The sequence below is a fragment of the Cygnus olor genome, chromosome W (genome assembly GCF_009769625.2).
Source record: "Cygnus olor isolate bCygOlo1 chromosome W, bCygOlo1.pri.v2, whole genome shotgun sequence".
NCBI lineage: Eukaryota > Metazoa > Chordata > Aves > Anseriformes > Anatidae > Cygnus > Cygnus olor.
Genome location: NC_049199.1, coordinates 4,136,203 through 4,280,381, shown reverse-complemented (window position 1 = coordinate 4,280,381; position 144,179 = coordinate 4,136,203). Strand labels below are relative to the sequence as shown.

At 42.8% G+C, this 144,179-nt stretch overlaps 2 protein-coding genes across 11 annotated transcripts; both read left to right on the top strand.

The window, feature by feature from the left end:
- Positions 1–29,801: 29,801 nt before the first annotated feature.
- Positions 29,802–112,548, top strand: LOC121062454 (chromodomain-helicase-DNA-binding protein 1-like). Of its 10 annotated transcripts, none has more exons than XM_040542449.1 (37): positions 29,802–31,866; positions 33,157–33,360; positions 58,308–58,506; positions 60,994–61,020; positions 62,144–62,211; positions 67,917–68,066; positions 68,348–68,607; positions 76,444–76,669; positions 77,612–77,712; positions 77,971–78,149; positions 78,632–78,759; positions 78,835–79,051; positions 79,615–79,704; positions 80,504–80,694; positions 81,760–81,948; positions 82,118–82,280; positions 85,005–85,157; positions 85,465–85,536; positions 87,055–87,204; positions 87,861–88,009; positions 91,535–91,631; positions 91,726–91,821; positions 92,802–92,978; positions 93,163–93,323; positions 94,057–94,098; positions 96,671–96,801; positions 97,191–97,329; positions 98,072–98,222; positions 99,233–99,355; positions 99,710–99,844; positions 101,153–101,410; positions 101,853–101,993; positions 104,838–105,016; positions 105,990–106,086; positions 106,889–106,946; positions 109,712–109,922; positions 110,140–112,548. In XM_040542449.1, exons 2-37 carry the CDS (start codon positions 33,308–33,310, stop codon positions 110,483–110,485), a joined length of 5,307 nt encoding a protein of 1,768 aa, XP_040398383.1. In that variant the 5' UTR covers positions 29,802–31,866; positions 33,157–33,307; the 3' UTR covers positions 110,486–112,548. The 10 variants fall into 10 exon arrangements, 9 of the variants coding, with proteins under 9 accessions (XP_040398383.1, XP_040398385.1, XP_040398384.1 ...); XM_040542451.1 differs by having other exon boundaries at positions 30,509–31,295; XM_040542450.1 differs by having other exon boundaries at positions 30,509–31,309.
- On the top strand, positions 73,172–75,404 carry LOC121062456. Its single transcript, XM_040542457.1, has 2 exons — positions 73,172–73,435; positions 74,284–75,404. Exon 2 carries the CDS (start codon positions 74,643–74,645, stop codon positions 75,288–75,290), a length of 648 nt encoding a protein of 215 aa, XP_040398391.1. The 5' UTR covers positions 73,172–73,435; positions 74,284–74,642; the 3' UTR covers positions 75,291–75,404.
- Positions 112,549–144,179: the final 31,631 nt, after the last annotated feature.

The following is a 144,179-nucleotide window of genomic DNA, read 5'->3' as shown; positions in this document are numbered from 1 at the left end:
TGTGTTTTCTTTTTGCTAGCTGATGCACACATGGCTGTTATTTTGTTGATCACATCCATTGGGATCTGACGACGTCCATCCTGCTGTTTTATTCCTAAAAATTGGATCTCCTGTGCAGGTCCTTTGACCTTACTTTGTTTTATGGAAAAACCAGCCTTCAGAAGGATTTGGACTATTTTCTTCCCTTTCTCAAAAACTTCTTCCGCTGTGCTGTCCCACATGATGATGTCATCAATGTACTGCAGGTCTTCAGGAGCTTCCCCCTGTTCTAGTGCAGTCTGCATCAGTAATTCTGTATTTGTGCTTGGGATTGCCCTGAGCCATATGGAGGACCTTGCACGTGGCCTTGTTGACCTTCATGAGGTTTGCACAGGCCCACCTCTCAAGCCTGACAAGGTCCCTCTGGATGGTATCCCTTCCCTCCAGCGTGTCAACTGCACCACTCAGCTTGGTGTTGTCCACAAACTTGCTGAGGGTGCACTCAATCCCACTGTCCATGTTACTAACAAAGATGTTAAATAATACTAGTCCCAGTACTGACCCCTGAGAAACACCACTCGTTACTGATCTCCACCTGGACATCAAGCCATGGACCGCAAATCTTTGAGTGTGACCATCCAGCCAATTCCTTAGCCACTGAGTGGTCCATCCATCAAATCCATATGTCTCCAATTTAGAGACAAGGATATCACGTGGGATGGTGTCACATGCTTTGCACAAGGCCAGGTAGATGACGTCAATTGCTCTTCCCCTCTCCACCAGTGCTGTAACCCCACTATAGAAAGCCACCAGATTTGTCAGGCACAATTTGCCCTTAGTAAAGCCATGTTGGCTGTCCTAGTTTCATCTAGGATAGAGTTAATTTTCCTCCTAGTAGCTGGTAGGGTACTCTGAGATGGGAGAGAGAATTAGAAAGAAATGAAAGCGTGTGGGTTGAGATAGAGACAGTTTATTAGGACAGAAAAGAAAGGAAAATAATAATAATAGTAATAGTACTACTAATAATAATGTGTACAAAACAAGTGATGCACAATGCAATTGCTCACCACCTGCTGACCGATGCCCAGCCTATCCCCGAGCAGCCGGTCCACCCACCCTGGCCAGCCACCCCATATTAATTGTTCAGCATGACATCATATGGTATGGAATATCCCTTTGGCCACTTTGGGTCAGCTGTCCCGTTTCTGTCTCCTCCCAGCTTCTTGTGTACCCCCAGCCTCCTCACTAGCAGGGCAGTATGAGAAGCTGAAAAGTCCTGGACTTAGTGTAAGCACTGCTCAGCCACAACTAAAACATCAGTGTGTTATCAGCTTTATTCTCATCCTAAATCCAAAATGCAGCACCTTACCAGCTACTAGGAAGAAAATTAACTCTATCTCAGCCAAAACCAGGACAACAACTCTCAGAAGCGGCTGACAGACATAACAGTTTGTGTGGAAGGGTATGTCAAAGGTGCTGAAGAAAAGGGCCTACATTCTGATTACTATACCAGTCTTGGATATCATGGTGGTATGTCGCAGACCCATTTCACCAAGTATTTCAACAGTTATCCCTGCTAGGGTGGAGGTTTCAATGGGGAGCTTTATATGGCAGATGCAGTCCTCCAGATCTCTGGCTGTAGAGAGTGCCTGGTGCCTCTATTTGAGGCTAGGAGGGATTGCTCTGTGTTCTGCAGGAGGTTAGCTGTTTTGGAGGAGCTGTGCTATCAAGTGAAAGACTTATGAGAATAGGCATATTGAAGCATATTGTACAGCATCAGAGAAAATGAATGGGAGATAGACAGGCTCTTCTCTGTGACACATCAACTTGTAGAGTCTCCCCATCTGCAGGAGAGAAGCAGGCAGTGTCCACTCCCAGTGTTGAGGTAAGTACAACCTATACTATGTAATAGTATATAAGAAAAATATATATTTCTATATAAAAGAAAGGATTGACTGCATGTAACTGTCATTTAAAAATAGAAATGAGCAGGTTGAGACCTTATGGGTGAGAATTAAGAGGTCAAGCCAACAAAGGAAATGTCATGGTAGGTGTTTACTACAGGCTGCCTGATCAACAGGAGAATATTGATGAATTGTTCTTTCTTCAACTACAGGAAGCATCATACCCACAGGCCCTAGTCCTGCTGGGGAGACTTCAACCACCCTGACAATTGCTGTAAAAGCAGCACAGCAAACTTCATGCAGTCTAGGACACTACTGGAGTACACTGAGAAATTCTTAATCCAGGTCATAACTGCTCCAAACAGAGGAGCTTTACTGGACCTGTTGCACACTAACACAGATGATCTCAATAGGGAGGTCAGGATAGGTGGCAGCCTGAACTGCAGGCATCATGCCCTGATAGAATCCACAATCTCAAGAGACACAGGCTGGGTAAAGAGCAAAGTTAAGACCTTTAATTTTAGGAAAACACACTTTTGCCTGTTTAAGGAACTGGTGAATGCAATCTTATGGGAAACTGCCTTCAGGGACACTGAAGTAGAAAAGTGTTGGTAGCTCTTCAAGGATGATTTTCTTCAAGCACAAGAACTCTTGATCCCCAAGTGCAAGAAATCAGACAGGGAAGGCAGGAGACCAGCATGGCTGAGTAAACACCTCTTGGCTGAACTGAAGAGCAAGAAGGAAATGCATAGGCAGTGGAAGCAGGGACACACATTTCGGGAATAACACCAACCCCTGAGTTTTCTCACTTTTACCCTTCTGATTCTCTCACCCATCCCACAGTGGGGGAAGTGAGTGAGCAGCTGTGTGGTTACCCCACAACATCCTCTTATACTCACTTCACTTGCTTCTCTTTACAAAATGAAAAAATAAGGAGGGGAAAAAACACAAGCTGACTATCATATCTTAACATGTTAGAGTTGTTGTTTTTTGTTTTGGTTTGGTTTTTTTTTGTTGTTGTTGTTGTTTTGTTTTGTTTTGTTTTGTTTTTGTTTTTTTTTCCCCCTGCAGCAGCATGTCACACTTCCTGGTTTATTCTGTCAACCCTTCTGACATACCAAGTATAATTTTTTGGTGTGTTAAATGCAAAACATTTCTTTGTGAAATAAGTATCCCCTGCTAGTCAAAGCTGGCTACTTGAAATAATTACAATCAGATGGTTGAAGGAACTAAACAGACGCAGGATTCTGTCCTGGATTACAGCAAGCATTTGGCATGCAGAATGCTGGATAAAGAATGGAACTGAGGACATCTGCTGATAACTGCATAAAATTATCGTTCTGATGAAACAAAAGCGGAGAGTTAATTCCTTTTCTGTTTGTTAATATTTCAACTTCCTAAAGGGCCTCTTTTAACTCGTGTACTGTAGTTCTTCAGTTTAGGATTTCCAAATCTACCTCTGGGCATGAAGTAATGAAAATGAATCTTCTTTTTCTAAGTGATTTCAGTGAAAGCATGTACTAGGTCTGGCTGTGATGGAGTTAACTGTGGCATAATGACCACACAGACACCAGGGTTCTTTTAGGATCAGTAACTGCTACTACTTTATTGATGACATAACTTCAGTAATTCCCCTTATCGAGGACAGGCTCCCTTCTTATACCATTCGCCCCACAGCAGTCCTTTTCCACTAACTCTTCATTGGTCAACAACTTTGCCCGACAACAGCAAACACCCAGCAACTTCCACGCCTTAAGGGCTGGAGAACAAGCAACCCGAGACAACAAGGTGTCTCCTGAATCACCCTTCTTTGTTCCCTCTAAACTCTTTACTTTCCTGATGACCTCATCGTTAAGAGTCCGATGTTATCACCAACCATGGGGCTTGTCGACCCCCATGGCCACACTCCCACATCTCTGCACAAGGGGAGCACTCTTTAGCCAGGAGGAAAGTGATTATGCAGGATTATGGATCAGGACTTCACGTCCTTTTCCAGCCTCAATATTTACACTAAAAGCAGACGAGAAGTTTGAAGAAGAAGAAAAAAGAAAAAAAAAAAAAGGAAAAAGAAAAAGATGATGAATGGGAGTCATTGGCTAACCTACCACCTCTATATCCTAACAATCCACCCCCGGTGGTGCATCTTGTAATCCTATTTTGTTCTTAAATATTTTGGGTGTGTCAAGGAGGAAGGTGGGAGCATTATCTAAGTAACAGTGTAGAAGTTTCGGTATATTTGCGGTGGTGTTTGGTCAGTTTCCCAAGTATCGGGGGAGGGGGGCTGACTGATTATCAAAGCGGTAGAACGGAGAGCCACTTCTTTGGTGGTTCGGGCCTGAGCCCTGGGAATTTGGTAAGAAGGGGGAGAGCGAATTTATTTAGGCCTCAATAGCTTTTTAAACCCCCATCTTGACGGATACACAGGAGTGATTCCTTGTTTTGTGTAGGCTTACTAACAAAGTGCATGAGAAAAATTAGCATTCGGCTTGAAATTCGGTCTTGTTGAAATGTAAATTTTGTGAAAAAGGTGGTATTGTTTGCCTAGAAGATGGGAGGCTGAGTGCTTCTGGTGTTTTTCCGAAGTCCTGTGGATTTATGATTGGAACGGGGCTCATTAAGAATCTGAAATAGTAAAGTTTGTATGTGGAAAGAAGAGTTTAATCCCAGAGAATTGGGACATTTGGGAAGAAGATTAGGAAAAGATAGTAAAAACCTGCAATTAAAAGGTTTGCGTGGAAATTGAAACAAGGGACAGTAACTAATATAAATAAATAAAAGGGAATGGGAAATCAAGGAAATGGGTAAAATCCAAAACAAAGACGTCCTAAAAAAAAAAAGCCTCCTTGGTTGCATATTGGCACATTGGAAGGATATTGTTAGAAATGGGGGCACAGAAAGCAAGAGGACTTTAAGTATTGCAATCAATGGTGGCCACTATATAAGCTCGAGGATGGAGCTAAATGGCCACTTTATGGATCAATCGACTATAATAGTGTCTTGCAATTAATGTTGTTTTTGAGGAGAGAAGGGAAATAGGATGAAATGTTGTATACTGATATGTTGTTTCAGCATCTTGGAGGGAAAAGGTATGGAATTAAGTTGGCCCCTGACTGAGCCTTTGGTGTTGGCATTAGAAAAGTACAGGCTGGAGAAAGATAAAGCAAGTGTTAAAAGGGTTGTTGAAGGTGTTAAAGGTTGTGTGGCATGTAGTATTTGACAGAGCTGTTTGAAGTTGAATGAGCAGGGAAAGAGGATGTAGGAATGTTAATAGTTCCGCCTCAACCCGAGGCTGAGATCTCTAAATCGCGGGTGTGAGCCCTCTGGGGCAGAGGGACCGTGATGGGTCCGAGAGAGTTGTCGTGGAAACAGAAAAGCAGCTAACTCTTAAAACAACCTGAGTTCATGTGTGAGCTCAGATTGCCAATGGGACCGCTCAGGGAACTGTCAACCATTGCATTCCCCTGACCGACCCCACCCCGCACTGAGACCCTAATCACCCCGGAAATTATGTAAATACCAAAATCTGGTTAAATTGGCAATTGGGAATTGAGAATCTGTTCCAACAAGGTCCAAAAGAAACCCCTATGGAATTTTTGAATATTTGGACCAACTTTGAAATGCAATGAGAAAAAAAAAATGGACCTGGCTTAAAAAAAAAAAAAAAAAAAAAAAAAAAAACAGAGGCAATTGGCTAGCCTCTTTCCAGGGCAATCGGCCCCTAATATCAGAAAGAAAAGAAATTGCAGGATAAACTTGCAACAGTCAGGAATGACGGGGACCTGGGGCATCTACCCTAGCAGGTCCACTAGTTGAAATAAAGCTAGGAAACGAAGACAGAGGCTTGAATTTTTTGTTGGTTATGGGAGCTTCTTTCTCTGTGTTAATTAGTCAGTAAATGTAATAGGAGCAACATATTCAGTGTTAAATAGTTTTAAAGGACGATTAGGAACTAAGACAACTACAATAATTGGAGCCACAGGGAAGGAGGAGGAACGGCCATTCTTACAACCCCTTGATTTGCGTTTTGGGGGTAAGGAACTAACCCATGAATTTTTGTATGTACCAGAATGCCCGATTCCACTCTTGGGACGGGATCTATTAGCCAAATTAGATGCAACAATAACCTTTGAGGATGGAGAATTAATAATGAAGGTACCTGAGTCCAAAGTAGGACAAATCCTAATGATCAAAGATAAACCCTTTGTTAATATTCCAAGAGAAGTAGAAAATGCAGTTATACCAGCAGTATGGGAAACAGATGTACCAGGGAAGTCGAAACTGGCACAACCGGTAAAGGTGGAATTAAAGGAAGGAGCCAAACCTGTTGGAATCAAACAATATCCACTTAAGATAGAAGCTAGGCAGGGGATAGTGAACATTATTGACAAATTTCTCAAATATCAGATTCTGGAAGAATGTAAATCGGAATACAATACTCCAATTTTTCCAGTAAAGAAGCCGAATGGCGAGTATAGATTGGTACAAGATCTTAGAGCAATAAATGAAATAACAAAGGACATTCACCTGGTAGTATCTAATCCTTACACATTGTTAACATCTGTGAGAGAGAAATATAAATGGTTTACCGTGATAGATTTAAAGGATGCCTTCTTTTGCATACCTCTTGATAAAGATAGTAGAAAATTATTTGCCTTCGAATGGGAAAACATATTGAAGTTTTTGGACCACATATGGTAACAACCATTTTAGAACAAAAGGGGGGGGCCACTGGTTATCACCCAGCCGGATGATGAAATATCAGGCAATACTAACTGAACAAGATGACATAACCTTGAAAACGACTAACCTGTTAAAATCCAGCAGTATGTCTAGGAACTGTTCCAGAAGAAGGACCGTTGGAACACAATTGTGTGGAAATAATCGAACATACACCAGCCGCAAAGATTTGAAGGATGTACCCCTTGAAAGGTATTCAGTGGGAATACCACACTCCGTGGCACCCACAAAGCTCAGGGAAAGTAGAAAGGATGAATCAAACAATAAAACAACAATTGGCTAAGTTAATGATCGAGACACAGCTGCCCTGGATGAAATGCTTGCCATTGGCACTTTTAAACATAAGAACTAAACCACACAGTGAGACTGGATTATCATCATATGAAATGTTATATGGTATGCCTTATTCTCAAGGGATGCCCTTAGGGAACAATGTAGTTGAGGATCATAGTATCCAGAAATATATAATTACCATTGGAAGGAGATTACAGGAGCTAAGAGAAATTGGGATGATGACTCAAACACCACCTTTAGGATTTGCTATTCATAAAATACAACCAGGAGACAAGGTCTTAATAAAAACCTGGAGAGAAGAATCATTGAACCCCCGATGGGAGGGACCGTACCTTGTTTTACTTACTACTGAAACAGCTGTGAGAACAGCAGAAAGGGGTTGGACCCACGCATCCAGAATAAAAGGACCAATAACTACCGAAGCCTGGAGGGTTGAGTCCATTCCTGGGGAACTGAAACTGAGACTAAAGAGGAACTAATATCCTAGCAATGAGGTTCTGCATGAATTAAGGGCACTGGATAAAGAGGACAAGGCTGAAGGGAGGAAAGGGAGAAGGCAAGACCGGGGTAGGACCCTCCACTGCGGTGTGTATGGTCTACCGAGGGAGGCAACCCCTATGGGTATTGACTGCCGAGTGAGAGGGCCTCGACCGGACTTCTCCCGCGCTAAGATCAGGTTGTCCTGAGAAAAATAACATGAGAACCTTTTAAAACCATAATAAAATTGTGATTAGTTTTTCCAGGAGCTGGATCACCCCGAAGGGCTGAATGGTAACACAAGCTCTGAAAGCAGGCCCAACCCCATGATTGAAGGCGTTTCCCACACTCTCAAGATTGGACGGTGAAAAAGGATAAGAAATGCTATACTTCCTGGTATTGTTTTTACAGGGGCAATTGGGCCATGGGCAGGAATGGAGGAATAACTTTTCACTTTGGGGGAGGAAGTGGCCAAGGCCTTTAACCTTAGTAACTGCTGGATTTGTGGAGGACCGGGGGGGAACTGAAAGTTGGCCCTGGGTAGCAGGCCCGGTTGAACCCAAGTGGTGGGTCAGTAACTTGAGAGAAGTTCATAATGGGACGCAATTTTGGAAAGAGGAAGGAGGCCCATGGCAGTTGCACTCGTCAGCTCGGGGTGTATACTGCTTGAACAGAACAGGAACAGTGGCGGTGGGAAAAAGCATTTGCAATTGGACTCTGTCCCCCGGATATGATTGTACCGATCCTGGATGTAGTCCTATAAACTGTACAGCACGTAGTGGGAAATGGAACACCACACATGTTCATCTGAGAAACGGGACTTGGCTGAAATGCTCATACAGAGAATTTTTTGGATCCGGATGTGAAACTGTGGCAAGAGCACAAGCGGGGGGACAATTCGATGGTCAAATCTTGAGCTGTCAGCGTGATAACACCACTAAGGAACAGCATGTGGTGCGGGTCTATCGCTGGAGATGGCAGAATGAGAATGGGAGGCGAGTGTTCTTTAAACATTTCTGGTCAGCTTATAATATGACAGGCCGCCAAGGAGAACTGAATTGTGACTGTAAGTGGAAACCGGATGGGGGAGCTTGGAAGTGCGCATATACGAGTAGAAATGGGGCAGACATTGTAACAGGACCACTCGGTAACAAGGACACTCTGTATTATCACGCCCCAAGGGTTGAAAAGGGATGGGATGGTCCTTTTCCAAAAGGGACGTGGGCCCTAAAGGGACATTATTGGGTGTGTGGCAAACATGCTTACAAGAGGCTACCCGGAAACTGGTCGGGAATATGCTATGTGGGGTACATAAGACCCTTGTTCTTTTTATTGTCACAAACACAAGGAAATCATTTAGGAATAAGATTATATGATGACCTGAACAGAATGAAACGATCTATTGATACTTCCTTAGCCGGGGGTAGTGCCCAAAAATGGGGAAAGGATGAATGGCCTCCTGAAAGAATCATACAGCATTATGGGCCAGCTACCTGGAACCCGAATGAGTTGGTATCAGGAGCCCGAGAACCTATTTATAATTTGAACCGAATAATTAGGTTGCAAGCTATCCTCGAAGTTGTAAACAATCAAACAGCGACGACCTTGGATCTTCTGGCTGATCAATCCACTCAGATGAGGAATGCTATCTTTCAACATAGAATGGTCTTAGACTATTTACTAGCAGAAGAAGGGGGAGTGTGTGGAAAACTGAACGATTCTAATTGTTGTTTACAAATTGATGATAATGGAAAAGTGGTTAAACAGATAACAAAGGAAATTAGGAAGTTAGCCCACGTCCCAGTACAAACTTGGAACCCCTTCTTTAGTAACATAAAAAAGCGCGATTAACACAAACTAAAACACAGAGAAAAACTACCAGGCATACTAATTCTATCTTTAACAAACTTTGTAACCACATCCCTAGGAGAGGCAGGCACTGAGTGCTGCCCAGCCGGGGAGGCTCTGGCTGCCCCTCCAACTCCTGGAGTCCTTGTTTGTGGGTCCTGCATATGCCAGCGGGACCCTCCCATACGCTGTTTTTTGTTTGTCCCTGTTCTGTTAGCCTGTCCCTATTCATTCCTTTTTTTTTTTTTTTTGGCCCTGTTCTGTTAGCCTGTCCCTGTTCCTGTTCTTCATGTCCCTGTTTGTTTTCTTCAGGTACCTGTTCGTTTTATTCATGTCCCTGTTTGGGCACCATTTGTGGTGTAATGACCACACAGACACCAGGGTTCTTTCAGGATCAGTAACTGCTACCTCTTTATTGATGACATAACTTCAACTCTCTCTTACTGAGGGCATGACTTCATCTCTCAGAGTGAGGGCACAACTTCATTCTATCCCTTATTCAGGACAGGCTCCCTTCTTATACCATTCGCCCCACAGCAGTCCTTTTCCACTAACTCTTCATTGGTCAACAACTTTGCCCGACAACAGCAAACACCCAGCAACTTCCACGCCTTAAGGGCTGGAGAACAAGCAACCCGAGACAACAAGGTGTCTCCTGAATCACCCTTCTTTGTTCCCTCTAAACTCTTTACTTTCCTGATGACCTCATCGTTAAGAGTCCGATGTTATCACCAACCATGGGGCTTGTCGACCCCCATGGCCACACTCCCACAGTTAACGTTCCCTGCAGCAGCCCATACAGTGCTGTGCTCTGCACTTGTAGCTAGAATAGCATTGATATCGCACCAATCTTTGCCTGTTGCTTAGCAGTGCTGGCACAGCATCAAGACTCTCTCCAAACCCCTCAAAGCCAGTAGGCTGGGGGTGGGCAAGAAGTGGGGAGGGACATCACCAGGGTAGCTGACCTAAACCGACCAAAGGGATATTCTATACCATATGATGTTACACTCAGCAATAAAAGATGGGAAAGGAGAATGAAGGGATGAAAGACACAGACTCCTGATGGCTCTTGAACAGGAGACGTTTATTGCCCTTTTTCACTACTACATATACTTTCCCCGTAGCCCCACGTGCTGTCCACGCGCCCGAATCTGTCTTACAATTGGTTAGAGACCCTCAGACATGCGCCTCGAGCCAGCCAGCAATTGGCCACTGCCCAAAGCTCATCTTTAACACTGTAGCCAATTTACTTCATCTCGACCTTGCTCAAGTTTTTGGTTCTACCGCTGTTTTCCTCATTATCTCTAACTCAGGGACGTGTGAAACAGCACAAAGCTCCCTGTGAATTCCTTTCCCACAATTCCCCCTTTTTTATTTTCAATCAATCAAATGCTTTCTATAGATTTTTCTATGAAGCACCGCAGACATTGCAATAAGCAAGGTACAATAAGCAACAGGGTGAAAATTACAAGCAGAATTACGACTGTAAAGTAGCGTGCCTACTAGAATCTACATCAGTCAACAAGCCACTAAGCGCTAGGGATGCTGCTTCGCAGTGATGCTGCTTCTCACTCGCACAGCACAATCATGCAAAGAGGCCTCTTGCACTTCCCATTCATACCACAAGAAAATATCACTTAAAATAATTTGTCTGCGGCTTCAGGAGGTCCTTGTCAACTCCTGTGGCGAGCGGCTGAGAGTGGAGACCCCTCCGAGGAAAATGCTTGGGGTGCACCTAGGGGCGTCCGTTCCACAGTCGATTCCACAGCCGAGCAGAGTGGCTCCTGGCGCAAGGAAGGATGCTATTATAGTTTTGTATAATTACAGCAAAGAGATGCATTGCAATAAGGAGCAAGTGTGGCGTTGACCATTTGTTTCATGATTTGGTTTTTTGCCTGAGCAATTAAACCTTACACATGCTGTTGCTGTTTCACATCCCAGGATATCTAATTACTGTGGCTCTAGGGACGCTTGCGGCAAGTAGACAGTCCAGTCTTTGTTATCTGCTGGGTTCCCCACCAGACATGTTGTAAATGGGTCGTTAGCACTAGCCTGGGACAGGAACATCGCTTCTTGTCCTGTCATGTTGGCGAGGGTGACCCAGATGTTGCGGCGTGGTTGGATGGAGACCCAGGGCTGGCAATAACCGATGACAGCAGCAATTGTGAGGAGGAGGCCAACCATGGCCTTACCCCCCTTACTGGTACCCATCTTGGTCCATGACCTGTGGAGACACAAGCATACCCTCGACCCCAAGTTATTAGAGGCTGGGGTCCCTCCCAAAGACCTGTATTTAATTTTTTTACTATTACTAAGGCCTGCTCTGATTGTGGCACCCGTGACAGCACGGAATTCATATTTGTGTAATGTTTTACTGTGGGCGGTACCTCTTTGTGAGGAAAGGGTAATGATAGGTGAGTCATTACGTGAAGTGCCTTTCCCAACCTGTTCTGTGGTGTTTCCTGGGTGTCTCCCCCTTTTTGTTTATTTAGCAGTGCTTTCAAGGTGTGATGTGTGCGCTCAACAATGGCTTGACCCGTGGGGGAATGAGGAATGCCTGTGATGTGTCGGATACCCCAAGTTTGAAAAAAGGTTTGAAGGGAGTGACTACCATAGGCGGGGCTACTGTCGGGTTTTATTTCTTTTGGGATGCCTAGCGCCACGAAAGCAACACGGAAGTGAGCCTGGACATGGTGACTAGTTTCACCCACCGCAACTGTCGCCCAAGTAGCATGAGAGAAAGTGTCTACCGATACATGAACATATTTCAAGCGACCAAATTCTGGAATATGCGTTACGTCGGTCTGCCATAACTGTAAGGACCGTAGACCTCTAGGGTTTACCATTAAAGACGGGGTCGAAACATGTTGTTGACAGTCAGGACATGTTTGGACAATCAATTTGGCGTCAGTGATCGATATAGCGAATTGTTTCGCCAAGACTCTGGCGGATTGATGGAAAAAGGCGTGGGATAACTGTGCTTGCTCCTGCACCTTAGGCACCGGGGCAGTCAGGGTCATATCAGTTAGCTGGTCAGCGTGTGTTACACTCTGCAAAAATACCAGGTAACATGGTGTGGCTCTGCATGTGAATAATACAATATGGGTGCACTCGCTGCTCTACCAAAAATAACAGCCCTTAAATTTTAGAAACAAGCTTTCCTTTGGGATATGTCTCAAATGTGCCCTCTCAATGTGCTGAGCAACACCTACAGCTTATTGAGAGTCTGATACAATATTCAAAGGTACTGTATTTTTTTCTTTCTTTGTTTTTCTTTTTTTTTCTCTCTTTTTTTTTTGTCCTCGATCACTGCATTGATTCCTTGCAAATCATGCAGTAATCTCCATTGCCCGCTCTTCTTCTTGATGACAAACACTGGTGAATTCCATGGGATGTTTGTTGGAACAATATGTCCTTGTTGGAGTTGTTCTTGAACCAAGTCCTGCAGACTACTGCTCGGAAAAGAATCAATTGAGCAATTCTAGTTCCCTTTGGTACTGACAATGGTGTTGACGGTGTCCAAGCCATAGCTTGGATTTGTCCGTTATAGTATGCATCAGTTATCCCCGGCAAAACAAACAATCCGGTCAAAGTTGTACTTGATTGTCCTAGCAGCAATACACTACAGTCATTCCCAATTGGTCCTTTTGTAAGGAATGGTCCAGCAATTCGTGCCACTAAGGGATTTGAAGGGTTAACATTGAGGCCTGGGTTTAGGTGATAAGAGAACAAAGGGATTTCTTTAGAGAAAAACTGCTGACTCTGCACGGATGTGCAGTAACTTCTGACATCCGGTCAAGAGACCACCAGATAAGGAGGAAGAATATGAGCCTCCCCGTCCGAGCAGCCCCCAAGAGACTACCAGAGACTGATAAGCAGCCGCCCCTGGGAGGACTTCGGATTTGGGAAACCAATTATAATAACCCTGCCTCTTTTAGAAGTAGTAATAAATATGTATTAGCCTAGGAGTATAAAAAATTAGCCGTCTTATGTAACGGGTGTGTGTCCTGGTGGAGCAGAGACTCCCGGCGCACCCAGCGCTGTTTGCTTGCCTCTATTAGTTTAATAAATTGTAAACTTTGATTGTAATCCTATTTGGGACTCAGTCATTTATAACACTTTGATGTTCAATGGAATTTTATGAACATGAGTACCCCACAAAGTACTGTGGAGACATCCACTCCGGCACTCCCTCTGGTTCTTGTTGAAAGGGTGTCCACAGTGGTAACCATGGCAGTGGGGCTGCAGCGCGGAACCCTGCTCCACCGTGGTACTCCATGGGCTGCAGGGGGACAACCTGCTTCACCATGGTCCTCACCACAGGCCGCAGGGGAACTTCTGCTCCGGCGCCTGGAGCACCTCTCCCCCTCCTCCTTCACTGACCTTGGCACCTGCAAGGCTGTTCCTCACTCCCCTCACTCTCCCAGCTGCTGTGTGGCACAGCGTTTTTTTCTCTTTTTTTTTCTTTTTTTTTTCTTTTTTTTTCTTTTTTTAAATATGCTTTTACAGAGGCGCAAACAACATCGCTTATTGGCTCGGCTCTGGTCAGCAGCGGGGCCCTTACCTAACATGGGGCAGCCTCTAGATTCTTCTCAGAAGCCACCCCTATGGCCCCCTGCTACCAAAACCTTGCCATGTAAACCCACTACATTCCAGCCCTCGCCTTTCTGAAAAGCATATTTAAGAATAATCACTCTTACTTTACAATCATCACAATCTTCACAAACTTCACTTACATCAAAAATAAAAAGAATTTCCCACACCAAAATAAATATAACATCATCACAACACCGACGAGGTGGACAATTTACACACACAAACCACCCCTCGTCCCTTCACCACACTAATATGAAACACATTCTTCATAATTACTGCTTTCTTAAATTCTTCACAACTATTACATTCATAAAAACACCCAGTCCATGTTTTGCCCGTTACTATCATCCTTATCTCAAATTCCTTGAGCCCCATGTTGGGCGAGTAAAAAACCATAAGAAGTTATCATGGATTTGGGGTAGGAGGTTTGAAGAAACCAATCTTCCGGCAGTATCGGACAATAAATGGCACAGAAACTATAGTAATGCTGAGTCATACTGGAGCAATTTGTGAATAGCATATGCCAACACAAATGTGCTTGTACCAGCAGCCCTTTTAGACTGCAGCGATGATTCACTGAAACCAAGTTTGAAGAGAACTGCAGTCATATCCACACCACTTGACACAGCCAGGTAGAAGGTTCCTAGAGATACTAATGAAATTCCAACATGGAATGAAACCCCTACAGCACCACATTCTTTGAAAACTTTCTTCAGCTGCTGGGATTTATTGAGTTTGTGTTCACTGCGGAGATCTGTGGCTGCCTTTTCAGGGGATCCACCCACATCCTTGGCCGAGCTGCCGGGGCCGAGCTGCCGGGGGGGGGGCCGACCCGGCGGGGGCAGGGGGGGCGGCAGCGGCGGCGGCGGCGGTCGGCGGCGAGCGGGGAGGCGGCGGCGGCGCTTGCGGCCGTGCGGGCTTTCGCGGAGCGCGGGCGGTGCGCGGCTCTGCCCGGCCTCGCAGGGCGGACAGACCGGGGGCCCGCGGGGCCGCGGGCCCGGGCGCAGCAGCAGGCGGAACATGGCAGCGCCCGGTGCGCGCGGGCGGGCGCCCAAACCGGAGAAACGCAGCAGCCAGCGGCGGGGCGGGCGGCGGCGCTGGCGGCAATCGTACGGCACCAACAACTGACCAGTCATAACATTTTCTAACAGTGACTGAGTAAATGGTGCGTGTAATCCATATGTAGGCACAGTCTTTCTTAATTCTTTAATTAGGTCCCAGTGGAAGGCATTATATTCATTTGGACCGTTGGGTCGCACCTGCACCGGGAAAGCCATTCCTACCGGGTCCCCGTCCTTTAGCGCTTCCCGGCGCACCAGCTCCCATCGTTCCCGCGGGTCGAAACCTCGGGCCCCCAGGGAGGCATTATCGGGGGCAGGCAAGGCGGGAGCCGAGGGGGTCAGCGGGGAGGGGCTCTGCGGCGGCGATCCGCGGCCCTCTTCCTTGTCATCCCCCAGGTCTATCAAATTGCACCGCTCTGGTGACCTTGCAGGCTCTGATCTCGGTTCGGCTGCTGTTATTGCCTGGGCAGCGGCGTTCTGTACTTTCTTTTCTGCCTGCCACGATCTTAAAGTCTCTGTCACCAGCTGCCAAGTAGTCGTTACCTCAGCAGCATTAGTATCCCCACTGGACGCTGCTTCCCATATTTTTCCCCTGCTTGGTCCCAAGTTTTTACATCAAATACTGTGGAAGCCATTGAGGGGAGCCCTTGTTTTCGCAAAAATTTCAATAATAGCTTTATCTTAAACGGATCATTTTTTACTCCCCTGTCTATTAGGAGTTGCGTTAGTAGTTTCACTATAGCCTCTTCCTCTGCCGAAAGGCTAGCTCCCATGATTAATGCCCAGCCGCTCACCTGTCCTTCAGGTGATGTCCCGAGGTTGAAGCTGCAGTCCAGTGCGAGCTTGACTCGTTCGGCTGGGTTCCCTTTGGACGCTCGTGCAGCGCTGCTCCTCCCCTATCATGTCGGGGTCACCATTTGAAGGGATGAAAGACACAGACTCCTGATGGCTCTTGAACAGGAGACGTTTATTGCCCTTTTTCACTACTACATATACTTTCCCCGTAGCCCCACGTGCTGTCCACGCGCCCGAATCTGTCATACAATTGGTTAGAGACCCTCAGACATGCGCCTCGAGCCAGCCAGCAATTGGCCACTGCCCAAAGCTCATCTTTAACACTGTAGCCAATTTACTTTATCTCGACCTTGCTCAAGTTTTTGGTTCTACCACTGTTTTCCTCATTATCTCTAACTCAGGGACATGTGAAACAGCACAAAGCTCCCTGCGAATTCCTTTCCCACAGGAGAAGGGGGGGATGTCGTCTTGTTGTGAAGACATCTGTCCTCCCAAACAACTGCTACACATATTGAGGCCCTGCTTCCCAGGACGTGGCCAAACATCGTTTGTTGATTGGAAGTAGAAAATATTAGTTTTTTTTTTCCTCTTTGCTTTTGCGCAATCTTTGCTTTGTTTTTTTTTTTTTTTTTTTTTTTTTTGTTTTTTTTTCACCTCTTCCTTTTCCCTTTAATTAAATTGTCCTTATCAAAAAGGCCCTATGAGCCTTTTTCTTTCCATCATACTGTCTTCTCCCCCTCTTCTTTTGACGAGGTGGAGTGAGAGAGCGGTTGTGGTGGAGTTTGGTGGCCCAGCAGGGTAAAAACACCACAGAACATTTTTTGGAGCAGAGGGGATGTTTCTTTCTTGTACCCCCGGCTATGCCCCTGGCTGCTGAAAAAGCAGATGAAATCTAAATTTGTCACTGGGGAATATACTGTCTGAAGGTTTACTTTGTAAATGTCTTGGACTTTTTTGTGCAGGTAATGGTTGCAATATAAAACATCATGATCGTTCCATCTGTTTTACAGTTAGTTGTGGTTTAACCCAGTAGGCAGATAAACAAAACAGTGTTGTTCGCTCATTCTCTTGCCCAGTGGGATGTGGGAGAGGATTGAGAAGAAGAGTACAAGAAGGCATGGATTGAGATAAGGACAGTTTGATAAGAAAGAAAAGAAAAAAGTTAAGAAATGGAGGGGAAAAAAGCAATAAAAATAAGAGAAAAAATAATCAAAGCAAGAGATGCACAATACAATCATTCCCTTAGTCTATGGGCCATTCTTTTAAAATGTCCATTTAAATGCTCATTTAAAATGGCCGTTGAGTTCATTTTAGTCCATGATTTTGGGCTCCCTCTGTCATAATTGTCCTTCCGGACAGTAGAGATGGTCTGTGGTGTTGGATTGTTGCATGCTTACATCAACTCTGGTCACATCACCACTACATGTGCCCAGTTCCAGCAAGATTCAGTTGTCATTAAACTGGGTGATTCTTACTGTAATAATATTGATATGGCATATAGCAATCATAGTAGTGATGACATACAGTATTGTATAGGAATTAAAATATCATACCATTTAAATCATGGGCTATTCTCACCCATCATTAACGTCCCTTGAGGTACACACCAGACTTCCCCATCCTTCTGCATTACCCACCAAATGCACCCAGATCCTTGAGCAAAAGCAATCCCAGGGATGGGTTTGCCTTTTCCCAAGGCAGAAATAACCGAGACTGTCTTACCCAGTATTTTTTCACGTGGACTGGAGGGACTTTATCCCCATCTACAGTACGTAAAAGCTTTGATTGGGCAAGTCCAGCTGGACTGGCAAATCCCCTGGTGTTGACTAACCAGGTACCTTTTGCTAAATTATGGGTTTACCTCTGCAGTGTCAGTTGCTGTATTCCACTGTTGTAACCACCCCCACAGGGCATTTGCCACCATCCATAAATCAGTATAGAGATACAGTACTGGCCACTTTTCTCATTCAGCAATGTCTAAAATCATTTGGATGGCTTTCACTTCTGCAAATTAGCTCAATTCACCTTCTCCTTCATCAGTTTCTGCAACTTGTCATGTAGGACTCCATACAGCATCCTTCTACCTCTGATGCTTTCCCACAATATGACAAGACCCATCAGTGAACAGGGTATATTGGTTCTCATTTTCTGGTAGCTTAGTATACATTGGGGCCTCGTCAGAATATGTCACCTCCTCCTCTGGTGATATTCTGAAATCTTTGCCTTCTGGCCAGTCCATGATCACTTCCAAGATTCCTGGGCAACTGGGGTTTCATATTCGAGCCTGTTGTGTAATCAGTGCGATGCACTTACCCAGCAGTTGCATGATGTGTAGAGGGGATCCTCCCATTGAACATCCAGCTCAGCAGTAGAAGTCAGAGTGCCAAGAGGAGCTGTGCTTCAGTACCAAACACTTCTGAAGCAGCTTGAAACCCTTCATATGCTGCCAGTATCTCTTTTTCGGTTGGAGTATAGCAGGCCTCGGATCCTTTGTATCCCCGACTCCAAAACCCTAGGGATCGACCTCAAGTCTCCCCTGAGGCTTTCTGCCAGAGGTGGGGCAGGTGGGGCCATTCTCCTCAGCTGCATTGTAGAATACGTTTTTTACACCTTGTCCTACCCAGACTGGCCCAAGGGCAGCTGCATGAACTGTCTCCCATTTAATTTGTTCAAAGGCTTGTCATTGCTCAGGGCCTCATTTGAAATTGTTCTTCTGGGTCACTTGATAGAGAGGGCTTACAATCAGACTGTAGTTTGGAATACCCACAACGCTTAAGAAAGCTTGTGTTTCATTTTTGTTAGTTGGTGCAGACATAGCTATTATTTTGTCGATCACATGCATTCGGATCTGACAACGTCCATCCTGCCATTTTCTTCCTAAAAAAATGGATCTCCTGTGCAGGTCCTTTGACCTTACTTTGTTTTATGGCAAAACCAGCCTTCAGAAGGATTTGGACTATTTTCTTCCCTTTCTCAAAAGCTTCTGCTGTGTTGCCCCACACAATGTCATCAATGTATTGCAGGTGTTCAGGAGCTTCCCCCTGTTCCAGTGCAGTCTGGATCAGTCCATGGCAAATGGTAGGGCTGTGTTTCCACCCCTGGGGCAGTTTGGGCAGGAAAAAATGTGCGGGGGAAGAGCGATTTTCTTCATATTGCCAGAGTTGGACAGCCAATGCATCCACCGTGTTTTGCTTTCCATCTTTCCAGGTCATTACTTACAAGTAGTTTGCATATGATGATGGTGTACTCCATATAAATTTCCACCATGTGAGTTGCATGCACTTGACTTCATCTGGATCTTTGGACAGCTGTTCATTGTCTAGGTCATCATAAATCAACACCAGATGAAGAGGCTTTACATGGCAAGGTTTTAGTAGTGGGGTGATGAAGGAGTGGCTTCTGTGAGAAGAGTCCAGAAGTTACCCCATGTTAGATAAGGGCCAGTTTCAGCCGTCTCCAAAGGGACCTGCCTCTGCCCAGAGCCGAGCCAATAAGCAATGTTGCTTGCGCCTCTGTGAGAGCAGATTTAAGAAAAAGAAAAAAAAAACTTCTGCACAACAGCAGCTGGGAGAGTGAGGAGTGAGAAACAGCCTTTCAGACACCAAGGTCAGTGAAGAAGGAAGGGGAGGAAGTGCTCCAGGCGCCAGAGCCGAAGTTCCCCTGTGGGCTGTGGAGAGGACCATGGTGGAGCAGGTTGTCCCACTGCAGCCCATGACTGAACCTCATCCCATTGGCCTCTGTCCATCGACCCATCCTGTCCAGGTCCCTCTGCAGAGCCTTCCTACCCTCCGGCAGATCAACACATCCCCCCAACTTGGTGTCATCTGCAAATTTACTGAGGGTGCACTCAATTCCCTCATCCAAATCATCAATAAAGATATTCAAGAGGGTGGGCCCCAACACCGACCCCAGGGGAACACCACTCGTGACCAGTCGACAGATGGATTTCACTTCATTCATCACTACTCTCTGGGCCCGGCCGTCCAGCCAGTTTTTAACCCAGCAAAGAGTGTACCTGTCCAAGCCATGGGCTGCCAGCTTCTCCAGGAGAATACTGTGGGAGATTGTGTCAAAGGCCTTGCTGAAATCTAGGTAGACTACATCAACAGCCTTTCCCTCATCCACCAGGCTGGTCACCCGCTCATAGAAGGATATGAGGTTGGTCAGGCAGGACTTGCCTTTCACGAACCCATGCTGACTGGGCCTGATTCCCCCATTGTCCCGCAGATGCTGTGTGATTGCACTCAAGATGACCTGCTCCATCACCTTTCCTGGCACTGAGGTCAGGCTGACAGGCCTGTAGTTCCCTGGGTCCTCCTTATGGACCATTCTTATAGATGTGTGTCACATTAGCAAGTGTCCAGTCATCTGGGACCTCTCTGGATGACCATGGCCCCTGATAGATGATGGAAAGCAGCCCAGCAATCACGTCCGCCAGCTCCCTCAGCACCTTCGGGTGGATCCTATCTGGCCCCATGGACCTATCTGGCCCCGTGACAGCCCAGGTGGAGCATCAGGTCTCTAACTGTTTTCACCTGAGTTGTGGGGGGGTTCTTCTGCTCCCTGTCCCAGACTTCCAGGTTGGGAGGCTGAGTACCCTGGGGATAAGTGGTCTGACTATTAAAGACATATGTAAAGAAGGCATTAAGAACCTCAGCCTTTTCCTTATCCTCAGCAGTCATGTTTTCCCCTGCGTCCAGTAAAGGATGGAGATTCTCCTTGGCCCTCCTCTTACTGTTAATATATTTGTAAAAACATTTTGTTATCCTTAACCATAGTGGACAGGTTGAGCTCGTTCTGGGCTTTAGCCTTCCTGATTTTTTCTCTGCATATGCTGGCAACTTCCTTGTACTCTCCCCGTATCTCAACCCTTGAGCCCTTATCATACTTTCTCCTCCTTTCCCTTTGAGGAGGGGGAGTGAGAGAGCGGTTGTGGTGGAGCTCAGCTGCCCACCAGAGTAAAGCCACCACATCAGCACAGCTAATTCCCTCAAGTACTGGATACCCCTCTCCATGGTGGTCCACTTGCCTGGGTGACATACATCATCTTCCTTGAAGGGATACCTTTCCTTCACTCCTGACAGGAGTCGCCTCCAGAGGGTGAGGGCTTGTGCTCCTTTTCCAATCACTTTGTCAATGACCCTTTCCTTAGAGAAGGATCCCAGCTATTTGGCTTCCTTTCCCTGTTATCCCAGAACCATAGCAGCCAGGTAACAATGTTCTCACCTGGACGATGGCTGAAGTCCTTCTGACTATCTCACAGCACACTCAAAGATAGGGATTGGGCAGTTACTGTCTTGTTTATGACTTCCGACTCTTCTCCCTCCTGGTCTCATGATGGCCCTACTTCAGAATAGCCTGCCTCTTCCAGGTCTTCCTCCTTGTCCCTCCGAGGTTAAGTATAGTCTTCTTACCTTACTACATGAACTGACTTCCACTTCAATTGTTTCTTCTTGAATATAGGGGTGACTGATACTGGCACAGGTTGGCTCTTTGGTTCATCTACAGCACCTACTGCAGGGGTTGTTGGGTTAGCCACAGCACCTGATGCAGGGGTTGGATCAGATCCATAGGCATTCTCTTCCCCTTGAGGGTGCTGAATAGCGTTGACTATTGTTTCATAGGTGCAGGCCAGACCCAACACAATGTAACAAGCTATAACTGTGCCATTGCCAAGGCCAGGGCATACCTTTTTTATACATCCTTTCAGTTCTTTAGGATCCCACACTTTTTCATGTGTGAATTCCAAAAATATCCAAGGTGGCAATCATGATAAATACCTGTCCATATCCTCCCACTCACCTTGCCACCCATAACTGTTTTGCCTCAGGGCAGATCTCTGGGAGATGTTCTTAAATAGTTGTTTAAACTGAAAAAAAAATGAAACACATGTAGGAGACATAGCAATAGGATCATGCTAGTTTGAACATCCCAAAGATATTCAAAATTCTTAAGAGCTATTGTAACTAGCCTAGAGGAAAAGGGGAAGGCATACAGCCTTTTCCCCCACCTAGGTTGGCTCCCCAAGAAAAAGTAGAGAGTGTACTTGTTAATAGTTTCCATAAGAAGGTTCCTGAAGTACAAGCATGACGGCAATAATGAATACAAATACCAGTTTAGGTTCATGACTGGTGTAACATGACCATATGCTACATACAAACTGACAAATTCACAAACAACCTTAGGCCAGCCCTTAGAGTTGATAAACAATGAAGGGGTTAAGAAAAATAACCTTGAGAGCAAATAAATCAACATTATGGTGAGCAACTATTTAACCAACATAATGCTTATAACAAATTATATACAAGTTTGTTCTACCATGCTCTGGTCAGATCTTTTCTGAGACAGCCAGCATGACTCCACCAAGGGCAAATCATGCCTGACCAATCTGATGGCCTTCTATGATGGAGTGACTGCATCAGTTGACAAGGGAAGACCGACTGATGTCATCAACCTGGACTTCTGCAAGGCTTTTGACACGGTCCCACATGACATGTGTCTACAAATTGGAAAGAGATGGATTTGAAGGGTGGATCATTCAGTGGATAAGGAATTGGCTTGAAGGTCGCACCCAGAGAGTGGTGGTCAAGGGTTCTACGTCCAGGTGGAGGCCGGTGATGAGTGGTGTCTCTCAGGGGTCTGTCTTGGGACCGGTACTGTTTAATACCTTTATCAATGACATAAACAGTGGGATCGAGTGCACCCTCAGCAAGTTTTCAGATGTGACATCAAGCTGAGTGGTGCAGTTGATAAAACAGAAGGAAGGGATGCCATCCAAAAGGACCTGGACAAGCTTGAGAAGTGGGCCTCTGTGAATCTAATGAGGTTCAACAAGTCCAAGTGCAAGGTGCTGCACCTGGTCAGGGCAATCCCAGACAGGAGTACACACTGGCTGGAGAACTCATTGAGAGCAGCCCTGCAGAGAAGGAATTGGGAGTTCTAGTGGATGAAAAGCTCGACACAAGCTGTGTGCGTTGGCGGCCCGGAAGGCCAACTGCATCCTGGGCTGCATCAACAGAGGAGTTGCCAGCAGGTCGAGGGAGGTGATTGTCCCCCTCTACTCTGCCCTCGTGAGGCCCTACCTGGAGTACTGAGCCCAGGTTTGGGACCCCCAGCACAAGAAGGATGTGGACCTGTTAGAACGGGTCCAGAGGATGGCTACAAAGATGATCAGAGGGCTGGAACACCTCTCCTATCAAAGAAAGGCTGAGAGAGCAGGGGCTGTTCAGCCTAAAGAAGAGAAGGCTCAGGGGTGACCTTATTGCAGCTTTTCAATACTTGAAGGGGATTTATAAAAGAGATGGAGAACAACTTTTTGCTCGGGTAGACAATGACAGGACAAGGGGGAATGTTTTTTTTATGCACGGAATTACTATTTGAATTTATAATTAATACACAAAATATATGGAATACATGCACAATAGGGTGGCCATGGATCCATGCTTACACTGGCTATAATGGAAACACGCTTGAAACTTCCCCACCCACATTTCTAAGTTTGTCTGTAGTAGCATTATGAAACAATTTTAACTTTTCTAAACAGAAATGGGTTATAAAAGATGAGAACAAAGATCAGCGGATTCCGTCTCTAACAGGGAAAAGCAGAAACACCATTTCAATAGAATGCCAAATTGAAAACAGCACTGAGTACGCAACAGCCTCCCACATTACTATAGAATATGCTGGAAGTAAGCTTAAACACAACTTCAATCATATACATGCAAGAGTATCCTGGGGCAAGAGTGTTCTGGGCAGTAAGCTGGCTGAGCTTATCAGGAGGGCTTTAAACTAGATGTGAGGGGGAAGGGGATCCACCTCTGAGTGATGGAAGTATACCTGAAAACACTGTCACTCCAAGTAACAACAGGGAAATACTTGTGAACTGTCCCAAAGCAATCAGGAAGCGTTCTGGAAATTTGATTAGATCAGCAGAAAAATTTGATAAATTGATAAAGGAAATTTGATAGCCCAGCAGAAGTGCCTCTACACCAACGCCCACATCATGGGAAACAAGCAAGAGGAATTGGAAACCATGGTGCAATTAGACAGATACGACCTGATTGCTATCACGGAAACGTGGTGGGATGGATCACATAACTGGAACATTGGAATAGAGGGCTACAAGCTCTTCAGAAGAGATAGGCAGGAAAGGAAGGGAGGGGGTGTTGCCCTCTACATTAGGGAAGGGATTGATTGCGAAGAAATGCCTCTGAGAAACAAACACGGACAGGCTGAGAGCTTGTGGGTGAAAGTTAACGACCACACCAATAAAGGACAGCTTGTGGTTGGGGTCTACTACAGGCCACCTGATCAAGGGGAGCCTGTGGATGAGGCCTTGTTGCTCCAACGACAAGAAGCGTTGCGCACGCACACTCTCATCCTGATGGGGGACTTTAACCACCCAGATGTCTGCTGGGAAAACTACACAGCAGGCTGTAAGCAATCCAGAAGATTCCTATAGTGCATTCAGGATAAATTCCTGGTCTAAGTATTAGACAAACCAACCAGAGGAGAAGCATTACTGGACCTGGTTCTCACCAACGCGGATGAACTCATTAAAGAGGTCAAGATTGGAGGCAGTCTGGGCTGCAGTGACCACACCCTGCTTGAGTTTGTGATCTCGAGGAATATGGGCCTGAGCAAAGTCAGGACCCTGAACTTCCGAAGAGCAAACTTCAAGCTATTTAAAGACCAGGTGGATTAGATCCCCTGGAACAAAGTCTTTAGGGATAAAGGAGCTGAGCAGAGCTGGAGACGTTGTTTTCAATGTTTTCCTTAAAGCACAAGAGACGATGTTTTCCTTAGAGAGAAAAAGGGAGAGAAAATCTCACTTTAGGTCAGCTGTCCTGGGCCTGTTCCCTCCCAGCTCCTGCTGCGCCCCCAGCCTGCCCACTGGCAGGACAGTGTGAGAAGCTGAAAAGTCCTTGGCTTAGTGTAAGCACTGCTCTGCAACAATTAAAACATCAGTGTGTTATCAGTGTGTTATCAACATTACTCTCATCCTAAATCCCAAACACAGCATCATACCAGCTACTAGGAGGAAAATTAACTCTATCCTAGCCGAAACCAGGACACAAGTCTTTCGTTTCCCTGAACCTGTAGATGAGGGCTGGAGGAGTAAAGCCCCATCCACTGTAAGCAAAGAACAGGTTCAAGACCACCTGATGAAACTGAATAAGTACAAGTCAGTGGGGCCCTGATGACATGCATCCGAGGGTCCTGAAGGAACTGGCTGATGTAGTTGTCAAGCCTCTCTCCATCATATTTGAAAAGTCCTGGCAGTCAGGCGAAGTCCCTGCTGACTAGAAAAAGAGAAACATCATTGACATTTTTAAAAAGGGTAGAAACAAGGACCTGGGGAAGTACAGACCAGTGAGCCTCACCTCTGTGCCTGGCAAGATCATGGAAAAGATCCTCTTGGAAGTAATATCAAGGCACATGCAAGACAAGGAGGTGATCCGAGACAGCCACCATGGTTTCACCAAGGGCAAATCATGCCTGACCAATTTGATAGCAGAGGGATGCAAAAAAATGCATCCCTTTAAGATCCCTTCCAACCCAAGCCATTCTATGATTCTATGTCTGTCCCCATGGACACGAATGTTGGTATACTTTTACTATATTTCACTCAGTGCTCATAACATACTCCTGGGCCAATTTCAAGACCCATTCCAGCATGGCACTACAGTTCAAAATTGAAATTAAACAGCTATTTATACCAACTCGGCCTCCTATTGAGCTAACTCCTCACATCTTCCACACAGGTCCTTACATAATTAAAAATATGGGATAACAAGCCCTAGTTGGTCTCTAAAAAGGGTAGAGAGAGCTTTCCCAGGAGAGCCATCACATCAGTTGTTGGCAGCACAGACAGGCCCTCCATCTCATGGTCTGACACCAGTTGCTGACACTCACTGCCAGCCATCACTGCCTAGGGGTGTAGGACACATTATGGGATGCAGGGGAAGAGCAGTTTGGGATCACAAAGGATGTATGGGATGTTTAGAGGAGGAAACAAAGGTGGGAAAAAGGTGTGTGTGTGTGCAACAGTCTTTACCAAGAACTGGAGTGGGTTTGCAGCCTCAGGGACTTGTATGTCCAGATGCCAGCAACTGGGGAGATTGGAATCCAGCAGCCAACTACTGGGCAGACTGAATATCTGAGCCCAGCTGCCAGAGGGATCCACCATGTAAATACATATAATATATATATATATTCTCACTGGTGGACCTTCATCCTATCCAGCCAGAGGGGGGAGCAGGATGAGGCTGTTGGTGCTATGTTCATATGAGTGCTCTGAGTGTCTGTGATCTGTGTAGCTGGCTATGCATATATGTGGTGTATATGTGTGCTCTGTGTGCATGTGCCTGTGCTTGCTGGGAATAAATTTTTAGCCTTGTTATTGGTTGGATCTAGGGACATGGAGCAGCAGCAGCCTCACATCTCTTTGGCTGTCAGATCTGGCAAAATATATTTTCCTCTAACAAAATCAGTGACACTTAGGCACAAGAAATACTCTTACCCAGATCCTGGAAGCATGCTGAGATGCCATAAACCCATAATACACTTTCAGAAGGTAGAAGAAAAAGAGAGCTTATTCCCATAGGTGATAGTTTTTCTGTACTAACAAAAAGCTTTGTCTAACTTTCTTTAAAATGTTGTGCATCACATGTATTTGTTTCTTGAGAGAGAATAAAAATTATGTGCAATAGAAGTTAATAATAATTATGGTGTGAAATGTTGCTAAGGCAGAAATGTCATGTATACTTTACTATGCTATCTGGGCAAGAACTAATTGGCTGAAGATGCAATAAAAATAAATTTTGAGGTGAAAGAGAAATCCATCTTGTTCAGAGATGTGGGAAACGATCTCCAGATATGGTTGTGCCAATTTCAAATCACTCTAAATCACGATTGCTGCTGCTATCTTTACTGTACGAGGATCATTGCATGTGCAAGTGTGTTGTGATCTAGTTCAAATAGTTCAAATGTAAAGTGGCCAGAATGCGATATAATTTTTTTTTAATTATAGACTCATAGAATATCCTGAGTTGGAAGATAGTTTTTGGCTGGTATCATAGAATCATCAAGGTTGGAAAAGACCTCCAAGATCATCTGGTCCAACCATCACCTTACCACCAATATCACCCACTAGACCATGTCCCTAAGCACCACGTCCAACCCTTCCTTAAACACCCCCAGGGACGGTGACTCCACCACCTCCCTGGGCAACCCGTTCCAATGCCTGACTACACTTTCTGAGAAGAAATGTCTCCTAATTTCCAACCTGAACCTCCTCTGGCACAACTTGAAGCCATTCCCTCTAATCCTATTGCTAGTTATCTGGAAGAAGAGGCCGACCCCCAGCTCCCCACAACTTCCTTTCAGGTACTTGTAGAGAGCAATAAGGTCTCCCCTGAGCCTCCTCTTCTCCAGACCAAACAACCCGTTCCCTCAGCCACTCATCATAGGACTTGTGTTCCAGGCCCTTCACCAGCTTCGTAGCCCTTCTCTGGACACGCTCCAGGGCCTTGATGTCTTTCTTGAAGTGAGGGGCCCAAAACTGAACACAGTACTCAAGGTGCGGCCTCTGGTATGGCAGGAGAGTATGGGATCACAGCAGCTCTGACTCCAGTTAAACTCTTGTGGAATCATACCTTTGAAGAAGATTCCCAAGGCAGTTTGGTCTCAAGGAAGGCCAGGCTGGCAGTTTCTAAAATACTATAAAAGCATTCCTTAAACTGAAAAGGTCACTTGTGCAAGAGATTGTTGAGGTGAGCAGTGAATGTGGTTTCATGAACTCTACTGCGAGTTATAGAAAGCTGAGAAACTCTACCAATAAAGAATCTAGGTGAGGGAAACTGAAGAAACTAACAAGATTAGTAAGTAGTAGAAAATAACATAAAATGTAGACTTCTCCCAAACTTTGTAATTTGGAATTTAACTTCATGTCCTGCTGAAGCAGAACTTTATTCTGCTTTTTGGTGGACGCAGTCTAGCATCTCTGCTACAGAGAGAAAGCAGAGACATCTCACAGCTCTAAGTAAATCATGAAACTTTATAAACAAGCTATCCTCATTACAAAAGAGGTAGGTTTAATCATGTTAATTTACTTGTGGAAACTACTGCTGTTGAAGTCCAGGGAAAAAAAAAAAAAGACAATTTATAGCAAACTATGCAGTAGTAAGAGATTATAGTGAAGATGATGTGTAATGCCTTCCTGACAAAGGGGTGTTTGTAGCAGGTGCAAGCACATGTATTATAGCTTTATTACTCTAAAATAGCATCATGTGTTCCAGAGCCTTCTAGAAACCATACAACAGCTCTCCATAGATGTCTGATCAGATGATGTTATAATCTTGATAGTACTGCTGGTAAATTTCCCTAGTGCACACTCCAACTATTAATTTATGCTAATGCTATCATATTTTCACAGCTATTGTTATTTTTGATAGCTAAAATAATCTTAATTATAAAGTTTAAAATTATATAAGCTTAATTAACAAATATACTTAATTTATGTACAGGCATGCCTTCTTACTGTATAGACAATCCTCTCTATATTATTATATACTCTATATCCTTCTTAATGAAGCAATTGCCCTAAACACTCATGAGAGGAATACCAAGGAACTGAAAATATTTAAGATGTTTGCAGATTTGGGGCCTTATCTGACAGCTAAGCACCACACAGCTGCTCACTCTCCACACCCCACCCCTCTGGCCCAGAAGGACAGGGGAGAGAATAGGAAAAGCAAAAGCAAGAAAACTCTAGATCAATATAAAGACAGCTTAATAAGCAAAGGAAAGAGGAAAATGAAAGAAAAAAAAATCACAAAACAAGCGATGCAAAGGCAATCACTCATCAACTCTCACAAGTAAACCAATGCCCAGCCAGTCTCTGAGCAATGGCTACCTCCCTGAAAAAAAAATCCAACTCCCTTCAGTTTTTATTGCTGAGCATGATGTCATATGGCATGGAATATCCCTTTGGTCAATTTGAGTCAGCTGTCCAGGTTGTGTCCCCTCCCAGCTTCATGTCCACCCCCAGCCTACTTGCTGCAGGGGCAAAAAGTGGGAAAAAGAATAGGCCTTAATGCTGTGCAAGCACTGTTCAGCAATACCCAAAATGCTGGTGTGTTATCAACAGTTTCAGTCACAAATCCAAAACACAGGACCATGTGGGCTACTATAAAGAAAATTAGCTCCATCCCAGCCAGACCCACTATGCCTTGGTAAAGTGTTTCAGTGTTAAATACCTTATTTTTTTTTCATTTCAATTTAAGGCAGTTACTTACATTCTGATATTCCTGAGTTTAAAGTCCATTGATTTTCTGGCATCTTTCTCTAACACAGTGAAGTATACTCCCTTAAGCTGACTTAGGCAAACTTAAGTGCTTCAGTAAGGAACAGTCTAATACAGCTTTTTTTGTAGACTTTGAAGCTGTTTTCTTGTCTGAACACCTTATGCATTTTTTTTAACTCTAGGGGAGGAATAAAAGTTTATTCTGTCTTTAATCCCTGAGATTTTGAGGTATTTTCCTATGGTGTTTGAGAGAGGGACTAGTGGAAGTGCCTCATCTAGTTTCTGCTGCTTCAGTCTGGTTCCAAATGGAACTGGAGTTTCTATGTGCAATAGTCGATCACAACACTTACTTGGTGGGTGTCCTGGTTTTGGCTGAGATAGAGTTAATTTTCTTCCTAGTAGCTGGTATGGTGCTGTGTTTTGGATTTAGAATGAAAATAATGTTGATAACACACTGAAGTTTCAGTTGTTGCTGAGCAGTGCTTACACTAAGTCAAGGACTTTCCAGCTTCTCATACTGCCCTGACAGCAAGGAGGCTAGAGATGCACCAGAAGCTCTGAGAATCAGGACAGCTGACCCAAACTGACCAAAGGAATATTCCATACCATATGACATCATGCTGAACAATAAGAGCAGGGGGGAATTGGCCGGGGGAGCTGCTGTTGCTCAGGGATTGGCTAGGCATCAGTCGGCTAGTGGTGAACAATTGTGTTGTGCATCACTTGGCCTCCCCTCTCCTCTCCTCCCCTCCTTTATCTCAACCCACAAGTTCTCACACTTTTATCTTTTTCAATTTTCTCTCCCATCTCACTGTGTGTGTGTGTGAGCAAATGGCTGCGTGATGCTTAGCTGCCTGCCAAGTTAAACCACAAAGGGGATGCCTTGGCTGCCCAGTGTTGCTCACCCTGGGGGGGCAGCCATAAAATAATCCCTAGGACCAAGGTCTCTAGCTGACCAACTGTGGCTCAGATGCTGGCTCTTGGCCAACACAGCTCTTCAAGCGTGAACTGATTTGACAGCTACTGTAACCACCTTGCTCTGATATATCCACACAAGGACTCTTCTTTCAAGCTTTTCCTTCCTTCATGAGCAAACTGTTTTCATGCTAATCTCAACTTATTTTACTCTTGCAGGGTGCTGAAGAAATTTCCAAGTCTGGTACAACATCCTCGTCAGACATGACCCCACAATCCTCCCTAGCATAATAGTGCATAATTGCATATGTGTGAATCTAAAGAGGAGAAAGCAGGTGAATTGCTTCCTCTTTCCAACACATTTGGCTGTGGAGTTGTAATGCTCAGAGTGCAGTTTTTCACTCAGCAGCCACTACTTTCTTTTGCCACTCTGGGAACATGTAGACTCCAGCGATAACACATTATTATTTTTTTTTAATGAACATGACCCACCTAAACAAACAGCTTGGTCATTAATCATTTCAACTGAAGTATGATATCAAAAGGAGTGCACTGCCTCCAGCTGGGGGATGCCTTCCTCATGGAGGCATGTGTTCTCTGTGCAGCTGCATGCCAAGCCTTCCTAAATATGCTCTAATGCCACTTTTAACTGTAGGAAGACTAAGAAATGCATATGTGTTTGTTAGGGGTCTCTGATTTTACACAGGAAAAACCTTAAACAAACAACCCCGCCCACACTACACTAAACGGTAACTGGGTTCACTGCCACGCCGCGCTGGTCATGGGCGCCCCCCAGGCTGGACCGCACCCTGCCCCCTCACATGGGAGTTGCAGAAGGCACCAGGAGCGGTACCGGTACCGACACCGGCCCCAGCGCCCGTTTGCTGCGGCAGGCGGATACCTGCTGCCCTCGGCTCGGCCAGTATCCGGTGCGGCAAGGAGGCCGCTTGCGCCCTTCCTGCCGCCATAGCATGGTGGTGCTGTCCCCTTCCAGCCGCTGCTCCTCCTCCTTGCTCTGTCCCAGGGCGCAGGACTGACATCACACCCAGGATTTCCATCTGACTGAGGGGAAGAGGAGGAGATTGAGCGGAGCGGCAGCGTGATGGCGGTGGTCGGAAGGACTTAAGAAGCGGCGGCACAGCACAGCGCTTACTGTTTTTTCCCAGGCTCCTCCCTGCTTGGGGGGGGAGCAAGGGGCGGCTCTATTGTTCGAACCGGTGGGGGCTGCGGGCGAGCCCACTGTGCAGGGCTGTGAGGAGCCGGCGGTCCAGGCCCTGCGGCGGTCACGGGAGCAGTCTTCGGCTATAGGTTACAGCACAAACCTCTTCGTGGAGTGTAGCTCTGTCTCGGGCTAGGGAGGCCGGCACGAACACACACACGCACGTAGGTAGGCAGAGGTCCGTCATGGTTCCTTTCCCTCTCTCGTCTGGAGTTGTGCGGTGGCTTTCGAAGATGGATGGGGAGGTGGCTGGTACTGAGGACAGGGAGCTGGATACCTACTGCGGATCTAGGCTCCTGGGCCTGCTCGCTGTTATCCGACGGGGGAGGGAGCTGTGAGAGCCGAGGCAGCTAACTGGGATTGAGGCTTTTTCACTGGCTCCTGTGGGGGGAGCCTGTGACGAACCGGCTGGGAGCGCGGCCTTCGCTCTTCTCCGCCCGTGGGGGGCGCTGGGGGAAGTGAGCATGGAGGACTGCGGCGGCCTTGGTGACTCTGCCAGGGAGCCTTGACCAGGAGCAGCGCCTGCGCGGGTCGTGCCACCAGCGGAGTGCTGTCTCCGGGGGGCTGGAAGCGAATCCACGGGGGGTAGGGATGCAGTTCTGGCCTCGGCTTCTCCCGGGAACGCCTTGGGAGCGATCGGTCACGGGAGGCCGCGAGAGCGTGGTCGGGGCACGGGGAGGGTCGCTGCGGAGAAGGGAGCTGGCGACAAGGAGAGACTTTCGTGACGCTAAAAAGGTATCGCCAGGGGTTCCGAGAGTACCAGACACGGAGGCAGGCAGCAAGGTTTTTGTCTGCGCCCTGGGCGCGGGAGGACAGACAGTGGGGAGCTAGGCCCTGTTGGACGCCAGCTACTGGTTCTCAAGAAACCACTAAGCTGCCTGGCTCACCGCCGTTGGGGCCCTGGCCTCGCTTTGCGGCCGCTTTGGGGTTACAAGGCTTCTTCCTATCATTTTTCTTCCATCATCGCCTTTGTTTGCTGGCTGGAATTGCCTTTCTGTCCGAAATAGTGCCTGAGCACAGGGCTTTTTCCACCTCAGAACGAGCCAGCCCTCACCCCCATCGTAGGCTGTGGGTCGGGTCGTATTTAGAAGGGAGCAGTTCGAGGCAGGCAACCTGCAGATGAGCCACTAACTGCTTTCATGCCACTAAATCAGTGAGAGGCACAGCTCTTTAGCTGATTATCAGTGAGTTCATACTTGCACTACATTTAAAGTGAGTCTAAACTTTTTGTAGGTGTATCTGACACTAGTGAACTGATCGAAGATGTTCGTGTATGTGAAATGACAGTCATTTCACCTGTGAGATCTTGTTGGCTTGGTGTAGTTGAGCTGTGGTTTTTTTTTTTTTGTTTGTTTTGGCTCTTTTTTGTTTTTAATTGGGACAGTCCTTATTTTCCAGCCTCTGCCCCATCCTTAGTACTGGATGTAAACATTATGTCTGTGTCTGGAAATGCTTCTGATATTTTTTGTGCATGAAATAATTTCACTTTTCAGATCTTAGCAGAGCATTAATATCCGTAGTTTATATTTATGCATTTGGGGAGGCCGTTTTCCTTTAAAACTTAGATCTGGTTGTTCTTAAGATAGTACTATCGCAAAAATCATGCTACCTGGTATAGTGCAGATACACAGTAAACCATTCTTCTCAACCCAAAATACTTAAAAGAATAGCATTTTCAAAGCTGGTCTGTGGGCAGACCAGCAACTATTCTGCAGCTAGTGGTTCTGCAGAACTTGTAGTACAATCAATGAAAAGTTGCATGAAGGAACATATAATGGCTGGGACCTGGTAGTTTTTTGCCCAACTGCAAAAAAAAGGTCTCTCCTTCTGTGCATTTCATGTATTTCATTTAGTTATTTAAATTTTTCAATGTAGTATAACAAAGTATATTTTTCAGTTAAAATGTGTCAAACGTGAGATATACCCTTTTAGCATTGGTGTGACAGGACAGGTAATTTTCAGTATCTTTCAGTTGTAACCATCAAATATTTCCAATTGTGTCAACATGTTGCTTTATTACTTTAGGTAATTTGGGAAAAAAAACTTGAATGCATGCAAAGAACGGTTGAGTAAACACATCACCTGGAAAACACAGAGTACCAGGAAGTGGATTCTTGACATCCACCTTGTAACCTGAGTGACTTCTATTTATCTTTTAAACTTCTTAATATTTACAATGAATGGGCACAGTGATGAAGAACGTGTAAGAAACAGTAGTGGAGAGTCAAGGTAAGCACTCTGTCGTTTCAGTCCTTGGTTATGTATTCTCTTATATTTTGTTTAATAGAACTGCTTTACCTTTTAATTTTGTGCCAAAACTTCCTAGTGAGCAAGCAGGCCATATTTAGGAGGACTGGCTATGCTTTATGTCTGCTTAATCTGCTTGTTAGTTTCATATAGCTTTGTTTAATAACTGTAATAATCATGGATATACCTTACATAATAGAACTTAACTAGTATTAAAACTGTATCAGTGTCCGTTACTCTTTTTTCCTCAAAAGTTGCCTTAAGTGTCAAAAGCTGAAACAAATTGGATTGAAATCTTAAAATAAGACTCACGTCTATGAAGTGCAGGGCATGCATGCATAGTATATGCTGTATAAGCCCCGAACTGGGTTATCTCTAAAGCTGGAACAATGAGCTGTTAATTCTAGTTTTTGATATGTGCTACTTCATGAGGCTTCCTTCTTTGTTGAGCTGTGAAAGCAGTATAATGGAAAGTGTTAAATTCATGTTTGGTTTCCAAAGTGGAAGTACAACTTTCCCAGCTGTTTTCCTAATTAAAAAATAATTTTAAAAAATCTACTCACTATGTAGCATAGTGAGTAATGGGGTGGGAAGAAGGGGAAGAGAGAAATGTTTAGCTGATATTAGGTGCAAATCTCTAGGAAATTTATGAGCAGTAAAACTAAAGAAACTTTTGACAACTCTTGTGTATTTTTTTGATGTCAATATTCTTGTTATACCTAGGAATATTCTAGAAAGATAGTAAACTTTGGATCTTGTGAATAAATTGTCAACTCTAATTTATTTATTTTAAATAAAGATCTCTGCTTCCAGTAAAGATGGTACTTGTCTAATTAGCAAACAAATGTTTGTTTCTAGTAAGTGGCAAAACATTCCCAGTTATATAAAACAAATAAACAGAACAAGCTTTGTCAGTTGAGTAGAGAAATACAAACAAAATAAAATAGTGTGAATAAAGCTAATCTTCTGAACTTTTCGAGAATTATAAATAAGACCTTCCCCAAACATTAATTTTTTGGGGACAACTCTGTTGACCTTGTATTTATGAAGGTTTTTACTACTTGAAAAAAGCCACCTAGCTAAAAATAATGTAGGAAAATTACTTCATATCAAGCTATGACCACTTTGATATAAAAATACTGGTATATCAAAGTTATTTAAAAGCTGTAGCAATTCTCATAAGACTAAACCAACTAAATATCATTAAAGTTTCCTGAACAACTTTATTAAAAGTAAATATCAGCAAATTACTTGAAACTTGATAGTTGCTGGTGAAGTGAGACTTTGTTCTGCATTTTAAATGTGCTGTTGAGCTATTTTAAAGCTTAAAAAAGTAAATGTTAAAACTTTTTCCCTGTTTTTTTTATTAATCAATAACCCTGTAGCCTACTGAATTCACAGGCAGATCTCAGAAAGCATATTTGCATGTTTACTGTTTGCAATCAGGAAACTCCATACATGAAGAGTGAAATTTCCTGTTTTAAAGAATTGAGCCTTTTTTCTGTCGAGCCTATTTACATTATTAAAATAATTATTACAAAAGGAGTTTACATTGTTTTAAAGAAACTCTTATAATGAATTGCAGAAGTTGTGGAAAGCTTGTAATATCCTCAGCAATAGGAGGGCTAGAGAAGGGGCTAATTGGAAACCTTAGATTTTATATAAACGGCCAGCACTGTGGTAAGGAACTGTAGCTGTCTTCCATTCCCTGTGACTGGCAGTGAAAAGGCATTTCTGAAGCATGTGGGAAAGAAATGGCCAATTTGCCATGCTCCTGTGCTCCTTTCCACTCTTGAGTCTCTTCATCTGTTTGGTAGATGACCAGAAATCTTTCCATTGCTGCAGATGCTGAGCCTGAAGTTTTGTTTTGCTACAAGTAGAAGTGAATCTCTTGTATTTTCACAGTTGAGTAATTGTTGTGCTGTTTGGACTTTCCTTGGCCATGTTAGCAACCTCTGAAGCTATAAATATGTGCTAGTACCAAGCACGACGAAGATTGTGGACTGACATAAATACTAAACTAATCTTGCTGCTTGATGTTAGAATTTGTGTAATAATTACAGTGGAATCTACTCTTCAGCTTTTTCTTTATCAAAAACAGTGATTTATAATTGTTTTTAGTAGTTCTAGGTGAAATATCACAGATAACATTCATCTGGATAGCAAGTAAATATAAGCAGAAAACTTGATAGCAATACTCCAAGAAACTTTTAAAGTTAAGCAAAGTGTTTTTGTGTATGTTCTTGAAAGCATTCTGTTGCAAACTTGAATAGGAGTAAATACATATTAGTTACCTAGTAATAAGAACAGGGAATGCAGAAGTGAAACATTGCCAATTGAATAGCAATCTGACTTCCCATCTCTTTGATTCTACTATGTTTCCTGTAGAACAAGACATGGAGCACTTGAGCAGACGTACTCTGTAGGTAAAAAGGAGTATGCTCAGTACACCCTATCTGGAAAGTAGCTGGCTGGGGTGCATTGTACTTCCTTTTTTTAGTAAGCAGAAAGTGGCTTCTTGCACCAAATATCCTTATCATTGTTTACATTCTTGAAAGCTGATGTTAATACAATGCAGTAATTTCTGTGGATTTAATTTGCTTTGTTGATTTAATAGTCTGTGGACCACAAAAGATAGTTAAGTAAAACCAGCTCTTTGTCAGCAGGCTTGAATTTGCTGTATAAACTCATACCTTCCACAGAAGATTAAAAAGATAAATTGAAAGCCACTACTCTAGGATCCTGCTTTCAAGAAAACAATGATTCTGCGAGCATACTTACAGAAGTATTCTCATCTATTGGTTTCTTTTTGGTAGATGTCTGATAGGAAATAATAAAAATTAAAAACTGTGCATGTATAGAGAGTTGTATTGTGTTTATGTGGCAAGGTGTTGGTAGCAGGGTGCTGCTGGGGTGGCCTCTGAGAAGAGACCGGGGCTGTCCCTGTGCTGGACAAAGTCAGTCCCAGCTGGCTTGGCAATGGAACCATTTTTCTTGGTTTCTCGCTATTCTACTCAAATTTTAATTGGCAGTAAATTACATTCATTTTCACCAAGTTGAGTCTGTTTTGCTCATGACGGTGATTGGTAAGCGATCTCTGTGTCTGTATCTTGACCCACAAGCTCTTCCATCTTATTTTCTCACCCTTTCCTGTTGAGGAGGGGGGAGTAAGAGAGTGGCTGGGTGGAGGTCTGGCAGACAGCCAAGCTTAACCCACCACCACAAGAGTATACACCTTAAAGTATGGATATATCCATATATTTTAATGCAGAAGACTCCTGAGATCAGAAAAAATACCTGAAAGGTAAAGGAAACTGTACATAGAACTTCATGTGAAGGGCTAGTGGATGAAGCAAGCTCTTTGCTTTTGTTAGTAATAGTCTTCTCTTTGATTAGCAAGTTGTGATTTTTACCAAGAAAATTTGTCATGGAATTAAACATTATCAGATATTTTGGTCTAAGTTTAAAAAAAAAAAAAAAAAAATCACTTCTCTTCATCTTACAGTTTAGACAGTATTCATCAAAAAAAACCACCACAAGTATTTGTCTAGAACCTTTTTCTGTTAAAAGAAGAAATTCTAAATCGATGATACAGCTTTCATTGTGCATGTGGACTCTAGTTTGGCTTTGGGATTCCTGCTGAATTTTTCCAGCTCCCAAATGTTGGGATGCGTCACTCTTGAGCTTAGAGGAGGTGATCCTTGAATATTAATCAGCTTTCTTGGGCCCCTCTTCCCCCCAGGGCATTATTCCATGGGACTCTACCAAGCAGATCCATGAAGAGGCCAAAGTCCAGGGTAGCGAGCTTGCTGTGCGCCCTCTCTCTCTGCCCTAAGGGTATTGAACTCCACCACTTCATGGTCACTGCAGCGAAGGCTGCCCTTGAGTTTCACATTCTCCACCAGCATCTCCTTGTTGGTGAGAATGAGGTCCAGCATAGCACCTCTCCTTGTTGGATCCTCTATCGCTTGTATAAGGAAGATATCATCAATGCATTCCAGGAACCTCTTGGATTGCCTATGCCCTGCTGTGCTGTCCCTCTAACAGTTATCAGGATGATTGAAGGGTTAGCATCTAAATTACTAAGGTTTAATCTGAATTAAATCTGTGGTGGTTTTACCCAAATGGGCATCTGAACTCCACTACAACCGCTCTCTTACTTCCACTTCTCGAAGGGAAAGGGGAGAAAACATGACGGAAAGGGCTCAAGGGTTGAGATAAGGACAGGGAGATAACTCAATTGTTGCCGCAGGCAAAACAGACTCAGCATAGGGAGATTAAGGTAATTTATTACCTATTACTAACAAGCTAGAACAGTGAGAAACTAAAAACAACTTCCTCCAAACAACCCTCTTCTATGTCCTCCCCCCAAGCAATGCAGGGGAATGGGAAATGGGGGTTGTGGTCAGTCTGTAACACCTTGTCTCCATTGTTCCTTCATGGTCACTCTCTTCCCCTGCTCCAGTGTGGGGTCCCTTCCCCACGGGTGGCAGCTTCCACCAGATCACCTGCTCCTGCATGGGCTCCTTTCCATGGACTATAGGTCTGGCCCAGAGTCTGCTCTGGAGGGGGTTCTCCATAGGCCACAGCCTCCTTCAGGTCAGATCCACCTGCTCCCCCGTGGGCTCCTCCATGGGCTGCAGTGTGGAGATCTGCTCTGCCATGGTGCCCATGGGCTGCAGGGGGACAACCTGCTCCACCATGGTCCTCTCCACAGGCCGCAGGGGAACTTCAGCTCCGGAGCTTGGAGCACCTCCTCCCCCTCCTTCTTCACTGGCCTTGGTGTCTGTAAGGCTGTTTCTCACTCCTCATTCTTCCAGCTGCTGTGTTGCATCATTTTTTTTTTCCTTTCTTAAATTTGCTCTCACAGAGGCACAAATAGCATTGCTTACTGGCTTGGCTCTGGCTAGCAGCGGGTCCCTTTTGGAGCAATCTGAAGCTGGCCCTTATGTAACATTGGGCAGCTTCTGGATTCTTCTTAGAGTCTACCCCTGCAGCCCCACGCTATGAAAATTTTGCTGTATAAACCCAATACATTGCTCATGTGGTAGAGTCTTATAGGTAATTCCCTGACAGGGTTTAGAGACTTGTATGCGCTTTTAATAACTAAAGCTTGCTTAATGTGTCTGTGTTAGGGAAAAAGTGTCTGTTTGTTTTTTACTTCTTAGTGTTCCAGTTGTTTTGTGTTTGCAGTAAAATGGGGGGAGACTGTGGGTGGAGGATTCTGGTTTTCTTTCATGAATACGTTAGCTAAAAGGTTGGTTATATTTGAGTCCTGAGGCAAGGTGAATCTGGGCCTTTCTTAGGTTATACTGAGAAGTAATGACTCCTTGTTAAATTTTTACTAGGTTGGCACTAGTCAAGTGAACCAAAGAAAAAAAAAAAAAGGCCAAGTAAAGATACATTCCAGTGAAGTTGCATCCACAAACGCTAAGTGCCAGAAAAGGATGGGTGGATAGTGAATTGACATGGTGTATCAAATTGCTAGTAGCTGTGTTGAAAAGAATTTGAAATTGAAAACTTACTACAGTAGTTCTTCAGTAAGATGTAATTTTCAAAACCCTAGTTTTTCTTTTGGATACTGCTTAAGATACATGACTAGAATCCTGTAGACAAACTTCTTTTTCTATTTTGGGGGGGGGGGATGGGATTTTTTTTTTTATTCTCCTCTTTAGATAACACTTTTTTTGTTGTTGTTCCAAGCAAGTCTTGGCATATTTTGGAGACTTTTTTGGTTTTAGAAAATTAGATAGGTCTGTGCTTTTTTATCATTGCTGCTTTCTTACAAGTATTATTTCAAAAGCAAATAAAACATTATTTCAGAAGTTGATGATGCAAATTGGTAGTCTGACTGATGCCAATCTGAAACTGTTTCTTATGAGAGGTTAATAAGAGCAAAGCAAAAAAAAAAAATCTTTTTCTTTCATTCGTTCATTCTAATACGTAGGTAGTTACCTCTTAAAGATAATTAAGAAATGAATCTTAGGCTGAAAATTTCCATTCAACTTCTGTTTGAATAGGTAAGTAGTTTTGATAGAGAGTAATTGTTTGTTTTTGTGGTGCTGTTACAAAGTTTTCTTTTAATTGCTGCAATGTTCAAATAGCTTGGTTAGGGAATAAGTTTTCCATTTTATACGCGCGTGTGTGTGTATGGATGGAGGGGTGTGTGTATATATTTATGTATTTCCCCTAGGCTTAAGAAAAAATAATCTGAGAGAGAGCAGAGAGCGTGACTAAACTGAGTATCTTGTTCTTAAGACTTTTCATGACACCTATGTTACTGTAAAATAATTTGAAATTGCAAGATGCTAGTAATAAGTTCTTTTTTTAAAAAAAATCTTATAAAGTTGAATGTCATAGCTTGAAATGCTGACAAATCAGCTTTATACTTTGTGAAAGAAGATTGTTATTAGGAATTAAGAAAAAGATAACTTCTTTGAAGGTAAAACAAGGACACAGTCTGCACCTGGAAGCATGTGACAGCTAGTGGTTTGCCTGGGCATAAACTTGTTCTATTCTAGTTCTTAGACTGCAGTGCTCTCAGTGGTAGAAAGAAAAATGTATATGTTCTCTCTGATGGTTGGAAAAAGGTGGGTTTGTTTGTTTAATGCTACAGGGTACTCAGTTTTCAGCATATCCTGTAGAGTGTGTGTTTCGCCTTGGATTCCTAATTTCTTAGAGGAAAGTCCTTTGATAAAGAGATTATTGTGGATATTGGGGTTTTAAGTGCTGCATGTCATGCAGTGCTGCTTGTACAGTCTCAGCAATCCGTAGTGCATCTTCAATGTAAAATGTGCTCATATACTGCTCTGCTTCTTACGTCCTCTGTGAATACAAACTTTTGATTTTGGGATTATAATACTGCCTTTGTAGGGGTTATGCCTCCAAGCCTAAATTCTACTGAAGCTTAGGGTAGAAACAGATTCTTTGCAGTAAGAACACATGACATTAAATGTGTGCTGGTAGTCCTCAGAGCCACCCATAGCTGGTCATCCTTTAGCCATTGAATAAGCAAGTTTTTCTAAGCTTCAGTAAAAATGAAGTCACAGCTATTATTAATCTTGTCTATTTTTTGTGTGCTGTAGTTACATAAAGACCTCTGGGAATGTGGTACACATGAGAGTGCACAGGCAGAAAGTTTGGTGTAGTTGTATGCATCTGCTGCACGCATCTGCATTGCTTTGGGTGACGAGTTGAAGTAAGCTCTATGCAGTATGTACTAGTCTTCTGTGCTTGAACTCCAATAGGTACTTTTTTATCAGTAAATTTGAAGCTTTTTAAAGCATGTATTGTTCTCCTTAGTACTGCCAGGGAGGGGAAAGGTATGAGAAGGCGGCCACTGATAGTACAAATCAATAATTTAATAAAGGGTAGAAAGGAGGACCCGGGGAACTACAAACTGGTGAGCCTCACCTCTGTGCCTGGCAAGATCATGGAACAGGCCCTCCTGGAAGCAATGTCAAGGCACATGCAAGACAAAGGGGTGATCCAAGACAGCCAGCATGGCTTCACGAAGGGTAAATTGTGCCTGACCAATCTGGTAGTCTTCTATGATGCATCAGTTGACAAGGGAAAACTGACTGATGTCATCTACTTGGACTTCTGTAAGGCCTTTGACACGGTCCCACATGACATCCTGATCTCCAAATTGGAGAGATGGACTTGATGGGTGGACCATTCAGTGGATAAGGACTTGGCTTGAAGGTCTTACCCAGAGAGCAGTGGTCAGTGGCTCTGTGTCCAGGTGGAGGCCAGTGATGAGTGATGTACCTCAGAGGTCTGTCCTGGGATTGGTATTGTTTAATTTTTATCAGTAACATAGACAATGGGATTGAGTGCACCCTCAGCAAGTTTGCAGATGACACAAAGCTGAGTGGTGCAGTTGATATCAAAGAAGGAAGGGGTGCCATTCAAAGGGACCTGAACAAGCTTGAGAAGTGGGCCTCTGTGAATCTAATGAGGTTCAACAAGTCCAAGTGCAAGGTGCTGCACCTGGTCAGGGCAATCCCAGACAGGAGTACACACTGGCTGGAGAACTCATTGAGAGCAGCCCTGCAGAGAAGGAATTGGGAGTTCTAGTGGATGAAAAGCTCGACACAAGCTGTGTGCGTTGGCGGCCCGGAAGGCCAACTGCATCCTGGGCTGCATCAACAGAGGAGTTGCCAGCAGGTCGAGGGAGGTGATTGTCCCCCTCTACTCTGTCCTGGTGAGGCCCCACTTGGAGTACTGCATCCAGGTCTGGGGCCCCCAGCACAAGAAGGATGTGGACCTGTTAGAACGGGTCCAGAGGAGGGCCATGAAGATGATCAAGGGGCTGGAGCACCTCTCCTATGAAGAAAGGCTGAGAGCTGAGGCTGTTCAGCCTGGAGAAAAGAAGGCTCGGGGTGACCTCATTACGACTTTTCAGTACTTAAAGGGGACTTAAAAAAAAAAAAAAAAAAAAAAAAAAAAAAAAACCAAACAAACCCTGATGGAGAGTGACTCTTTGCTCAATCAGATAATGACAGGACAAGGGGGAACGGTTTTAAACTAAAAGAGGGGAGATTCAGATTAGAGGTTAGGAGGAAATTCTTCACTCAGAGGGTGGTGAGGCACTGGAACAGGTTGCCCAGAGAGGTTGTGGATGCCTGTCCCTGGAGGTGTTCAAGACCAGGTTAGATGAGGCCCTGAGCAACCTGATCTATCAGGTGGCATTGCTGACTGTGGCAGGGGTGTTGGAACTAGATGATCTTTAAGGTCCCTTCCAACCCTAGCCATTCTATGATCCAATGTTTTCATGAATAATTGGCTTTGGAACTGGTGTCAGTGATAGGGGTTTGGTTCTTTGAACATGGAACCCCTTTTGAAGATCAGCAGCTGCTTGGGATAGATGGGATCCACCTCACTAAGAGGAGCAAAATCTGAGGTATCCTATTTGCCAGTAGGATGGCTGACCTCATGAGGAGGACTTTAAACTAGTAATGACAGGGGAGGGAGAGGGTTACCAGCAGCCCTGTGAGGGAGCGATGGACAGGGTTACTGAACAGAGGGCATGGGGTAATGTGACGGAGGGATCACAAAAGGGGGCTTAAGCGGAGTCACCTCCAGCACTTGTAGGTTAGCACAGAAATGCCTACAAGGCACTATTATATAAAAATCTCCCCAAACCTTTCTAGGAAACAAATATGCTGTAGTTCCCCTCTTAAGTGCCTGTACACTAATGCATGTGGTAAGGGAAATAAATGTGATGAGCTAGAAATCTGTGTGCAGTTGCAGGGCTATGATCTTGCTGAGATCATGGAGACATGGTAGGATGGTTCTCATGACTGAAGTGTTGCAATGGAAGGATACCTTCTCTTTAGGAAGGACAGGCTGGGGAGAACAAGGAGAGGGAGTTGCCCTCTATGTGAGAGAGTAGCTGGAGTGCATGGAGCTCTCTCTCAGGATGGATGAGTAGTAAACTGAGAGTTTATGGTTCAGGATTAAAGGGAGTAATGGATTAGGTAACATTATAGTGGGGGTCTACTACAGGACACCTGACCAGGAACACCAAGCAGATGAGGCCCTCTACAGACAGACAGGAGCAGCCTCACCTTCACAAGCACTGGTCCTCGTGGGGGGACTTCAAACATCCTGACATCTGTTGGAGGGACAACACAGCAGGGCATAAGCAATCAAAGAAGTTCATGGAATGGACTGATGATAACTTCCTTCTACAAATGATAGAGGGGCAGATGAGGAGAGCTGCTCTGCTGGACCTCGATCTCACCAACAGTTCTTTCCGGGGTTAAATGTCGCCATAAGACTTGCTTTTCAGGGCCCAGGATAGTGTTCCGGGTGGTGGCATGGGGCACAGGATATGTTTCCAGCCATCCGGTGGTTGCTTCCACCATTGTAAGTACGTGGCGCTTGCCGTTGCGGGTTTGAGGGAGTGTGATGTAATCAGTGCCAGGCCTCCCCATATTTAAATTTCAGCCAATGTCCTCCATACCAAAGAGGCTTTAACTGTTTGGCTTGCTTGACTGCAGCACGTTTCACAATCAGGAATAACCTGTGCTATAGTGTCCATGGTCAGGTCCACCCCTCGATCACAAGCCCACTTATGTGTTGCATTTCTTCCTCGATGGCTTGAGGTGTCATGGGCCCATCGAGCTATAAATAATTCACCTTTATGTTGCCAGTCCAGGTCCACCTGAGCCACTTCAATCTTAGCAGCCTGATCCACCTGCTGGTTGTTTTGATGTTCTTCAACGGCCTGACTCTTGGGCATGTGAGCATCTACATGGTGTACTTTCGTGAGAAATCTCAAATAATTTTCTTCAGACAGGATCTTCTGTGAAGCTATTTTATTTGCGATGGCAGTGGCGGGCGTCCTGTCAATCAGGAGCGCATTTTAGTAAACAAATCATAATCTTTTATTCCCTATTACCCGACGCCTGATCACCTCCCCTGTTTCCTCATTGGCTGAGTACTACAGGTTCACAAGCTACTCAACGCTCCTCTATACCATATATGTACAATTTTTCTTTTTTTTTCAACCTTTTAATTTCTCCTTTCTTATGTTTTGAGAACTTGTGATCTTTGTTTTACTGTTCCCACACTGCTCATCCTGTTTTTCTCAAGCTTCTGCCTTATTTTGGAACAGTGAGGCCGCCTACTGTCCACTTATCTACTTGGCATTTCTCCTTATTGTGACTACACAACTACCTTGGAATACAGAAAAGTAGTTCTCTGCTGCAAAAACACAACTTTGTTTCTCACACTTTTACAGGCAGTTTCTCTGCTCAGACAGCAGTATCTTTTCACTGAGTGGCTACCCAGATGTGTTAGTGAATGTGCTGCCAGTTGCTTTGCTGTAACCACCCCCACAGGGCATTTGCTACCATCCATGAATCAGTATAGAGATAGAGAACTGGCCACTTTTCTCGTTCACATCTAAAGCCAGCTGGATGGCCTTCACTTCTGCAGATTGGCTCGATTCACCTTCTCCTTCAGCAGTTTCTGCAACTTGTCATGTAGGACTTCATACAGCAGCTTTCCACCTCCGATGCTTTCCCACAATATGACAGGACCCATCAGTGAACAGGGCATATTGCTTCTCATTTTCTGGTAGCTTTTTATACAGTGGGGCTTCTTCAGCACGTCACCTCCTCCTCTGGTGATATTTTGAAAACTTTGCCTTCTGGCCAGTCCACAGTCACTTCCAAGACTCCTGGGAGTCTGGGGTTTCCTATTTGAGCCTGTTGTGTAATCAGTGTGATGCACTTTCCACACATGAGGCAACTGATGCTGTGTTGGATAGAGGGGACCCTTCCTTTGAACATCCAGCCCAGCACTGGCAGTTGGGGTTCCAAGAGGAGCTGTGCTTCAGTACCAACCACTTCTGAAGCAGCAGGAACCCTTTTATATGCTGCCAATATCTCTTCTTTGGTTGGAGTATAGCGGGCCTCAGATCCTCTGTATCCCCGACTCCGTAACCCTAGGGGTTGACCTTGAGTCTCCTCATGCTCTTTCTGCCAGACAGTGCAGGTGGAGTCATTCTCCCCGGCTGCGGTATAGAGTACATTTTTTTTTTTACACCTTGTCCTACCCAGACTGGCCCAAGGGCAGCTGCATGAACTGTCTCCCATTTAATTTGTTCAAAGGCTTGTCATTGCTCAGGGCCTTATTAGAAATTGTTCTTCTTCTGGGTCATTTGATAGAGAGGGCTTACAATCAGAGTCTAGTTTATTATATGCATTTTGTTCCTAAAAAAATGGATCTCCTTTGCAGGTCTCTTGACCTTAATCTGTTCGAAGGCAAAACCAGATTCCAGAAGGATTTGGAGTATTCTCTTCCCTTTCTGAAAAACTTCCTCTGCTGTGTCACCCCAAATGATGATGTCATCAATGTACTGCAGGTGTTCAGGAGCTTCCCCCTGCTCCAGTGCAGACTGGATCAGTCCATGGCAAATGGTAGGGCTATGTTTCCACCCCTGGGGCAGCCGATTCCAAGTATATTGGACTCCCCTCCAAGTGAAAGCAAACTGTGGCCTGCACTCTGCTGCTAGAGGGATGGAGAAAAATGCATTAGCGATATCAATTGTGGCATACCACTTGGCTGCCTTTGATTCCAGTTCGTACTGGAGTTCTAGCATGTCCGGCACTGCAGCACTCAGTGGTGGCGTGACTTCGTTCAGGCCACGATAGTCCACTGTTAGTCTCCACTCACCATTAGACTTTCGCACTGGCCATATGAGATTATTAAAGGGAGTGTGAGTCTTGCTGATCACTCCTTGGCTCTCCAGTTGACGAACGAGCTTATGGATGGGAATCAGGGAGTCTTGGTTTGTATGATATTGCTGCTGCTGCGTCGTTGTGGTAGCGATTGGCACTTGCTGTTCTTTGACCCTCAGCAACCCCACAACAGAAGGGTCATCTGAGAGACTGGGTAAGGTAGACAACTGTTTAATGTCCTCTGTCTCTAAGGCAGCTATGCCAAAAGCCCACCAGAACCCTTTTGGGTCCTTGAAGTACCCTCTCCTGAGGTAGTGTATGTTAAGAATGAACTGAGCCTCCAGACCAGTCACAGTGCTTTTGCCACTCATTCCCAGTTAGTCTCACTTCAGCCTGCAGTACAGTTAGCTGTTGGGATCCCCCTGTGACTCCAGAAATACAAATAGGTTCTGCCCCTTTATAGCTTGGCATTAGGATGCACAGTGAGCTGGTGTCCACTAGAACCTTCAACTCTTGTGTGTTTTATGTGCCAGACCATCAAATCCACACAGTCCGGTAAACCTGGTTGTCATTTTCCTCTACCTGGCTGGAGGCAGCCTCCTCTATTCTTGTAATAGTATTTGTTACTCACTTCATGTAAATGTCAATCAGATGTCTTTTTCATTAAAATCAGAAATAAGATCAACCCTTCTGCTCCCTCTGGCGAACTGCCCACTAGAAACTGGAGCAGTCATTTTCCTGGAAGAACCCAATTTTTTGATTGATTTATTGTTTTATTTTGTGCCTCTGGGGTCGAGGTAGATTTCCCATCCCACTTCCTCATGTTCTCTCCATGGTCACACAGTTAAAACTGCCAGTTGTCCTTTGTGATTATCCACTGTGTCCTCTCTCTTGAGAAGAGGAATACTTACTCCTAATAGCTGAGATACTGCTTTGTACAGCTGGTGAGTAGGACGTATCCTTTGAATTGCTGGATCTCTTGGGAGATTTTCTTCACAGCTTGTAGTGCAGAAGAGAGACTTTCTTTGAACTTTCAGAGTTGGACAGCCAGTTCATCCACCGTGTGTTCTGCTCCATCTTTCCAATTCATTACTGCCGATGAGTTGGCATATGATGATGGCGCACTCCATACAAACTTCTGCCACATGGGTCACGTGCGCTTGACTTCATCTGGATCTTTGGGTAGCTGTTTGTTGTTACAGAATCATAAATCACCTCCAGCACAGCTAATTCCCTCAGGTTCTGGATACCTCTCTCCATGGTGGTCCACTTGCCTGGGTGACATATATCATCATCCTTGAAGGGATACCTTTCCTTCATGCCTGACAGGAGGATTGGGTGGTTACTGCCTCATTTATGAGTTCTACCTCTTCCTCCCTCCAGGGAGTGTAAACAGCAAGTAAGGTGTTACATAACATAACTGTCAGAAGCACAATTCCGAGAGTAAAAAAAAAAAAGAAAAAATCAACTTTGTGACCAGCAGCTATTGAAATAATATAATGCTTATAACAATTTTGCTTTAATGTGTTCTGGTTGGATCTCTCATCTCAACCAGTTTTGCTCCACATTGGTTGTCAAAAAGGACTGTTGTGGTTTAACCTGGCAGGCAGCTAAATAGCACACAGAGGTTTGCTCACTCCCCCCCCCCCCAACAGTGGGACCGAGGAGAGAATCAGAAAAAGAAAAGTAAAAAGTTGTGGGCTGAGATAAAGGCAGTTTAATAGGACAGAAAAGGAAGTGAAAAAAATAGCAATGATAAAAGAATATACAAAGCAAGTGATGCACAGTGCAATTGCTTACCACCTGCTGACCATAGCCCAGTCTGTCCCTGAGCAGTGGCCCTCTGCCCTACCCCAGCCAGCTCCCCACTATTTATTCTTCAGCATTGTTGTGGTTTAGCCCGGCTGGCAGCTAAAAACCACACAGCCATTCGCTCACCCTCCCCCCTCCCTCTCTGGGATGGGGGAGAGAAACAGGAAAGTGAAGCCTGTGAGTTGAGATAAAGACAGTTTATTAAGACAGGGAAAATAATAACAATAATAATAATGACAATAGTATTAATAATAATAATATGTATGAAACAAGTGATGCACAATGCAATTGCTCACCACCCGTTGACCGATGCCCAGTCTATCCCCGAGCAGCCGGCCCCCCCCCACCCCCGGCTAGCCACCCCTATATATTGTTCAGCATGACGTCAGATGGTATGGAATACCCCTTTGGCCAGTTTGGGTCAGCTGTCCTGGGTCTATCCCCTCCCAGCTCCTGCTGCATCCCTAGCCTGCCCGCTGGCAGGACAGAGCGAGAAGCTGAAAAGTCCTTGGCTTGGTGTAAGCACTGCTCTACAACAATTAAAACATCAGCATGTTATCAGCGCTCTTCTCATTCTAATCCAAAACATAGCACCCTGCCAGCTACTAGGAGGAAAATTAACTCTGTCCTAACTGAAACCAGGACAGATATCCACCCCTTATTCCATACCATTTATGTCATGCTCAGGTTACACTCTTTCCAATACCTTCTAATTAATCACCATTTTCATCTATGATATATAACAACCATGGTAGTGATGACATACAGTGTTATATGATAATTAACATACTACAATTCAACTCATGGGCTATTCTCACCCAATATTAGGTCCCCTTGAGGTACACACCGGACCTCCCCATTCTTTTGCATTACCCACCAAGTGCATCCAGGTCCCTGGGCAAAAGCAATCCCACGAATGGGCTTGCCTTTTCCTGAGGCAGGAGTAGCCCAGACTGTCTTCCCCAGCATGTTTCTTACGTGCACTACAGGAACTTTATCCCCTTCTACAGTGCGTAACAGGTTTGATTGGGCAGGTCCAGCTCGGTTGGCAGATCCTCTAGTATTGACTAACCAGGTGGCCTTTGCCAAATGTGTATCCCAATTTTTGAATGTCCCAGCACCCATTGCTTTCAGTGTAGTCTTTAACAGTCCATTGTATCGTTCAACTTTCCCGGAGGCTGGTGCATGATAAGGGATGTGATACACCCACTCAATACCATGTTCTTTGGCCCAAGTGTCTATAAGGTTGTTTCGGAAATGAGTCCCATTGTCTGACTCAATTCTTTCTGGGGTGCCATGTCGCCATAGGACTTGCTTTTCAAGGCCCAGGATAGTGTTCCGGGCGGTGGCATGGGGCACAGGATATGTTTCCAGCCATCCGGTGGTTGCTTCCACCATTGTAAGTACGTGGCGCTTGCCATTACGGGTTTGGGGGAGTGTGATGTAATCAATCTGCCAGGCCTCTCCATATTTGTATTTCAGCCATTGTCCTCCATACCAAAGAGGCTTTGACTGTTTGGCTTGCTTGATTGCAGCACATGTTTCACAATCAGGAATAACCTGTGCTATAGTGTCCATGGTCAGGTCCACCCCTCGGTCACGAGCCCATCTGTATGTTGCATCTCTACCTTGATGGCCTGAGGTGTCATGGGCCCATCGGGCTATAAATAATTCACCTTTATGTTGCCAGTCCAGGTCCACCTGAGCCACTTCAATCTTAGCAGCCTGATCCACCTGCTGGTTGTCTTGATGTTCTTCAGTAGCCCGATTCTTGGGCACATGAGCATCTACATGGCGTACCTTTACAACCAGGTTCTCTACCCGGGCAGCAATATCTTGCCACAATGCAGCAGCCCAGATGGGTTTGCCCCGGCGCTCCCAGTTGTTCTGCTTCCATTGCTGTAACCACCCCCACAGGGCATTTGCTACCATCCATGAATCAGTATAGAGATAGAGAACTGGCCACTTTTCTCGTTCAGCAATATCTAAGGCCAGCTGAACGGCTTTCACTTCTGCAAACTGACTCGATTCACCTTCTCCCTCAGCAGCTTCTGCAACTCGTCGTGTAGGACTCCATACAGCAGCTTTCCATCTCCGATGCTTTCCCACAATACGACAGGACCCATCAGTGAACAGGGCATATTTCTTCTCATTTTCTGGTAGCTTGTTGTACAGTGGGGCTTCTTCAGCACGGACCACCTCCTCCTCTGACGATATCCCAAAGTACTTGCCTTCTGGCCAGTCCATAATCACTTCCAGGATTCCTGGGCGACTGGGGTTTCCTATTCGAGCCCGCTGAGTAATCAGTGCAACCCACTTGCTCCATGTAGCATCAGTTGCATGATGTGTAGAGGGGACCCTTCCTCTGAACATCCAACCCAGTACCGGCAGTCGGGGTGCCAGGAGGAGCTGCGCTTCAGTACCGACCACTTCCGAAGCAGATCGAACTCCCTCATATGCTGCCAATATCTCCTTTTCGGTTGGAGTATAGCGGGCCTCAGATCCTCTGTATCCCCGACTCCAAAACCCCAGGGGTCGACCTCGAGTTTCCCCAGGTTCTTTCTGCCAGAGGCTCCAGGTGGGACCATTCTCCCCGGCTGCGGTGTAGAGCACATTCTTTACATCTGGTCCTGTTCGGACTGGCCCAAGGGCTACTGCATGAACTATTTCCTGCTTAATTTGTTCAAAGGCTTGTCATTGCTCAGGGCCCCATTCAAAAGCATTCTTCTTACGGGTTACTTGGTAGAGCGGGTTTACAATCAGACTGTAATTTGGAATATGCATTCTCCAAAACCCCACGACACCTAGGAAAGTTTGTGTTTCCTTTTTGCTAGTTGGTGGAGACATAGCTGTTATTTTGTTGATCACATCCATTGGGATTTGACGACGTCCATCTTGCCATTTTATTCCTAAAAACTGGATCTCTCGTGCAGGTCCTTTAACTTTATTTTGTTTGAAGGCAAAACCAGCCTTCAGAGGGATTTGGACTATTTTCTTCCCTTTCTCGAAAACTTCCTCTGCTGTGTCACCCCACACAATGATGTCATCGATGTACTGCAGGTGTTCAGGAGCTTCCCCCTGTTCTAGTGCAGTCTGGATCAGTCCGTGGCAAATGGTAGGGCTATGTTTCCACCCCTGGGGCAGCCGATTCCAAGTATATTGGACTCCCCTCCAAGTGAAAGCAAACTGTGGCCTGCACTCTGCTGCTAGAGGGATGGAGAAAAATGCATTAGCGATATCAAATGTGGCATACCACTTGGCTGCCTTTGATTCCAGTTCGTACTGGAGTTCTAGCATGTCTGGCACTGCAGCACTCAGTGGTTGCGTGACTTCGTTCAGGCCACGATAGTCCCCTGTTAGTCTCCACTCACCATTAGACTTTCGCACTGGCCATATGAGATTATTAAAGGGAGTGTGAGTCTTGCTGATCACTCCTTGGCTCTCCAGTTGACGAACGAGCTTATGGATGGGAATCAGGGAGTCTTGGTTTGTATGATATTGCTGCTGCTGCGTCGTTGTGGTAGCGATTGGCACTTGCTGTTCTTTGACCCTCAGCAACCCCACAACAGAAGGGTCATCTGAGAGACTGGGTAAGGTAGACAACTGTTTAATGTCCTCTGTCTCTAAGGCAGCTATGCCAAAAGCCCACCGGAACCCTTTTGCGTCCCTGAAATATCCTCTCCTGTGGTAGTCTATGCCAAGGATGCACGGAGCATCCGGGCCAGTCACAATATGGTGCTTTTGCCACTCATTCCCAGTTAGACTCACTTCAGCCTCCAATACAGTTAACTGCTGGGATCCCCCTGTCACGCCATAAATACAGATGGGCTCTGGCCCTTTATAGCTTGATGGCATTACAGTACACTGTGCACCGGTGTCTACTAAAGCCTTATATTTCTGTGCGTCAGACGTGCCAGGCCATCGAATCCACACAGTCCAATAAACTCGGTTGTCCCTTTCCTCCCCCTGGCTGGAGGCAGGGCCCCTCTAGTCCTGGTCAGAATCTTCGTTTCTGTGTTTAAAGGACTGCCTGCTGGAAGTTGGAGCAGCAAACTTTTCAGAGAACCCCTTTCTCCTGATTGTTTTCTTTTGCAACTCACGTACCCGTGCCTCTAGGGTCTCAGTAGATTTTCCATCCCATTTTCTCATGTCCTCTCCATGGTCACGTAGGTAAAACCACAGGGTGGCGCGGGGTGTGTACCCACCATATTGTCTTCCTTGCACGGATGAACGCTTACCCCTAATAGCTGAGACACTGGTTTGTACAGGTGGGGAAGAAAATAAACTCTCTTTAAGTTGGTGGACCTCTTCAGAAAGTTTCTCCAAAGTATTCTCTTTTAGTTGGTGGCCACTGGTTCGTTCAGGTGGGGGGGAAGATAAATTCTCTTTAAGTTGGTGGAACTCTTCAGAGAGTTTCTCCACAGCCGAGACGCAGGCCTGTAGGGAAGAGGAGAGACTTTCTTCGTACTGTGGGAGTTGTTTAGCCAATTCATCCACTGTGGGTTCCTCATCCTCTTTCCAGGCTATTATTGCCAATGAGCTGGCATATGATGATGGTGCACTCCGTACAAACTTCCGCCACATGGGTCGAGTACACTGGACTGCATCTGGATCTGTGGATATTTGTGCGTCGTCTAGGTCCTTATAAATTACTTCCCGTACGGCTAATTCCCTCAGGTACTGAATTCCCTTCTCCATGGTGGTCTACTTGCCTGGTAGACATACAAGTTCTTCCTTGAAGGGATACCTTTCCTTCACAGCTGACAGGAGACGCCTCCAGAGGCTGTGAGATCGTGCTCCATCTCCAATTGCTTTGTCAATGCCTGCGTCTCTAGCAAGGGATCCCAGCCGCCTGGCTTCCCTGCCCTCTAATTCCACACAATTGGCTCCAGTGTCCCAGCCCCGGAGCAGCCAGGTGACAAGCTGCTCACCTATGCAGCGACCAAAATCTTTTCGCACATCTCGTAGCTCACGCTGGTATATGGTTCGGGTAGTTACTGTTGATTTTTCGACATCCTCATCCTCATCTTCATCCCTCCTGCACATTTGATGGCCCAGTCCCGTCTTCTCCATACCTAGACCTAGCAGAAGACTGTCTGCGTTCTAAACGACCTGAGTCTCTATACCATTTTTTCACCTTGTCTACAGGGGCAACTTGCACTGCTACAGCTCGTTTCTCTGACCCAGCCACAGGGTCTGCCACAGGGGTTGGAATACCCTCTGCAGGGGCAACTTGCACTGCTACGGCTCGTTTCTCTGACCCAGCCACAGGGTCTGCCACAGGGGTTGGAATACCCTCTGCAGGGGCAATTTGCACTGCTACAGTTTGTTTCTCTGACCCAGCCACAGGAGTGGGAGCGGCTGCAGGAGCTGGAGCAGCTGCAGGGGCTGGAACGGCTGCAGGAGCTGGGGCTAGAGTGGCTGCGGGAGCTGGAACTGGAAGGGCTGCGGGAGCTGGAACTGGAACAGCTGCGGGAGCTGGAACTGGAACAACTGCAGGAGCTGGAGTGGCTGCGGGAGCTGGAACTGGAACAGCTGCAGGAGCTGGAGCAGCTGCAGGGTCTGTCACTAGGTTGATAGTAGCATCAATTGCAGCTCAATAGGCACAAGCCAGACCGCAGCACGCCACAGTGATTTGTGTCACTTTGGAACTGCCAGAGTCATGACACCTTTTTTTCAAGCATTCTACCAGTTTTTTAGGATTTTGCAGTTGTTCAGGGGTGAATGTCCAAAACACTGGAGGTGCCCACTGCTCTAGAAACCTGCCCATATCCTCCTACACTCCCTGCCACTCACAACTATCCCGCCTCAAGACAGATCTCCAGATGAGATTCCTAAGTAGTTGTTTAACCTTAAACAACACCTGAAGCGCATTCAGGAGACATAACAACAAGAACATGCTGGTCTGAGTATCCCAAGGATATTCAACATCTTGGAGAACTATCGTAACTAGCTCGGGGGATAAGAGGGTGGTGAAGGAGGAAGGGAGAGTGAACAGGTAGGAAAAAATATCTTCCCCTGTCCCCTCCACAGATTGGCTCCCTGACGAAAAAAGGCAATAGGTGTAATTGCTAATAGTTTCTGAGATATGGTTTCCAAAGTATAGAGTCGATGACAGTGCTGAGTACAAATACCAGGTTAGTCTCATGACCAGAAATCTCATCATTTCATAAGCCATCGTTACACCACACAGTACCATAACAATCTTAAACCAGGGCCCGGAAAGGATAAACAGCACGACAGGGAGCACATACAGAAAGTAACTTGCTATAAAACTCAATTTGGGAAACAGGCACAGCAGACTTGAGATTAAGGCAATCAACATTGTGACTAGCAACTATTAAGCAGGTCGAATACTTATACCAATTTTAGTTTAACACACTCTGGTCAAATCTGTCGATATCTCAACCCTTCGGGCCCCACGTTGGGTGCCAAAATGACTGTTGTGGTTTAGCCCGGCGGGCAGCTAAACACCACACAGCCGTTCGCTCACCCTCCCCCCTCCCTCTCTGGGATGGGGGAGAGAAACAGGAAAGTGAAGCCTGTGAGTTGAGATAAAGACAGTTTATTAATTCAGGAAAATAATAACAATAATAATAATAATGATAATGATAATAGTATTAATAATAATAATGTGTACGAAACAAGTGATGCACAATGCAATTGCTCACCACCCGCTGACCGATGCCCAGCCTAGCCCCGAGCAGCCGCCCCCCCCCCACCCCGGCTAGCCACCCCTATATATTGTTCAGCATGACGTCAGATGGTATGGAATACCCCTTTGGCCAGTTTGGGTCAGCTGTCCTGGGTCTGTCCCCTCCCAGCTCCTGCTGCATCCCTAGCCTGCTCGCTGGCAGGACAGAGCGAGAAGCTGAAAAGTCCTTGGCTTAGGGTAAGCACTGCTCTGCAACAGTTAAAACATCAGCATGTTATCAGCGCTCTTCTCATCCTAATCCAAAACATAGCACCCTACCAGCTACTAGGAGGAAAATTAACTCTGTCCTAACTGAAACCAGGACAAGCATGATGTCATATGGTATGGAAAAATCCTTCAGGCCAGTTTGGGTCAGCTGTCCTGGTTCTGTCTGTGGTGGTTTTACCTTGCTGGGCAGCTAACCTCCATCACAACTGCTCTCTCGTTCCCCCCCCTCAAAAGAAGAGGGGGAGAAGGAAGTGTGATAGAAAGAAAAAGGCTCACAGGTTGAGATAAGGATAATTTAATTAAAGGGAAAAGAAAGAGGGGAAGGAAAAAAAAAACACAAAACAAGCAAAGGCCACATGGAAGCAAAGGGGAAAAAATTTATTCTCTACTTCCCATCAGTAAATGATGTTTGGCCACATCCCGGGGAGAGCAGGGCCTCAATATGCATAGTGGTTGTTTGGGAGGACAGATGTATTCATAACAAGAGCCCCCTGCCCCACCCCTTGTTCCCCTTTTCCACCTTTTATTGCTGAGTGTGACATCATATGGTATGGAATATCCCTTTGGTGGGTTGAGGTCAGCTGCACTGGTGATATCCCCTTCCCACTTTTTGCCTACCCCCAGCTTGTTGGCTTTGTGGGGTTTGGAGAGAGTCTTGATGCTGTGCCAGCACTGCTCAGCAGAAGACAAAACTTTGGTGTGATACCAGGGCTGTTCTAGCTACAAGTGCAGAGCACAACACTATATGGGCTGCTGCAGGGAAAGTTAACTCCATCACAGCCAGACCCAGTACAGTCTCCCTTCTTGGAGATCTTCAAAAGCCACCTGGACATGGTCCTGGGCAACCTGCTCTAGGTGTCACTGCTTGAGCAGGAGGCTTGGACCAGATGACCTCCAGAGGTCCCTTTCAACCTCAGCCTTCTGTGATTCTTTGTGAATATTGATATTGCGTTTCATAATTTGTTTTAGCAATGCCTTGTTTTGAAGAAAAAAAAAGAAAAGAAAGAAAGAAAACCCACCAAAATTAGCCATTAGTTTACAGTAGTCATCCTGCATTCTTCTTTGTAGATGATATAATTAGGGTAGTCCTAAAAGAATTGTAATGAACCTTATTATTTGAGTTTTTCATCTTGTTTCTTGTAATTTCCTTTCTTTGTGTCCTCATTCCTCTTTCTTCTAGCTACCAATTTATTTTGCAGTTTTGCATTTATTAATAATTGAGTTAAATACTGACTTTGAAAATTTTATTCTTTTCAGATGTTAGTATTAGTTGATATGCAGTCTGGTAATATTACCCTGCTCATGTCTGAATCAGGTCAATTTATTTTGAGAAGCAGGGATCATGAGATAGCAGGATCAGCAAAATAAGCACTAACCCCAGTGGGGGATCCATTTCCAGGCAGCCATTGTTAAGAGGCGATGTTGGCAAGATACAGTCTATGTATTTTGTCTGAACACTGAATATTGTATGAACTACATTTGTTGGTGGATTGGTATTACTTAATGGAGAGCATAGGAGATAGCTAGTTGATCTCTTCAGAAAGGAAAAGATTTCAGTTTAGTTTTTTAGATTCAACTATTGAGCAACTATTTACAATATCTATTTAGACTTTTTTCCTACTATTTCACAATCCTTTTTTTGTACTTGCCACTTAATTCCTGTCTTGAAAAACATTAAACCGTTAAAATTTCCCATCAACTGTATATCTTACTGACATGAATTTTGCTTATTTATCTAGATACATTAGAAAGTTTTTTTTCCTTTGGTCTTTACCAGTTCTCTCCTGTATCTAGTTTGTTTTTCAGAATATTGGCAACTTGTTTGGCCCAAGATGGTTTATTTCAGTTGCAGTTCCCTCACCCCCCGCCCCTCTACCTTTGTTTTGTTTGTCTTTGGCCCTATATGTACTTGAACCTATGGGTAGTGTTATATTAGTGCATGTGAAATATTTTACCTTTCTGTGGAAAGCTAATCTAATCATCACCATACTTGTGGCTCAGTGTTTGTGCCTTTATTAGATTTGGTAATCCATGTTATTGCCCAGAGTATGGCAACTTTGGACGAGCCTTGTCCTCCTTCATGAAGGTATTTGATTCCCTTCCTTTCCTGCAAGGGTATGTAGGTTTTAAGAATTTTTGGTGGCATTTTCTCACAAGGACTTATTTGGCAGGTATTTACTTGTGTCTCGCTGTTTCTCCTTGCTGAATTTTCTTCATTTGTAGTTAGTGCTGTCTTCTGCAGTCCATGTGACATTTACCTATGGCACTTTGCTATGCTGAGAAATGCTATTGTTTTATCATGTTCTAAGTTACCCATCATTAAAGGTAAGGTAACAGCTGTGTACAAGAATACTATTATATTAAAAAGTTTATGGTAATTCATGATGGATGCTGCCCTTAATTTCAGGTAAATAGTTTGAACAGTTATATTCTACAGTGAGCACCTTGCTTTATTTTGCAAACCAAGTTAATATGTTAGTGTTACAGCATCCTGCCTGAAGCAGGCCCCTGATGACAGGAATGGGAAGTTTGGAGGAAGCAGTTTTGTTGTTTCCCAGTTTTCTCCTCAGTAAGTGTGAGTAAACCCAGCAGTTGTATTTCTCCATATCCCCTACTTCCAAATAAGGAAACTTCACCATGGTTTGTTTCTTTCTCTTTCTTTCAAAGTCAGCAGATGCAGATTATTTACTGAGGTGCTGTCTACAGGAATCAGTTTGTGAATTTATTTTTCCTCAATAAATTCAGTTTAATTTGTGTTAGCAACAACAGGGAGAGTAGTGGTTTCGTTTTGTGACTTTAAATGTCAATCAAGTGTGTTCTAGTGCAGAAGATGATCAGTTCCCATTGTCTTCCAGCCAGATGAAATGTGCTAACAGTGATAGGCTTAGACTTTGACATCAGCTTTAGGGTTTTTATTGTTTGGGATTTTTGTGTTATCTTTATTGTTTGTTTGTTTGTTGTTGTTTTGTGTTTTTTTTTCCTTTTTAAATACTTGCAGCTGAACTATACATAATTTGAAATTATTTTGCTGTGTGGTGGAGTGATTCCAATGTTTTATCTTGTATCTTTGATATAGGGTAGTATTTAACCTAATGAGGAATTTGATTAAAGTTTTAGCTCAGTTCCTTTGTGAAATCATTTTAGAAAACCAAATGTTTCTGGTTTTGAAGAGTCATGAAATAAATGTTTAACTTAACATATTTTAAAAGAAAAATATTTAAAATCTAATATAAAATGAATGTACAGGTGGAATAATCCAGTGACTCAATATGCTAAGTGTCTTGGCACAAGTCATTCAGAATTTGTCTGTGTGGGGAATTTTACTGCTGTTTTTTTTAACAGAATAAGATGGTCTGTGTGGATTTATATTATGTGTGACAATACATTTCTGGTTTTCCAGTTACTTTTATAAACACGTTGATTAAATAAAATGTTTAGTAGTATTTTGTATATAGTTGGTCCAAATAACATGAAATGTGGGTTTCAAGTACTTCCTCAAAGATTTTTTTTTCCCTATTTTTTTCATGAAAAAAAAGTCAAACTAGGGAAACAAAACTGAGATTATATTTTCTTTAAAGGAATATGTGCTCAAAAAAAATGGGGGGGATGACGGAGATGACGATTGCTGATCTAAAAAGATTTTAAAACAATCATGTATATGTATGTGTATATATATGTATAGAAATATATGCAAAAACACATGGGGTTTGATAAAGCTAAGTAAGGGTTTGGGTGGGTGAGAAATACCCTTGCTTGACTCTGAGTTCATGTCCCATTTTTTCTGTTTCCTGCTTTTTTGTTTGCTGAAAAGTATCTGATTAAACTTTGAATTTTCACTCCTGCCTTACTTACTCCAGCACATTCATTTGTATGCCATCCATGTGTGGGGGCTAATTTAACAATTGATTTATAGGTGAAGCTAAAGTCTTTTTAATGTGACTTTTTTTTTAAATCCTGTTTTCTTAGCCATTGTGTAATATCCTGCTATCTTCTAATTGCAGCCAATCAGATGATGATTCTGGGTCAACATCGGCTTCTGGATCTGGTTCAAGCTCTGGAAGCAGTAGTGATGGAAGTAGCAGTCAGTCAGGTAGCAGTGACTCTGAGTCTGGTTCAGAGTCAGGCAGTCAATCAGAATCTGACACATCTGGAGAGAAGAAACAAGTTCAAGCTAAACCACCAAAAGTTGATGGATCTGAGGTAAAACAAGACATGAACCCTTTCTGGGGAAAAAGCACTGTGCAGAGTAGCTTCAAGAGCAGCCTTTATTTAAACGAACAAACAAAGCATTTTTAATTAGAATTTTAACAAAATTGGGTTAGTGAATATGCATGCTTAGCTCTCATAATCACTGAGCTCTTAAATTCTCATGTTTGTACATATTTAGTTAGCTATTTTTGTCATGCAGAAGCACCTATTAACTTATTGTATATTTTTCAAGACAAAGTGACATTATTTCTAAAATTTTATTTAAGTTGTTTCTCTAGTGCTTAGTTTCTTCATATCAATAAGTCATTGTACAGCAATTTCAGGCTTACATACATTTTGTTTTCTGTATGGGGAAAAGTTTGCTAAAATTAGAAATAAAGTGTTATTTAGAAATCTCTTAAATCCAGCGGTTGAAAATTACCCAAACTCTCCTCTGTTTCTCTGTGACATACGGCCTTAATTTGAATGACAGACCATATCTATGAAAGGTAATAAAATATTCACTACTGTGAGATTCAGACTGTTAAGGATTCTCTTTTATTTTTTTGTTCATGTACTTCAGTATTCCCATATGAAGCAAACACGTATCAGCTAAGCAGCCTGAAAAGACTTACCTGGATCAGTTTAAAAGTTTACTTTACAAACAGGGAGTATTTTTTTTATTTTTTTAAATTAATAAAATTGAGATACTTCTTTAAGGGACTGGGGTATCTCTCCTGTGAGGAAGGGCTGAGAGAGCTGAGACTGTTTAGCCTGGAGAAAAGGCGGCTCAGGGAGGATATTATCAATACCCAAAGGGAGGGTGCAAAGAGGATGGATCCAGGCTCTTTTCAGTGGTGCTCAGTAACAGGACAAGAAGCAGTGGGCACAAACAGAAACACAGGAGGATCTGTCTCAACATCACAAAACGCTTTTTTTTTTCTTCTTCTTTTTTACTGTGTGGGTGATGGAGCAGTGGAACAGGTTGCCCAGAGAGGTTGTGGAGTCTCCCTCCTTGGAGATCTTCAAAAGCTGTTTGGACATGGTCCTGGGCAACCTGCTCTAGGTGTCCCTGCTTGAGCAGGAGGCTTGGACCAGATGACCTCCAGAGGGCCCCTTTCAACCTCAACTATTCTGTGATTTTAATAGTGATGCTGCTCATGTTAAGAAAAGTAAATATGTGGTAAACTGTAAAGTTTCAACATGTTTAAGTGACTCTTGTATCTGAATTCCAATTCAGTTTTGGAAGTCCAGTCCAAAATATACTTGCTGTGCAGGGATCAATAATGCTCAAGAAACAACAACAGCAAATGATAGCCTCATCAGGCAGTGGTTCAGAAGAGGTGAATAACATATAAGTTACTCTATTAAAGTCTAAACATCCATGTCTCATTGCCCCATGTTAGAATGAAATTATGTAAAGCCAAGTTGTTCTCTTGTGTGTGTGTATAAAAAGTCTGTATTTAGTCTATAAAAGTGACATGCATATAAGGAAACAGAAAAAAAAATCTTTGCATGTTTTCAGGTAAGTTGTGCCAAAATTAGAGCAGTCTAGATTAGTATTTTTAGCTAGATATACTGTGATGTATGGACAAAACTTTCAAGTCACGTAGTACTAAGTTCCATTGTATTTCTGCATTCTAAGTTCAATAAAGACAGCTAAAATACTAAAAGACTTTCTCATTATTGTTTCTATATAAAGATAGTTCCTGCAGTTTTCAAAAAAAAAACAAAACACAACAAAAATCCCACAAGTCTATATAGAGTAGAAAACTAGATTTTTGCAACTTCTGTAACAGTCATAAAATAATTATTGTATTTTAAGACCCATACCTTAATTTTAGCAATTTTTAAAACATAAAGCATAGGCTAAACAGATGTTGACTTTGTGCAGTATGAACATATTTCAAGGACATTAGTGACTGTGAATTAGAATTACATATAAAGCAGATTTTCATATTTCCTTTGTTATTAAAAAAAGAAAAGGTAAGCATTGAATCATAGATCCACAGAACGGTTTGGGTTGGAAGGGACCCTAAAAATTGTCTAGTCCAACCCCCATGCCATGGGCAAGGACACCTTCCACTAGATCACGCTGCCCAGAGCTCCATCCAACCTGACCTTGAGGACTTCCAGGGATGGGGGTATCCACAATTTCTCTGGGCAACCTGTTCCAGTGCCTCACCACCCTCACAGTGAAGAATTTCTTCCTTATATCTAATATATCTTTCAGTTATCTCTTATATCTCTTTCAGTTTAATACCATTACTACATGTGCCATCACTACATGTCCTTGTAAAGTCTCTCTCCATCTTTCTTATAATCCTCCTTTAATTATTGAAAGGCTGCAATAAGGTCTCCCCAGAGCCTTTTCTTCATGCTGAATAACCACAGCTCCCTCAGCCTGTCTTCAGAGGAGAGGTATTCCAGCTGTCTGATCATTTTTGCGGCCCTGCTCTGGACTCACTCTAACAGGTCCACCTCTTTCTTGTGCTGCAGACCCCAGAACTGGATGCAGTACTCCAGGTGAGGTCTCACAAGAGCAGAGTAGAGGGGGAGAATCGCCTCCCTCAACCTGCTAGTCATGCTTCTTTTGATGCAACCCATGATAGGATTGGCTTTCTGAGCTGCAAGCGCACACTGCTGGCTTACATCCAATTTTTCATCCACCAATACCCCCAGGCCCTTCTCTGCAGGGCTGCTCTCAATCCATTTATAGCCCAAGCTTTGTTCATGTTTGGGATTGCCCTGACCCAGGTGCAGCGCCTTGCATTTGGCCTTGTTGACCTTCATGAGGTTCATGTGGGCCTGCTTCTCAAGCTTGTCAGGGTCTCTCTGGATGGCATCCCTTCTTTCTGTCATATGAACAACACCACTCAACTTGGTGTTATCTGCAAACTTGCTGAGGTTGCACTCAGTTCCACTGTAGTTAGTGGGATCGATCATTTGATTCCACTGTGGTCACAAGTCTTTACTTATTACTATTTAATGTTGTGTGGTGTTTTTTTTTTTTTGGTCAAGTTTAGCTGCTCATCATTAAAACTAAACAAAGGAGTTAATCATAAAGAGTTAAAATGTTAATTTACAGCTGTTGAGCTGTTGCTAAATACTCTTCCTGAAAATTCTTTTTCATTGTAAAAATGATGTAAACTTATTCCCCATTAGATGGGTTTTAGGATTTTTTAAGATAATTTTAAAGAAAATTTTAAGTTTTTTTTTTCGTTTAGGAGTAGAAAGAGAAGAAACATACCTAGTACTCTGAAAAATTTCTTAGTCATGTTTAAAGGTGAGAGAACTCTCAAAGGGCAGGAAATTTTATTGAAGCTTTTGATAGAACTTAAATCTTGATGTATTAACTTCCAGCAGTTTAAACATTGACTATATGTAGGCACAATGATTATTTTTTAAGGCTGTTTTTTGTGGTATCTTCTTGAGTTCTAGTATATTCATAGATGGAGAAATACAGAATCAATAGTAATCCCAATCTTACTCAATATCAGTGAGTATACTGGGGGGGGGGGTGAAGAAGACAAGACATGAAAAATATGATTTCAGTTTGAAAGTAGGAGCTGAATTATCTTTTTAATAGTAAAAACACTTCATTCTTTTTGTGATAATGAATCATATATGTTCTTTACTTCATCTGCAGGATTTATCGAGCAGTGAAGATTCTGCAGATGACTCATCTAGTGAAACCAAAAAGAAAAGACATAGAGAGTAAGTTATTTTTCATAAATATCATCATTTTTTGTTATGGCAACATATGCTTGTAATTACCCAGACCATCTCTCTGCACTTAAAATAAATAATCTTGTGCTTCTTGATTTTGAGTGATGTTTTAGAATATTTTAAAATAAATACTCTCAAAGGAACATATATATATATCATTATTCATTTCTGAGCAAAAGAGACTGCATTACCTAAAGTGTTGTTGAAGAATATTCACCAGTAATTTTTATATTTAAAATAGTCATATTTGTGGCATATTTTTGAGCTGAAGCCTTTAAAAATTATTGAAGAAATGGGAAATTGCTTAAGTAGGTTGTCTAAGATAAAATTTGTTGGAATTCCATAGTCCATGCAAAGTTTTTAAACACTTTAGAAACAAAAGTTCCAAAAACTACTACAGGTTTGACAGTAATTAGCTTTATTGACTACCCAAGACACTTTAATTGAAGTTGAGATGGTTTTAAGCTGTAAATCAAAAAGTTTATGAAAAAGATTATACCTTCTCATTGCCACAATGAGAGGAGAATAAACTTAATGACCTTGGAAGGGTGGGTGTGTCTGTTAATGAACAGTATATAGAAATTGAATCATTCTCTCTTCTTCTCCAGTTAATGAATCATCTCAATATTCAGGGTTGTCAATATGATGTCTTCAAGAAATGATAGTTGAAAAAATAAAAATAAAAAAAGCTTGCTATGCAAGATGGTACTTCTATAGTGATGAATTGTTTTTTATAGTCCACTGTTATTTAAGAATGTGATAACACCTAAAAACATACTCTGTTACAGGAAATATATATTAAGTTTAGAAACTAGTAACCAAATAATCTCATGTATCCAGTACTTCAATTTTCATTTCTGACTGTTTTGAACAAGTATGTTTGCAGTTGTTTTATGACATGCAGATCAGATTTCTCTATATAACTTAGTACAGGATCAAACCATAGAGTATGATGTTTTATATATTGTCTATATCATAGAATCATTAAGGTTGGAAAAGACCTCCAAGATCATCTGGTCCCAACCATCCCCTTACCACCAACATCACCCGCTAAACCATATCTCTAAGCACCAACTCCAAACTTTCCTTAAACACCCCCAGGGATGGTGACTCCACCACCTCCCTGGGCAACCCATTCTAATACCTAACTATTCTTTCTGAGAGGAAATGTCTCCTACTTTCTAACTTGAACCTCCCCTGGCCCAACTTGAGGCCATTCCCTCTAGTTCCATTGCTAGTTATCTGCGAGAAGAGGCCGACCCCCAGCTCCCCACAACTTCCTTTCAGGTACTTGTAGAGAGCAATAAAGTCTTCCCTGAGCCTCCTCTTCTCCAGACTAAACAACCCCAGTTCCCTCAGCCGCTCCTCTTAGGACTTGTGCTCTAGGACCTTTTGTTTTTGTTTTGAGGCCTCAAAAAGGCAGAGTAGAGGGGGACAATCACCTCCCTCGACCTGCTGGCCACTCCTCTGCTGATGCAGCCCATGATGCAGTTAGCCTTCTGGGCTGCAAGCGTGCACTGCTGGCTCATGTCAAGATTTTGTCCACCAGAACCCCCAATTCCTTCTCTGTAGGGCTGCTCTCAATGAGTTCTTCTCATTGTCTCATGTCAGCAACCTTTCCGTCATCCACCATGCTGATCACCTGGTCATAGAAGGAGATGAGATTGGTCAGGCAGGACTTGCCTTTCATGAACCCATGCTGACTGGGCCTGATCCCCTGGTTGTCCCACATATGCTGTGTGATTGCATTCAAGATGACCTGCTTCATCACCTTTCCTGGCACCGAGGTCAGGCTGACAGGCCTATAGTTCCCTGGGTCCTCCTTATGGACCATTCTTATAGATGGGTGTCACATTAGCAAGTGTCCAGTCATCTGGGACCTCTCTGGATGACCACAACTCCTGATAGATGATGGAAAGCAGCCCAGCAATCATATCCGCCAGCTCCCTCAGGTGGATCCCATCTGGCCCCATGGACTTGTGACAGTCCAGGTGGAGCAGCAGGTCTCTAACTGTTTTCACCTGAGTTGTGGGGGGTTTCTTCTGCTCCCTGTCCCAGACTTCCAGGTTGGGAGGCTGAGTACCCTGGGGATAAGTGGTCAGACTAGTAAAGACAGATGTAAAGAAGCTCAGCCTTTTCCTTATCCTTTGTAGTCATGTTTTCCCCTGCATCCAGTAAAGTATGGAGATTCTCCAAATAAATACAGATTATAGAGCTGTATGAGGTTGGGGGGGTTGTTTGTTTTGGTTCTTGTATTTTTGTTTTGCTTTGGAGGGATGTTGTTTGCATGTTTCTTAATTTACTGCTTACGGAAAAAATATTTCAAGGAGATGGATGATTTTATAGCATTTCCAAGATGCACATATGTATTGACCACAATAAAAATGTAATTTCTAGAACCAGTGCATATTCAAGTGAAAGAAGAGTTGAAGTACTGAATCTTAGGCTTTGTGATCGTAAATTTAATGAAGAGGCCTTTGAGTAATATTCTAGTTCTAGAAGGACATCAGTACTGTTTGAGCATCTGTGGTAGTTTTACCCTGCTGGGCAGCTGAACTCCCCCACAACTGTTTTCTCACTCCCCCTTCTCAAAGGGAAAGGAGGAGAAAGTATCATGGAAATGGCTCAAGGGTTGAGATAAGGACAGGGAGATTGCTCGCCAATTACCGTCACGGGCAAAACAGACTCAGCATAGGGAGATTAATACAATTTATTGCCTATCACTAGCAGACTAGAACACTGAGAAACTAAAAGCAAAATGAAAACACCTTTCCCCCTCCCCATCCACCTTGTTCTATGTCCTCCCCCTGAGCCGCACAGGGGAACAGGGAATGGGGGTTGCAGTCAGTCCATAATGCTTTATCTCTGCCTCACTTTCACAGTCACTCTCTTCCTGTGTCTCCAATATGGGGTCCCTCCCATGGGATGCAGTCCTTCCCGAACTGATCCTGCGTGGGCTTCCCGCAGGCAGCAGCTCTTCAAGAACTGCTCCAGTATGGGTCTATACCATGGGGTCTATCTCTCAGGAGCAAACTGCTCCAACCTGGGTCCCCCATGGGCGGTAGCTCTGGCCTGGAGTCTGTTCCTGCATAGGCTTTCCATGGGCTGCAGCCTCCTCCAGGCCAGATACACCTGCTCCACTGTGGGCTCCTCCACAGGCTGCAGAGTGGAAATCTGCTCCACCATGGTACACCATGGGCTGCAGAGGGACAGCCTGCTCCACCGTGGTCCTCACCACAGGCCGCAGGGGAACCTCTGCTCTGGCGCCTGGAGCACCTCCTCCCCCTCCTTCTTCACTGGCCTTGGTGTCTGCAGGGTTGTTTCTTACTCCTCTCTCCCAGCTGCTGTTGCACAGCAGGTTTTTTTTTTTTGTTTTTCCCTTTTTAAAATTATGCTCTCGCAGAAGCACAACCAATGTTGCTCATTGGCTCAGCTCTGGCCAGCAGCAGGTCCCTTTTTCAGGTGGCTGAAATTGTCTCTTACCTAACATGGGGCAGCTTCTGGATTCTTCTCGCAGAGGCCACCCCTGCAGCCCCCCTGCTACCAAACCCTTGCCATGTAAACCCCATACAGCATCTTGGTCAAAGACCCCTAAACCTGATAATAGATGGTAGTATAAAGATTTAGCAACCTTTCAAGAATGCATGCCAGACTCTCCCTTCCCCAAGCTATTAATATTAAATTTGCCTTTGTAAACTTGGAGTCATAGAATAGCCCGAGTTGGAAGGGACCCACAAGGATCATCGAGTCCAACTCCTGGCTCCACACAAGACTATCCAGAAATCAAACCACACATCTGACAGTGTTGTCCAAATGCTTCTTGAACTCTAGCAGGCTTGGTGCCATGACTACTTCCCTGGGGCACCCATTCCAGTGCCCAGCCACCCTCTCAGTGAAGAACCATTTCCTAATATCCAACCTGAACCTCCCCGATGCAGCTTTATGCTCCCTTGCATAGGTACGCTCCCTTGCGTCCTATCAGTGTTCACCAGAGAGAAGAGATCAGTGCCTCCCTCTGCTCTGCCTTGTGAGGAGGCTGTAGACTGTGATGAGGTCACCCTTCAGTCTCCTCTTCTCTAGGCTGAACAAACCAAGTGACCTCAGCTGCTCCTCATACGTCCTGTCCTCTAGACCCTTCACCATCTTTGTAGCCCTCCTTTGGACACTCTCTAATAGTTTCATATCTTTCTTTTATTGTGCTGCCCAAAACTGCACATGGTACTCAAGGTGAGGCTGTATCAGTACAGAGTAGAATGGGACAATCACTTCCTCCAAATGGCTAGCTCTGCCATGCTTGATGCACCCCGGGATATGATTGGCCCTTTTGGCTGCCAGAGCACACTGCTGACTCATATTCAACTTGCTATCAACCAGAACCTCTGGATCTCTTTCTGTGGGGCTGCTCTCCTGCCTCTCATCCCGCAATCTGTGCATATATCAAGGGTTGCCCTGTCCCAGGTGCAGAATCCAGCACTTGCTCTTGTTGAATTTCATACGAAATTTCTCAGCCCTCTAATTTGTCAAGATCTCTATACAAGGCCTCTCTACCCTCAAGGGAGTCAACAGCCCCTCCTGATTTAGTATCATGCGCAAACTTATTTAGTATACATTTGAGTCCTGCGTCCAGGTCATTTATAAAAATATTGAAGAGAACTGGCCCTAAAATGGAGTCCTGCGGAACCCCACTAGTGACTGGCCACCAGCCTGATGTAATCCCATTTACTATAAACCTTTGAGCCTGACCCATCAGCCAATTGTTCACCCATCGTATTATGTATTTATCTAGCTGTATGTTGGACATTTTGTCCAGAAGGATACTGTGAGAAACAGTATTGAAAGTTTTGCTGAAATCCAAAAAAATTACATCTACTGGCTTCCTTTGGCCAACTAGATGGGTAACCTTGTCATAAAAGGAAATTAAGTTAGTTAAGCAGGACTTCTCCCTCATAAACCTGTGTTGGCTATGGCCAATGACTGCATTGTCTTTTAGGTGTTTCAGGAATCTGAGGTAAGATACTGTTGATCAGTGGGTGCTTCTTTCTTGTTGCAAATGGATCATCTCAGCTAAGCAGCAGCACAGAGATACTGCCACTGGAAGTCACAAGTGGCTTACTCATATCTTGTATGGGTGTGAAGTACTGATCTGGGAGCTCAGTGAAGGCTTTTGGGAGCCAGTGCCTTTCAGATTGCCTTGGTTCAAGTGTGTTTCTCACATCTGATTCTGCATTATTTTTGGTTCCTGTGCCAAAGTTGCTGATTTCTCACATGAGGCACAGTGAACATAATTATCAGAGAATTTTGGACTCTACAAAATATAATTTTAAGGGGGTTTATGATTTGAGCATAGGTAAGTTCCAGTAAACATGTATCTTTTCAGCTAAAGTCTTAAGTGCTTTTTTTATGTCAAGTTAATTCATTTCTTAAAGCTGTAATTTATACAGAAATCCAGATTTTTTTTAATTTACATCTTGATAATAGAAAACAATTCAATTCCCTTTGAAGACATTATGCATTTTTACCCATCTGTTATCCATTCATGATAATTTTCTGTTCTTTCTGCTGAAATAATGATTGTAACATTTTTATTTCTATGGAGAATGTTGAAATTAAAGCAGCAAACCCGTGGTGAATACCTGATTATAAAAGAAAACAAAACTAATGTGAGTTACTGTTTTGTCTTTCAATATGTACAGTGAAGACTGGCAAATGTCTGGGTCAGGGTCAGTATCGGGAACTGGTTCTGATTCTGAATCAGAGGAAGATAGAGAGAAAAGCAGTTGTGAAGAGAGTGAATCTGACTATGAGCCAAAAAACAAGGTCAAAAGCCGGAAACCTCCAAGGAGGTAAGAAGTCTCACATTTTGGATACTCTAGTACTATTTCAAATTAGAAATTGAGTATTGTACTACCGTACAGGCAAATGAAAACATTAATACATTTTACAGAAACTGAAGACTAAGCTACAAAAGGTGTTATCATACCAGTGTTTTGTGTTGAATGCCTCTGTACTGTATCTGAAAGTGGTGTAACTGAGCAGTCATGAAATATATGTATTTAGAAACAAATACAGAAGGCTTGTGGTTGTACATGTTGAAACCCCGCTGTTCTATTTTATTGTTTTCAAGAATTAAGCCAAAAAGTGGCAAAAAGAATGCAGGACAGAAAAAGAGGCAGCTTGATTCATCAGATGATGATGATGACGATTATGACAAGAGAGGATCTCGTCGCCAGGCAACAGTCAATGTTAGTTACAAAGAAGCTGAAGAAGCTAAGACAGATTCTGATGACTTGCTGGAAGTTTGTGGAGAAGATGTCCCACAGCCTGAAGAAGATGAATTTGAAACTATAGAGAAGTTTATGGATAGTCGAATTGGCCGAAAAGGAGGTATTTTTTTTAATCAGTGTTCTTAAGATCACAGAATCACAGAATGTTAGGGATTGGAAGGGACCCTGAAAGATCATCTAGTCCAATCCCCCTGCCAGAGCAGGAACACCTAAATCATGTCACACAGGAACGCATCCAGGCAGGTTTTGAATGTCTCCAGAGAAGGAGACTCCACAACCCCTCTGGGAAGCCTGTTCCAGTGTTCTGTCACCCCCACCGTAAAAAAGTTTTGTCTCATATTTAAGCGGAACCTCCTATGTTCCAGCTTGCACCCATTGCCCCTTGTCCTATCATTAGATGTCACTGAGAAGAGCCTGGCTCCATCCTCCTGACACTCACCCTTTACATATTTATAAACATTAATAAGGTCACCCCTCAGTCTCCTCTGCTCCAAGCTAAAGAGACCCAGCTCCCTCAGCCTTTCCTCATAAGGGAGATGCGCCACTCCCTTAATCGTCCTTGTGGCTCTGCACTGGACTCTCTCAAGCAGTTCCCTGTCCTTCTTGAACTGAGGGGCCCAGAACTGGACGCAATATTCCAGATGCGGTCTCACCAGGGCAGAGTAGAAGGGGGGGAGAACCTCTCTCGACCTACTAACCACACCCCTTCTGATACACCCCAGGATGCCATTGGCCTTCTTGGCCACAAGGGCACAGTGCTGGCTCATGGCCATCCGGCTGTCCATCACGACCCCCAGGTCCCTTTCTCCTTCACTGCTCTCCAGCAGGGCAGTCCCCAACTTATACTGGTGTCTGGGGTTGTTCTTGCCCAGATGCAGGACTCTACGCTTGCCCTTGTTATATTTCATTAAATTTTTCCCCGCCCAGTTCTCCAGCCTGTCTAGGTCCCGCTGGCTGGCAGCACAGCCTTCCGGCATGTCAGCCACTCCTCCCAGTTTAGTGTCGTCAGCAAACTTGCTGACAGCACACTCCATTCCCTCTTCCAAGTCATTGATGAATATATTGAACAATGCTGGTCCCAGTACCAACCCTTGAGGGACTCCATTAGATACAGGCCTCCAACTCGACTCCATCCCATTGACCACAACCCTCTGGCTTCTTCCCTTCAGCCAGTTCACAGTCCACCTCACTACCCGATCATCCAGACCATACTTCCTCAGTTTAGCTGCAAGGATGCTGTGGGAGATGGTGTCAAAGGCTTTACTGAAATCAAGATAGACCACGTGCACTGCCTTTCCATCATCTGTCCACGTGGTTATATCCTCATAAAAGGCTATCAGGTTGGTCAAGCACGACTTCCCCTTGGTGAAGCCATGGTGACTGCCCCTAATGATCCTTTTATCCTTGATATGACTAGACACAATGCCAAGGATAAGTTGTTCCATCACCTTTCCAGGGATGGAGGTGAGGCTGACCGGTCTATAGTTACCCGGGTTCTCCTTCTTGCCCTTTTTGAAGACCGGAGTGACATTTGCTTTCCTACAGTCCTCAGGCACCTCTCCCATTCCCCACGACTTACCAAAGATGATGGAGAGTGGTCTAGCAATTACTTCCGCCAGCTCCCTCAGCACCCGCGGATGCATCCCATCAGGACCCATGGACTTATGGATGTCCAGCTTGCTTAATCGGTCCTTAACCCAGCCCTCATCAACCAAGGCAAACTCCTCCTTTATTCTGACTTCCTGTGGGGTCTCAGGGGTACGGGGCTCCTCAGGACAGCCTCCGGCATTATAGACAGAGGCAAAGAAGGCATCCGGTAACTCTGCTTTCTCTTTATCTTTTCTCACCAGGGCACCCACCTCATTCATCAGTGGGCCTACATTGCCTCTAGTGTTAGTTTTATCCACAATGTATTTGAAGAAGCCCTTTCTGTTGTCCTTCACCCCTCTTGCAAGGTTTAATTCTAAGGAGGCCTTAGCTTTCCTAGTTGCCTCCCTACATCCTCTGACAACAGCCTTATATTCCTCCCAAGTGGCCAGTCCCTCCTTCCATGATCTGTAGACTCTCCTCTTCCACTTGAGTTTGCCCAGCAGTTCCCTGTTTAACCATGCAGGTCTCCTGGCTCCCTTTCTTGACTTCCTACCTGTTGGGATGCTCTGTTCTTGAGCTCAGAAGAAGCAGTCATTGAAAGCTAACCAGCTGTCTTGGGCCCCTTTTCCTTCAAGTACCTTGTCCCATGGGATTTCCCCTAGCAAATGCTTGAAAAGGCCAAAGTTGACCCTACTGAAGTCCAGGGTTGCAATTCTGCTCGGTATTCTGTTCCTGCCACACGAGATCCTAAACTCCATCATCTCATGGTAGCTGCAACCAAGGCTGTCTTCAGCCTTCACCGCTTCAACCAGCCCCTCCTTGTTAGTGAGGACAAGATCCAGCAGCGCTCCTCTCCTAGTTGGCACATCCACCATTTGCATCAGGAAGTTATCATCAATACACTGAAGGAACCTCCTGGACTGCGGATGGCTGGCTGAGTAGGCCTTCCAGAAAATGTCAGGGTAGTTGAAATCCCCCACAATAACCAGGGACTGTGTTCTCGAGGCTGCTATCAGCTGCCTGTAGAAGGCCTCGTCAACTTCCTCATTGTGATCTGGTGGCTTGTAATAGACACCCACAACATTATCCCCCTGCCAGCCTGCCCCTTAATTTTCACCCACAGACTCTCAACTCGCTCCTCATCTGCCCCTGGACAGTACTCAATACAATGTAGTTGCTCTTTCACGTAAAGAGCAACTCCGCCACCTTGCCTTGCTGGCCTGTCTTTTCTGAGAAGGACATACCCATCCGTGACCACATTCCAGTCACGTGAGCTGTCCCACCATGTCTCTGTAATTGCTATGAGATCAGAGATCATAGTCTCCTGACTGAACATGGATTTCTAATTCCTCCTACTTATTCCCCATGCTGCGTGCATTGGTGTACAGGCACTTCAGGGAGCGAGCTGAGCACGCCGATTTCACCCTAGGGGGGTGGGAGGCCTCCCGGTCTTCCTCACTGTTAGAGTGCTGCCCCACCGGTGCAAGCCCAGCTACAACCCCATCCCCCTTCAGATCTAGTTTAAAGCTTTCCAAATGAGCCCTGCTAATTCCCGTCCCAGAACCCTTTTGCCTGTGAGATAAACCTTTCCCACGTATTACTGTCAGGCCTGGTGTCTTATAAAACCAGCCATTATCAAAGAACCCAAAGCCCTGCCTGTAGCACCAGTCACATAGCCAATCATTCATGGACTGGATCCTTCTATTCCATCCCACATCATCACCCCAGAATGGAAGGAGGGAAGAGAAAGTGACTTGTGCAACAGACTCTTTCACCAACCGCCGTCCCAAGGCCTTGAAATCTTTCTTCATTCCCCTCAGACTATGGGATGCAGCTTCCTCCCCACCTATCTGGAAGATCAGTAGTGGGTAGTAGTCTGTGGAGCGCAGCAGGCTGGGGAGTATCCTGGTAATATCCCTGATCCAGGCTCCAGGAAGATGGTGGAGTACATTGTGCAATATAAATGTCAGTTGTTCTCAGCTGTAGGTCACCTGTGATGTTTGTAAACAATAAGTTTAAAAATACCAGGGAGTCATCTTGTTTTTCATACTCATATGCGTATGTTTCTTTTGTAAGCTTTATAAAATGAAACATAGAAGAACTTACATAACTAATGCAAAAAGAAAAAAATATGTTGAAGATAGCTCTATATTACACAACTGCATACCATGCTGTTAAACTACTATTTGTACAGTTTATTGATTACATGATAGGTATAAACTGTTTATACTGAGGCAGAGAAAATAGACTGGATAGGGCATCTAACCAGTAGGCTGAACCCTAAAGGATGGTATTGGGAAGGCTGAAGCACTGAGATGGTGATTTCAGGTATTTCTGTATAATTAGTCTCAATACAATACAATGGATGGTGGAATGGCTACAAAGTGCACCTACAATTTCAGTAATGTGCTTGGATATGAATTTCTAAAATTTTATGAATTATGATAGGGGTCTCATTTTCAGTAGCTGATAGGATGCAGTATCCTACTTAAGTGTTTTTTAGTCTGAAAATTAGGGTTCAAATCATAGAAAATTTGGCCGCCCTCACACTTCAAAACTGCCTTTCTTCATGGATTATACCTAATTTCTAGAGTTTCTGATATGCCATAGAGCTTGCACTCTCTTCCCTCTCACCTTCCTTCTCCCATACTGTCCTAAATGCCATTGTATCTTTACTCCAGCCCCTTACTCAAATGCAAAGTATCACTGCTGTGTTAAAAGCCTTTTGGACAAGGCTTCTTATATTCTGTATGCTTAGATGTTGTTACTGTTTGTGCTGTTCTTTGTTATTGTCACTCTCTGTTGCTAGATCTAGACCCTGCATCTGGTTGGGTCCACTTCCTTTCTTGGCTCTTCTCACAGAAATGAGCTTGTTTACAGATGAAGCATACTAGCAGCAGTAATACAGACTGAATGTAATTAAAACTTACTCCACATAAAATTCCAAATGCAGGGGGGAAAACGTTGTAAAAAGAGGTTAGGAAGACATAACACAAGATCAGTACATCCCAATGAGCAAGAAATCAGGCAAAAATGTTGGGAGGCCAGAATGAAAGATCAAGGAGCTCCTGGCCAAACTAAAACATAAAAAGGAAGCATACAGAAAGTGGAAGCAAGGATGGGTAACCTGGGAAGAATGCAGAAACATTGTCTGAGCATCCAGGGATGAGATTAGGAACGCCAAAGCCCAGATGGAATTGAATCTGGCCATAGATGTCAAGGACAATAAGAAGGGCTTCTGTAAGTACATTAGTGACAAAAGGAAGGCTAGGGAAAATGTGGGCCCATTGCTGAACAAGATGGGGAACCTGGTTACACGGGACAGGGAAAAGGCCGAGGTACTGAATGCCTTCTTTGCCTTGGTCTTTACTTGAAAGGTAAACTCATTTGATTATATTTGTGTAGCAATTTGGAATCTGGTTTACATTAAAATTAGATCAGTACACCAAAAATCCTTAGGCTGAAGAGAAAATAGTATACCCAACCTTTTGCCTTGATTATAACATGAAATTAAATTATTTCCTTTCTTCATATGTGGTATTTATGTAGAAAGCCAGAAAGACAAACCTTTCAATTTTGGAAGACTACTTCCTCTTTTTTTACACTTTACCTATTATCTTGTTTAATCCACATTAGTGACGATCATTCAGTTTTCTCGTTTGATAGTATGGTAAAAGCCTATGGTTTTATGCACTGTAACTACCAGTTTTGCATTCTTATTGTCAGTTATTATTTTAAGCTTTCTGTATTACTCCATATTCTGCAAAAAAATTACCACCTTCATTTTCTTTAACAATACTTATATTCTATATGATCATACAATATATAATAGTTCCTTTTATTTTCAAAAGAATATACAGAAATATATTGAAACTGTATAGTTAGGGTCCTTTATAGTTCCTATTGTGTTGTCCTCTAATATCTGAAACACCTTTAGTATTTCCTTTTTTTTAAAATAATATTTTCTGTATTCTTTTCTATAGCTACTTTTAAGTGCATGGATTAAAAATGCACACAGCATAGCAAGTGTGGGTGAATGCTAGCTTATTTGATAACTTCTCTAGTTTCAAAGTCTGAAGGAGTCATTCATGAATACATAAGTGACAAAAGGAAGGCTAGGGAAAATGTGGGCCCATTGCTGAACAAGATGGGGAACCTGGTTACACGGGACAGGGAAAAGGCCGAGGTACTGAATGCCTTCTTTGCCTCGGTCTTTACCATCAAGACTGGCCCTCAGGAATCCCAGGTCCCAGAGACCTGGGGGAAAGGCTGGAGGAAGGAAGATGGACCCGTGGTGGGAGATGATCAGGTCAAGGAATACTTAAGCAAACTGGACATTCATAATTCATGGGCCCTGATGGGATGTACCCACAAGTACTGAGGGAGCTGGCAGATGTCCTCGCAAGGCCACTCTTGATAATCTTTGCTTGATCATGGTGACTGGGAGAAGTGCCTGAAGACTAGAGGAAAGCAAATGTCACTCTTATCTTCAAAAAGGGCAAGAAGGAGGACCCTGGGAACTACAGGCCAGTCAGCCCCACCTCGATGCCTGGGAAGGTAATGGAGCAGCTAATCCTGGAAACCATTTCCAGGTACATGAAGGACAAGAAAACCATCAGGAGGAGCCAGCATGGATCCACCAAGGGGAAGTCATGCTTGACCAACCTGATAAGCTTCTATAATGATATGACCAGCCTAATGGATGAGGGGAAAGCAGTGGATATAGTCTACCTGGACTTCAGTAAGGCCTTTGACACTGTCTCCCATAAGATCCCCATAGACAAGCTGTTAAAGTGGCCGTTGCTGGATGGGCAAACAGCGAGGTGGTTTGAAAACTGTCTGAATGGCTGGGCCCAGAGGGTGGTGGTCAGCGGCACAAAGTCTAGTTGGAGGCCAGTAGTAACTAGGGGTGTACTGCAGGGGTCAGTACTGGACTCAGTCCTGTTCAACGTTTTCATTAATGATCTGGATGATGGGGCAGAGTGTACCCTCAGCAAGTTTGCAGATGACACAAAACAGAGGGGCGTGGCGGATACACCAGAGGGTCTTGCTGCCATCCAGAGGGACCTGGACGGACTGGAGAAATGGGCAGAGAGGAACCTCATGCAGTTCAACAAGGGGAAGTACAAAGTCCTGCACCTGGAAAGGAACAACCCCAGGCACCGGTACATGCTGGGGGCCACCCAGCTGTAAAGCAACCTTGCAGAAAAGTCTATGGGGGTCCTGGGGGTCACCAAGTCGAGCATGAGCCAGCAATGTGTCCTTGCAGCAAAGAAGGCTAATGATATCCTGGGCTGCATTAGGCAAGGTATTGCCAGCAGGTGGAGGGAGGTGATCCTTCCCCTCTACTCAGCATTGGTGAGGCCACACCTGGAGTTCTGTGTCCAGCTCTGGGCTCCCCAGTACAAGAGAGACCTGGATCTACTGGAGAGAGTCCAACAAAGGGGCCACAAAAATGATTAAGGGACTGGAACATCTCTCCTATGAGGAGAGGCTGAGAGAGCTGGGACTGTTTAGCCTGGAGAAGAGAAGGCCCAGGGGTATCTCATCAATGTCTATAAATACCTGAAGGGAGGATGCAAAGAGGATGGATCCAGGCTCTTTTCAGTGGTGCCCAGTGACAGGACAAGAGGCAGTGGGCACAAATGGAAACACAGGAGGATCCGTCTCAACATCAGGAAACACTTTTTTCTTTTTCTTTTTACTGTGTGGGTGATGGAGCAGTGGAACAGGTTGCCCAGAGAGGTTGTGGAGTCTCCCTCCTTGGAGATCTTCAAAAGCTGTTTGGACATGGTCCTGGGCAACCTGCTCTAGGTGTCCCTGCTTGAGCAGGGGGCTTGGACCAGATGACCTCCAGAGGGCCCCTTCCAACCTCAGCCATTCTGCAATTCAGTTAATTGTTTTTATAGCTTCCATAGTAATAATTGAATAGTAGGTTTTTCAAGTTGCAAGGCTGATCAAGCCTAATGTTAAATATCTATTATATGCTCAGAGATGAGAAGAATATAGTAAAGATGGCATCAAGCAGTCCTTGTGGAGCGTTCCCTGGGGTTCACTAGAAAAACTAGGGGCGACAAGAAAATTCTAATAAGAAAAGATGAGGTACTATAGGTTCAATGCAGAGTTTTTTGGTTTCTGTTTTGATTCTTTGGAATATTTTTGCATGTATTAACTTAGTTTCATCGTAATATTCAAATAAGAGGAGTGACTTAAGTATTGTAGGTGAAATTAGTCAAGGTACATGCTTAGGTAGAAACATCAGATTGTTTTCTGCAGTAAATTTTTTACTGTTTAATTTATGGCAGTGCATTCTTAATCAAGCCTAATGGTGTGGTGTCTTATTCAGCCACTGGTGCTGCAACCACTATCTATGCAGTCGAGGCAGATGGTGACCCAAATATTGGTTTTGAAAAGTCAAAGGAGCCAGGAGAAGTTCAGTATCTTATTAAATGGAAAGGTTGGTCACACATACATAATACTTGGGAAACTGAGGAAACCCTGAAGCAACAAAATGTTAAAGGAATGAAGAAACTGGACAACTATAAGAAAAAGTATCAGGAAACAAAACGATGGTAAGTGTTTTTATAACTACTTCCATGTTGCATGTTTTGTAACAGTATAGATGTTTTATTGTGTTTATGTATGTTCCGTTGCCTCTTTATGAAGGCATATCAAGTGCCTTTACAACAGGAAGACAAAATATAAGTTGAAGCTTCCCTAATACTTATGATCCTGTAACATTCTGAGCATTCCAAATCTGGTTGAGAAAGTGAGTATACTCACACCTTTTGTAAAATCAGGCCTCTTAAGGAAGCAGCTTTTGCACCTAGACTTTAATGCATGTTATAAATGAAGTTTTAACAAGGTGAGTGGTGAGTTTTCTGGTTTTGTTTTAAATCTTACCTTTTACTATTTTTGTCATTGGTTGTACTTTGATCAGAGTGCTTCAGGAATTCCTGCAGAGATTATTAAAAATAAAAAGTAAAGAAAAAAAGAACTGAAATTCCTAAAGCACTCAAAACATTACAGCATTTACTTTTTTGGCTCAAACTTCCTTTAAAGCCTCAGAACCAAGAACTGAAGAAATTCTTATGTTTTAGTGCTACCTTTTTGTGTTCAATTTTATTAGTGTGTTTAATATAATCTGTGAATGCTGGTGGGATTTTTAGCACCTCATACTCATAAGATGGATTCTTATTACCATGAACCATCATTAGTGCTGTTTCACGAAAATACCACGTGAAGTATACTACTCGCTGTTGAGAATAGACATTGTAAATTATCTGCATAACTAGTACAAGCTGTAGCTGATAGAAATGTCTCTTAATTTAGCTTTCTCAGGCCAGATGCAACACTTCTATAGCAGGAATTTCCTTCAGAGTTGTAGTTCCTTCAAAGAAGCTCTCTAAGTAGCATTCCCATGATGTTTACATTCAGAGCTTTAGAATTGTCGCATTTTCTTAGTTTTATAACTACATAATGTAATAAATGCTGTAAATAAATTTCCATTTCAGGCTGAAAAATGCTTCTCCAGAAGATGTGGAATATTATAACTGCCAGCAGGAACTTACAGATGATCTACATAAACAATATCAAGTAGTGGAAAGGATAATTGGTACGTGATAAACTTGCAGACGGAAAACGGTGTTGAGAATATTCTGTGTTCGTTGCTTTCACGTTGCCTTTATAGTTAAGAAATTTAGGTTATAAATATCCCTAACAACTTAAGGCAAAACAAAATCTGATAAAGAGAAAACTCATTGTACTGTCTTTGCTGTGAAACTAGTTCATGTTGTCTTATCACTTAAAATGAGTGCTTTCTTAAAATACAAAAGGAAAATATTGATCTGGTATCTCTGATACATTTCTGCAGCTCATTCAAATCAGAAATCAGCAGCTGGTTATCCAGATTACTATTGCAAATGGCAGGGTCTGCCTTACTCAGAATGTAGCTGGGAAGACGGTGCTCTCATTGCCAAAAAATTTCAGGCATGTATTGATGAGTATTTTAGCAGAAATCAGTCCAAGACCACTCCATTTAAGGACTGCAAGGTGAGTGTGTAATTGCAATGGATTTATACAGTTGTGATAATTTTAAAAAAGAAAAAAAAAGTTGAAGTATTTTATGCATCCTGAGATTAGATGCTAATTATAAAATATTTTTGAAGGTTGTTCAGAATAGTAATGATAGCTATATTTATATATGAAGTAAGTATCATTATTGAGAATAGTTTTTTGTAGATATTTGTTCCCTGCTTCTTTTATTACCGTTCAAAGATGGAATTTGGTATTCTTAGTTTTTTAAAAGTATCCTCTGTGAAAGAGTTAATGTCACTTCTGTTGTGGAATTTAGTTCAGCCATCAAGTTCCTTTCAACTTGCAAGTGAGTTGATGTTGTATGGCCTAGTTGTCTGTGCTGAATAAACGGTAGAATTGGTAACTCAACAAATTCCTACCGCTAATTTGTTTCTATAGGAAAACATTTTGGTATCTTCAGTCAGTAGCAGGACTGATGCTCAGTTTGCTTTTGACAGATTCTTAAACAGAGGCCAAGGTTTGTTGCACTAAAGAAGCAGCCATCTTATATTGGAGGACATGAGAGTTTAGAGTTAAGAGATTATCAGTTAAATGGACTGAATTGGCTTGCTCACTCATGGTGCAAGTAAGTATAGTCTCAAATGAGTTTTGCTGTTTTTAAATTGTAAGCATTTATAAAACTTTTTTTTTTTTTTTTTAGAGGGAATAGTTGTATTCTTGCAGATGAAATGGGTCTGGGAAAAACAATACAAACAATTTCTTTTCTGAACTACCTGTTCCATGAACATCAACTGTATGGGCCTTTTTTGCTGGTCGTGCCACTTTCTACCTTGACATCTTGGCAAAGAGAGATTCAAACTTGGGCTCCTCAGATGAATGCTGTGGTTTACTTAGGAGATATAACTAGCAGAAATATGGTGAGTATTTCTTTGTATCATTGAAAAAGCTTAGTGGTAAAAAGCAAGACTCATTTCATGTTCCTGTCTTATGCTAATCTCCGATATTTTGATTAATAATGAGCAAATACTTATTTGAAATATTTTATGTGTTTAAAATGCAAAATAAAGCTTAAATTTTGTTCTGATATAAATGTATGTGAAAGATTCCCTTCCTGCTTAATAATAAAAACGATTAAAAATGCAACCTTGCATTTGAAAATAAATTGTCTTTTGTCATGCAATTATTTAGGTCCATAAAATAAAAATAAATATTTAAGTATACCAGCCACAATTCTAATTCTTTTTCTGAAATGAGGAATGTAAGTAACTGTTAAATTAAAAAAAAAAAAAAAAAAAACAGTTTTGTGGAAATTTTGTCATTTTTTCAGAAGTTTAAATTAATAGCTTGAGTACTGTGTTCCTGTTTTGTGATCAGATTATTGTATGTCACTTAACATTTATATTGCTGTAGTTCTTAAAGTCATACTGACCAATAAGACTGTTTTTCTTCTAGCTTACAATTCACTTGATTCTTTTTGTAGATAAGAACTCATGAATGGCTGCATCCACAGATCAAACGATTAAAATTTAATATACTTCTAACAACTTATGAAATTTTGCTGAAGGATAAGGTAATCACACTTATTTCTTCAGGGTGATTAAATGAGTTTTACATTTGACAAATGTTTTTGAGTTGCACGTATTTTGGTTCTGGATGTGGAGTATGACAACTTTGCTTTTAGAAGCATGACAGTGAAGTGTTCTTTTTTTTTTTTTTTTTAAACACATTTAGGTTTTCTGTATGTGTGGTGTGGCTTTCTCCCCCCCCCCCTTTTTTTTTTCTCCATATCAGTTTGCTTGGGCTTCTCATTACTGTAGTAATTTCTTCACTTCTCAAAATGCTCTACTTCTTTGTAGACTATCATCCAGGAACTGAAAAAAAACAAACCAACCCATAGCCCCAAACACCTGTGATTCACAACTCTGAAATCCATGTTTTCTTTGTATTTGTGTGTGCAGTAGTATGTATATTCTTACTATTTCTATGATGGTAGCCCATAGAGTTATTGTTAATCCTAATGGCATATGAAAATTTTAACTGAAAGCCAAATGAGTGGAACTTCTTTACTTCATTTGTTTGTACATACTGGAAAGAAGAGAGTCTATTTTGATTTTTTTTTTATTTTATTTGAAAATTTATAGATCAACTTTATTTAGCCTTTTTCTTTCCTTTTAAACTTGGGATGCTTCCGTAACCTTTTGTTGAATCCTACAAACATAAAAACTATAACTGATGCTAAAAATGCATAGGTGTCCATATGGTATTAAAATAAAAAAGTGATGGGATTTATAACCTCATGTAAAATGTTGGAAATTCCATAATATATTAACTCGTTTAATGTCTTCTTCCCCCACCCCAATTTCTTTAAGTCATTCCTTGGTGGTCTGAATTGGGTGTTTATAGGGGTTGACGAAGCTCATCGTTTAAAAAATGATGATTCCCTTCTGTACAAGACTTTAATAGACTTCAAGTCTAATCATCGTCTTCTTATTACTGGAACCCCTCTGCAAAACTCCCTCAAAGAGCTTTGGTCTTTGCTGCACTTCATCATGCCAGAAAAGTAAGGAAGAGTTTTACATGATTCTTTTTATTTATTTATCAAGTTTCTTATGGTGGAATATTTTAGTGATTGGAGAATCAGCAGAGGTAGAGAATTGCATTGTGAAACAGTTTAAATATCTTATATAAAATAGATGTACATACTTTTTCATACTATTTTTGATAAATCGTTCTGGTAGCAGTTGCTGCTTTTTCTGTTTTAGCAGTCCACAAAAAGGGTGGATTGATATATGGGTCATGTCCCTGAAAAGACGTATCTTAATCTAAAAGGAAAACCACATGGACTTACTGTATGGAAACAGAATGGGGCTGAGGATGTCTTCTTTTCTGTGTTAGTACCATTAATGAGAACAAGTTTGTACCATGATGCCCGATATGCAGTAGTTCAGTCAGGCAGCCTTATGGTTTGCATACAATACGTTTATTGTATTGACGTTATTCTGTAGTGACCTCTGTTTATATCTGGAATAAATGAGAGCACATGTTCCTTTCAGATATCTTGTGAATACAAATCACTGTAGCTCCAATTTCAGAGCTATGCATTACATTGACTTCTTCAGAACCTTACAGTCCATTTTCTTAGTCTGTTAGCGCATATCAGAGGATAATCAAATTTCAGCTAGACCATCCAATCTGCAAAAAGTATGTAAAGTGGTCTGTTCTCTTGCACTCCCCCTAGCCATGCAACTTTTTTTTTCATGCTGCTCTTGAGAAATATAATAATGGAATTTCTGTAACCTTCTACCTGGGTTTCCATGCAGAAAAGTAAAATGCAGAGCTTTCACTGGAGAAATTAAAATTCAGTAGTTTGTTTTGAACTTTCATTTTGCAAAAGTGTTTGGAAACTTCCATTCTACTATTTGCAGACAAAATGTTTAGAATTTCTTGTGAGATGAAAATTCAGAAATTTATTGAATGAAACAGAGGGGAGTGGGGAATGAGTCCATATGCGTTTGTGTGCATGTGGTATATTTATGGGTTTTATATGTTCTGTTTCTTGGCTGTTGCTTCTTCAGGTCATTCATACTATGTCACTATTCTCCCTTTATTCTTTCTTATGTTGAAGGTTTTCTTCCTGGGAAGATTTTGAAGAGGAGCATGGCAAAGGGAGAGAGTTTGGTTATGCAAGTCTTCACAAAGAACTTGAACCGTTTCTACTCAGAAGAGTTAAAAAAGATGTAGAAAAGTCTTTACCTGCTAAGGTTGAGCAAATTTTGAGGATGGAAATGAGTGCATTACAGAAGCAATATTACAAGTAAGTAATGACACTTTTAAAATCCCACTATTTTAATTAGATGTCTGTATGAAAAGTAATGAAGTATAATAATTCTCATGATGCAATTTGAAATGATATTTTGAGAGCTTACCATTTGTGGAAATATGACATGTTAGAAATTACTTCCACTACACATTCTATATCATAGGTGGATTTTAACCAGGAATTATAAAGCCCTGAGTAAAGGTTCAAAAGGCAGTACCTCAGGCTTTTTGAACATCATGATGGAACTCAAGAAGTGTTGTAACCATTGCTACCTCATTAAACCACCAGATGATAATGAATTCTATAATAAACAGGAGGCCTTACAGGTAATACCACCTTGTTTTTTAATTTATTTTTATGAAGTTGTTTTCCATCTCTAATATACATGCAGTAATTTTATAGTGTTCTAGCAATTTATTAGTTCTTATTAAAGTATATTAATAGAATTATATAATGTTAATATTTAATATTAATAAACAAGTTCTCTATTAAATGTACATCCTGGGTTTTACAGGTAAGTGAATTGTTTTTTATTTCTTAGCTAGAACTGAATAATAGAGAGATCAGTACTAAATAAAGCATCTCTGTGCAAATGCATGACTGGCAAAGCACCAACAGTCCATGTGATAGCAGAAAGTGATCTGCATAATCTCTTCAAGCTTTTTTGTAAACAAACACTGTTCGCTGCATGCCTGCAAACAACCAAACTGAAAGGAAATAAAAGTAATAAACATCCAAAGCTTAGTCTGATTTTTATTGTTATAAATGAAAATACCTGTAAGCATCACTACTAAAGATGATTTGTGATTGTTTTGTTTTTTCTTCAGGGTTTTGTTGCATTTTTTGTTTGTTTGTTTGTTTGCTTTGTAAATATTAACCAATCTTTGTACTTGTATTGAGTTCACGTCGCAAGGTTTTGGTAGCAGGTGTGTTGCAGGGGCAGCCTCTGAGAAGAGACCAGAAGCTGCCCCAGGTCAGATAAGAGCTTACTCCAAAAGGGACCCACCACTGGCCAAAGCTGAGCCAATGAGCAATGCTAGTTGCACCTCTGTGATAACGTATTTAAGGAAGTTTAAAAAATGCTGCACATCAGCTGTGAGAGAGACGAATGAGAAAATGTGAAAAACAATCCTGCAGACACCAAGGTCAGTGAAGAAGGGGGAGGTGCTCCAGGTAGCCTGCAGAGAAGACCATGGTGAAGCAGGTTGTCCCACTGCAGCCCTTGGAGGACCATGTCAGAGCACATATCCACAATGCAGTCCATGGAGGACCCCATGCCACAGCAGGTGGATATACCCTGAAGGAAGCTGCAGCCCATGGGGGACCCACACTGGAGCAGTGTGTTCCTGAAGGACTGCACACTGTGGAGAAAACCCATGCTGGAGCAGTTCTTGAAGAACTGCAGCCTGTGGGAAGCCCACGTTGGAGCAGTTTGTGAAGGACTGCATCCCATAGGCAGGACCCCACACTGGAGCAGGGGAAGAGAGTGACCGTGAAGGAGTGGCGGAGATGAAGCGTTATAGACTGAACGCAATCCTCATTCCCTGCTCCCCTGCTCCACTCAGGGGGAGGATGTAGAAGAGGATGGATTGGGGGGAAGGTGGTTTTTAGTTTGCTTTTAGTTCTCACTGCTCTACACTGTTATTAATTGGCAATAAATTAAATTAATCTTCCCCAAGCTGAGTCTGTTTTGATCATGATGGTAATTGGTGAGTGATCTTCCTGTCCTAATATCAACCCATGAGTTCTGTTGTTCTTTTTTTTTTTTTTTTCATCATACTTTCTGCCCTTATCCTGCCAAGGAGGGGGAGTGAGAGAACGGCTTGGTGGGCACCTGGCAGCAGTTTATACCAACACAAATGTTTCTAATGATCAATTTTTTTTTTCTGTAAGCTTTGAAGTTCATAATTTCAAGACTTTCCCAAAACTACTAGATTGTGCAGTGACAGCTTGTGATTTCAAGGTGTTTTATATTATAAAGTGTTTCTCAAAGCTAAAGGGTATTTAATTTACAACGTGGCATACTCTAACTACCTAAATTATAATTAAACTCTTTAGAACTGTTCAGCCATTATTTGTAATAATTGCATATTTTTAATAATGATTTCCTTGGCTCATCTGAATAAGCTTTGCTAACTCTTATTATGAATGATACATCCTTCTCATTTCAGGCAAAAGGAATAAAAGCACCTAACTCCATTTTTTTTATTCTACATAATTCTATCCTGAGCCTCTTCACCTTAAAGAGGCCTAATGTTTTCAACATTAAATTCAATGTGCATCTGAATTTCTCTTCTAGTTGTTCCCACTGGAGCTGAGAAGGTATAATGCTGTAAGCCATCTAAAGCTTCTTGGGCTCTACAAACAAAATTCCTCTCACTTTTAACTTGCCTGAGAAACTTGACAGATTAGTTATTGTTTAAAAATAATTAGAGGGTCAAATAGCAGTGCTTATTTCTGTTCAAAAGATGGAAAGCAAGGAGTAAGTAGTACTAAATTAGTAAGGTAATCTTACTTCTTACCAAATGATTATTTGGTAGGAAAAAATTGAGTCTATATCTCAACTGCTCTAACTTGTAGCACAGTTTATTTGCTTACATTTTTTTTATGAAATGTTAAGATGATGTTTTATTAGCCAAAGCTGAGAAATGCATTTCCTTTAAAACATGCTAGTTAGTATTCCTGTTGCTTTCAATTAGAGTACTCTATGCTTTTATAATGAGTTTTTATGAGATCAGGACTGACTAAATCCTTATTAAACTTTCATATTCAATTAATGCTGCATACTAGTAAATGTATATAGTGGTATAGTATGGTCATCTGAATGTGTTATTTAGTTCTAGGGGACTATTGTGTGCACATTTTAAAACATATTTTTAAAGGAATGACAAAATTTCTGTCATTCTTCCCATTCCAGTAGACAAGAAAGCAAACCTTAAACCTTAAAAAAACGTAAACCTTAAAAACCTTAAAAAAAGTCTAACCAACTGCAGTGTATATTAGTGTTAAGGTGAACTTATTTTGCAATACACCTTTTCTTGTCTTTGTAGCATTTAATACGAAGCAGTGGGAAACTAATCCTTCTTGACAAGCTACTGATTCGTCTACGAGAACGTGGCAACAGAGTACTGATTTTCTCTCAGATGGTGAGGATGCTAGACATCCTAGCAGAATATTTGAAGTATCGTCAGTTTCCTTTTCAGGTAGGAATTTTGCTGGTAGTAGCCAAGAAGCCTTGATCTTTGCCACTTTAGCTTAAGAAAACGAAAAGTGTCCTTTTTTGTAGAAGGATTTATAAAAGTTTAATTTTATGTACAGAAAAAGACGACTGACAATTACTATATGATAAATGGTGTTTTGAAATGAAACTGATAAATTAGAAAGGTGGTGTAAAATGTTACATTACTCTTCTCCTTGCCCCTAATTGTTTTGGCAATTGAGATTTCAAGTTGCTCTGATTTGAATATAGTATGAGAGTTCCTCTTTAACTGTAATATTTGATCTCTTTAGAGACTTGATGGATCAATAAAAGGGGAATTGAGGAAACAAGCACTGGATCATTTTAATGCAGAAGGATCAGAGGTATGGTATTAGCGGGTGGTGGTTTTTAAATCTATACAGCTTTATTTTTTTCCCAAGAAATATAACAAATATTACCAAAAAAAATGAAGACAGAAAAAAGTGAGGGATGTATCATGTTGAAATTTTGTTATTGGTAACCTATATATTACAAGATTTACAACTCATTTTTTCTGAGAAGAGGTTAAATAGGAAACAGAATTTATGAAAATGATGTTTAACTAATATAACTGCATAGTTACCTTTTTAGATTTTTGACAGTGCTTTTTATCAAAGTAATTTTCAATACTGTATAAACACTGAAGAATTTAACCTGTTTTGTTTTTTTTTGTAGGACTTAGTCCTTCAGTTTTGACAGGAGCACTGAACTTTTGCATAAACCTTTGACATTGAACAAGTACTTAGGGAATGGGTAGAACTGAGTTGTGTATATCCTTGCATGAAGAAAAATTGTTTTAAATATTTTTTAATTCTGGCTTCTGTTATCTTCATATTCTATTTTTTATTTCCTTGCCCTGGAAGAAACTGAAGAACTGATTTATAGCCATGGTGTACCACTATAAGATTCCTAGTTTATTTAGCATTCCTACTATGGAAGCCATTCCATACCTTTGATAATCTTAGGTTTTCTGTTCAACACTGGCAGGGTTTTTTCAGCAATAGAAGCATAGCATTTGTCAGTTGCTATTGGGCTTATATTTATGTTATGGTTGAGGGGGAAGGACTTAATTTCATAACATAAACTTCAGATATTTGTTAAAACAGAACTAACTTCTGTATGTAAATTTCTAGTATAAACATCATTGCCTTTTTCTGGAATTCTTGTAGTTGTACTGTATGGTTTTTTAAGATGAAGGGGGATTCAAACTTCACACGGTATTCAGAAAAGGAGGTAAATTATAGACTTGTGCAGCAACAGAATTGTTTCCTGTTTTATTCTCTATTTCTTTCCTAATAATCCATAAAACTTCATTTTACCTAATCAATTTTCTTGGCTATTACTGAGTGAAGGTCTCAATATCTATGACAACTCCAAGGACTCATTCCTGTGCATTAATGGTTTGCTATTACTTGTCACTGTATTTAATATTCAAAATTGTTTCCTATTTCTCTTTATCTTGAATTTCATATGCTTTTTTTTTTATTGCCTGTCTCATAAGATCCTTCTGCAGTCCTTCATAGTTGTCCTTGAATAATTCCATATCATCTGAAAACTTCGATCATACCATTTTCATATTGTTTCTGAGTGTGTTGAAGAGCACTGACCCTGACAGAACTCGTTTCCTCTCTCTTAACCAGTTACTTATATGCTCAAGGATCTTCCCTCTTATGCCATGGCTACTTAGTTTTCTTTAAATATATATATATATATATATATTTATATTTATATTTAAGCTTCATACTTAAAGAAGCCTCACCTATGGAAGAGCTATTTGATAGTGTATGAGTTGATAGTCTGCTCCACAAAGCATTATTATAACTAATACATATATAAAGCTATTTCTTATTTTATAATTTCAGGATTTCTGCTTTTTGCTGTCTACCAGGGCTGGAGGATTAGGTATAAACTTGGCATCTGCTGACACTGTAGTTATATTTGATTCTGACTGGAATCCACAAAATGATCTGCAAGCGCAGGCTAGAGCTCATAGGATTGGACAGAAAAAACAGGTATGCATATTTGTCTTCTAAGCTTCAAACCTGAAGGAGGGTTTCACACAGTAGCCATAAGCAGTCTGTGTATTTTGAGAATAACTAGTACTTGCCAGGTATATCTAAAAATGTTAATAATGCTCATTCGACTTTTTAAATAAATAAATAAATAAATAAATCTCTCCCTATATGGAGAGATGGCATAGTAACTGTAGTATATGGATGAGTAGAGAGAAGAGTTCTGGACTTGTCTCACGTTCATTGGCTTCATGTCATCCTAGAAAATAACTGTTATATTTAAGGCACATCTCCTTTACCTAATGTTAAATAATTAGTAGTTCTCTTTGGGTTTCTTTCTTGCAGAAGACTTCAAGTAATAATCAGATATGACACTGTTCCTTATGGCCATGCTTGTGCCTAATCACTGAAGTTTAAAGAGGAGAGGTCTAAGAATTTTTCTTTTATTTTTTAAAAACTTTACGTAGAGACAATGGTAATGCGATTGACTGGTTTCATATGAGAAATACTAGTTCAATGAGATAGAAGATTAGAAGTAAAGACTAACATTGTTGTTGTTCAAGGTGTTTGTTGTTGTTGTTGTTAATCTTATCTGAATATTGTTTTCCTGTGTAATTTGTGAGCATGTAAGTAAAGCCTATTTATAATATACATAGGTTAATATTTATCGGCTAGTCACAAAAGGATCAGTAGAAGAAGATATTCTTGAAAGAGCCAAGAAAAAGATGGTGTTAGATCACTTAGTGATTCAGAGAATGGACACTACAGGGAAAACAGTACTACATACAGGCTCTACTCCTTCAAGGTATATTTATATATTCTTACATATCAATTTAGGGTTAAGTATACTTGACTATTTGAGTAAAAGTGCAAGTCACTTCACTTGGTTAACAAAAGACAAAAAATATATGGTAAGGGGTTATATCATAAAATCATAGAATGGCTTAGGTTGGAAGGGACCTTAAAGATCATCTCGTTCCAACTCCCCTGCCATGGGCAGGGATGCCACCCACTAGATGAGGTTGCTCAAAGCTCCATCCAACCTGGCCTTGACCACTTCCAGGCATGGGGCATCCACTACTTCTCTGGGCAACCTGTTCCAGTGCCTCACCATCCACCAAGTGAAGAATTTTCTCCTAAAAACACCTAATCTAAATCTCTTCTCTTTTAGATTAAAACCCTTCCCCCTTATCCTATCATTATCTGTCTGAATAAAAAGTCAATCTCCATCTTCTTATATAAACCCCCTTTAAGTACTGAAAGGCCACAATGAGGTCTCCCCGGAGCCTTCTCTTCTCCAGGCTGAAAATATAATCATAGATTTATTAAGGTTGGAAGAGACCTCCGAGATCATCTGGTCCAGCCATCACCCTACCACCACTATCACCCAGTAGACCATGTCCCTAAGCACCACGTCCAACCCTTCCTTAAACACCCCCAGGGACGGTGACTCCACCACCTCCCTGGGCAACCCGTTCCAATGCCTGACTACACTTTCTGAGAAGAAATGTCTCCTAATTTCCAACCTGAAACTTCCCTAGTGCAACTTGAGGCCATTCCCTCTAATCCTATTGCTAGTTATCTGGAAGAAGAGGCCGACCCCCAGCTCCCCGCAACTTCCTTTCAGGTACTTGTAGAGAGCAATAAGGTCTCCCCTGAGCCTCCTCTTCTCCAGACCAAACAACCCCAGTTCCCTCAGCCACTCATCATAGGACTTGTGTTCCAGGCCCTTCACCAGCTTCAAAGCCCTTCTCTGGACACGCTCCAGGGCCTCAATGTCTTTCTTGAAGTGAGGGGCCCAAAACTGAACACAGTACTCAAGGTGCGGACTCACCAGAGCTGAGTACAGGGGGATGATCCCCTCCCTGGTCCTGCTGGCTACACTATTCCTGATACTAGCCAAAATGCTGTTGGCCTTCTTGGCCACCTGGGCACACTGCTGGCTCATGTTCAGGCGAGCATCGACCAACACCCCCAGATCCTTTTCCTCTGCACAGCTTTCCAGCCACTCTGCCCCAAGCCTGTAGCACTGCATGGGGTTGTTGTGGCGAAAGTGCAGGACCCGGCACTTAGCCATGTTGAACCTCATCCCATTGGCCTCTGCCCTTCGATCCAACCTGTCCAGGTCCCTCTGCAGGGCCTTCCTACCCTCCGGCAGATCGACACTTCCCCCCAACTTGGTGTCATCTGCAAACTTCCTGAGGGTGCACTCAATTCCCATATCCAAATCATCAATAAAGATATTCAAGAGGATGGGCCCCAACACCGACCCCAGGGGAACACCACTCGTGACTGGTCGCCAGCTGGATTTCACTCCATTCACCACTACTCTCTGGGCCTGGCCGTCCAGCCAGTTTTTAACCCAGCAAAGAGTGTACCTGTCCAAGCCATGGACCTCCAGCTTCTCCAGGAGAATACTGCGGGAGACTGTGTCAAAGGCTTTGCTAAAGTCTAGGTAGACTACATCAACAGCCTTTCCCTCATCCACCAGGTGGGTCACCTGGTCATAGAAGGAGATGAGGTTGGTCAGATAGGACTTGCCTTTCATGAACCCATGCTGACTGGGCCTGATCCCCTGGTTGTCCCACATATGCTGTGTGATTGCATTCAAGATGACCTGCTCCATCACCTTTCCTGGCAACGAGATCAGGCTGACAGGCCTGTAGTTCCCCGGTTCCTCCTTACAACCATTCTTATAGATGGGCCTCACATCCCCAGCTCTCAGCCTTTCTTCATAAGAGAGGTGCTCCAGCCCTCTGATAATCTTCATGGCCCTCCTCTGGACCCGTGCTAATAGGTCCACATCTTTTTTTTGTGCTGGGGGCCCCAGACCTGGATGCAGTACTCCAAGTGGGGCCTCACGAGGGCAGAGTAGAGGGGGACAATCACCTCCCTCGACCTGCTGGCCACTCCTCTGTTGATGCAGCCCAGGATGCAGTTGGCTTTCTGGGCTGCATGTGTGCACTGCTGGCTCATGTCAAGATTTTCATCCACCAGAACCCCCAATTCCTTCTCTGTAGGACTGCTCTCAATGAGTTCTCCAGCCAGTGTGTACTCCTGTCTGGGATTGCCCTGACCAGGTGCAGCACCTTGCACTTGGACTTGTTGAACCTCATTGGATTCACAGGGGCCCACTTCTCAAGCTTGTCCAGGTCCTTTTGGATGGCATCCCTTCCTTCTCTTTTATCAACTGCACCACTCAGCTTGATGTCACATCTGAAAACTTGCTGAGGGTGCACTCGATCCCACTGTTTATGTCTTTAATAAAGATATTAAACAGTACCAGTCCCAAGAAAGACCCCTGAGGGACACCACTCGTCATTAGCCTCCACTTGGACATAATGCCGTTGAGTGCAACTGTCCATTTCTTAACATAGAGGGCAACACCCCCACCCTTTCTTTTCCCCTTCTTTCCACCCTTTTCCCCACCCTTTCTTCCTTGTCTATATCTTCTCTAAAGCTTTTAGCCCTCAATTTCAGTGTTCCAGTTGTGTGATTCATCCCACTGTGTTTCCGTGATAGCAGTTATGTCAGAGTTTTCTAATTGGACCATGGTTTCCAGCTCCTCCTGTTTTTTTCCCTCGATGCATGCATTGGTGTAGAGGCACTTCAGCTGGGCTATTGGCTGTATCACCTTTTTAGAGGAGCCCTTCCTAATTCCTTTGGGACAATTCACGGGTATTCCCCTGTTGCTTCATAAAGTGTCGGTGTTCCCAAGTTCTTTTCTGTCACTAAGAGGTACATCCCCTTCCCCCACTTCATCTAGTCTAAAGCCCTGCTAATAAATCCCACCTGCTTACTGCCCTGAACACTCTTGCCCCACTTGGTCAAGGACGCCCCATCCAGTGTCAGCATGCCTGGTCTCTCAGAAGTACATCCAAGATCGTAGAACCCAAAACCTTGAGCATGGCACCAGCCATGCAGCCAGTCATTCACTTGGTCTGTTTGTCTCCTTGGGTCCCATTCACCAACTGGGAGGATACAGGAGAACACTACTTGTGCTCCTAATCCCTTCAACATCTTTCTGAGGGACACGAAGTCTTTTTTGATATTTCGGCGTCTCCTGGTTGCAGCCTTATTTGACCCTACATGGTAGAGCAGGAATGGGTGGTAGTCCTCTGACCCCAACAGTATATAATATAATAATAATAATAAAATAACAACCTTATAAGTAAAGACTGCAAAGTATAATGTCTTTCTACATTTTTGTTTACATATTAAATAGAGCTTTTATTTAACAGTCAGAAGGAAGCTTGATTAATTCATGGTTATAGTAATTTGAAAAAATTCTCAAAGATAAAATGCTTTTCCGAAATTTCCTGTATTTCAGCTCAACACCTTTTAATAAGGAAGAGTTATCAGCAATTTTGAAGTTTGGTGCTGAGGAACTCTTTAAAGAACCTGAAGGGGAAGAAGAGGAGCCTCAGGTAAATGGAGTAGTGCATCTACACTTTATGGATATAACAACTAAAAAATATGTATGAATTATTCTGTTATAAAAAGAAACAACTTCTGTTTCAGGAAATGGATATAGATGAAATCCTGAAGAGGGCTGAAACTCGAGAAAATGAGCCAGGCCCATTAACTGTAGGAGATGAGTTACTTTCTCAGTTCAAGGTATTACTCTGTTCCCTCCCTCCTCCCATAATTATGATTTTCTTTATAAATGCTACTTTTTATTTCCTTTTGTGTAACTTTTCTTCATTCTTATGAAATTGTCAATTTGTTGACAATAGGTCAGCTCTTTCGCATAGAAAGTCTTTTCACCTATACAGGATAGTTACCAGCAGTGCAAACATTTAAAAATGCATAATGTATTCTGCTAACAAAATAAGAAAGACATTTACAAATACATTAGTCTTTGATTTAATGATTGTAATATTGGGGAGGGCTGTTCTTCATTTAATGCTTTACACTGTTAAGCAACTATGGCACTTCTGAAAACAGAATGAAGTTTGGATTTCTTAGTTGATGACCTTTAGAAATTCCTTTCAACAAATATGTAAACTTGAATGCCAGATGTATTTAACTGGATAATACTTAAAATATTATGGTGGATCTAAATTGTGGGTGTGTCTTGTGTCTCTGTGTGTGTGATTTTGTTTGTTTTTTGTTTAAAGTGGGGAAGGACATTTCTTTAGATCAGAGTACTAAATGACCTTCCTGCTGATCATTCATTTGCAATATATTGTGGTTTCTACAGTTTATTAATGTTTGGTTAGTTCTGCATAATAATGCAGAATTTTATATCAACTTGAGCATTCAAATACTGTTAGCTCTGCTTTGAAGGAAATCAAACAACAATCTCACAGCTATCAAGGAGGTATTTCATAGTGTTTCTATATTAGTCAACTTTTAAAAGAAGAAAAATATTCTCATCTGTATATTCAGCCGTGTTGCATGGAGCATGTGCATTTCACATATAAAATTACTTTCAAGACAGTGATTCATGAACTATTTTATATGTATATATTTTGTATACATAAATAAAATATGCCATTCTGAACTAAGTTTTCTTAAAACGTTAGTTGCTGACTCCTTGTTTAAATAAAACCATGTACTCATTTTGTGAAAATACTTATGTTCCAATACATAAGGTAGCTAACTTTTCTAATATGGATGAAGATGACATTGAATTGGAACCAGAACAAAATTTAAGAAGTTGGGAAGAAATCATTCCAGAAGTCCAGCGGCGACGAATAGAAGAGGAGGAAAGACAAAAAGAACTTGAAGAAATATATATGCTCCCAAGGATGAGGAACTGTGCAAAACAGGTATCTCTGGGTTTTCACCAATTTTCTTTGATATGTGCATTGATGTTGTTTTGGCTTGTACTTCTGTGTTGGATGGTTTTTGCGTGTGCCCCCCCCCCCCCATCCATATTTTTGATGGGCTAGATAACAAATGAATAAAATGTTTTAGTCACATAGCTTTGAACTACTTACTCTGAAATTCCAGATTAGCTTTAATGGAAATGAAGGGAGACACAGTAGGAGCAGAAGATATTCTGGATCTGATAGTGATTCTGTCTCAGAAAGAAAACGACCAAAAAAACGTGGACGACCACGAACTATTCCTCGAGAAAATATTAAAGGATTTAGTGATGCAGAGATTAGACGGTAAGATGTGGGGGGACATGTGTGCTTAATGGGACAAAACATTTTTTTTTTATCATTTTGAGTTTGAAAATATGGAAAACTATCTTTACATTAGTTGAAATTTTTTATTCTAGGCATTTAAAGCTTTACTTTTTGTAGTTTGTGGTGCTGAGATAAAGAACTATCACATCCAGATTTTGAACCCATTTAGGTGAGGGATAAAACTGGGTTGGAAAAATATTCTTGATTGTTTACAGTCTTTTAATATGTGTTATTCTTCCTGCATCCCCTGAAGGCAGTGATTTCAAAAACAGTTGTTACAGTGGGTGAGCTTTTTTTTTTTTTTTAAAAAAAATGTAAACTTCCCATCATTTTACCTAAAAACTGTAGTTGAAGAAAGGATATGTATATCTTTGTGGAAATACCTTCAAAATGTTGAGAGAGTTTTGTTTTAAACTTTAAACTTTTAAACTTTTGTTTTAAACACATCGTGTTGCTGAATGATTTGACTTCTAAAACTAGTAAAGTAACCTTTGAAATGAATTGTATTTTCTATTTTATTTGCATCAGTTAATAAACCAAATAGAACCCTGGCTTTAAATGTGGGTTAATTAAAATACTAATCTGCCTTGGTCTCTCTAGTTCTTTTCTTTGCATTGTCCATATAGCATTGTACTAAGACTTTACAAATAAATTTTGAAACCGGTGTAGTTAAGCATACATTTTTAACTGCAGAATTATTTTCTGTTACTAGATTTATCAAGAGTTACAAGAAATTTGGTGGCCCACTTGAAAGGTAAACTCATTTGATTATATTTGTGTAGCAATTTGGAATCTGGTTTACATTAAAATTAGATCAGTACACCAAAAATCCTTAGGCTGAAGAGAAAATAGTATACCCAACCTTTTGCCTTGATTATAACATGAAATTAAATTATTTCCTTTCTTCATATGTGGTATTTATGTAGAAAGCCAGAAAGACAAACCTTTCAATTTTGGAAGACTACTTCCTCTTTTTTTACACTTTACCTATTATCTTGTTTAATCCACATTAGTGACGATCATTCAGTTTTCTCGTTTGATAGTATGGTAAAAGCCTATGGTTTTATGCACTGTAACTACCAGTTTTGCATTCTTATTGTCAGTTATTATTTTAAGCTTTCTGTATTACTCCATATTCTGCAAAAAAATTACCACCTTCATTTTCTTTAACAATACTTATATTCTATATGATCATACAATATATAATAGTTCCTTTTATTTTCAAAAGAATATACAGAAATATATTGAAACTGTATAGTTAGGGTCCTTTATAGTTCCTATTGTGTTGTCCTCTAATATCTGAAACACCTTTAGTATTTCCTTTTTTTTAAAATAATATTTTCTGTATTCTTTTCTATAGCTACTTTTAAGTGCATGGATTAAAAATGCACACAGCATAGCAAGTGTGGGTGAATGCTAGCTTATTTGATAACTTCTCTAGTTTCAAAGTCTGAAGGAGTCATTCATGAATACATAAGTGACAAAAGGAAGGCTAGGGAAAATGTGGGCCCATTGCTGAACAAGATGGGGAACCTGGTTACACGGGACAGGGAAAAGGCCGAGGTACTGAATGCCTTCTTTGCCTCGGTCTTTACCATCAAGACTGGCCCTCAGGAATCCCAGGTCCCAGAGACCTGGGGGAAAGGCTGGAGGAAGGAAGATGGACCCGTGGTGGGAGATGATCAGGTCAAGGAATACTTAAGCAAACTGGACATTCATAATTCATGGGCCCTGATGGGATGTACCCACAAGTACTGAGGGAGCTGGCAGATGTCCTCGCAAGGCCACTCTTGATAATCTTTGCTTGATCATGGTGACTGGGAGAAGTGCCTGAAGACTAGAGGAAAGCAAATGTCACTCTTATCTTCAAAAAGGGCAAGAAGGAGGACCCTGGGAACTACAGGCCAGTCAGCCCCACCTCGATGCCTGGGAAGGTAATGGAGCAGCTAATCCTGGAAACCATTTCCAGGTACATGAAGGACAAGAAAACCATCAGGAGGAGCCAGCATGGATCCACCAAGGGGAAGTCATGCTTGACCAACCTGATAAGCTTCTATAATGATATGACCAGCCTAATGGATGAGGGGAAAGCAGTGGATATAGTCTACCTGGACTTCAGTAAGGCCTTTGACACTGTCTCCCATAAGATCCCCATAGACAAGCTGTTAAAGTGGCCGTTGCTGGATGGGCAAACAGCGAGGTGGTTTGAAAACTGTCTGAATGGCTGGGCCCAGAGGGTGGTGGTCAGCGGCACAAAGTCTAGTTGGAGGCCAGTAGTAACTAGGGGTGTACTGCAGGGGTCAGTACTGGACTCAGTCCTGTTCAACGTTTTCATTAATGATCTGGATGATGGGGCAGAGTGTACCCTCAGCAAGTTTGCAGATGACACAAAACAGAGGGGCGTGGCGGATACACCAGAGGGTCTTGCTGCCATCCAGAGGGACCTGGACGGACTGGAGAAATGGGCAGAGAGGAACCTCATGCAGTTCAACAAGGGGAAGTACAAAGTCCTGCACCTGGAAAGGAACAACCCCAGGCACCGGTACATGCTGGGGGCCACCCAGCTGTAAAGCAACCTTGCAGAAAAGTCTATGGGGGTCCTGGGGGTCACCAAGTCGAGCATGAGCCAGCAATGTGTCCTTGCAGCAAAGAAGGCTAATGATATCCTGGGCTGCATTAGGCAAGGTATTGCCAGCAGGTGGAGGGAGGTGATCCTTCCCCTCTACTCAGCATTGGTGAGGCCACACCTGGAGTTCTGTGTCCAGCTCTGGGCTCCCCAGTACAAGAGAGACCTGGATCTACTGGAGAGAGTCCAACAAAGGGGCCACAAAAATGATTAAGGGACTGGAACATCTCTCCTATGAGGAGAGGCTGAGAGAGCTGGGACTGTTTAGCCTGGAGAAGAGAAGGCCCAGGGGTATCTCATCAATGTCTATAAATACCTGAAGGGAGGATGCAAAGAGGATGGATCCAGGCTCTTTTCAGTGGTGCCCAGTGACAGGACAAGAGGCAGTGGGCACAAATGGAAACACAGGAGGATCCGTCTCAACATCAGGAAACACTTTTTTCTTTTTCTTTTTACTGTGTGGGTGATGGAGCAGTGGAACAGGTTGCCCAGAGAGGTTGTGGAGTCTCCCTCCTTGGAGATCTTCAAAAGCTGTTTGGACATGGTCCTGGGCAACCTGCTCTAGGTGTCCCTGCTTGAGCAGGGGGCTTGGACCAGATGACCTCCAGAGGGCCCCTTCCAACCTCAGGTATTCTTTGGTTCTCTGATTGTGTAGTTACTGATGTTTTAGAGTTGTAAAACCATACTTCTTTTTTTATAGGTTAGATGCTATAGCTAGAGATGCTGAGCTAGTTGATAAATCGGAAACAGACCTTAGACGTCTGGGAGAACTTGTACATAATGGATGCATTAAGGCTTTAAGGGACAATGCCTTTGGACAAGAAAGATCAGGTAAATTGTATTTGGGAGTTGGCAGGCGGAATAAAAAGTGTCAAGAGTTATGAACTATTCTTAAGATCTGATTATAACATTTATTTTCTTGGGGGAAAACAGAAACAAAAATGTTAGTGTGCTTGGTGAATTAAAAAAAAAATCCCCATTCCCTGTGTATTTTGTCACAGTGGAATGCAACATGATTTTGCTTTATCATGACATTTGTTATTAATCTACTAGTATTTGGAAGACCTTGAGATTCTGGAGTTTAGAGTGTTTGATTAGAAAAAGTAAGTTTTTCTAATTGAATGTCATCTGCTATAGCATCAATCTGTTTTTTCTTTACGTTTGTGTATAACATACACCTAAAGGCTGAATATTTTAATAGTTTTGTCCTTTATTTTAAGGAGGTGGACTTGGGAAAGTTAAAGGCCCAACATTCCGAATATCAGGAGTGCAGGTGAATGCAAAGCTAGTCATCTCCCATGAAGAAGAGTTGGCACCATTGCACAAATCCATTCCTTTAGATCCAGAAGAAAGGAAAAGGTATTTTTTTTATTCTCCTCCTAAAGGAAACAATAATCTAGAAAATTATTCAAGGCTTGTAAGCATATATTTAACCAATCCAGACTGTAAGCATGCTGGGACACCAGTGTTGCTTCATTCCCTGTAAGAACTGGCAGCATAATCTGATCCACATTCTTTGTTTATTCTTTCTTCCCTCTCCTTTGTAGTCAGTATTTGCTTTGGCTTCTGAACTGTATTCACTGGGGCCTGGGTTCAGTTACTCTTAAGTATTTCAGAGTAGAAATTAGGCTTGTTGAGGAGCTGCTTTGTGTCACCTCTGCCTGAGGGAAAGCAATATCTGTCAAAGGGGAACAGATACTAGTTGTTGGTGATAGTTTCATCCCTCTGAACTTCTTAGCTTGCTACCTTCTGTATCACAGTCCCTAGACTATGCTTATTCAGTTAGCAGTTACACAAGAGTGATATTTTAAGCTTGTCTTCATTGTTAACCAATTCTGTCTCAGTCCATGACCACAGATAGATATCTGTTGTTCTTTATATCTTAATCTAGATCTGCTTTAAAACTTGTTTCAGTACTGATTTCAATAAATATTTTGTAGAAATTGTAAGAAAATCTGATGATAGTCATCTGGATTACTTACCTAAATATACCAGCATTTTAGTGGTGTAACATCTTTGTTTCTACTCTTAGCATGTTCCTTTCTCCCTTGCTAAGTTTGAGAAGATGGCTTATTTATGTTTCTAATTTTTTTTCTACTAGATATGTCATCCCATGCCACACCAAGGCAGCTCATTTTGATACAGATTGGGGTAAGGAAGATGATTCCAATCTGTTAATAGGTATCTATGAGTATGGTTATGGCAGCTGGGAAATGATAAAAATGGATCCTGATCTCAGTTTGACGCAGAAGGTATGTCATCTATGAAATTTCATGAAGGACTTTTTTTTTTGATGTTTAAGTAATAATGCTAATAAGATCAGTTACTGAAAGAGCTTATTTTATGATCGCTGAAATTGCACAGATGTTAGGACAGTTGTACTCCTTTGTATTCTTGTTGTACATTTATTAGAATTCAAGATCTTGTGTATTCATTTGAATTATACCTTCTTATAGTCTGTTACGTTATTTTTGTGTATTTGGATCTCTGTCACTTGAATTTTCTCTCTTCCATCTGTTGTTTCCCTATTTTAGATGCTCTAGTTATGTTAATTTTATTCTTGATCTTTTGGAGGGAAGGCTGTTTTGGGGTTTTGGTTTGATTTTCTCACCCCTCCTTTCTTTCCCATCCACAGTTTCTTTGCTTGAAACTGCCTCTCATTCACAACATGAGAATAGCTGTGTTCATTAGACAAGTAGTAGCGCAGTGTCTGCCTAGAAGTAGTGAGAAACAGATATTTAGGGAAAGACTGAAGTGAAGCAAACTCAGTGACATTGTCAACAACCTGTAGCTTTGGGATTTGAGAGGTCAGGATTGTATCCAAATCTGTTTAATGATATCCTACCCCTGCCTTCCATAATTTTGCCTGTTTTATGAAATCACTCATTTATATTTTTGACTTCTGAAATATTCTGTGGTAATGAGTTCTGCATTTAGAAGAAGCACAAGTCAGAACTAGATCTGTGGATGACAGTGGTACAGGAGCTCTGAATTTCTTAGATAAACTATGAAATTGGAAACAGAAATTTGAGGCTAGTTTTTTGAGTTTACTGTAAATTTTGTGAGGCCATTTCCAAGACTCTACATTACTTGTGTGTTTGCGGAAAATATATAACATTCAAGAAATTATACATTCCTTCAAGTGTGCTGTTATGCTTGCCAGGTATAGTTGGAGTGAATTGGTTTTCTACCTTTTTTTTTAATGCAGCTTCCAAATTTGATAATGTGTACTTATAGTTGATACTACCATTGCTCTCTTCAGATTTTACCTGATGATCCAGACAAGAAACCCCAGGCCAAGCAGTTACAGACCCGTGCAGACTACCTCATTAAATTACTGAATAAAGACCTTGCAAGAAAGGAAGCACAGAGACTTGCTGGTGCAGTAAGTAAAGCTTGACATTCAGTAGCGAGATAACATATTATGCTTATGGGCATATCAATAGATCCTTCTTTTTCCTTAGTTCTACTCTTTGTGCAATTTTCTCCATATTGCTAATCACATTATATGAGACTAACTTGAGGAATGAATTGCAAGTTTAATATTGTTTTATTGTTTCTTATTTGTATATATAATCTACTGTTGCACTAGGTTCAGTCTCCAGTCCTGCGAACAGTGTTAGTCGTTAGTGTTAACAAATAAAATTAATGTTTTATTTAACATAAAAACAATTTTTTTCTGCAACTATGGTGCAGATACTTGTCAGTTCACATAATAAAGGTACTGATTTGCATTCAGGGCAATTCAAAGAGGAGGAAAACAAGAAGTAAGAAGAGTAAAGCAACAAAGGCTGCAAAAATAAAAGAAGAAATAAAAAGTGACTCCTTGTCAGCACCCTCAGAAAAATCTGATGAAGATAATGAAGATAATGAGGTAAACATCTTTTATATGGTAAAGATGGGTTATTCAGTTGTTTATTAGCAACACTTTCAATTTGATCTGCTGTTTGACTTAATAAAATTGAAACACTTGAGTGGCATTCTCCTTCTGTGGCAGATAACATTGCATCAATATAATCACATGGAAGACTGTATCTATTTTAATTTAATGATAAGCCTGTAGCTGAGGCATTTATGATTAGTTGTCCAAATTATTATGTCCTAAAAGAATGTTGTAGCCCAATTATAAGTGACATCATGCAATTTCAATGCTCTTTAAACACTTGAGCATTGTATCTGCTAGAAATGTAATTTTAATGTAACATGAAAACTCAATCATCATAAATACTCCAATGTTTCTGACTAATCCATTATTACTACTGATAATGATTCTTCAGGTAGCGACTTTTTTCGGGCTCAGGAAAAAAAATCAAGCTTGATTAGAAAGCACAGCATGAATAAATGATGTTTTGATACATACAAGTGAATGTTCCTGTATATGTCAAGGGTTTCATTATTCTAATAGACTACTTAACTTTCTTATATTTTTATTACTTCCAATGAATTCCTTTAGGCCTCTGTTTTTGTTGGGTCACTTATTTAAATTTATCACACAGCAGAAATCACTGGGGGGACGGGGGACAAAACAGATCACAGAATCACAGAATTGTAGGGGTTGGAAGGGACCTCAAGAGATCATCGTGTCCAACCCCCCTGCCAAAGCAGGTTCCCTAGAGATGATGAAGTCTAGGGGCTGGCCATGTTGCTCACCTAATTTTGTGACTTTGAAGGTAGATAAAAGAATGCCAGATTCTTCAGAACACCTCTGGAAAAGAGGAAGTTGGAACTCCATTCCCTTTTCCTGTGACTGTGAATGTTTAATTTGTGGTCAGTAAAAAAGTTACTAGAAGAAAGCTAAACAAAACAGAGGTCTTTTATCCTCACCATCACTTGAGTGCCCTCAAAAATCAGCTGTTTTCTGATGCCTACTTCCTTATTGATTTTAGCTCTTTAAAGCTTAACTACCTTTTACAGGGGCAGATTTCTTTGGGGATATGAAAGTTAAATGGGCTTAATCTCTCACCCCCCATTACCACTGCCTAATCAATACTTGTTTTGTGTCGCATCAAGGAAATGAGTGAGTAGTCCTCATTTTTCTTTGCAACTGTATCCAGCTCTAGTTGATAGGTAATAAACCTAAGAAATCACACACACACTAAAAAGTAAATTTTTATTTGATGGTTACAAAACTTGTATAGCTAAGAACTCAGTTTGATATGATATATATGCTTGTGTATTGCAGGATGAGATTGTTTCAGTGAAACATCCGCATAAAAAAGTAAAAGCAGAAAAAGAAAATGAAGAAAAGCATGAGCCAGATATTGGTATAAAAAAGGAAGCTGAAGAAAAAAGAGAGACAAAAGAAAAGGAAATTAAGAGGGATTTGAAAAGGGAGAAAAAAGAAAAGGAGGATAAGAAAGAATTTAAATATATTAAAGAAAAGAGAGAAAACAAAGTAAAGGAATCCACACAGAAAGAAAAAGAAGTAAAGGAAGAGAAGGTAACTAGGTTTACTTTTCTTATATAGCACTAGAAAAGGCCACCAGCTTTTGTGAATGATTTTGAGTTGAAAAGGTATTTTGGATCACTTTACAGTTGTCATTACATTGAAATCTTTTGCGTCATTTGAAGTTTTATTTTTACCACTTACAACTACAAAGACAGGCAAATGAAATGGGAAATTGCCCCTTTAAAGATGCATAGCTTAATGGGACCGTGAATGCAAGTAATATAAGAAACTCTTTCCATTTCCAAACTTTTCCATTCTCATTCTCCATCCCTCAGAGAGAGAAAATAAAATGTACCATAATTGAATGTCAGAATATATTTTTCTTGCTATTACTGAAGAGAATGCAGTAATTATGGTGATTGCCTAATTACAGTATAATTCCAGTCCAAAAATAAGGTTTGCTGATCAGATACATTTTCATATTTATTCTTAGGTAAATGAAATCAAATCTGAAAATAAAGAAAAAAATAAAAAAGTTCCATTGTTGGATATTCCAGTTCATATTACTGCAACTAGTGAACCAGTTCCTATATCTGAAGAATCTGAAGAACTGGATCAGAAGACATTCAGTGTGGTAAGTCCCTTGTTGATAACTTAGTGTTTACACTTGATATTCTAAATGAACACAATTTTGGATGTTCTTGATTCTGCTAATTAGGCATTATAACAAAGATATCTATTGTCAGTAAAATCTCAGAACAATGAAGGATTATCTATACGATACTAAAATCAGTTTTGTTTTCGGGCCAGCAGTTTTGTTTTATTGTATTTATGTGGTATAGTGAAGAATATTTGTCCATTGGTCTGTGCACTGAATAGTTATAAAATACAGACTATGAAGATCCATAATCAAGAATAACTCGTGTCCTTCTTAAAGGACAGAAACAAATGAGTTTTAACACAGTTGTTGTAGCCACTGGACTGACCTTATCAAATACCCCTTTGTTCTTTGTAAGCGAATGAGAAAAATTAAGTTTCAAAGTTGATCTTGAAGTATTACAGACTTCCCATGTTAGACACAGGAAGGAACAAATCCAAAAGTCCTTAGAAATATCTTGCCAGTGATCTCTCTGATACAAAATTAAAATAAAATAAAATAAAATAAAAACAATTAAATCACTACTTTTGACCACAACAGGATCAATATTGGAAGAAAAAAAGTTAGGTAAACTCAATCTGTACAATTTTATAGGTTGATTGGGACCTTTGGAAAGGTGCCAAGGAGTTATTCTGAGCAGCTAATTTTCTGCTGTGGAACTTCTATCATTCAGTTTTCAACAGTTGTCTGCTACTGCCAGATGGGTCTACTGGATCTACTGTAATGTTAACTGTGAGAGGCAAATTATCTTGTTTTCTCATCAGTATGGTAACTGACCAGTATGTGGGTTTGGGGGATTGATTTTTGTTTGTTTTGTTGTTGTTGTTTTTTAATCTAAACATTATAAGCAAATTGTCCATGATTTCCAGGATATCTTATATGTGGCTAGGTGACTGAAAATCACTTGATTCCCATGTATAGTTATGCTTCTCTGATCATCTCTACATTAACTTAAGCAATGCATTCTGTAAACTGTCTTTAAAAGGTTGCTTTAAGCTGTGGTTAGTGCAATATATAATGTAGCTGTTTAATAAATTAATGGCATGAACTGGCAATGGAACAACAGCTTCACTGATTTCTGAATTATCCCTTGATGTCGATAGGGGAGCGGAGATGTTCTTCAAAAGCCCTCAGTTTTGATTCGGGATCCAGGAGGTTCCTGGAATGCATTGATGATAACTTCCTTCTCTAAGTGATAGAGGAGCCAACAAGGAGAGGTGCTATGCTGGATCTCATTCTCACCAACAAGGAGGGGCTGGTGGGGAATGTGAAATTCAAGGACAGCCTTGGCTGCAGTGACCATGAAATGGTGCAGTTTAGGATCCTGAGGGCAGTGAGGAAGGAGTACTGTGTTCAGCTCTGGGGCCCTCAGCACAAGAAGGACACGGAAGTATTAGAATGAGTCCAGAAGAGGGCCACGAAGATGATCAAGGGGCTGGAGCACCTCTCCTATGAAGACAGGCTGAGAGAGCTGGGGTTGTTCATCCTGGAGAAGAGAAGGCTCCAGGGAAACCTTATAACAACATTACAATACCTAAAGGGGGCCTACAGGAAAGCTGGAGAGGGACTCTTTATCAGGGAGTGTAGAGATAGGGCAAGGAGTAATGGCTTTAAAATAAAAGAGGGTAGATTTAGATTAGATATTAGGAAGAAATTCTTTACTGTGAGCGTGGTGAAGCACTGGAACGGGTTTCCCAGAGAAGTTGTGGATGCCCCATCCCTGGAAGTGTTTAAGGACAGGTTGGATGGGGCTTTGATTAACCTGGTCTAGTGGAAGGTGTCCCTGCCCATGGCAGGGGGTTGGAACTAGATGATCTTTAAGGTCCCTTCCAACCCAACCCATTCTTTGAATGTATGTTTCTATGATATACAGACTTGCCTCTTTTCCATAGTGGGAGCAATTCTAATTTGTGTTTGTGTATAGAACATTTTTGGACAGGCCCTCTCTTCTGGAATGTATATTCATCATTAAGCCATAGTCAGATGCAGTCTAATTAGTATGTTTACCTTTTCAAATGGAAATATACCGATGAGGGTTGTTGAAGCCAACTCATTTGACTTCTCTGCCACGTGACAGGTAGAATATGCATTTCATCTGTCTACTTTGCTGTTGTGATTGGATGGTATTTCCAAACAAGTGTCTTTAATTTAAAACATGCTTACTGGTTTATCTCCATCTATTATCAATACATTTGAATTAGTGTGAAAATTCAGGAACACACATATTAAATGTATATATGGGTACATCTGTGTTGTACACTGTTGCTAATTTAGGCATACCTAAAGTAGCTTTATCCTAGATAGGTTAGTTTCTCTTAATATCTGCATAGAACTCGGGCTTATAAACTGCTCAGAGAAGGAATGTTGATCTTCTGCTGAATGCCAAGTTTAATTGTTGCAGAAAGTATCTACTTGAAATATACTGAATCTTGACACTGAGTTTGTATAGCTTTCAAGGTCCTAAAAAGTAAAATAAGTCGTCCTATATACTCGTGCTGTTAAACCCATGATTTTAAAACTGCGTTATAATAATTCTTTTCCCTCTGATTTTTTTTATATTAAATTAGTGTTTTATTTAATATCTGTGTTGCATATAATCTAATGCTTTCATATAGGAATAAATTTTCTACTTGGTTTCAAATACTTCTTTTTCCAAATTAAACCTCTTGTAAAACTAAATGTAATGAGCTGTGAGTGAAGTCTTTTTCATTTGGCTTAGATCAGTACTGTCTTTGCCTGTATAAATAGCACAGTAAGGGTGGGTCATGTAGATTTTTTTTCCCATTTGAATTAATGTATTTCTTTTTTTCCATTTTACAGTGCAAAGAAAGAATGAGGCCTGTCAAAGCAGCATTGAAACAACTGGATCGACCAGAGAAAGGCCTTTCTGAAAGGGAACAGCTAGAACATACTAGACAGTGCCTAATCAAAATTGGGGACCATATTACTGAATGTCTAAAGGAGTACCCAAATCCTGAACAAATTAAACAATGGAGAAAGTAAGTTATTCTACATGATTTTTCTTGGAAAAAGGAAAATCCATAATAGCTTCTATTAAGCCGAATATTTTTTTAATTATTTCTCATTTATTTCTTTCTTGTATTTTTTTGCTGTTTTAAATAAATACTTATAAAAAAGATGAATGTAAATGGCCCCAGCTTTTAATGGATTCACAGTTTCATACTTGCATAGCAATGCATTTTGTCCAGTAGTGGAGTCATCTTATTTCTTCAAACAAAAATCAAACAAAATAACTGTATTTAGAGTGTATTTAATGCTTAGATAAAAGAGTTCTTATCATTAAAAAAACCTTTTTTTCAACTTTGAGGGTTTTATATTCATGCTAAAAATAGGACTTTATTAAATTTGTGTGTTGAAGTTTTAATGATTTTGAACTGCAGAATCATTTCTTTTTAAAAATATATATAGTTTAAAATGTAATAACATAAACTATGACTTTCTAAAAACATTTATTGAAATGTACTCAGAGGTGTACTCAGAAAAAATCCTGTTTGATATTTGTAGGAAATAAGGCATGTAGGTCAAATGTCTTACTCTATAAGAGATTTCAAGTTTGGAAGAATCATTACTGGGTAGTAAATACTCAGGTTTTCTGACATATTTCAGAAGGCTTTCACAAGAAATAGAAAATTAGGCAATTTTTAGGCAATTGCACAAATCATTCTGTTAACAGAATTGTCATTAATACTACTTTTCATGCACACTGCATTTTGAAGTTGTTGTGATAAATATTACAAAATGATAAATTATTAAAGGAATTCATTTTTCAAATGTTTGAAATACAACTAAGTAATGTTTGCTGTGCAGCTAGGTAATATTCTCTGTAATGGACTTCACAATTATTTCAGTTTACTGAAGTACTGTTGAAATAATATAAGTCCATGTTCTCTTGTATGGTACAAGAAAAACTAATATATGGAAGAATTATAACCTCTCTTTCTTTCTCCTCAGAAACTTGTGGATTTTTGTCTCCAAGTTTACAGAATTTGATGCCAGAAAGCTGCACAAGCTGTATAAACATGCAATCAAAAAACGCCAAGAATCTCAGGTAATACTTTAAAACTCTCTCTATACAAATATGTATTCTAATTATTATAACTTTTTTTTAGATTATCAATTTAATAGATTATCAGGATGTCCTGATTTCAGCTAGGATAGAGTTAATTTTCCTCCTAGTAGCTGGCAGGGTGCTGTGTTTGGGATTTAGGATGAGAATAATGTTGATAACACACTGATGTTTTAATTGTTGCAGAGCAGTGCTTACACCAAGCCAAGGACTTTTCAGCTTCTCGCTCTGTCCTGCCAGCGAGGAAGCTGGGGGTGCAACAGGAGCTGGGAGGGGACAGACCCAGGACAGCTGACCCAAACTGGCCAAAGGGATATTCCATACCATATGATGTCATGCTGAACAATTAATATGGGGTGGCTGACCAGGGTGGGGGGGAACTGCTGCTCAGGGTCTGGCTGGGCACTGGTCCGTGGGTGGTGAGCAACTGCATTGTACATCTCTTATTTTGTACACATTAGTAGTAGTAATACTATTATCATCATTATTATTATTTTCCTTTCTTTTCTGTCCTAATAAACTGTCTTTATTTCAACCCACAAGCTTTTACTTTTTTCCGATTCTCTCCCCCATCCCACTGCGGGGGGAGGTTGAGCGAATGGCTGTGTGGTGCTTAACTGCTGGCTGGGTTAAACCACAACAAAGGAACAATAACAAGATGATTAACTTGAAGTGTATTTTTCTGTTAATTGTAAACTAGTCTATTTTGTTAGGATATTTTCTGAAGAATTCAGATGCAACTTTGGGATTTATCAATTACAGTTTCTGTACTTGTCTCTTTCAGCAACATAATGATCAGAACATTAGCAGCAATGTGAATACACAAGTAATTAGAAATCCAGGTAAGAAATCTTAAGTATATTCTTGTGCTATGTACCTTAAATATGGGATGTAAAATGAAATAAGTTTTAAAAATGTCTCCTAGAACTCCCATATTGCTGGATATAATAGGGATAGGCTGACTTGGCATAACTTCACTAGTTTGCTGATGAAATTCAACTGAGCAGAGACTGAACCTGGTACTTACTGATTTTAGTAGCAAGTTATTTGGCCGTTCTTTTAAAATAAATAAAAAGCAAATATTTGTATTTAATTTTGGCAAGGGAGAGAGGCCTACTCAAAACTTGTAAACTTCTTGGAGGCTCTGTGCATATTTGTAGCAGTTGTAATGTCACCATGGCTTCAGGAAATATGGGATGTCTTTTATTGTTGGCAAAATCAGTTTTTCTGTGCTCCCACACTTACCTTCTTTTAATACTTATTTTTATATCATGTAATGTAAAACCTTGAGTATGTTATCATTGGTTTAAAATGAGCATAATGTGTTTTAGGAATACCATTAAAAATCTTTCATTAATAAGTTGTACCTTTAAAACTGATGTTCATGCTTCGGCTATCTCTCCTTAGAGAGGAACTTCCAACCATTCTGTCTAAAAGTGCACTGTTGAAGGCATATGGTCTATACTCACCTCTCATTTGGACCACACTCATCCTCTCCATTCAGTTTATAAGGCTGAAAAGCTTAGCTTCTCAGCCTTACATATTCCTAGCTTGCGTGCCTTCTATTTACTTCTGAGGTCTCTCTCAGTTCACTCACATTAGTGCATTTGTCTTTAAACTGTTTAGATCTTGTTTCTGTCAAATGATAATGTCATTTTCATATTGCTTTAAATCTGACAGAAGTGCTGTTTGAATTAGGTGAAGAAAAAATGTACAGTGTATAAGACTTCCTTATAGAATCATAGAATCATTAAGGTTGGAAAAGACCTCCAAGATCATCTGGTCCAACCATCACCCTACCACCACTATCACCCAGTAGACCATGTCCCTAAGCACCACGTCCAACCCTTCCTTAAACACCCCCAGGGACGGTGACTCCACCACCTCCCTGGGCAACCCGTTCCAATGCCTGACTACACTTTCTGAGAAGAAATGTCTCCTAATTTCCAACCTGAAACTTCCCTGGTGCAACTTGAGGCCATTCCCTCTAATCCTATCGCTAGTTATCTGGAAGAAGAGGCCGACCCCCAGCTCCCCACAACTTCCTTTCAGGTACTTGTAGAGAGCAATAAGGTCTCCCCTGAGCCTCCTCTTCTCCAGACCAAACAACCCCAGTTCCCTCAGCCACTCATCATAGGACTTGTGTTCCAGGCCCTTCACCAGCTTCAAAGCCCTTCTCTGGACATGCTCCAGGGCCTCGATGTCTTTCTTGAAGTGAGGGGCCCAAAACTGAACACAGTACTCAAGGTGCGGACTCACCAGAGCTGAGTACAGGGGGATGATCCCCTCCCTGGTCCTGCTGGCTACACTATTCCTGATACTAGCCAAAATGCTGTTGGCCTTCTTGGCCACCTGGGCACACTGCTGGCTCATGTTCAGGCGAGCATCGACCAACACCCCCAGATCCTTTTCCTCTGCACAGCTTTCCAGCCACTCTGCCCCAAGCCTGTAGCACTGCATGGGGTTGTTGTGGCGAAAGTGCAGGACCCGGCACTTAGCCATGTTGAACCTCATCCCATTGGCCTCTGCCCTTCGATCCAACCTGTCCAGGTCCCTCTGCAGGGCCTTCCTACCCTCCGGCAGATCGACACTTCCCCCCCAACTTGGTGTCATCTGCAAACTTCCTGAGGGTGCACTCAATTCCCATATCCAAATCATCAATAAAGATATTCAAGAGGATGGGCCCCAACACCGACCCCAGGGGAACACCACTCGTGACTGGTCGCCAGCTGGATTTCACTCCATTCACCACTACTCTCTGGGCCTGGCCGTCCAGCCAGTTTTTAACCCAGCAAAAAGTGTACCTGTCCAAGCCATGGACCTCCAGCTTCTCCAGGAGAATACTGCGGGAGACTGTGTCAAAGGCTTTGCTAAAGTCTAGGTAGACTACATCAACAGCCTTTCCCTCATCCACCAGGTGGGTCACCTGGTCATAGAAGGAGATGAGGTTGGTCAGGCAGGACTTGCCTTTCATGAACCCATGCTGACTGGGCCTGATCCCCTGGTTGTCCCACATATGCTGTGTGATTGCATTCAAGATGACCTGCTCCATCACCTTTCCTGGCACTGAGGTCAGGCTGACAGGCCTGTAGTTCCCTGGGTCCTCCTTATGGACCATTCTTATAGATGTGTGTCACATTAGCAAGTGTCCAGTCATCTGGGACCTCTCTGGATGACCACAACTCCTGATAGATGATGGAAAGCAGCCCAGCAATCATATCCGCCAGCTCCCTCAGCACCCTCAGGTGGATCCCATCTGGCCCCATGGACTTGTGACAGTCCAGGTGGAGCAGCAGGTCTCTAACTGTTTTCACCTGAGTTGTGGGGGGTTTCTTCTGCTCCCTGTCCCAGACTTCCAGGTTGGGAGGCTGAGTACCCTGGGGATAAGTGGTCAGACTAGTAAAGACAGATGTAAAGAAGCTCAGCCTTTTCCTTATCCTTTGTAGTCATGTTTTCCCCTGCATCCAGTAAAGGATGGAGATTCTCCTCTTATTGTTAATGTATTTGTAATAACATTTTTTGTTATCCTTAACCATAGTGGCCAGGTTGAGCTTGTGCTGGGCTTTAGCCTTTAAGGCTTATAACCTTTGTCTACTTTATTAAACAGATGTCGAATTAATGAAAGAGAATACAAACCATGATGACAGTAGCAGGGACAGTTATTCTTCTGATAGACATTTGTCACAATACCGTGATCATCATAAGGACAGGCATCAGGGAGATGCTTGTAAGAAAACTGACTCTAGGAAAAGGCCCTATTCAGCCTTCAGCAATGGAAAAGATCATAGAGAGTGGGATCACTACAAACAAGACAGCAGGTAAGTTGCTTCAGCAATTGTAAAGTCTCTTAAGAATTCCCTTCCTGTAGCTTGCTTGTAGTAAGCAACAGTGGTTTTTTTTTGTTTTGTTTTTGATTAATACAGAATTGCAAAGAAATTTCTCTAATGCACTTCTGTTGAATTGACATAATTGTAGTTCTTACTGTGTGTTCAGTAATACTAATATAAGGGTGTTTTGTTTGTTTGTTTGTTTCAGATACTATAGTGATAGTAAACATAGGAAGCTGGATGACCACAGGAGCAGAGATCACAGGTCAAACCTGGAAGGAAGTTTAAAAGATAGTAGGCCTCATTCAGATCACCGTTCCCATTCAGACCACAGGATGCATTCAGATCACTGTTCAATTTCAGAGTACAGCCATCATAAATCTTCCAGAGATTATAGGTACCACTCAGACTGGCAAATGGACCACAGAGCTTCTGGTAGTGGCTCAAGGTCACCATTAGATCAGAGGTCTCCTTATGGTTCAAGATCTCCATTTGAACGCTCATCAGATCACAAAAATACACCTGAACATACATGGAGTAGCCGAAAAACATAACAAAGACTGACATTTTCTGGACCTTCTTTTAGCCATATACAGTAAGCTAACACAGTAATTGCCTTATGTGACTTGAAAGACTGGATATTCTATCAGTAGCAGCATTGTTACTTCTTCCCAGGATGCAAGGTCTATTATCCCAACAAAAGAAAAATATTTTTGTATTTAAAGTTTATGCTGCACAGTGCTGCAAATGTTGTGGCACTTTTTCTCTCTCTCTTTTTTTTTTTTTTTTTTACAGGGACCTCAACACTATCCCATCAAGACTGGATCTTATAAAACTGTTTTTAGGCTGAACACAGTTTAAATTGTTTATAAATTAATTTTTAAACACTGCCATACGATCATGTTTCAAGAAGGAATGAGGAGTTTGCTTTGTTTTCTTAGTAAAGAATTCTCACTTTCCAAAACTGTATGTTTACATTGTACACTGCAACCACCTTGCCGCTTTTCATAACAAGCTTGAATATTTAAATTCTTTATCTATAACTGTAACATAGCCAGGATTTCTTCTGTTTGTGATCAGTTGTAATAATGCCTTTTTACAAAAAAAAAACCAACATAAATAAAAATAAATCACTGCAAATTACTGCAAATTAATTAACTTTTTTTTTTCTCTTGTTCCTTTCCCCACCAGCTCAGGCCTTCTTGTCACAAGTATGAAAAAAAAGTCAGTGTGCTAATTCTTTTTAATAAAATATCTTGATGAAACCACTGTTCAGAATGTAGAAATGGGGAAAGGGAACATTTTTATTCCATTTGTGCCCCTTTTTTATTTGATAATTCAGATACATGTTTTTTTTTTTGTTTGTTTCTATTAAACTGTCAATATCGTGATTTGTTGTAATGAAATGATGAGAAATATTGAATTAAATTGTGTTCCGGAAAGTTTTTTTTCCGGTCCGTTAGTTTTAAAGGAGTGTTCAATATCTGAACACTTAAGAATCAAAATTAGCCAAAATTTATTGTACATCCATTTGTTTTCCTTCTTAAAATGGGCAATAATGGCAAATGTGCTATGCAGCCAGATAATATTTTAGAAGATTTGAATGACTTTATTAATAGAATTGTTACAATGCACACTGATTGTACATAGATAACATCTATCTGACAAATTAAATTTAAACAAAGTGTGTGTGGGCTCTTGTTTTTAGCTGGTATTTTTCTACAGTGTACATTTCTCATATTTAACCATAAAAATATTAAACTATGTACTAAACTTTAGTACACAACATAATTAGGGAAGATAAATGTCTACACTGGCATGTGGTTGGAGCTACTCTGTTGCTTCAGTTTTTCTTGTCTTACAACATGTTGAGTGTTTTTTCTGATTAATTATGTTTACAGGAACAAATCGACAAATCTGGTGGCCTTCTATGATGGGATTACAGGTAATCCCTTCTATGATGGGATTATTGGTAGATAAGGGAAAAGCAACTGCTGTCATCTACCTGGACTTGTGCAAAGCATGCAACGCTTTCTCACACAATATCCTTGTCTCTAAATTGATAGATGGATCACTCAGTGGCTAAGGAATTGGCTGGATCGTCGCACTCAAAAAGTTGCAGTCAACGGCTCAATGTCCAGGTAGAGAACAGTGATGAGTGGTGTCCCTCAGGGCTTGGTATTGGGACCAGTGCTGTTTAACATATTTGTCGGTGACGTGGATGGTGGGATTGAGTGCAACCTCAGCAAGTTTGCTGATGACACCAAGCTGTGTGGTGCGGTCGACACGCTGGAGGGAAGGGATGCCATCCAGAGGGACCTTGACAGGCTTGAGAAGTGGGCCTGTGCAAACCTCATGAAGGTCATGCGTAAGGTCCTACACCTGGCTCAGGGCAATCCAAGCACAAATACAGACTAGGTGGAGAATGGATTGAGAGCAGCTCTGAGGAGAAGGACTTGGGAGTGCTGGTTGATGAGAAGCTCGACAAGAGCAGGTAATGGGCACTCGCAGCCAAGAAAGCCAGCCGTATCCTTGGTTGCATCAAAAGAAGCATGACCAGCAGGTCAAGGGAGGAGATTCTCCCTCTCTACTCTGCTCTCGTGAGTACTGTGTTCAGCTTTGGGGCCCCCAATATAAGAAGGATATGTACCTATTAGAATGAGTCCAGAGGAGGGCCACGAGGATGATCAAAGGGCTGGAACACCTCTGCTATGAAGACAGGCTGAGGGAGCTGGAGTTGTTCAGCCTGCAGAAGAAAAGGCTCTTGGGAGACATTATAGTGGCCTTCCAGTACTTTAAGGGGGCTTACAGGAAAGAGGGGGAGGGCCTCTTTGTCAGGGCATGTAGTGATAGTGTGAGAAACAAAGTTGTGTTTCTGCAATAGAAGGTGTTTTTGCAGTGTAAAATTCCACTAACCTTGCATATTCAAAAGTGATTCTGCAGGCATAACAGAGGCATAGCAGTGGGGAGTATGTTAAGCAGATACGGAAAAGGTCTCACTGTCCCAAAATAAGGAGGATAGCTAAGAAAAACAGGACGAGCAGTGCGAAATCAGTAAAAACAAAAATCACGGGCCTTCTAGCCATGAGATAAGAAGGAAAAAAAAAGGAAAAGGAGAAATTAACGGTTGGTCAAATAAAATTGTACATATATGGTATAATAATAAGGGTCGAGTAGTTTGTGAACCTGTAGTACTCAGCTTATGAGGAAACAGGGGAGGAATCAAGCGTCAGGTAACAGGGAATATAAGGTTATGATATACTTTGCTGTGCACTCCTGCTTGCAGGACGTCCACCATTGCAATCGCGAATAAAAATGCTACTTCACTGAGATCCTTGCCTGAACCTGTGTTATTGGCTACAGATTGTTTCTCACAAACTGGGAGCTCATCCGGGATCCAGTAACCTTCTGGGGAGCCCCATTACCACCGCAGCAGGACGGCATGCCCCACTGATTTCAGCAGTCCTGTGCCTTGGTGATGGTGGTTCTGCAGAGAGCTGACAAAGGAACCGAGACTGGTGAAGAAGGCAGGATCGGTGAAGAATTAGGGAAGAAAGGAAGGTAGGCACTCCGGTTTCGAGAACTGACCTGGTAACTCTGTGCACAGACCGAGGTAAGAAATATTAAGTATTGCCTTGGTGGTTGTGTAAGACTCTTGTGTGAAGTGTGATGGGGATGTACTTTTGTACGAAGCGAGTGTGGAGTCCCGATCCCCGATTCCATAGCTCTGTGATGGGTGTAGCTGGAGATGTATGAAGTGAAAGTTAAAAGTGAGAAAGGAAGAGTCTTGGGGAAGTCTGGAGTACGGTACCCCCTTGCACGGTAAAATGCTTGGCAGTACACCCCCATTTTCTAGAACTGGAACGTTAGTGTGTGGTACCCTGCAGGAGGAAAAAATTCTGTAGCAGCACACTGACAAGGACTAGGAAAAATGGGAAATAAGGGTTCCAGGGGACAGGGAGATATCCCTGGGGGAGTGCCTACCGACAGTTCTTCCTGAAGAATGATAAGAAATTGGAAAAATAATCCCCAAATTAGGGGAAATGATAAAAAGAAAATGATTAAATACTGCGTTTTAATCTGGACAAAGGAACCAATTAAGAAAACAGCAGTATTTTGACCAAAATTCCGGTCTGATGAATATTCGGGCTTTAAATTTATATGTAAACAATAAGACTCCTTTTTTGGAGGAGTTATGCTGCTTGCTGGGTGCAGGGGGTAAGTCAGTTTTTATTGAAAAAGGGTCGGGACCAGGAGAAAGAAGAGTCAGAGGGAAGGATGGGTCGATGGGAACCCTTGGATAATTTACCCCTTCCCTCTAATCTTAATATTGCATCGGTGGCAGCAGCAGCCACTCCAGGAAGGGAGTCAGGGACTGAATTAACACTGTCCCTAGAGAAGGAGTGCACTCTAGGCTCTGGCAAGAGTTAGAACAAGGTAGAAGAGATACTGAGAATTTTGCCTTCCCTGATACTAACAGTACTAACACTAACTGTGTATCCTCTTAGGGAGGTCCCAGTGGGACAAGAACAAATATGTTATGTGGACTGCCCCCCCCTACCGGTGGGGAAGTTAGGAGTTTTCAGAAAGAAATGGAACTCTTTAATTGAGGAACCTATAGGACTAGGAGAACAGTCAGATCAGTTTCTAGGGCCTAATTGATATTCCTGGGGGGGGGAAATGATATCAATCTTGAGTATGTTATTCACTGGAGAAGAGTGGGGAATGATTAGGTGGGCAGCTATGCAGGAATGGGAAAGAACCAATCCCCCCCCCCCAGGGACCGGGAGTAATTCCTATAGAGCAGAAATATCCACTTGCCGACCCCAACTGGGATAATAACAGCCCACAACATAGAAATCATATGAGAGACTTGAGGTCAGACTGAGAAAGTACTTGTTGATGATTCCTGAGGACCTAGTAATGCAAGGGCTCTTGAAAGTTCATTTTGTGACTAAAGCCTGGCTGGATACATGGAAGAAGATCCAGAAGGTGGGAGGATGGGGTGAACAGTCACTGGAGACCCTCCTGCAGGAGGCCCAGAAGGTGTATGTCAGGAGGGGAGTTGAGAAGGAAAAGCAGAGAGCGAAACTAATGGTATTCACAGTGTACCAGGTAGCGAGGCAGAGGGTTGGAGATAGAGGAGGAAAACTCTCAGCAGGAGTCGGGCCCAGGATGGAAGGGAGAGGAAGAGAAATGAAGGAATGGCAGGCAAGGAAAGCTACCTGTGTTGCAGCCTAAATCCTGGCAGGGACAGGCTTTGAGAAGATGATTTAAGCATGGCTGGGCCGGCCACTTCAAATAGGAGAATCCGTAGTGGAAGAAGAAGAGATTGTTGTTATAAATTCAGAATAGGGGAGTCAGGGCTTCTCAGAAAGCTAGTCCCATTGAGAGCCCCTGATAAATGAAAAAGGGCTCAAGGGTTGAGATAAGGACAGGGAGATCACTACAATTATTGTTACGGGCAAAACAGACTTAGCATAGGAAGATTAATAAAATTTATTACCTATTGCTGATGGGCTGGAGCAGTGAGAAACAAAAAAACAAGCTGGGGGCACCTTCCCCCATCCACCCTCTTCCACTTCTTCCCTACTCTGAGTGGCACGGGGGGGCTCGGAATGGAGACTGTGGTCGATTCAGGTGCTTCGTTTCCACCGCTCCTTCACGGTCACTCTCTCCCCTGCTCTGGTGTGGGGTCCCTCCGTCAGGGTGCCAACCTTCCTGGGCTGGTCCTGTGTGGGTTTCTCCACGGGCAGCAGCTCTTTGAGTGTTGTTCCAGGTGTGGATCTGTGCCGCGGGGTCTATTCATCAGAAGCGGGTTGGTCCGGCTTGGGACCCCCTGGGGACACCCCCCCATTACCTGCTCCTGCATGGGCTCCTCTCCATGGGCTGCAGCATGGAGATCTGCTTCACCGTGGTACACCATGGGCTGCGAGGGGGTCAGCCTGCTCCACCATGGGCCTCTCTGTGGGCCACGGGGGAACTTCAGCTCTGGCACCTAGAGCATCTCCTCCCCCTCCTTCTTCACAGACCTTGGTGTCTGCAGGGATGTTTTTCACTCCTCGCTCTCCCAGATGCTGTTGTACAACAGTTTTGTTGTTGTTGTTGTTGTTTTTTCCTTATTTTTTTCTCTTTTTCTTGGGTGCACTGTCACAGAGGCACAAATAGCGTCGCTCATGGCTCAGCTCTGGGCAGCGGTGGGTCCCTTTGGAGCCGGCTGAAACTGGCCTTATCTAACATGGGGCAGCTTCTGGATTTTTCTCACAGGGGCTACCACTGCAGGCCCCCTGCTACCAGAACCTTGTTGCGTAAACCCAATACACTGGGGCAGCTAGGTCATTACTGGCCTGTAAAGTATCAGGGATTAAATAAACTAATGAAACCCTAAAAGTGATGGGGATAGAAGGGGGTAACAGTGGAACTGTGATAACTGCTACTTTTGGGAGACACCAAGCTGAGACTAGGGGATAGGATGATCACTGGGCAATTATTATATGTACCCGAGGCAGGGACTAACTTGGTGGGAAAGGATTTGATGATGAAATTGGGCATTTGAAAGATAAGTTGTTAGACTGAAATAACAGTGTTATTAACAGGGTGCTCTCAGACCCTGAGAGCAAAAATATATTCACCTTCGTGTGGAAAGACCCTGAAAAGGGACGGTAGCAACAGTACAGATGGACAGTTTTACCTCAGGGTTTTACTAAATCACCAAATTTATTTGGGCAAGTTCTAGAACAGATTTTGGAGCAATTCCAACCTCCAGAGGAGGTGTTACTGTTACAATATTTGGATGATCTTTCATTGTCAGGACAGGAGAAAACAGTTGTGAAGGAAGCCACTAACAAGCTATTCAACTTTCTGGGAAAACAGAGCTTGAGAATATTGAAAAATAAATTACAATATGTGGAAAGAGATGTCGAGTATTTAGGGCATCTAGTGTCTGAAGGAAAACGAATAATAAATCCAGACAGGATTCAGGGAATTGTTGAGCTACCCCTACCCAAAACTAAGAAAAAACTAAGAAAGCTTTTGGGATTAAAGCTTTGAAGCTATGCTGATAGAGAATGCCATCTTATTTGTCAGTCATGTCTAGCCATGTCGACATGAAAGATGCCCCCTTACGAGATCGATTGGGAATTATTCACTGACGGAGGCAGTTTTGTTACCAAAGGAGAATGAAAAGCTGGATATTCTGTTGTTACCCTGGAAAAAGAAATAGAGGTGGTATCATTACCAGCAAATATGTCCACATAAAAAGCTGAGTTAATCGCACTGATCCAAGCCTTAGAACTGTCAGAAGGAAAACGAGCCAACATTTATACAGATTCAATGTATGCATTTGGAGTAATACATGCACATGGTGCGATTTGGAAAGAGAGGGCGTTGTTATCATCACAAGGGATTCCTATAAAGTATAGCAAAGAGATTTTGAGGTTGCTCGAAGCAGTTAATAAACCAAAAGAAAGAGCAGTGATGCATAGCAGAGCACATCAATCCTGACAGACTCACATAATTAAAGGAAATAGAAAATCTGATGAAGTTGTGAAAAGAGCTGTTTTACTTACAAAAGTAGCATTCTTAGTTCCGGAAAGAACCTTTGATATCAAGGTTCTTGAATACATGGAAAAAGAAGATAAGTTAGCTGAATTCTTAAATTGTACCAAGACCTCTGAAGGGTGGTTGTAAACTCTAGGTGGACAATGTATAGTTACCCCTCAAGTAATGAGAGATCGTGAAAAGAATGCATGGTACCACACATGTGGGAGCTGAAGCTCTAAGTAGAAATGGTCAAGACATATGCAATAGGCATTAATATGTTAAAAATCGCTAAAGGTATTATGCAGGGATGTGAGGTTTGTTTAAGAAATAATCCCAAACTTCAGAAAAGACCTTAGCCAGGAGAGGTAAAATGAGGCTTTGTACCCAGGAGCTATTGGCAAATTGATTTTTCAGAATTGCCAGTGTGAGCAATTTAAATATTTATTGGATATTGTTCATACCTTTTCAGGCTGGCAAGATTTCCTGTGTCGCACCAACAAAGCTAGGGAAGTAGTAAAAGTATTATTAAAAGAAATAGTACCTAGATTTGGAGTCCCTGAGGAATTCTCATCAGATAGGGGACCCCATTTTGCAGCCGAAGTTATTCGAGAAGTTTCAAAATTTTTACGGATTAGATGGGATTTACACACTCTGTGGAGAACACAGTCTAGTAGGAAAGTAGAAAGATTTAATCAAATAATTAAGCAACAGATTAGAAAATTATGTCAAGCAACCCAGATGAAGCTGACAAAGGTTTTACCCCTGGAGTGGGAGTAGCCACGAATTATCATACCTTAAAACGTATTGCCTGTGTCCTGGTGAAGGATATAAACTATACCTCACAGGCTTTGACAGCTATTGGAATTGAAACGACCCAAATTCAAGAAGCTACTTTGAAGAATCAGGCAGCTATTGATTACCTACTATTAAGACACAATCGTGGGTGCGAAGAATTCAAAGGGATGTGTTGTTTCAATCTCTCTGATAATTCCCAGCTACTGGAAGAAAAGAATCAACAACTAAAGAAGATAGCCTATGAAGTTTATGAAAAGGAAGGATTGTATCATTCTTGCTTAATCTCATGGCTCTCTGTGGTGGTATTACCCTTCTGTGCAGCTGAACTCAACCACAGCTGCTCTCTCACTCTCCCTCCTCAAAGGAAAAGGGGGAGAAAATACGATGGAAAAGGCTCAAGGGTTGAGATAAGGACAGGGAGATCACTCAACAGTTATCGTCATGGGCAAAACAGACTCAGCATAGGGAGATTAATGTAATTTATTACCTATCACTAGTGGACTAGAACAGTGAGAAACTAAAAGCAAACTAAAAACGCCTTTCCCCACCATCCACCCTCTTCTACATCTTCCCTCCAAGTGGTGCAGGGGAACGGGGAATGGGGGCTGCTGTCAGTCCATAACGCTTTGTCTCTGCCTATCCGTCACAGTCACTCCCTTCCCCTGCTCCAGCATAGGGCCCCTCCCATGGGATGCAGTCCTTCCTGAACTGATCCTATGTGAGCTTTCCACAAACAGCAGCTCTACAAGAACTGCTCCAAATTTGGGTCTGTACCACGGGGTCCATCTGTTAGGAATGGACTGCTCCAACATGGGTTCCCCACAGGCAGCATCTCCTGACAGATCACCTACTCTTGTGTGGGCTCCTTTCCACAGTCTGCAGGTCTGGCTTGGAGTCTGATCTGGCAGGGGCTCTCCATAGGCCGCAGCCTCCTTCAGGCCAGATCCACCTGCTCCACCCTGGGCTCCTCCACAGGCTGCACAGTGGAAATCTGCTCCACCGTGGTACACCATGGGCTTCAGGGGGGCATCTCGCTCCACCATGCTCCTTTCTACACGCCACAGGGGAATTTCTGCTCCAGCACCTGGAGCACTTCCTCCCCCTCCTTCTTCACTAACCTTGGTGTCTGCAGGGCTGTTTCTCACTCCTCGCCCTCCCAGATGCTCTTGTGCAGCAGTTTTTTCCCTTTCTTAAATACTCTCTCACAGAGGCACAACTAGCGGTGCTCACTGGCTCGGCTCTGGCCAGCAGCAGGTCCCTTTAGGAACCAGCTGAAACTGGCTCTTATCTGACATGGGGCAGCTTCTGGACTCTTCTCACAGAGGCCACCCTTACAGCCCCCCTGCTACCAAAACCTTGCCACATAAACCCAATACACACACAGAGTTGGAATCTACAAAAAGGAAGGTCTTTTAATTAATTAATTAATTATGTAATTCTGCAGAATCAGGTGCTTGGCGATTTTGCGCAAAACAAACACACCTCTGATTTGAGTCACTGTTATTTATACACAGCTAACTTGTGAAACTCTGGCTACTTCTGATTGGTTGTTTTAACTTCTCTCCATTGAGTCTGGACAACAAATCCCACATTTCTGTACATTAGCATTTTGATGGGTGTTTTTTTTTTTTCATATGTTAATGACCCTTAATGAGCAAAAGGTTACCATAGTTCAGTCTGGAATCTTCCTTCATCTATTTTCTTCCTTCTTGTTTTTTAGCTTTCATCCCTTAACTCCCTTGGTTTTGCTAACTCAGGGCTACCAGCCTCCCTGTTTTCTGCAAGGTTTCCTTGTTTTCTTCAGTTTAAGACTACTGTTCCTTGACAGGATAAGGAACTCAGGGTAAGGAAGTTATGAGAAGTGGCTGGATCCTCTATATTAAAATTTCATTAATGGTGAGTGCCACGATCTCAAAACAAAATTTTGGAGGAGCAGACGGGAAAAAGCTTCACTGATAATCAGGGATGCAGTGCTACAGGTAGCTGCTCCAGCCAAAGCCCATGCATGCTACTCTAATCCCTATATTCAAAGTTATGTGCAAAATAAATAAATGAAGTATGGAAGAACTATATTTCTCTTTTATGGACAGGGCAGACTGAATTCTTACTCTGTGGGTAAGAAAGAGAGGCAAAAAGGGTCATCCAGCAGTGGATATGCTCTTTGTTCAAGATTGAGAAATGCCTAAATTAAGGCAGACTAAACCACCAAAGAAAAACACTTTGGCACCTTTGAAAATGATACCATGAGGCTAAAAATCAAGCAGACACTCTATTTACATACTGATCCATATGCACACTGAATTGCTAAGAACCCTCACTGAGGGTAAATTACCGCAAAAGAAATCTAAATTATTATCTGGGGAAGTTACCATCGTGATTATCAGCTAACCATTATTATCCACAATTAAACTGCAGTTAGTTTGTGGCAAGTACCCCAATGGAGGCCAATATCTTGCCAGTTAACTACTGGCAGTTCAAATCTCCAGTAAAAATATACTCTGAGCAAAGTTTAATGGCACTAGGAGTTTATCTGATTTACAATAATGCTACCTAGAAATCTTGACTGACATGAGGGACCCATTAGGCCTGGCAGTGAGGGACACAGCGGCCTTGTCCAAAGATTAAATGAGAGATTACCAAAAACATAAAAAGTAGAACAGAAACCAAGTGCAGTGAGGAAAAAATGATTTGCCCAAGATTACACAGTATCCTCTCCACAATGGCAGAGCTAGATCTGGGTCATCTGCTTTTGTGCTATGTTGAGCATTTTCTTCTTTTTTACTTCTTGTAATTTGACTAACCGGTTCACTTACAAATGAGGTGCTTTTAGGCTACGGGGTTGATTTTTGTTATTGCTTCTTTTTTACTCAGGAAGCTATAATAGAGCATGTTGATTTTAAGGATTGTAAGAAAATTGTCAGCACTACCAGGCAGGTGATCTTTTCCCACTATTGAAAGAGTTTACAAGATTTTTACTTTTGAAGTGAAGTGATTATTTATTGTCGCCACTCACCATGATTTGTTTCACATCTTGGACTGCATGAAATAGCTCCTTTTAGATGAAACTATATCGGAAGTGCTCTAGAAAAGCATATAATACACTATTTTATAATACCATATAATATATATAATCATATAATCATATAATACCACTATATTATAAATCATATAATACCACTATTTTATAATACCATACAGTCCAAACCCAGACATAGAAAGCATTTCCATTTGCGAGGCTCCTTTTTTTTTGGCTTTGGTGAAACAGTCACATCAAGTTATCTAAATAAATCAACAATACAAAAATAGAGCAACTACAGAAAGACAAACAACAATGCACGATCTTACAAGGAATAGTTGAAGCTATGCTGATAGAGAATGCCATCTTATTTGTCAGTGAACATGCATGTTTACTCATAGAAAGCTTTCAAAGATTCAAAACATGGATAGCTCATCACTGAAAGATTCAATATGTATTTATTGAAGAGCTTAAAAAAGTCATGGGGGAGGGGGAAGAATGAGATTGCCACGTAAGTAGGCACACCTGAAATTATTGTCCACCTGAGGCATCTCTACAACTGATTTCACAGTCAGAATATTTATCGGTACATAAAGGCAATATCATTTGTAAGAAGTGAGACTTACGACCTCATTTAATAAGCAAATTAAAAAAAAAAAATCTTCCAAACTGGTGGCCTTTCAAGGACTCGCAAGCATGATTTGTGCAACTCACAGAATAATTATCTAGGGTCTTTTTATAGGATTTAGAATTAATAAATGTACATTATATTTCTTTTTAACTTGCCGTAGCCAGCAGAAGGGTTGGCCGCTACTGGGCTAGCTCTACAGAGAGAGCGACAGTTAGAGAGAGAGAATTCCTCCTCTGACATGAAATGCTACCTCATTCATAGAAAGTGAGAGTGATGTGTTGTCCTGGTTTTGTCTGGGCTAGAGTTAATTTTCTTCCTAGTAGCTGGTATGGTGCTGATTTAAGATGGGAATAATGTTGATAAAACAGTGATGTTTTAAATGTTGCTGAGCAGTGCTTACACTAAGTCAGGGACTTTTCAGCTTCTCATACTGCCCTGACAGCGAGAAGGCTGGGGATGCACAAGAAGCTGGGAGGGGACAGAGCCAGGACAGCTGACCCAAACTGGCCAAAGGGATATTCCATAGCATATGACATCATGGAGAAACTTTCCCAGGAGGTCCACCAACTCAAAAAGAATATATCTTCCTCCTCACATGTACAAACCAGTATCTCAACTATAAGGAATAAGAGTCCCTCTGCTCAAGAGAGAGGATGTAGTGGGTACAGACCACGAGCCACCCTGTGGTTTTACCTGCATGACCATGGGGAAGACATGAGGAAATGGGACAGGAAATCTACCTCGACCCCAGAGGCACGGGTACGTGAGTTGCAAGGAAACACAATCACAAAAGAGGGTTCTTCTAGGAAAATTGCTGCTCCAGTTCCCCAGAGTAATGAATACTATGACCAGCACTAGAGGGGCCTTGTCTCCAGCCGTGGGGAGGAAAGGGACAATTGGGTTTATTGGACTGTGTGGATTCGATGGCCCGGCACATCAGACTCACGGAAGTATAAGGTTCTAGTGGACACCAGCGCGCAGTGTACCCTAAAGCCATCAGGCTACCAAGGGGCAGAACCCATCTGTATTTCTGGAATGACAGGGGGATCCCAACAATTAACTGTATTGGAGGCCGAAGCTGAGCCTAACTGGTAATGAGTGGCAAAAGCACCCCATTGTGACGAGCTCAGAAGCTCTGTGCATTGTTGGCATAGACTACCTCTGGAGAGAATATTTCAAGGACCCAAAAGGGTACCAAAGGGCTTTTTGGCATAGCTGTCTTGGAGAAGGAGGAAATTAGAGAGGTGTCTACCTTGCCCGGTCTCTCAGAGGACCCTTCTGTTGTGGGGTTGCTGAGGGTCTGTCGTGTTAAAGGGGACTTATCAGAGTCAAACATTTGCCTGTTTCAGAGCCCTGCTAAGAGCTTTCACTGAAACAGTTTCACAAAGTTGAAAGTATTTGTAGTTCAACGTTTGCCTGTTTTAGAGCCCTGCCAAGGACTTTCACTGAGACAGTTTTGCAAAGCTGAACGTATTTAATATGGCGACATATAATAGATTCGGAATTGCCGTTAATAAATACACTTACTGCAATAGCGCTAATATATGATAATAGCGCTAGCAAAATGCTATCCTGGGTATTCCTCACCAAAGGAGCAGAGCTTACCAAGAAGGCATCCCTGTCTTGGTGGAGGAGGCACAACCCGTCAACTGCCTCTTCTAAGTTTCCAAATTCTTTCCTTTTTCTCCCCACCAGCTCTTCTTTTTTCTGCACTCTAACTTTTTTTTTTTCCCCTAACACTAACTTTACACTAAATCCTAGCACTCTTTTATATCCTAACCTAGTCTCTTCCCTCTCTGGGGTGATGTTTAGCATGATTTGGGTGAAGAGCCGAGTACCATAGTCATATATGTTTAGCATGTACTTCATTAAGCTCATTATCATATTCAGGGATGTTAACTTTAATATTAATTTTAAAAATAATGAAGCAAAAGGTTTCACTCCAGGCACCGTGGCCTTCAAGATTCTGTTCTGCCACCAAAACAGGACCGTCTCACCAACACAAGACTCCCACCTTTGGCAACCTCTTATACCAAGCCCGCGGAACTGCATCCACGAAGTTTGTATGAGATAAGCAGGAGAAAGCTGCTCAACTCCCCTTTGCTCAAGGCTGGTGCTTATCAGTGACATTAACAAGTCTGACTGTTCTCCACATTATCCACCCTGTGACTATAGTCACTTCTTGATTCAAGATCTGAATCATGCTTGTATAGAATCAGTCTTGGGGGTATCTCTTGTGTTCGAATTTTCTTCCTCTCCACCTGGACGCAGCTCTAATTTGGTCCACCCAGACACCATGCGCACTTGACGAATCAACACCTGGGTTAGCATGGATTTGATGCAAGCTAATAATGTACAAAACAATAATTACAATGATTGCTGTTAATGTAGATGGCAATAAAGAAGCAAGCTATCCTGATAGTGAGAATCCTAATCCATGCAAAAGTTTGTTCAGCCATCTGCCTTCCATACTTTCCCTAAGGTCTCTACTCGCTTTTGCCACATGCCTCATGCTGCCTAGTTGTTCATTAAGTAACACAAGACCTTAATTCTTTAATACCTTTGGTATACGGATACAGCAAGTGTTGTTGGCCAAGTTCAAGTATCCACACACTCCATTTTCATGCAACAGTAGCAAATCTAATGTCAGTCTATTCCGTAATGCCATGTTCGATGTGGCCTGTAGTTGCATGTTCAGTTCTTCCAACCTGACACGAGTGGCACTAGCCAGTGCTTCAGTCTGTCCAGTGAGGTTACACAACATCCTTTGATTCTGGAATGCTGTGACTTGAGGTGTGAAAATTGATTCCAGGGCCCATCCAACAACAGTCCCTGTCTTGGGGTATTGCCAAGGGTCTTTCGATTCCCTTTTGGTTTGTCCCCAAGAAGCTGGTTCAAGGTGTTGTTCTCTCCAGAGGGGGCAAAGTGTTAACAGCCCCAACGCATGTTGGCGTCATTGACCTTCCACAGGTAAGTCTGTAGTCCATGTTCCTTCACTACTAAACCACTCAGTGTGTCCCATAGAGGGTATACCGAGTTCTGAACAAATTATATCAGACCACGTATCATTGTTAGTCAAATGAGACCAAGTGTCATTAGTTGAGGCGGTGTAGTTACGACAAATGCAACCTATTTGGAGGGCTTGAGCTACCAGGCCCAACCTCTGAATTTCAGCCTCTCGACTACTGCAATTATAGACTTTAGTACAATTCCAATTATAGTGTTTTGGGCTATCTGAATGAGAGATACTGAAGTTTGCATATCGGTTATCAACCTTTATGGGATCGTCCGGTAATCCAATGGTCCATCCCAATTAATACACCAGTCAGTAGTCTGCATGTAATACCAGCCACCATGCTGTCGTGCTCCCCACACGCTAGGAATATGCATTAAAATCGTAGAATCATAGAAGGTATGGATTGGAAGGGACCTTAAAGATCATCTAAATCCAACCCCCCTGCCACGGGCAGGGACACTTCCCACTAGACCAGGTTGCTCAAAGCTCCATCCAACCTGGCCTTAAACAACTCCAGGGATAGGGACAGCTGTTAATTTGCCAGACAGGAACTCTATTTACCTTCCAGCCATTTGCTGCCCAGTGGCCTATCCACTCTGTGGCTCCTTTATAAACTGCATACGAATTGGTATAGATATGACTGGCACCATGTTGTGCAGCTAGTAAGACTGATCTGAGTTGAGCACTTGAGCACTGCCTTTGCCTGTTTCATCTAATCTTTGTCCTGTGGCTACTTCTAAAGCCACGGCCTTATATTTCCACTCATTATTTTGCTTGGCAGGGTTTGGAACAGTAAAGTACTGTATATATCTTTCTGCAATTTAGATACCTTAACATTGCCTTCTGTAATAGGCATATTTTCATTGATACCTTCCAGATAGGCATACCACTTACGGACTGTGGGTTTCAGGGCAATACCTGCAGGTGGTACAATACCCTTGCGAACTATATCTAGGAGACGGACAGGACCCTGAACAAACACACTGTTCTCTTCTGTTCTGCCTGCACTAGAGACAGCAAGCCTTTTTCAAGATCAGAATGTCTCATTTTGGTGTCATTGAAAGACTGGGAGCTAAACTCTTATGGTCTCTTTGGTCCTTCTTGTCCCTTTTGCCAGAGATTCAAATGGGAACCATGTTCAATGAATCCCCAGTCTACATGGATAGGGTCGGTCGGGTGTAAGGGGCCTAGCTGTGGAAATAACCTCAGTTCTTTTATTAATAATTCTAACACATCCTCATGCTGTTTAGTCCATTCCCACGATTCCCCTTTTCTAAGCAAATTGTATAAGGGATCAGGCAAGATAGAAAAAACAGGGATATGTTTACGCCAGTAACCTAAAGCTCCCAGAATTTGCTGTAATGCCTTTGTGCTAGAGGGACTCTGCCCCTGCTCTATTTTCTCCAGGGTGTCGGGAGGAATACAAGTGGCTCCTTTAATCCACCAGACTCCCAGGAACTTAACCTCTTGTGCAGACCCCTGACGTTTTGACGGAGGAATGTCTAATCCCAAAGCTATCCATTTTTCTTGTACAGCTTCCATGGCATGTCGGACTCCCTCTGCATTTTTCCCTCCTATCAATATGTCATTAATGTATTGATATATCATAATGCCTGGCAAGCTGGGGATTTCTGTTAAAACCTTTGCCAAGGCATTGTGAGCAATAGAAGGGGAGCGTTTATATCCTTGAGGCAGTCTATTAAAGCTATACTGTATCCCTTTCCAAGTAAAAGCAAATTGAGGCACCTGGAGCACTTCCTCCCTCTCCTTCACTGACCTTGGTGTCTGCAAGGCTGTTTCTCACTCCTCGCTCTCCCAGATGCTTTTGCACAGCAGTTTTTTTTTCCCCTTTCTTAAACCTGCTCTCACAGAGGCGCAAACAACACTGATATGGCATATAGCAACCATAGTAGTGATGACATACAGCATTAAATAGCAATTAACATCATACAATTTAAATCATTGGCTATTCTCACCCAACATCAAATCCCCTTGAGGTACACGTCGGACCTCCTCATTCTTTTTGCATTACTCACCAAGTGCACCCAGGTCGCTGAGCAAAAGCAATCCCATGGATGGGTTTGCCTTTGCTTAAGGCAGGAATAGCCCAGACTGTCTTCCCCAGCATGTTTTTTACGTGCACTACAGGGACTTTGTCCCCCTCTACAGTACATAACAGGTTTCATTGGGCAGGTCCAGCTCGGTTGGCAGATCCCCTAGTGTTGACTAATCAGGCGGCTTTTGCTAAATGTGTGTCCCAATGTTTGAATGTCCCAGTGCCCACTGCCTTCAGTGTAGTCTTTAACAATCCATTATATTGCTTGATTTTCCTGGAGGCTGTTGTATAACAGGGGATGTGATATACCCACTCCATGCCATGCTCTTTCGCCCAGGTGTCCAGCTAATTTCCAGTGTTGCAGAAATGTTTACTCTTGCCCTTTCGAGTTCTATTATTCCCAATGAGAGGATTAAAGCCCTCCACAAAAGCATGAAACCAGGTATTCCTGTCTGAAAGGGGATTATAAATTTATCTTTTTTTTCCCAAGGCATCATAAAGATAGCCTGTGATCTTAACCAACCCCTTATGTCTGAATGGTTATGGAGCCTAACATCTGAAACTAAGGCTCCCAGGGCAGAGGTCTCATACTATCCAGGAGGAAATGCTTTACGTGCTGTCCTGGTTTCAGTTAGGACAGAGTTAATTTTCCTCCTAGTAGCTGGCAGGGTGCTATGTTTTGGATTAGAATGAGAAGAGCGCTGATAACATGCTGATGTTTTAATTGTTGTAGAGCAGTGCTTACACCAAGCCAAGGACTTTTCAGCCTCTCTCTGTCCTGCTAGCGAGCAGGCTAGGGATGCAGCAGGAGCTGGGAGGGGACAGACCCAGGACAGCTGACCCAAACTGGCCAAAGGGGTATTCCATACCATCTGACGTCATGCTGAACAATATATAGGGGTGGCTAGCCGGGGTGGAGGGGGGGGGCCGGCTGCTCGGGGATAGGCTGGGCATCGGTCAACGGGTGGTGAGCAATTGCATTGTGCATCACTTATTTCGTACACATTATTACTATTAATACTAATATTATTATTATTATTGTTATCATTATTTTCCTGTCTTAATAAACTGTCTTTATCTCAACTCACAGACTTCACTTTCCCGTTTCTCTCCCCCATCCCGGAGAGGGAGGGGGGAGGGTGAGCGAACGGCTGTGTGGTGTTTGACTGCCAGCCGGGCTAAACCACAACACGTGCTTATGGACCACATAGCTGATATACTCCTTCTGGGGCTATTCACCAATGGAGGCCCACTGCTATTTCCATAATCTTTAATGACAGTGTAATTGGTAGTTTCAATTGCAATAACAGTTCTGCATTGCCTGGTCAGATTCCAGGAATGTACATAGAATCATAGAATGGTTTGATTTGGAAGGGCCCTTAAAGATCTTCTAATTCCATCTCCCCTTCCATGGGCAGGGACACTTCCCACTAGGCCAGGTTGCTCAAAGCTCCATCCAACCTGGCCTTAAACACCTCCAGGGATAGGGCATCCACAACTTCTCCGGGCAAGCTGTTCCAGTGCCTCACCACCATCATAGTAAAGAATTTCTTCCTAACATCTAATCTAAATCTACCATTTTTTGGTTTAAAGCCATTACTCCTTGTCCTATCACTACACGCCCTGACAAAGAGGCCCTCCCCAGCTTTCCTGTAGGCCCCCTTTAGATATTGGAAGGCCTCTCCCTGGAGCCTTCTCTTCTCCAGGCTGAACAACCCCAACTCCCTCAGCCTGCCTTGGAGGGAGAGGTGTTCCAGCCCTTTGATCATCTTCGTGGCTCTTCTCTGGACTCGTTCTAATACGTCTATGTCCTTCTTGTGCTGGGGTACATATAATCCCTGGGTGGCATTCTCCTTATTGTTCCTATTAAGTGAGTATATACATGACAGATTTTCTCTTTCAATAGGATATGCAGAGATGGAGGAAAATTGTTATGGAGAGGAGATACTAGCATTGCTCGAGTTTGCTAATTGCCACAAATCTGTCTTATTCGCAGTGAGTGGTATAGCACAGATGGGAGTTCCCTCATTTACAAAAACAGGTACATGGGTGCACAACCAACAAGATGACATCTGCAAAACGTGTTATGTTCAAAGCTATCTCAACTGTAGAATTATGTGTCCAAGGACTGGAACCATAAGTCAGTCACATTAAGGTAAGTATAACTGGATTAAAAATCATTTTGTCCTTTTAAACAGAAATTTCAAGTCCTCAGTTGGTTCAACTTGCCATGAAGCTTTCTCCATGTGCTCCTTCTTCTGATGGTATGTCTTGCTTCTCTTCCAGTGGTGCTGCTTTTATGTGGTTGTAATGTATCCACAGTTTGATCCCTTCCACTTTGATTGCAGTGTGGATGTGGAGCAAGACAGTTTAAGATCCTTTGCACTTTCCTTTAGGGGCTCATCTTTCCACATTCGGATCAGCACCTGATGTCCAGGTCAGAATGGATGCACCAGAACATCCAATGGAACCCGTAGTCATTCCTGTATATATCTATGAAGAGAGGACAACATGGCAGACAAAGACAGCAAATATTGTCTTACCCAACCTTCCCCCCCCCCCTTACATGCATTTGACTCCCTACTGTCACCAATTCATTTACAGGGTACAGTTTGCCATATAACAATTCAAATGGGCTAACTTTTTCCCTAGCTCTGGGGGCTATCCTAACTCTCAAGAAAGCTATTGGTAAGGCCTCTGGCCATTTCAGTTGAGCTTCTTGGCACTTTTTAGTTAACTGTTTTTTCAGCGTTTAATTCATTCTTTCTACTTGTCCGCTCAATTGCGGTCTCTAAGCAGTATGTAAATCCCACCTAATCTGTAACACTCTCAATATTCCCTGAACTACTTCTGATGTAAAGTGAGGTCTGTTATCTGAGGAGAGTCCCTCTGGTATTCCAAAATGAGGGATTTCTTCTTTCAGTAAAGCCTTGTGAGAAACAAAGTTGTGTTTCTGCACTAGAAGGTGTTTTTGCAGTGTAAAATTCCACTAACCTTGCATATTCAAAAATGATTGTGCAGGCATAACAGTAGCCTAGCAGTGGGGAGTATGTTAAGCAGATACGGGGAAGGTCCCACTGTCCCAAAATAAGGAGGATAGCTAAGAAAAACAGGACGAGCAGTGCGAAATCAGGAAAAACAAAAATCACGAGCCCCCATCAACCACTCCTTGACGGTCGCTCTCTCCCCTGCTCTGGTGTGGGGTCCCTCCTTCGGGGGTGCCGACCTTCCTGGGCTGGTTCTGTGTGGGTTTCTCCACGGGCCGTGGCTCTTTGGGTGTTGCTCCAGGTGTGGATCTATGCCGTAGGGTCTATCTGTCAGGAGCGGGTTGGTCCAGCTTGGGACCCCCTGGGGACACCCCCCCCCCCCCCCCATCACCTGCTCCTGCATGGGCTCCTCTCCACGGGCTGCAGCGTGGAGATCTGCTCCGCCATGGTACACCATAGGCTGCGGGGGGGGGGGGGGCCAGCCTGCTCCACCATGGGCCTCTCTGTGGGCCACGGGGGAGCTCTGGCACCTGGAGCGCCTCCTCTCCCTCCTTCTTCACTGACCTTGGTGTCTGCAGGGAGGTTTTTCACTCCTCGCTCTCCCAGATGCTGTTGAGCAGCAGGTTTTTTTGTTTTTTTTTTTTTCCCTTTTCTTGGATGTGCTCTCACAGGCACAAACTGCATTGCTCATGGCTTGGCTCTGGGCAGCGGTGGGCCCCTTTGGAGCCAGCTGAAACTGGCCTTATCTAACATGGGGCAGCTGCTGGATTCTTCTCACAGGGGCTACCACTGCAGGCCCCCCGCTACCAGAACCTTGCCAAGTAAACCCAATACACTAGGGCAACTAGGTCATTACTGGCCTGCAAAGTATCAGGGCTTAAATTAACGAATGAAACCCTAAATGTGATGGGGGTAGAAGGCGCTGGGATAACAGTGCTACTTTTGGGGGACACCAAGCTGAGGCTAGGGATAGAATGATCACTGGGCAATTACTATATGCACCCGAGGCAGGGACTAACTTGTTGGGAAAGGCTTTGATAATGAAATTGGGCATTCGATTAAGAAATTGTTAGACTGGATTAACGGTGTTAATAATGGGGTGCTCTCAGACCCTGAGAGCAAAGATATATTTGCCTTTGAGTGGAAAGACCCTGAAATGGGGCGGAAGCAGCAATACAGATGGACAGCTTTACCTCAGGGGTTTACAGGACCACCAAATTTATTTCGAGCAATTCCAACCTCCAGAGGAGATGTTACTGTTACAATATTTGGATGACCTTTTATTGTCGGGACAGGAGAAAACAGTTGTGAAGGAAGCCACTAACAAGCTATTCGACTTTCTGGGAAAACAGGGCTTGAAAGCATTGGAAAATAAATTACAATACGTAGAAAGAGAAGTCGAGTATTTAGGGCATCTAGGGTCTGAGGGGGAATGAAGAATAAATCCAGAGAGGATTCAGGGAATTGTTGAGCTACCCCTACCCAAATCTAAAAAGAACTAAAAGTTTTAAGAGAAAGAGGTTTTTAAGGAATTAGGAGTCACAAAGTCCAAAGGAAAACAGATACTCCCTGAGGGGAGGGAAATGCTGAATAAAGTGCTAATGAGGCAAATATTAACAGTTTTACATCAAGAGAGTCATTGGGGAATTCAAGCAATGTGTGATGCTGTGTGTTGTGGTTTAACCTGGCCGGTAGCTAAGCACCACACAGCCGTTCGCTCACCCTTTCCCCTCCCTCTCTGGGATGAGGGAGAGAAACAGGAAAGTGAAGCCTGTGGGTTGAGTTAAAGACACTTTATTAAGACAGGAAAATAATAATAATAATAATAATGTGTACGAAACAAGTGATGCACAATGTAATTGCTCACCACCTGCTGACTGATGCCCAGCCTATCCCCGAGCAGCCGGCCCCCCACCCCGGCTAGCCACCCCTGTACTGTGGGAAAGGAATTCGCAGGTGCCTTTGCGCTGTTTCACACGTCCCTGAATTAGAGATAATGAGGAAACAAGCGGTAGAAACAAAAACTTGAGCAAGGTTGAGATAAATTAACTTGGCTACGGTGTTAAAGATGAGCTTTGGGCAGAGGCCAATTGCTGGCTGGCTCGAGGCGCGTGTCTGAGGGTCTCTAACCAACTGTATGACAGATTCGGGCACGTGGACAGCGTGTGGGGCTACGGGGAAAGTATATGTAGTAGTGAAAAAGGGCAATAAACGTCTCCTGTTCAAGAGCCATCGGGAGTCCATGTCTTTCATCCCTTCACTATATATTGTTTAGCATGACGTCAGATGGTATGGAATACCCCTTTGGCCAGTTTGGGTCAGCTGTCCTGGGTCTGTCCCCTCCCAGCTCCTGCTGCACCCCTAGCCTGCTTGCTGGCAGGACAGAGCGAGAAGCTGAAAAGTCCTTGGCTTAGGGTAAGCACTGCTCTGCAACAATTAAAACATCAGCATGTTATCAGCGCTCTTCTCATCCTAATCCAAAACATAGCACCCTACCAGATACTAGGAGGAAAATTAACTCTATCCTAACTGAAACCAGGACATATATCCGCCAAAAAATACAGGAATGACTACGGGTTCCATTGGAAGTTCTCAAAAACTTCCTCTGCTGTGTCATCCCACACAATGATCTCATCGATGTACTGCAGGTGTTCAGGAGCTTCCCCCTGTTCCAGCGCAGGGTGGAGCCCAAACCCACAAATGGGTTTGCCTTTTCCTGAGGCAGGGGTATCCCAGGCTGTCTTACCCAGCATGTTTCTTACGTGCACTACAGGAACTTTATCCCCTTCTACAGTGCGTAACAGGCTTGATTGGGCAGGTCCAGCTCGGTTGGCAGATCCCCTAGTATTGACTAACCAGGTGGCCTTTGCCAAATGCGTGTCCCAGTTTTTGAATGTCCCAGCACCCATTGCTTTCAGTGTAGTCTTTAACAGTCCATTGTATCGCTCAACTATACCGGAGGCTGGTGCATGATAGGGGATGTGTATAGAAATAGCTAGGGTTTGGTATAGAAATATGTATGTGTAGGAATATATATACTTTGGCTAAACAAGTATGCAGGAGTTGTGTAGTATGTCAAAAGGTAAATAGGAAAATTATCTGCAGTCAGCCCAAAGTGGGGGTGAGAACCAGGAATTCAACCCTTCCAAAATGTACAGGTAGATATTACAGAACTCCCTAGAGTAGGTAGATTTGAATACTTATTAATCTGGGTTGATCACTTGTCAGGGTGGATGGAAGCTTTCCCTTCAGTATCTGCTACTGCGAACATAGTCACTAAAGTCATTGTAGAACAAATAACTCCCAGGTATGGAATTGTTGAAAATATTGACTCTGATCAAAGAAATCACTTTATGTCAGAAATATTGCAAGGGCTAATGTGGACTCTAGGAATCAAGTGGAAATTTCACACTCCTTGGCATCCTTCCTCTTCTGGAAGGGTGGAGAGGATCAGACAGTAAGCAGCAATTGACTAAGTTCCGGAAACTCAGCTTCCCCAAACAAAGTGCTTACCTTTGGCACTTCTCCGAATTCAAACCGCACCAAGAAAAGATGTGGGAGTTTCACCATATGAAATATTATTTGGATTGCTGTACATGGACAAAGGGAATGAATGACCTCAATTTGAGACAAAAGATGCTTTTCTTAAGAACTATATACTCGTGGTTGTCGCTCTCTTTGTCATCTCTCAGGACCCGTGGACTGTTAGCTCAAACCCCACCCTTGGAAGCCCTGATCCATCCATTCCGAGCAGGAGATTGGGATCTGATGCGAACATGGAGAGAATCGAAGCTGCAACCTGAGTGGGACAAACCTTTCCAAGTGCTCCTGACTACCGAGACAACAGGAAGAACTGCTGAGAAAGGGTGGACTCATACCTGGGTAAAAGCATCAGTTAACCCTGATACCTGAGAGACTGCATTAGCCATTAACAAAGACTTTTAAGGTTAAAACTATTAAAACTAACTATTGCAAACCTTTAACTTCTCCTTAGAAGAATTCTTAATGAATTAATGAGTAAAAGGGATTGAATTACACAGAATTGGAGTGTTTCCAGGGAACACTCTCTGGAAGTGGGAGAAAAAGAAAGGAGGGTATTTAATCCCCACCAGAAGAATCCTTATTAGTTTGTGATTTTTATTGTTTTTCTTAATTATTATTTCTTAATTATTATAGGGGTGTATATATACATAGAAATGATGTATTTTAAGTTTATCTTAGTAAAACCTATTCTCAATGGACTAGTGATAGGATGGAGGGAAAAATCAGCATTTCCGATTAATCCAGAACATCTCTGGAGTTCTCTCTCGAAATAATTGTTGGATTTGCACCCAGATGCCTAGAAAGACTGAAAAGGCCTTGTCCCTGATTGCTATTTCCAGCAGCAACTGTGTCTGGATTCTCTAGATTTCTAAAAATGACAGATCATACTCAGTCCCAGGAAGGAATAGATTTTGAAGTTGAGCTCCCTACACATAATCCTGGCTACAATATACTGTGTTATCAAAGGCACCCTGTAAACAACATTGATAGAAAACTCAGGGGGCAATATTACTGACCCCGGGTGTGGAAATATTAACCATGAAGTAGGGAATAATCCATACCGTACTGAATATGGTAGCTAAGGTAATGCTAATATACATAATGCATACCAGGTATAACATGAGAATCCTGTAACCGGATGGCCTGTCCTGAATGGCAAGGGGTGGTACTGGCTATATGGCAATAAAGCCAGGAAGGTGTTGCCCCTAGGACTGAAAGGAGCTTGCATCCTGGAGGCAATAATTCCAAATGTAACTATTATTGAAGACCCACAAAGCCAAAGCCCCCTTGAGACCACACGCAGAATTAAGCGGACTCCGGATAATCTCCTAGTAAAAAGAAACAGGGCATTTCACAGTTTTGCAAGGTGTTTTTTTACCTTGGTTAAGGGTGAGTGAATTAGAAAAAGCTATTGTAAATATCTCAGCTATAACTGAAGAACTAGAAAATAACACTCTGGATGCAGTCCTGGCACTACAAAAGGAGGTAACAAGTTTGCCATAATACTGCTCTAGAATCGAATGGTATTAGATTTATTACTAACCTCATAAGGGGGAGCGTGCACTGTAATTAATGCTAGTTGCTGTATGTATGTAGATCAAATGGGATGAATTTGACTGATCTCAAAGAAAAATTGGGAAAAAAATGAAATCCTGCATAGAGTGGCTCAAGTTGACAAGTCCTGGGGATTTAGAAACATTTGGGAGAGACTAACTTCATGGTTACCTGAATGGAATTGCCTCAAAGAACTACTTGTTGGTATTATAATAATAATGGCACTGTGTATCTGTCATCCTCTGTGACATCCAAAGAAGAGTATTGCGCCTTAATGTTGGAAAAGACTCAAGAGTGGGGCATATGAAGAGGTACAAAAACAACAGTAGGAGTAAGAAAAGAAGAGGGGGGGAATTGTGAAAAAAACAAAGTTGTGTTTCTGCAATAGAAAGCGTTTTTGCAGTGGAAAATTCCACTAACGTTGCGTATTCAGAAGTGATTGTGCAGGCATGACAGTAGCATAGCAGTGGGGAGTACGTTAAGCAGATACGGGGAAGGTCCCACTGTCCCAAAATAAGGAGGATAGCTAAGGAAAACAGGATGAGCAGTGCGAAATCAGGAAAAACAAAAATCATGGGCCCTCTAGTCATGAGACAAGAAGGGAAAAAAAAGGAAAAGGAGAAATTAACGGCTGGTCAAAAAAAAATGTACATATATGGTATAGAAGGGCGTCGAGTAGGCTGTGAACCTGTAGTTCTCTGCCAATGAGGAAACGGGAGAAATCAGGTGTCGGGTAATAGAGAATATAAGGTTATGATAAACTTTTACTGTGCACTCCTGCTTGCAGGACGCCCGCCACTGCACTTGCGAATAAAATAGCTTCACAGAAGACCCTGTTTAAAAAAAAAAAGTGAGATTTTTCTCACACCTTTATTAATTTTGTGTGGGAAGACCTCTGGCCGTCCAGTGAATGTGTCCACCAGCACTAGGAGATATCAATATGATCCTTTTCTAGGAAATTCAGAAATTCCACTTGCCAATACTCCCTAGGTTTCATCCCTTTCCTCATCTACCCTGGCTGTTTGGAAAAGTGGGCCACTGGTCTTTTCCAGCTTCCTTTGCCTTCTCTTGCCCTTCCCCTCTTTCACCTCTACTTCTACCTCTGTCTCTTCCACAACCTCCTTGTCTGTCTACTATAGCTTCTGCTAAAAGTGATACCTGTAATTTCTTTTCCTTCTTCTCTTTTTTTCTTTTGTTTTCTTTTTTCTTTTTTTTTCTTTTTTTTTTTTCTTCTCGTTTCTTTGCTTCTTGGTTATTTTAAACCTTGTAGGCTATTTCGATCAGCGGAGATTGACATTTCTCCGACCCCCTTTACCTTTTGCAGATTTTCCTAATGGAAAAATAGGTCAACTGCCCTATAAACAGCATGTTAAATATTTTCCTATTTTCCTCCGCCTCTGCTTCCACATCTGGCCACTTTCTGGACGTTTCACAGAGCTGTTCAAAAAAGACAGATGGGCTCTCATCTAGGTCCTGGTGGACCTCATATAATTTAGAAAGGTTTTTGGTTTTGGTACCCCGTGTTGAATCCAATAAAGGATTAATTGTCAATATTGTCCTAATGACTGTTGACCCCCGCTGGTATTTGGGTCTCACCTAGGATTTTTCTTAATTGTTACTAATTCCTCTACCTTTCCTCGTGGGTACCTCTGCCTTGCCTCCATCTGAGCTTTTTCCAGAACCATTCTCCTTTCCTCTGCAGTCAAAAAGGTGTTTAATAAAGCTTGCATATTCCCATAATTGGAGTTACGGGTAATCATAATAGTTTCTAAGAACTGATGCATTGCTGCTTGATTATCCCTATGAGATCCAACAGATTGTTTCCAATTTAACAAATGTGATGTTGTAAATGGAACATGAACAAAAACGGGTTCTCCCTCTGGTCCCACCACCTGTCTTAGTGGAGCATGGATAACTGGCCCCATCTTCTGTTGAGTGTGATGTGCTACTGGGCTAAAGTTGGAGTCACTCTGGGCCTCAGGAAAGGCCTCTGATGTCCCTGCAGAAGCTTCGGAATTAGGGGAAACATCTGAGTCCCTTCCCAAAGATGGATTATACGGCAGTGATGCCGAGGGTACCAATAACTGAACCTCTTCTTGTTCTAGATCTGGATAAATTTGAGGGGAGGGGGGTGTTACCTTTCCCTTTACCCCCTTTCTTTTTGGCGCATAGGATAATATGATCTTTCCACAATATACACTCAGTCTGAATTTTTTGGGTCATTATACAACAACATGAAAGTGCTAACATGCATCAACTCATACCATTTTTTCCTCCTGCCAGCAAAATAACATCAATTGCAATATGGCATTATAATTTAAGGATCCATTTTCTGGCAATTGTTCCCCATTGTCCAGTTTATATTGAGGCAACCACTGATTACAATATTGCCTCATTTTACCCTTTGTCATAGAGTCACCACCAAAATTAGACCGATTTTTAAGGATGCATCCAAGGAGGGAGCGAGGGGGGATTTCGGACTAACCATTTCCCATTTTTCCTTTAGTGGCTGCTCACACTCAGCCTTGAATTTGAGGGGTTTTATCCGACCACAACATCAATCAACTAAGGTGGCTCACAGTTCTGTATCCTGTTCTTATTGCTGGCAATAATTTACTGTCTGCAAAAGCAAGCTAGCATGCATGAAATACACAGGTACACAGCCTGGCAATTAACGTGTTAAAAGGCACAAAAACAAAAATCATGAGCCCTCTAGTCATGAGAGAAGGAGGAAAAAATAAGGAAAAGGAGAAATTAATGTTTGGTCAAATAAAATTGTACATGTATGGTATAGAAGTGCATCGAGTAGGTTGTGAACCTGTAGTACTCAGCCAATGAGGAAACGGGAGAAATCAGGTGTCGGATAATAGGGAATATAAGGTTATGATAAACTTTTACTGTGCGCTCCTGCTTGCAGGATGCCCGCCACTGCAAATGCGAATAAAATAGCTTCACAGAAGACCCAGTCTGAAGAAAATTATTGAGATTTTTTTTCTCACAATTTGGGGGCTCATCTGGGATCTTGTCGCCTACCAGAGAGTTCTTGCCTCCACAGACAGGAAGGTGCATCCTGCTGATTTCAGCGGTCCCATTGGGGGTGGAGGGTTGTCTCACGATGGCCAACAAAGGACCAAGACTGTTAATCTCAAGACAGGCTCTGCGAAGCACTGGGGAGAAGGGAGGCCAGCACAGGCACAGCACAGGCACAGGAATAACTGCTGATAACCCAGACTGGGAATTCAGTGCATGGACCGAGATAAGGTAAACTTTACCGTATATTGCCTCGGGGTGCGGTCGGGGAAACTCTTGTGTGGGATGTGAATGAGATGCACTTTTAGTGTGAAGCGAGTGTGGAGTCCCAATCTGCGGTTCTGTAGTCCCGCGAGGGACATTATGCTCCATATAATCCTAATATTGCACCGGAGGCAGCAGCAGCTGCTCCAGGAGGGGAGACAGGGACTGCACTTGACACTGACCCTGGAGAAGGAGCGCACTCTAGGCTCTGGCAAGAATTGGAACAATATAGAATAGCTAGTGAGAATTTCGCCTTCCCTGACACTAACAGTACTAACACTAACTGTGTATCCTCTTCGGGAGGTTCCAGTGGGACAATGACAAGTAGGTTCTGTGAACACACCCCCTTACCAGCAGAGAGGTTACGAGTTTTAAGAAGGAAATGAAGTCTTTGACTGAGAGCCTAGCAGAACAGTCAGATCACTTTCTAAGGCCTAATTTGTATTCCGGGGGGGGGGGGTAGGGAAATGTCAATCTTGAGTATGTTATTCACTGGAGAAGAATGTTTAGGAGGGGAATGATTCGACTTTGTCCTGGTTTCAGCTAGGATAGAGTTAATTTTCCTCCTAGTAGCTGGCAGGGTGCTATGTTTTGGATTAGAATGAGAAGAGCGCTGATAACATGCTGATGTTTTAATTGTTGCAGAGCAGTGCTTACACCAAGCCAAGGACTTTTCAGCTTCTCACTCTGTCCTGCCAGCGAGCAGGCTAGGGGTGCAGCAGGAGCTGGGAGGGGACAGACCCAGGACAGCTGACCCAAACTGGCCAAAGGGGTATTCCATACCATCTGACGTCATGTTAAACAATATATAGGGGTGGCTAGCCTGGGGGGGGGGCAGCTGCTCGGGGATAGTCTGGGCATCGGTCAACGGGTGGTAAGCAATTGCATTGTGCATCACTTGTTCCCTACACATTATTAGTAGTAGTACTATTATTATTGTTATCATTATTATCCTGTCTTAATAAACTGTCTTTATCTCAACTCACAGGCTTCACTTTCCTGTTTCTCTCCCCCATCCCAGAGAGGGAGGGGGGAGGGTGAGCGAATGTCTGTGTGGTGTTTAGCTGCCGGCCAGGTTAAACCACAACAGTCCTTTTGGCGCCCAACGTGGGCCTCGAAGGATTGAGATAATGACAGATCTGACCAGAGTGTGTTAAACTAAAATTGGTATAAGTATTCGACCTGCTTAATAGTTGCTAGTCACAATGTTGATTGCCTTAATCTCAAGTCTGCTGTGCCTGTTTTCCAAATTGAGTTTTATAGCACGTTACTTTCTGTATGTGCTCCCTGTCGTGCTGTTTATCCTTTCCGGGCCCTGGTTTAAGATTGTTATGGTACTGTGTGGTGTAACGATGGCTTATGAAATGATGAGATTTCTGGTCATGAGACTAACCTGGTATTTGTACTCAGCACTGTCGTCGACTCTATACTTTGGAAACCATATCTCGGAAACTATTATCACTATTATCATTATAACACCGCCCTCTTATCCTCCAAGCTAGTTACGATTCAACATCTTCTTCAAGATGTTGAATATCCTTGGGATGTTCAGACCAGCATGTTGTTATTGTTATGTCTCCTGAATGCGCTTCAGATTTTGTTTAAGGTTAAACAACTACTTAGGAATGCCATCCAGAGATCCATCCTGAGGCAGGATGGTTATGAGGCGCAGAGAGTGTGGGAGGATATGGGCAGGTTTCTAGGGCAGTGGGCACCTCCAGTGTTTTGGAAATTCACCCCTGAACAACTGCAAAATCCTAAAAAAATGGTAGAATGCTTGAAAAAAGGGGCGTCATCACTCTGGCAATTCCAAAGAGACACAAATCACTGTAGTGTGCTGGGGTTTGGCCTATGCCTATGGAGCTGCAATCGATGCTACTATAAACCTAGTGACAGACCCTGCGGCCACTCCAAGTCCTGTGACAGGCCCAACAGCCACTCCAACCCCTGAAGCCACTTCAACCCCTACGATGGACCCTGAAGCCACTGCAGCCCCTGCGGCCTCTCCAGCCCCTGAAGCCTCTCCAGCCCCTACGGCCTCTCCAGCACCTGCGGCCTCTCCAGCTCCTGTGGCCACTCCATCCCCTGTGATGGGCCCTGCGGTTGTTCCAACCCCTGTGGCAGGCCCTGCATCCGTTCCAACCCCTGTGGCAGGCCCTGTGGCTGGATCAGAGAAACAAACTGTAGCAGTGCAAGTTGCCCCTGTAGACAAGGTGAAAAAATGGTTGAGTCAGGTTGTTTAGAATGCAGAGAAACTCCTGCTAAGACTAAGCATGGAGAAGAGGAGGCCAGGCCATCAGAGGAACAGGAGGATGAAGCTGAAGATGTGGAGAAAACAACAGTAACTACCCGAACCCTATACCAGCGTGAGCTACGAGATGTGCGAAAAGATTTCAGTCGCTGTACAGGTGAGCAGCTTGTCACCTGGCTGCTCCGGTGCTGGGACACCGGAGCCAATTGCATGGAATTAGAGGGCAGGGAAGCCAGGCGGCTGGGATCCCTTGCTAGAGATGCAGGCATTGACAAAGCAATTGGAGATGGAGCACGATCTCACAGCCTCTGGAGGCGTCTCCTGTCAGCTGTGAAGGAAAGGTATCCCTTCAAGGAAGAACTTGTATGTCTACCAGGCAAGTGGACCACTATGGAGAAGGGAATCCAGTACCTGAGGGAATTAGCCATACGGGAGGTGATTTATAGGGACCTAGACAATGAACAGCAATCCTGGTCAGAATCGTCATTTCTGTGTCTGAAGGACTGCCTGCTGGAAGTTGGAGCAGCAAGCTTTTCAGAGAACCCCTTTCTCCCGATTGTTTTCTTTTGCAACTCACGTACCCGTGACTCTAGGGTCGCGGTAGATTTTCCATCCCATTTTCTCGTGTCCCCTCCATGGTCACGTAGGTAAAACCACAGGGTGGCACGGGGTGTGTACTCACTGTGTTGTCTTCCTTGCATGGAAGGACGCTCACCCCTGATAGCTGAGACACTGGTTTGTACAGGTGGGGAGGAAAATAAACTCTCTTTAAGTTGGTGGACCTCTTCAGAAAGTTTCTCCAAAGTATTCTCTTTTAGTTGGTGGACAGTGGTTTGTTCAGGTGGGGAGGAAGATAAACTCTCTTGAAGTTGGTGGAACTCTTCAGAGAGTTTCTCCACAGCCGAGACGCAGGCCTGTAGGGAAGAGGAGAGACTTTCTTCGTACTGTGGGAGTTGGACTGATCCAGTCTGCGCTGGAGCAGGGGGAAGCTCCTGAACACCTGCAGTACATCGATGACATCATTGTGTGGGGTGACACAGCAGAGGAAGTTTTCGAGAAAGGGAAGAAAATAGTCCAAATCCCTCTGAAGGCCGGTTTTGCCATAAAACAAAGTCAAAGGACCTGCACGAGAGATCCAGTTTTTAGGAATAAAATGGCAAGATGGACGTCGTCAGATCCCAATGGATGTGATCAACAAAATAACAGCTATGTCTCCACCAACCAGCAAAAAAGAAACACAAACTTTCCTAGGTGTCATGGGTGTTGTGGTTTAACCCGGCCGGCAGCTAAACACCACACAGATATTCGCTCACCCTCCCCCCCCCCCCCCCCTCTGGGATGGGGGAGAGAAACGGGAAAGTGAAGCCTGTGAGTTGAGATAAAGACAGTTTATTAAGACAGGAAAATAATGATAACAATAATAATAATAATGGTATTACTAATAATAATGTGTACGAAACAAGTGATGCACAATGCAATTGCTCACCACCCGTTGACCGATGCACAGCCTATCCCCGAGCAGCCGCCCCCCCCCCCCCACCCCCGGCTAGCCACCCCTATATATTGTTCAGCATGACGTCAGACGGTATGGAATACCCCTTTGGCCAGTTTGGGTCAGCTGTCCTGGGTCTGTCCCCTCCCAGCTCCTGCTGCACCCCTAGCCTGCTCGCTGGCAGGACAGAGCGAGAAGCTGAAAAGTCCTTGGCTTGGTGTAAGCACTGCTCTGCAACAATTAAAACATCAGCATGTTATCAGCACTCTTCTCATTCTAATCCAAAACATAGCACCCTACCAGCTACTAGGAGGAAAATTAACTCTATCCTAACTGAAACCAGGACAGTGGGGTTTTGGAGAATGCATATTCCAAATTACAGTCTGATTGTAAACCCGCTCTACCAAGTAACCCGTAAGAAGAATGCTTTTGAATGGGGCCCTGAGCAACGACAAGCCTTTGAACAAATTAAGCAGGAAATAGTTCATGCAGTAGCCCTTGGGCCAGTCCGAACAGGACCAGATGTAAAGAATGTGCTCTACACCGCAGCCGGGGAGAATGGTCCCACCTGGAGCCTCTGGCAGAAAGAACCTGGGGAAACTCGAGGTCGACCCCTAGGGTTTTGGAGTCGGGGATACAGAGGATCTGAGGCCTGCTACACTCCAACCGAAAAAAAAGATATTGGCAGCATATGAAGGAGTTCGATCTGCTTCGGAAGTGGTCGGTACTGAAGCGCAGCTCCTCCTGGCACCCCGACTGCCGGTACTAGGCTGGATGTTCAAAGGAAGGGTCCCCTCTACACATCATGCAACTGATGCTACATGGAGTTGCACTGATTACTCAGCGGGCTCGAATAGGAAACCCCAGTCGCCCAGGAATCCTGGAAGTGATTATGGACTGGCCAGAAGGCAAATACTTTGGGATATCACCGGAGGAGGAGGTGGTCCGTGCTGAAGAAGCCCCACTGTACAACAAGCTACCAGAAAATGAGAAGAAATATGCCCTGTTCACTGATGGGTCCTGTCGTATTGTGGGAAAGCATCGGAGATGTTAGGCTGCTGTATGGAGTCCTACACGACGAGTTGCAGAAGCTGCTGAAGGAGAAGGTGAATCGAGCCAATCTGCAGAAGTGAAGGCCATCCAGCTGGCTTTAGATGTGAACGAGAAAAGTGGCCAGTTCTCTATCTCTATACTGATTCATGGATGGTAGCAAATGCCCTGTGGGGGCGGTTACAGCAATGGAAGCAGAACAACTGGGAGCGCAGGGGCAGACCCTTCTGGGCTGCTGCATTGTGGCAAGATATTGCTGCCCGGGTAGAGAACCTGGTTGTAAAGGTACGCCATGTAGATGCTCATGTGCCCAAGAATCGGGCTACTGAAGAACATCAAAACAACCAGCAGGTGGATCAGGCTGCTAAGATTGAAGTGGCTCAGGTGGATCTCCACTGGCAACATAAGGGTGAATTATTTATAGCTCGATGGGCCCATGACACCTCAAGCCATCGAGGAAGAAATGCAACATACAGATGGGCTCATGACCGAGGGGTGGACCTGACCATGGACACTATAGCACAGGTTATTCATGATTGTGAAACATGTGCTGCAATCAAGCAAGCCAAACAGTCAAAGCCTCTTTGGTATGGAGGACAATGGCTGAAATACAAATATGGAGAGGCCTGGCAGATTGATTACATCACACTCCCCCAAACCCGTAACGGCAAGCGCCACGTACTTACAATGGTGGAAGCAACCACCGGATGGCTGGAAACATATCCTGTGCCCCATGCCACCGCCCGGAACACTATCCTGGGCCTTGAAAAGCAAGTCCTATGGCGACATGGCACTCCAGAAAGAATTGAGTCAGACAATGGGACTCATTTCCGAAACAACCTTATAGACACTTGGGCCAAAGAACATGGTATTGAGTGGGTGTATCACATCCCTTATCATGCACCAGCCTCCGGGAAAGTTGAACGATACAATGGACTGTTAAAGACTACACTGAAAGCAATGGGTGCTGGGACATTCAAAAACTGGGACACGCATTTGGCAAAGGCCACCTGGTTAGTCA

Bases quoted from the DNA above. Each gene is read 5' to 3' on its own strand.
- LOC121062456 (XM_040542457.1), top strand. From the start codon at position 74,643: ATGCCTGGGAAGGTAATGGAGCAGCTAATCCTGGAAACCATTTCCAGG.
- LOC121062454 (XM_040542449.1), top strand. From the start codon at position 33,308: ATGAATGGGCACAGTGATGAAGAACGTGTAAGAAACAGTAGTGGAGAG. The intron at 92,979-93,162 runs GTATCTCTGGGT...CTGAAATTCCAG, and splicing joins TGAGGAACTGTGCAAAACAG to ATTAGCTTTAATGGAAATGA. The intron at 96,802-97,190 runs GTAAATTGTATT...CTTTATTTTAAG, and splicing joins CTTTGGACAAGAAAGATCAG to GAGGTGGACTTGGGAAAGTT.